At 41.6% G+C, this 125,588-nt stretch overlaps 3 protein-coding genes and 2 pseudogenes across 3 annotated transcripts in view; 3 read left to right on the top strand and 2 right to left on the bottom strand.

The window, feature by feature from the left end:
• DNAJC25 (DnaJ heat shock protein family (Hsp40) member C25) overlaps positions 1-16,876 on the bottom strand; it is a 20,582-nt gene extending 3,706 nt beyond the window's left edge. Inside the window, exons 1-3 of the mRNA XM_065946427.1 lie at positions 16,471-16,876; positions 3,163-3,315; positions 875-1,345 (exon numbers count right to left, since the gene is read on the bottom strand). Of these exons, the coding sequence (XP_065802499.1) occupies positions 875-1,345; positions 3,163-3,315; positions 16,471-16,803 (957 nt within the window). The 5' untranslated portion in view covers positions 16,804-16,876. The remainder of the gene's footprint in view (positions 1-874; positions 1,346-3,162; positions 3,316-16,470) is intronic.
• Positions 16,877-65,681: 48,805 nt separating this feature from the next.
• On the top strand, positions 65,682-95,062 carry PTGR1 (prostaglandin reductase 1). The gene is made up of 10 exons (XM_065947370.1): positions 65,682-65,883; positions 67,283-67,398; positions 75,029-75,074; positions 76,011-76,067; positions 78,120-78,287; positions 82,732-82,849; positions 85,448-85,603; positions 88,961-89,069; positions 91,367-91,485; positions 94,854-95,062. The coding sequence occupies exons 2-10, from the start codon at positions 67,293-67,295 to the stop codon at positions 94,962-94,964; spliced, it is 990 nt and encodes a 329-aa protein (XP_065803442.1). The 5' UTR covers positions 65,682-65,883; positions 67,283-67,292; the 3' UTR covers positions 94,965-95,062.
• Positions 68,428-70,907, top strand: LOC136176861 (pleckstrin homology domain-containing family A member 1-like; annotated as a pseudogene).
• Positions 95,063-111,009: 15,947 nt separating the features above from the next.
• On the bottom strand, positions 111,010-123,459 carry ZNF483 (zinc finger protein 483). Its single transcript, XM_065946507.1, has 6 exons — positions 123,416-123,459; positions 121,858-122,261; positions 121,313-121,401; positions 119,330-119,456; positions 118,884-118,967; positions 111,010-112,532 (listed from the first exon to the last, which is right to left on the bottom strand). The coding sequence occupies exons 1-6, from the start codon at positions 123,457-123,459 to the stop codon at positions 111,010-111,012; spliced, it is 2,271 nt and encodes a 756-aa protein (XP_065802579.1).
• Positions 114,421-115,096, top strand: LOC136176860 (large ribosomal subunit protein uL15 pseudogene; annotated as a pseudogene).
• Positions 123,460-125,588: the final 2,129 nt, after the last annotated feature.

Here is a 125,588-nt window from a genome sequence, read left to right as displayed (position 1 = left end):
AAAGGGTTTAAACATTTCCTCTCTACAACTAACATCCAATATTGAAGAATCAACATAAATTTTCTTAACATGGTACTCAGTAAATTTAACAGATGAATTTAAGTATATGTTGATTCTAACCAAGGAACAAAGTGACCTTATAAATACTTCAGTCTCCAAACTGAACTTACAACTTCTTTTATCTTCAAAGATAATTATTGGTTTTTCAAAATATTTTTAAAGTTCCCAAAGAAGGTTAAATAAACCATAGAAGTTAAAAACAAAGAAAAGCTTTCATTTCTATAATCTTTAGTAGATGTCAGTTAAAGTTAAATGGACAAGTTTTCATAACCAACTTCACAGTCATATCAAATTTTAGAAGGAAATTACATTACTTCCAAATTTCAGGAAGTAATGACTAAGATAATTTCACGTAATACCATAATTTAGCCCAGGATAGCACTCCATGACAGACAGTTTATTGTATAGTGGGCTGCTTAAACTACTTAAAAGTGAAAGTTTTTCATATATTGGGTCAGCCATAAAATTAGTTCAGGTCATACGATGTTACGATCAAAGTTTAGTTGGTGCAATTAACAGAAAATGGTGACATCCTTGCAAACATACATTCTATCCCAGTGCAATTTAACATAACAAATTAGACCATTCTTTAAATTTTTAGCAATAGTGAATTAAAGTATTTGAAGTTCATCTTTTAAAAGGACAAATTACAGGTTAAAAACTCACTGTTCAACTACTAGTCACACTGTCAACAAAAGATCTTTATCCATACTGAACTATTCGATTTCAGAAATTAGAGCACACTTCTGTGATCCTTTAGTTTTACGTTGGTAAGAAAGAGAACAGTAAGAATCACAGCAGAGTCATTACTCACCTCATAATTCTCCTTTATCCAAAGCTCTCGTTTAAGAAAAGTTTCTTTCTGATGATCTTCTAGACTATCAAACTGAGACTTCGACATCTTCATAGATTTACGTATGATATATAGTCTTTCTTCTTCCCCGTATTCTTTGCCTTTGATGTTAAAATTATAGATCCATCGGCAATACCACACTATATACGAGCACAAGTGAAAAGGAGCTAAGAGAATCTGAAACAGGAGAAGGTCACGTATCTGGGGCTTTTGATAGCCTCCCTTTATATCTATTTTACTTTTTATAATGTTCTTTATGATGTTCTCCTCCTCATCACGAACTTCCTCTTTGGACTTTTTGTTTCTGCCCTTCTCTTTGGCTTTTCTCAGCAATCCCTGCTGTTTGGCAATCTCCATGGCTTGGATACGGTACTTGGGCACCGTGGCCAGGTAGCTGATCGTCTTGTCATAGCTATTCCACCAGCTGAAAAACTAGAATATTTAACAAAGAAAAACGGATCACTTTTATTACCAAAATTCACCTTGGTGAACACAATCCCGCCCACAAAAAACCCATTCTGATTAAAAACAGGGGACCTCAAAAATCTTACTCTGTAGGTTAAAGATACACTTGAATAATAGCTGTGTGGACATGGGAATCTTCAGGACTGATAAGTCAGATAAGTTGTCAGCTGAGCCAAAAAGTCACTGATTCTCCACAGGAGACACCCAGGATCAGAGGATGGCTCAGGGGAATCACACCATACCTGCTGATTCCACATCTTTACCATCTGACTCCTCCTTAGATCGCAATTAAGAAATCCCTCTTCTTTCTTTAAGGGTGCAATCTACTTACAGGAGGAGTCGTCAAATGGCAAAACTAGGTCAGAAGGAGTTTCTTTCAAACAATCACAGGGTGTAGACTCAGGCAACGATATTTATCTGTTTCCTAAACCATCTGCACATGCCACAGTAATGTTCATCATATTATGAACTGAAAGATTCAACTATGTTTGAATCTTTACTTATTTGGGCAAGAAAACATTAAATTATTTCTTAAATATATTCAACCACAAAGGGTTTTGTTATCAGAAAAAGTACTACTCCTCATATAGTACCTCCACACATTTCAGCTATTTTACTGAATAAAACAGCAATTATACCAGTATCCTAAAATATCATAGAAGCAATCTATTAATAGCAACAACAACAAAAAAGTGACTAGAGTATTATGTTATCTAAAACAGAAAAGTAAAATTGCCCTTCCTCTCCTGTTGAAAAGGCAATACTACAAAAGCTGAAACATTTAAAAAACACAATTTTAGTTTTCAATAGGAATTATTTTGTCATATAAATTGAATTTCATTTCTGGGAATTAAACTGGAGAAGTAATTTTGAAACTAGCAAATTGGTTCATTCTGGTCCTTTTTTTTTTTTTGCCTCTAGAGGAGGAGGATATGATGGGTATGGTTAGTTTAGGAATTAATAGTAGGGAAAGCTCATTTCAGCCTGAACTTATATTTCTGTGATATATTAAAACAACATAAAGTTACTGTAGCACTTTTCCTCTATTTCAGTGGTTTGTAAATTGGAGCAGGAGTGCCCTTCGCTGTCACGTGGAGATGTGTGATTTCTGGTTGTTAAACAGTGGGAAGCACTATACTCCCGGCATTCAGTAGGCAGATGCCAGGACTTGTTGCACCATATAAAGGAATTTGGATTTTTCCCCAAGTTTAATGGGAAATCATTGAAAAGTCCTATGAAAGTACAGTTTGGTCCTTCAACAACACGAGGGGGCCCCACTCTGCAAAATCGAGTGTAACTCATAGTTGGCCCTCCGTAGGTGCCAACTGTGCACATACACGGTTCCTCCCTATCCTCCAATTCAACCAGCCTCAGCTGTGTGGTACTGTGGTACAGGGCCGCATTTAGTGAAAAGAATCCCGAGGGTAAGTGGACCCGCCCAGTTCACACCCATGCTGTTCACCAGTAAATCATAAGGATCTAGTTGACAGTCACTCTGGCTGTTACATGGAAAATACAGAGCAGGCAATGGGGAAGAGATCTGGGTTTTCTGTTTGGTCATTAGTTTTAGTAGTTATATAATGCCACGCACAATTTCTTACACTTCCTGCCGTCAAAGATTCCATTACTATTAACTGATTAAATATTTTTCTAACATAAAAAGTTAATCTGAACTGGAAGTAAAACTGCACAAAAACATACTTCTAGTTCAGTTTTAATGACTAGCACTAGGCAATGTGCACTCCTTCACATACACATAGATATATACGTCCATCAGTACACACCTGAAACACTGAAATAGCGCACACACTGACTAGAATCACAACTCTCACGTCCACTTTAGGGGCCAAGCGCCTGCTATAGTAGTGGTAATAATGGCTGTAGTACTCCTCTGGGTGATCCAGCATGTAATCATAATCTTTTCGAGTTTCTTCATCCTATAAAATAAAAATAACAAGATACCCAGTTTCATATGACAGCTCATAAAATGGCCTTAGTTAATAATCTGTTGAAGTCAAACCTAGAATTTTATAATTATGTAGTCAATCTGAGTAAAATAACAAATTGTCCAAAAAAATTCCCATAATTCCTCAAAGTCACACACAAATTTGTTTCCAGAACTTTAATATTAGGTATAAAGCAGAATTTAAATTTTTCCTCAAATTCTTGAGAACTATTAGGCCTCCTGGAAAACATAAAAACACTTTAATAGCGAAGAACTATGCTTATTTAGCCAGTGCTGTGGTGCTAACAAGGATATAGATTTGTTCTTATACTTTAAGAGCATGTTGACACCTACTCTTAGTAACTGTTGACAGAAAAAAAGAATGTTTATTTCTGTTGTATATATTCACAATCATTTCCCAGCCTTGTATAGTACGTTTTCTTCTGAAAGCAAAGATTAAGATAACAAAAAATAGACAAAACCAGTCTATGCCCTCAAAACTGAATTATGTTCATCTCAAGGAAACACTGAGACACTGATGGAGTAGAAAGGTCAAAATCTACCTCTGTGACTTTAGGCAAAAATTTTAGCCTCTCTGAGCCTCACTCTTCTCTACTTGTAAAACAGAGATATTAATAGCTGCCCTACTAATTTTACAGGGCTGTTTTGAATATCAAATGACGTATATCATATAAAAACATGTTAAAAATGTGTTCTCCTTTACTATTACAACACGTTTTCACAGCCCAGTTCATAGATAAGGTAATGTACAGCTCTTTCTTAATCGTGTAAACATGTTGAAAAAATTATAGCCTTCTGAAATGCTGCTCAAATGTTTACAAATAAAACATTTTTTAAAACCTTCTGTAATTTGAATCAGTTTGTAACAGGTAAAAATGCCAACCCTTTACTGAGTTACATAAGTTAAAAAGCTATTAAATTATGATTTGCTTTTTTTTAAATCCCACAAAAACCTGTTTTTCAGCTTGTCTTGTTTCCAGAAAAAATGTTAAGCACCAAAACCACAGCAAATTCTTTTATCTCTAAGTGAGTACAACAGAAATCATTATGAAAACAAACATCTTTTTTAAACCTAGAGGATTTCTTTCTATGATAAATTAATTATTCAACATTCATAAAGCTGCAGATTATTAGCAAAACCATTTCAAAATCTACATTTAGTGCTTTGTAACCACAGAGGCGCTTGGATCTGTTCAGGGCCTCCTCCTGAGTCCTCCAATATGCAGTTTCTTAGATTTAAAATAAAAAGTTTGCTAATGACAAAATCTTTCCTGTACCCATTAAAATTATTATATATTTCCTATGAAGAATTCTGAATTTGGAAAAAAAAAAAAAAAGAATTCTGAATTTGAGCACATTCTCGGTAACAGTTCTTACATTCATTACATTCAAAATATTTTTTACCTCTGACTAGAATTTGAAGCTAGATGAAGTAGTATCTAGTATAATTAGATGTAAATATATTTAAAGTCTATTCCATGGCACTATATGGAGAGCCGATATGAGAGGAAAGCTGAGCCGATATACAAGGAAAGCTGAGCTCAGGCTGCTATTTTCAAATTCACTTCTTGTACATCCTCTTTCATCAGAAAAGATTTTCTCAGGAGTTCCCTGGTGGCCTAGTGATCCTATTCCAGGCTTTCACTGTGACCGCCCAGATTCAATCCCTTGTCGGGGAACTGAGACCCTGCAAGCCACACGCCTCAACTGTCAGTGCATTATTCCTTCTAAAAGCCGTCATCATATTCTAGAGCTTCTAACCTACAGAGAGTAAAACGTTACAGGTCACACAGAGAGCTCTGAAGACGAAAGCCTATCTGATGTACCTCATTTTGAGTACTTTAAGACATCTTTGGAGAATTTTTCCATCCTCCATTTTTTTGCTTTTTGGACTAACTTTATAGATATGCTCTGTGTCTGGCCTGAAATTATTGCCTTTTAAACTCAGCCTCCCAGTCTTGGCAGACGCTTTTTGAAATGTATTTCTTCAAACATGATTCTTCTCCTTGCTCCAACTAGATGACAGGTAGTTTAGAAGCTAACTGTCCCCGAGGTGAGATTCCTACAGTCCTCCGGCGTCATCATCTCTGCAGAGCCTTCAGCCAGGTCTGACTGTCTACACTCCTGGCTGCAGTATACAGAGATCTGAGTGTCTCTTAAATGCGCTCTGTGAATACCATGCGTATACGCCTGGGGGCTATGCTCTCTTCTTTATTCTCTTATCTTAGTGAAGGTCATAATGGAATGCAGATATCCTTCTTCAAGCATTTCACCTGTTTCATACCCCCGAGTCACCATCTTCTCACTGGTCCCTAGATCTGTGACTTCATCAAGCCCAGAGCTTCATTAACAAGATGGTCAGCTAATGCTCCAGCACCAGCAACTTCAAAATTTATACCTTATGTCTGGCCTCTCTACTGTCACCAGAGCCTGTGGGGTCTATTCAGGTCCCTCTATAATGAGTCCTCAAACTACCTCATCCCTGTAAATGGTTTCAGGGTCAAGCCTGACTTCTCTTAGAATGGTTTTCTTTTCCTTGGGGCCCATAATTTCATGACCCTGTTTTCGTCATGATTAGAGCCAAGAAGGCCTGCGTTCCCCTTGTTATAGCATTTATTCAGCCACAATCTTTTTTCTTTACTGGGTTTATAGCTTTCTCTCCAGAATGAAGAAAATGGATTTTAAGCTGACCCATGCATAATACACTTTACAAGGTTGTTTCAAGGTTGGCACAAGTTGAAGAGTTAGGGAGTCTCAACAATCTAAGTCAAAGTCCTACTCTTCAGTAATCTAAGTTTAGAGTCAACCTAATAAGAACACAGGACACCAGGAATATTAGGAAAAAAGAAAAGACAGACTGGGACCCAATTAAAGAGTTTCACGTACATTCTTATTTTAATATTATATATCTATCTTTTCTCCTACCCATCTTGGGACCTAAGTAGCCTCACAGTTTGTTTGTTATCTCCAGTGCTTCCCAGTGGCTAGTAAGTTAAGTTCAATTTTCCTTGGCGTGCAACAAGGCCTCCAAAATTGGCCTAAGTTTACCTCCTTAGCAACATCTCATCACTCTCTTCTTTTGCCCACAGCAAACATTCAGATAACAACTTCTGGAATTTGGTGTGTTCTTAAGTATAGCATGCTCTTTTATATCTATGTCTGAACAGATAATTCACTTTAACTCAAATGCTCTTTCCTTTTATCCAACCTCATGAGCTTCTATTAACCCTTAGGACATAAACAATAATAGACAGATTCAGACCACTCTTACTACACTTATTACCTATTTATTATAGCACTTATCACATTGTAATCATCAGGGTTTTTTTCTTTGCCTTGAATGAGAACTTCTAGAAGGCAGGTAGGGTGATCCATTAATCTCTGTATATCCAAGGCCTAGCACAGTGCCTGGCATTCAATAAATATCATTTCAAAACTGAGTGAAATTTTGTAAAGGCTCTCCCTCACTGCAGACATCTCCCCAGCCACCCAGGTCTCCATCTCACCATGAAGGTGGGATGGGTTATCACAAAAACCTGGGCTTGGCAAGAAATGACTGCTTGACTTCATAGCTTATGAAGATATGCCAATGTGGCTATAAGAGCTTAAACCTTAAAACAGTGTTAATATCTTACCTTTCAATAAGGTAGTACTTTTTCTTTCAGCAATTTTGTGGATCTTAAGGTCCCAGGGTCAGGAGATTCCAACTTCTTTCCAAAGCCAAAACCTTTATACTTGTTTCTTCCTCCTCTCTGTCCTGAGCCTTGACAAGCAGGGCAATAAGCTCCTTGTCTCTAATCTCTACAGGAAAAAATGGTGCTTCTGCTGGTGTTCACTCCACTCCCAATCCTCTTGGGCATATGCAGGAGGACTGGAACGTAACCACCAATATCTAGATCAAAAGTGAACAAGAGGAGACCCACAGGCAAAGCAAGCACTGAACGCTTCCTTCTCTTGTGAAAATGATCATCCCCCCTCCCCAGAGGCAAAAATATATTATGTTCTTGTCCTTGGAAGAAATAATGAGTTGTTTGATCTCAACAGACGTAAACTGCAATAATTTGATATTGCAACCAGTTTCACATTAAAAATTTTCAATTACACAAATAATAGAAACCATTTAGGATGGTAAAGGCCAAGAATCAATAATATATGAAAATATAGTAATAGTTTGTTCATTCTTAAAAATATATATATTCATCGTATTTTTAAGAGAAATTCACACACAAATGATCCTTTAAAAAAAAAAATCTGATTTTTTTTCCAGACTATTACACCCTACTAAAGAAGAAGAAAGCTAACTGCTCTGAGTTCCCATTTCTCTTCCTGTTCCCTGCCCAGCAGCCACTCAGGCAACTGTCCTCTTAAACATCTTTTCTCAGTCTGCATGCGCTCACAGTAACTTCCACCATTTGCAGTATCACCTCTATACCACTAAGAGTGACCCTCAGATCTGTTTTTCCTGCTTCTCCTATTTTGAGATAGCTCTTGAACATTTCCTAAATGTAACATAAATATCGCAAGTTCAGCATGGTCAAAACATCTGTTCCTGTGTTTTGGTTTGTTAACCATGTATTTGGTTACCTGAGCCTTAAAAAACCTTAGTTATTTTCAGCTCAGCAAATAGTTATGCAAGGCATTTAAGCCACGTGCTGAACACAAAGGGGAATAAAAAGACAAACTAAAGTCCTGGCCTCAAGAGCTCCCCCGTGTAGAGCAAGAAGCTAGCAAGCAAGAAAAGCCGTGAACTAAGCACTGACTTCCCTGCCCGAGACCACTGGTAATAGGATTCACAGAAGGCATGAAAGGAGTGCTCAATCTTGAAAAGTAAATAAGATGCAGCAAAATTTGTTCCAGGCAAAGGCAGCAGCAAGTGTTAAGGTGCAGAAGCACAGTGAAGAGAAGAGATTCGGTGAAGCTTGGGCACTGGGGAAGTCTAGGGAAGAAAGGGGCAGTGAACGTGGCCAGAAGACAGGTTTGGTAAGAACTGAGGGGCTCTCACATGCCATGCTCAAGGGTTAAGGGTGTGAACTGGCTGCGCTATTCAAACATAAAACGGTTTCGGCATGAGACTAACAGCACTGGGGAGAAGTGTATACTTTGGAAGCTAACTCTGACAGTATTAGAAAGAATGGGATGAGGGAGAAGCAGATTTTAGAGACTAGGAAGCAGAAAAAGTAAGACTTCTAGTGATTAAAGGGGTACAGGAATCAATCACGTTGAGAATAGTGATGTTTCTAATTATAGTCACTCTGCGAACCACTTTATTCTAAGAATAAAAGAAGAGGGTACCAAGTGTGGAGAAGGTGCAGGGGGAAACTGAGGAAGATTTTGAAATGGGGAGGGGAAAAAATTACTGGACAGCTTTTCAAAGCCCAGAGCCTCCAGGGATTACCTATTCCCGTAGGAGGCGCGTGCTTTTATTTATATTTGAAAAGTCTACTTTAACTTTGTGGGAAAGTAACTTGTGGAAAACTGGGAGTAACGCAAATAATTCTTGTTCACACTGTGTCCAGTAGAATTAAGGGAACTAATGACTGCCTTGTCATGCTGACCAGTACTATAGGCATTTCAGCACTCCTCGTCTTGACTGTAAAGGGTCTGGCACTTTTTCTTTAGGGCTTCCCTGGTGGCTCAGCTGGTAAAGAAACCGCCTGCAATGCAAGAGACCTGGGTTCCATCCCTGAGTTGGGAAGATCCCCTGGAGAAGGGAATGGCTACCCACTCCAGTATTCTGGCCTGGAGAATTCCATCGACTATTCCATGGGGTCGAAAAGAGTTGCACACGACTGAGAGGCCTTCACTTTAATATCTTATTGGTTTGCACATTAATTAATGAGTTAAATAAAATCTTTGACACATGTTCATTTTGTATGAGAGTCATCCTCTTTTAAAATTTATGCTTTTAACAAAGATAATAGAATTGGTTTCATGTTTAATTTTGGGTTCCTGTGCTACAAATGAGAGACAACTGAAAAATATGAACCCAGAGAATGCACAAATCTCAGGACTGTCGGGGATGCGGTTGAGTTTCATCAGGAAGAGCTTAGAAAATGAAAAGGAAAGAGTACCCAAAGGATAAGACTCTAAGGAAATGCAGTGTTTAAGGTGAAGGCAGAGGAAAAAGAAGTCTACACAGACTGAAAGAAATGGCTAGAAAGCTCAGAGCAAAGGGGGAGAATTACATCAAGGCAGCCAAAGGAGAACAGCTTAAAGAACTACATGGTGGACATCAAAGGCCACAAACAGTTTCAAAAGGAAGAGCAGCCCTCTGATCTGAGGCTTGGACATCACTGCTCATCTTGGGAAGAACAGTTCCAGGATGTGTACTGATGCACATGTCCGTCTGTGACAGTTTAAACGACGGGGTGTAAGGAAGTAAGGACAGCCAATGGTGAAGAAAGAAGAAAAATGTGACCATGGTTTCAAAATTAAGGAATGAGAGATGAACCAATTAAGAGATTCCCAAGTCATCAAAGAGGAAAGATAAGTTTCCAGAAGACTAAAGTGGAAGTAAAATGAGTTCAGTAAAGAATACCTTCCTGCCTTCCCCAATCCATCCTCAATCTTGTTCCCAGAAATTTCTTTCTGAAACAAACATCAGACTTGTGTTACTTATCCACTTTCAAACCTCTGGTAACTCGTCAATACATAAAGTTCAACACATAGTTTAAAGGGGCCATCCCAAACTACTTCCAGTCTCCTGAAACATTCTCCCTACCATGCACCTGAGAGGCTTCTAACCTAGAAACAGTAGATCCCTTACAATCTCTAAAAATACACTGAGGGTCTTTGTGCTGGAAATATCTCAAAATATTCCGTTTACCTATGATAAACCTACACAAGCAAAATTAGTTTCTGCCTAGAATTACATCAACTCAGTAGTTTTTGTGTTATTCAAAAGCTCTGATGGGCTGTTGATACCATCATGTGTCAGGCAGTCACAGCACTAGAATTAAGCACATCTGGTGTGTGATCAACCTTGGCCATAAGTAGGGAGTAACATGTGACATTAACGTGTAACATGTGAAAAATAAACAACACTTATGGGCTTACAGCAGAAATAGCAAATGTGGCATAAAAGGTCCCACATCCTTCTTCTGGGCCAGTGGCAGAACTGTTCAACATGTCGTCTTTTCCACTAAACCCAGAAAAGGCCCCCAAACGTGTAAGTGTTACATGGAGTTGTGACCAATCAGAGTTAGTATGAAATGAAAACGATCTGCCATCAAGCTTACTTAACTTGGCTGTTTATCAGCATCACAACAGTAATATAAATTCACATCATTTCTATTATTTTTATGAGTACACATTTATTATGAATGACTGATTAAAATCTGGATCGATGCTGAAAAAGAAAAAATAATACCAATAGGATAGTAATACCAATAAGTGCGGCTAATTTTCTTCCTCCAAAACAGAGTCCCTGGGAAAAGCATAAAGGTGATTATACATCTCATTGCTGCAACAAGCCTTGCACACTCACAACTCCACGTTTTCATGGATCAAGAATTTTCTCTACCAGAAATGTCCCTTCACAGTCAACCGTGGTGACTGTTCTAGACCTAGATCAAAGAGTACATTCTTCTCCAGTCCTCCAAAAAGAAATAATTGTGCCCTCTCAGTGTTGCAATATAAGCTACACATTTTAATTATGTAACTTAAACAATAACTGAACAATAAGTATCTGTCTCCTTATTATATTAAAAGCTTAAAGGCAGGAATTGTGCCTTTTTCATTGCTACGGTCTCCTCCTTCAGAAAAAACTTACGTCAGTACCAGTTAGGAGACAGGGTTGATTAAGAGAATATACAAAGGGAGAACAATAAACAGTAACATAACAGGGCAGGAAGTTCAGAATCCCCTTTTTGCCAAAACATTCTTAACTACGAAAGTCCTGCCACATCAACCAGACCGATAAAGAAAAACTGAAGTGTTCCTGTGACTTCCCTGCCAAGACAAGGCTGGAGCAGAAGGCACTCTCTACACATCCCTTCAAAGTATCGGATAACCTGCATGCTAGTAATACCTCCAAGACCTTTGCTGTGTTCTTCTCTTGTGATCTTGCAAAATGCTATCAAACTCTACCCCTGTCTACCAATTATAAGTTTTATAAGTGCATCCTTCCTTACCACCTATTTCCTCACCTGCTTATTTCTTTCCCAGCCTTCTAATTTTATCTAGTTCATCCAATTCTTATGTATATTCAGAATTAATGTTCTCACATTAAAACCCTTGACAAAATAATTTCTCCTTAAAAATAGAAATGTGATCTTTCTCTCACATCGGAATTTTTCATTCATAACTATCCAATTTATTTTATCTGTACCACTCTTTCAAACTACAGTTAATTTGGGGTAAAACGTCAGCTTCATATACCCGTGTCAAAACACCAGAAGTTCACTTTCAATTGCCATCCTATCTGAATCTATCTCCAGATAGGAGTATGCATTTAACAAACTTTCATTATCTATGTGCCAGACACTGTGCTAGTTGCCATAGATATATATGCAAAAAGGTTTGGTGGAGAGGGGAGATGGGCTACTCAGTATTTAGTGCAGTGTGATAAGTGCTATATCCACAGAAAAAGATCCAATGTTGACACAGTGAGAGTCTGTTTACTTAACTTCCAAAGTCCATGAGTCCCCCTGAAGCCCCATTAGTCAAATACACTAAATAGTTATTTCATCATCCTAACTCACGTTATGAAACAAATATAAAGCAGCGTGTGAAATCATAATGGTTCCAAGCCCTGCTGAGATCTGGAAGTTTAAGTTATCTGAGAACATGAACTAAGCATGACTTGGTAAAAGCATATGGCAAGTTCCCTTTGCCCTGCATTATTACCATCCTTCTTTTTCTGTTTTTTTTTTTTTTTTTTCCATTCTCTCTATTCACAGGAAGAATCTCTGTTGCTATAAAAACAATGACCAACTGTGATAATATCTCCTTGTCTGACCAACTACATTTAAATCACATTAGTATCATCTTTTTAAACAATCTCCATCTAAAATAACTCTCTCAAAGAGGTGTTTATTCAACCAAGACCAACTTCAGAGTCATAAACCCACCGTATCTTACACAAATATAATTCTCATTTTGGTGAGTCAGAGATGCTTGGTTGTTACAAGTTTTGATGGAACACCACTGTAAGGCTGCAATGAGGATATAATATAGCTTCTTATTTATGTTAAAAAAAAATTAAGAGGCTTGAACACATCAAGAATAGGAAATTAGGGAGGTTATCAAAAAATTATGGGGAAGAGAGAAAAAGGCTCCTGGCTCCACTGAATTTACAACTGAATTATTTCGGATTTCACAAAAGAAACAATTTCTGTCACATACACTGTTCCAGAGATGGAATCTACCTGAGCATTCTACAAAGCAAATACAGAATCAACTTTCCGGCCATATGCCGGCAATAACTGAACACGGCTGTGAAGGAGAACACGGTCTCCCCAAGGCCCTACCAAGACCCTCCCTCCTTTTCCACTCTCACAGGGTTTACTGCTAGTCTTTATGGAGAAATATGTGGGCTTCCCTGGTGGCTCAGAGGTTAAAGCGTCTGCCTGTAATGCGGGAGACCGGGGTTCGATCCCTGAGTTGGGAAGATCCCCTGGAGAAGGAAATGGCAACCCACTCCAGTACTCTTGCCTGGAGAATCCCATGGAGGGAGGAGCCTGGTAGGCCCTGGTTCGACCCCTGAGTTGGGAAGATCCCCTGGAGAAGGAAATGGCAACCCTCTCCAGTACTCTTGCCTGGAGAATTCCATGGAGGGAGGAGCCTGGTAGGCTACAGTCCATGGGGTTGCAAAGAATCGGACAGGACTAAGCAACTTCACTTTCTTTCTTTCTTTATGGAGAAATATATAGTGTGTTATCAAAAAGAGAAAATAGAAAGGAAATGTGGTCCGAAGTCGGCAGTGCTGCCCCGATGAGGTGATATATGGAATTCCAGGCAGGCGTCTGTGGTTATCTTTATTCCAGAGCCTCTGAACTGATCAACTTCTCCCACTATTCTGTCTGACCTGCTCGAAAAGCCAGATGGACCTCTTAGCCCTCACAAGCCCTCCTTCCAGGCTGTGAATATAATCCAAGTGCAACATATAGCAGATGTAACAGTGGTTGATACATAACAGATATCAGATATAACAGATGTAACATCTCTGTTGCCTCTGGCTTCCCAGGCAGCACAGTGGTCAAGAATCCGCCTGCCAATGCAGCAGGGGCGGGTTCAATCCCTGGGTCCGGAAGATCCCCTTGAGTAGGAAATGGCAATCCACTCCAGTATTCTTGCCTGGAAAATCCCATGGTCAGAGGAGCCTGGTGGGCTACAGTCCATGGGGTCACAAAGAATCGGACACAACTGAACATGCACATCGTGCCACACACTGTTGCCTAGAGGGGATGACCTCAGTTTATCACATCACTGCATTCTCCAGAAATTATATCTTCTGACAACTTTCTCACAATTCTCTGTTATGACAGCAATAAAATCAGACCACCCTATTTGTTTTTAATAACTTATTGCACATACAGCAAGAAAAAGTCCTCTTCCTTATTCCAGAAGAGGGCATCTGCAATGAAGTTTTTTTTTAAAAAAAGTTTCTGGAGGTGTTCCAGTTGGAAGTGGAATCCATATCTATCTCTGTAAAATTAACATGGACGTTTTCACAGAGCTCAGCAAGGATCTGAACTAAGTTCAGACACCCCTCTTCTCTCACAGATAATTTCCGTTCTCCTGAGTAACTCCCCAACGTGGAGTTGGGGAAACTATAGAACACTCTCTTACTCCCTCCATCACCGCAATTCTAATTCTAGTTCCCTGTTTGGAGGCACCTGCAGCTACCACAGAAGGCAATGGCACCCCACTCCAGTGCTCTTGCCTGGAAAATCCCATGGACGGAGGAGCCTGGTAGGCTGCAGTCCATGGGGTCGCTAAGAGTCGGACACGACTGAGCGACTTCACTTTCACTTTTCACTTTCATGCATTGGAGAAGGAAATGGCAACCCACTCCAGTGTTCTTGCCTGGAGAACCCCAGGGACGGGGGAGCCTGGTGGGCTGCTGTCTGTGGGGTCGCTCAGAGTCAGACACGACTGAAGCGACTTAGCAGCAGCAGCAGCTACCACGAACCTGTCCCAATCAAGAGGAACAGTGCGCCTTTCTCCAGACATTACTCCTTTTTAACTGCCTCAAAGTTCCTTGTTCGTGAGTGGACAAATTATTTCCTCGAGCTCTTTATTAGCTGACGAATCAGTGCTAAACTTGCAGAAATACTGAGAGGCAACCATGACACAGCCACCAGATCAGCCTCTGCTTTTGTCTCTTCAAGGAAATAGCAAAAACAGTTAAGAGTCCTGGGACTTCCCCCACCCCCACTCCCTGGCCAGATTTTCTGTACTGTCTCTGTCTCTTGGTCTTTGTTTTCAAAGTTCTTAATGTGAGGCTCACGCTTTTCAGGCCAAATCTACCCATCTCCGACCCCAGCAGAAGGCAAGAGATGCCAGTGTTTCTGCTGCCTCGCTTCTGGACGCTCTTCAGCTGCCCAGCGCTCCCTTCTGCGCTAGGAGGGCTTTGGAGGAGCAGTGGCAGGCGCTCTGGTTGCTTCTTGGACCACTCTCTTTCCTCACTGCAGAAAAGCAGACTGGAGCTTCAGGTGCCGGGCTGCCTTGGATGAAAAATTTCCCCATCTTTCAGCAGTCTTTCCTTAGTCACTCTTTATCCTAAGTAACAGACAACCAAGCCCTCTTGGTTGCCTCTGGCCACCGCACTTTCTCAAACCCCCACCCATTCCTCAGGTAATTGCCAATGAACACTGCAATCTCACCAATGCTGGTGCGAATTTGGTGAGTTTTATGGCTCTATACTATCTGAACTGCTCTGGAAAGCAAGCCATGAACTCCTTGACTCAGTATTTTCAGCCCTAGAAATCTTATCTGGAAAAATAATCCACAGTTGAATTACACTATCCCCACTCAAAGCAGTCGTTAAAAGCGGACCATACAACAACATGAAAAACTATGCCTCAAAAAGAAAGAAAAAATAGAAAAAAAAATACACTATAACTGCACTGCTGTTGTATTAGCATGAAGAGACCCCTGAAACAGTAAAATACCAAATATAATTTGTGCTTTGTGATTTCCTATAGTTTGCTTTTTGCTGAAAACAGGATCAGGCTAAATCTCCCCATCCCCATAAGTGTATTAGCCACTCAGTCGTGCCCCATGGACTGCAGCCCACCAGGCTCCTCTGTCCATGGGATTTTCCAGGCAAGGATACTGGAGTGGGTTGCCATTTCCTTCTCCAGGGGATCTTCCCAACCCAGGGATTGAACCTGGGTTTCCTGCGTTGCAGGCAGATTCTTTACTGATTGAGCTAGGAGGGAAGCCCTCCCCATTTCCATAGAACTCAATAAATCCTTTGTCAAATAACTACACATATATTCACAAAGTATTTCCTACTTGAAATTCTCAGAGTCTTGAAACTCAAGTTATTAAGTACCAATTTGCAGCTCCTATATAGGAGGTTTCTCATTGATCATTTAATCTTCATAACAACCCACTGAGTAGGTTTCATGGCCATAATCCTGCATATGAAGAAACAGGTATTCTGACATATTAAGTCACTATCCAAGGTCACATGGGGATGTCAGAGCCAAGAGTCAAACATCTGGTGTTCTTAGTGTTTTTCTAGAACCTTACGCCCAAGCTGAATGTCACAATTAATACCATCCCCCAAAACCAAGTTTCTGTCATGTCAGATTGGGGCGATCGCACTGTCATTGGAGATCTTTCCAGTGTTCTATCACAGGCCTCGGTAATAATAATAACTCTGCTTTCCGAGTGTGAGCTGCATCTTATTAAAATACCTTCACCAAATCATAAGAAGCCCAAACCTTTGTATACCGAAGACAGCCAGAAAAAGTAAGGGGCTAGCTACTCCCCAAGACTGAAGGGGTTCCCATCTTCGTCAGCGGGCCATTTCTCACATGCCCGAGCATCCTAATGGTGGTAGAGGCGGTCGAGCCGGGCGCCGGAATCACAGGGAGCCTCGCTCCACCGGCCAGGTGACAACCGGGTCGCGCCGCGCGCTCCCCCGGCAGGTCCTCGCAGCCCCCAGGCTTACCTTGAGAGTCTCGTAGGCGGTGGCCACCAGCAGGAAGGCCTCCTCGGCGCTCTGCGGCGTCCGTCCCGGGCCCTCCTCGCCAGGCTCGGGCCGGTAGCGGTCGGGGTGGTAGCGCCGGGCCAGCTGGCGGTAGGCCCGCGCGATCTCCGCCTTGCTGGCCGTGCGGCTCACGCCCAGAACCTCGTAGCAGTCCCGCGTGCCGCAGTAGAGTCCCTCCACCAGGGCCGCCGCGGGCCGCGCGAGCAGCAGCGCGAGCAGCAGGGGCGGCAGCAGCGCGAACCAGCGCCGGCTGGCAGCCCCGGCTCCCCGGCGCGGAGCGAACGGGATCGCCATCCCGGCGCGGCCACGGCTCTGAGAGCCCAGCCGCACCCCGGCACTCGGCGTCGCGCCCCACTCGGCTGCCGGGGCTCAGCTCCACGTCAGCACGCGGCGCCTCGGCGCAGGCGCACCGGGCGCGGCGGCGGCAACCACTTCCTTCACGACCGTTGCTAGGGGAACAGGACGCTTCAGCAGCCCGGCGGCTTCCGGTAGCTCTGGAAACTCCTTCCTAGTCCCAGAGGACTGGGTTTGTTCTCAGTCTGACAGACCTAAAGGATGTCTCTGTCGCTGAGATGCACTTAACCAGTGCGTGCAGAGCGCTCTACTGTCCCCTTCCCTCGCTGTCTTTAAGGCATCACGACCTCAGCGGCTGCGGCTGGTAATCTAGCTTTCTTGCGGTCTGGTTTTCCGCGTCAAGATGTGTGCCCAGGGTTTTAAAGCCGGCTCTCGATAACCCCATTCTGCCTTTCCAAAAGTAAACTAAACTTAGAGATTCTAGACGTTATCTGACTTAAAGTGCATGGCCATCTTGTTCTGGGTTTCTTAGCCCCCACACTATTGACATTTGAACTGGATAATTCTTTGCCTTTTAGGAGCTGTCCTACCCGTTCTAAGGGCTCCTCTGGTGGCTCAGAGGTTAAAGCGTCTGCCTGCAATGCGGGAGACCTGGGTTCGATCCCTGGGTCGGGAAGATCCCCTGGAGAAGGAAATGGCAACCCACTCCAGTATTCTTGCCTGGAGAATCCCATGGACGAAGAAGCCTGGTGGGCTACAGTCCACGGGGTCGCAGAGTCGGACACGACTGAGCGACTTCACTTACTCACTATGCGTTCTAAGATGTTTAGCAGCGTCTCTGGTCTCTAACACTAGATTACAGTAGTACCACCACCCTAACCCTGACAATCAAAAATGTATCGGTGCGTTTGTGCTAAATCGCTTCAGTCGTGTCCAACTCTTTGTGACCCCGTGGACTGTAGCCCTCCAGGTTCCTCTGTCCACGGGATTCTCCATGCCCTCCTCCAGGGATCTTCCCAACCCAGGGATCGAACCCGCCTCATTTAAGTCTCCTGCGGTTCTTTTACCACTAGCACCACCTAGGAGGCCCCAGAAATGTATCCTCGTATTCTCGAATGTGTTCTGGAGGTACAGCTGCTAGAAAAAATACAGATCGTTCAGTTAAATTTGAATTTCAGATAAATATTTTTAGTATAATTATGTCCCAAATATTCCATGAGACTGTATAGCAACATGAAGAACTTTACCCCAACAAAGTTGTTTGTATCATTCATTCAGTAACTATCACTTGAGTCTTTACTGTGAACTAGGTACAGTTGTAAGCTCTGGGGACATAGTGGTGAGCAAAGAAGACAAGGTTCTTGATCTTATGGAGCATATATTCTGGTGGAGGATGACAGACAATAAACAAGCAAATAAATAAACTTTAAGATACAATAGATTCTTTTAAGAAAATGAAACAAGGTAAAGATAGATATATCCTATAACAGAGAACATATACTATATATATGTATATTATATATATATACATATTAAAGAGAGAGAGAAGTAATGGAGACATATAGGAGAGCTGCCTACCTTAAAATTATTAGAATCAAGACAAGTGCTAGTTCAGGTCAATTATTCCAGGAAGAATTAATATCTAAACTGATTATTTTTAAAAAATTAAATTTATTTCTTTTTAATTGAAGAATAATTGCTTTACAGTATTGTGTTGCTTTCTGCCAAACATCAACATGAATCAGCCATAGGTATACCTATGTCAGTTAGAGTCAATTATTTCAGGAGGAATTAACATCAAAACTGACTCTAAAGGACAAATAGGAACTTTCCCTGGCTGTCCAGTGGTTAAGACTCCTCACATCCACTGCTGGGGGTGCAGATTCAATCCCTGGTCAGGGAAGTAAGATGCCACATGCCACTCAGTCCAAAAAAAAAAAAAAAAAAACAGAGAGAGAGATACTCACAGCCTTCATGTGTTGTGTAACACAAAGATACTCCATGATATTTTCCCAAATAAAAATTGGCAACATATGAAAAGACTATTATATCATGACTGAATGGAGTTATCTTCAGACATACAAGTCTGGCTTAAAATTTGAAAACTCAATCAGTGAAATTTACCATACTAAAAGAGGGGGAAAGGACAAGCATATACTCATCTTAATAGATGCAGGAAACTTTTAAATAAAATTCAGTACTCATTCAAGATAAAAATAAACAAATAGAGGATAATTTGAGGAGTGGGAACAAGAGACAAGTTTTGGGTTAAGGGAGTTGGGAAGTTAACTACCAAGAAGATAAAAGAGACAGTCAAGAAAAAAATATGAAGCTTTTCAAGAGATAAAAGTCTATATGGCTGAATTAGGGGTGTGGTGGGGAATGAGGAGTGGAGGGGATGAAACTGGAAAAAGATTATGAAGGGTCTTTTTATTTCAAAATAAAGAAGTTGCTCTTTATCCTAAGAGCAATGTAGAACCAGTGTAGAATTTTTACGTAACAAAGTGGTACCTTCAAATTTGCATTTCAGAACAATTATTCTGCCTGAGAAAATGAGCTGGGAGATGTTAGGCATACTGTTATGAGATAGTTATCAATCCAAGCAAGTGGTGCTACAGGGATATTTCAAGGTGGTAGCACCAAGGATGGACAAAGAATGGAGAAAAGTGGAGACCCATTTATGAAGAAAAGATGGGCAGGTTTTTTTTTATTATTCCGGAAGAGTGAAGAAGGGAAATGAGTCCTGATAACACTCAGGTTTAGGAAACCAGGTATCATTCCTGAAATTAGGAACACAGAAGGAAAGTAACCTTACAGTGTAAGATGATGCATTCATTTGAGACATGTTATGTTTGAGATGCCAGCCACGTGCACATCGGATCGTGTTGTTTCCATACTTGAAACATGTGATGATTCTTATTGAACCTTGTCTCCCATCAGACTCTTCAGCTATGCAGGTTTCCCAGCCTACTTTATGCACGTTCCTCCTGTAGAAGCTCATTGCTCATTGCTACCTGCTCAGTGTCTCCTTCCAAATGGAAGGTGTTCCCATGCTGCTTGGACATAAGGGACATTTTCTAATTACAAATTTGGTCATATTGCTGTTCATCCTCAGATTAGCATTCAAATACCTTAGCATGGCCTTCAGGATTCTTTAACAATCTATTCCATCACACGCTCTGCTTCTGTTCATACTGGTCCTTCTGCCTAAAATATCATCCCTCTCCCACTTCAAGACCCTCCCACCCACTATATCCTATTAGATCTAGCCTAAGCACCTCCTCTATTTGGACTCTTTCCTTCCCAGGTTATAGTCCCACAACTGATTTTGAACTCCATGGTCAAGATAAAACTAACATAGGGAAGGCTTCCTTCAAAGCAGGCAGAATTTTAGCCTGTGGCTGTTACGGATGTGTTGCCTCTGCCCTAGAATACAATACTCTGCAAACTGCGTTGCCATGTTCCAGCTAGCTGGATGTTAAACTCTGCCAACAGAGGGTGCTTGAAGCACACGGCAAGGCTGGAAAAGGAAAAGAAGACTTTTTTTTTCCTCTGAAAGTAAACAGATCTGTGTGCAGACTTGGTGCAAACCGTGGGGCCCCAGTTTTCTTTGCATCACCTTAGTGATGGCTCCTGCCATGGGTTGAATTGTGTCCTCCCCAAAAAGATATGTTCACGTCCTAACCTCTGATACAAGGGAATATAACTTTAATTGGAAGTAGGGTCTTTGCAGATGTAATCAATGAAAATGAAGTCACTGAATAAGAAGAGAAAACAGAGATGCACACACAGGGAAGACAACCATGTGGAGGCAGAATCAGAAATTGGAGTAATGATGCCGGCATAAGGCAGGGAACCCTGAGAATCACCAGCAACCACCAAGAGCTGGGAGAAAGGCAGGGAGGAGATCCTCCCTCAGAAGCCCGGGCAGGAACCAAGTCAGTCACGCAGTCGCTCAGTCGTGTCCAACTCTTTGTGGCCCCATGGGCTGTCTTCCCTGTCCTTGGAATTTTCCAGGCAAAAATTCTGGAGTTAGTTTCCAGGGGATCTTCCCCACCCAGAGGCTGAAGGCGCGTCTCTTGCATCTGCTGCACTGGCAGGCAAATCCTTCAACACTGAGCCACCTGGGAAGCCCAGAAGGAACCAACCCTGCCGACAACATAGTTTCAGCTCACAACCTCTAGAAGTGTGTGTACTCCTCAAAATGGATAAAGTGGTAGATTTTATGTTACGTTTATAAACAAGAAAAAAACTTAAATAATAAATGCAAAAGGTAGCTACTACCTTTGCACCCGAGGGGAAAGTAAGTAAATAAGGACCTTCGAAACTCAGAGGAGGCTCTTGCCCCAAGTCTGAGGTTAATTTTTTTTTTTTTTTTGTGGTAAAGAATCCACCTGCAATGTGGGAGACCTGGGTTCAATCCCTGGGTCAGGAATATTCCCTGGAGAAGGGACTGGCTACCCACTCCAGTATTCTTGCCTGGAGAATCCCATACACAGAGAGCCTGGCAGGCTCTGAGTGACTAACACACTACTTATATACATACACTGGTTCAGACAGTAAATTGTATTATGTATATTTTGAAGTGAAGTGTTAGTCGCTCAGTCATGTCCGACTCTTTGCGACCTCATGGACTGTAGCCCGCTAGGCTCCTCTGTCCATGGGATTCTCCAGGCAAGAATACTGGAGTGGGTAGCCAGTCCCTTCTCCAGAGGATCTTCCCAACCAAGGGATTGAACTCTGGTCTCCTACATTTCAGGTGGATTCTTTACTGTCTGAACTACCAGAGAAGCCCAATGTATATATGCATGTATGTACTTAATATTGATGAGTAATTGACATGCAATATTAGTTTCAGGAATACCATTTTAAAGTGTACACTTCAGTGGCATGAAGTACAACACAATGTGTACAACCATCACAATAATCTAGTTCTTAGACCTTTCATCACCCCAAAAGGAAATCCTGTACCTATTAGGCATGCACCTAATACTTCTTTTGCCTGTACCCCTTTGAGTTCCTTTTTATTCCTTTTGATTATTAGCCATGGCTAGAGTCCTCAAGAAGGATGCCTAAGCTGGGGTTAGAACTCCGAGGAAAGGTGGCAGCCTGGGAGAAGCACAGAAGGGCCAGGTCAGTGTCAGATGATAAGACCAGTCATAACGATGCTACATCCTGGACAGAATCACCCTACTCAGAGAGGTAGATGATGCTCTTGTCTCTCACTGTAGAAAGCTCCATATAAAATATTGAAGGCCACCAGATAGATAGGCCATTGAAAAAGTTAGATGGGATGCTAAAGTTCCTAGAAATATATAAAATGCCAAAAGTGGTGCTTGTATAAATATTAAGGAAACTGAAAGTCATCACATTGTCTCTCCCGAAAAGAACAAGTGATTACAAAAAAAGAAAAAAAGAATTATTTCAAAATTTGCCTAGTCATTCTATGACGTTAGTGTAATATAGATTCCAAAACCAGATAAGGGCTGTATGAGAAAACAATAACAGCTAATTGAATCCACCAGTGATTGTAAAAAGCCCAAAGTCTTGATCCAATAGGAATGGATGTACTGTCTACTGTACCCGCAGGGGCTATCCCGTTGGTAACTTTTTCCCCACAACCCCTGTCCAGAGACCAGAGCTTCTTCCTTCCTGACTTCCTTTCCCAAAACTGTAATAGAAGAAGCAGGGAGACTTATCACTCATTGGTTCACTTCATACTATAATAGAGCACAGGCAAGGAATGAGGTTTAAGATCTATTACCTCCTGTGGCTAAACTGTTTAGGTGAAAACATGTTCAATAAATCAGAACAATCTTCTGGGTGGATTGTGTCAACAAATATTAAATAATTTAAGTAATTACCTCTGAAGCCAAAACATCCTTTTTATCTAATCTCTGGCCTTGACTCTATTTTAGTCCAATGTTCAAAATTAGATAACTGAACATGGAGATTTGGGATGTAGCCTATCAATTCAGTTCAGTTCACTCAGTCGTGTCCGACTCTTTGCGACCCCATGTACCACAGCATGCCAGGCCTCCCTGTCCATCACCAACTCCTAGAGCCTGAGCAAACCCTTGTCCATTGAGTTGGTAATGCCATCCAACCATCTCATCCTCTGTCGTCCCCTTTTCCTCCCACTTTCAATCTTTCCCAGCATCAGGGTCTCTTCAAAGGAGTCAATTCTTTGCATCAGGTGGTCAAAGTATTAGAGTTTCAGCTTCAGCATCAGTCCTTCCAATGAATATGCAGGACTGATTTCCTTTAGGATGGACTGGTTGGATCTCCTTGCAGTCCAAGGGACTCACAAGAGTCCTCTCCAACACCATAGTTCAAAATCATCAGTTCTTCGATTCTCAGCTTTCTTTATAGTCCAAATCACACATCCATACATGACTACCAGAAAAATTATAGCCTTGACTAGATGGACCTTTGTTGGCAAAGTAATGTCTTTTTTTTAACATGCTGTCTAGGTTGGTCATAGCTTTTCTTCCAAGGAGCAAGCATCTGCAGTGATTTTGGAGTAAAAAAAATAGTCTGTCACTGTTTCCATTGTTTCCGCATCTGTTTGCCATGAAGTGATGGAACTGGATGCCATGATTTTAGTTTTCAGAATATTGAGTTTTAAGCCAACAATTACACCCTCCTCTTTCACTTTCATCAAGAGTCCCTTTAGTTCTTCTTCACTTTCTACTATAAGGGTGGTGTCATCTGCATATCTGAGGTTGTTGATATTTCTCCCAGCAATCTCGATTCCAGCTTGTGCTTCATCCAGCCCAGCATTTCGCTTGATATACTCTGCATATAAAATAAGCAGGGTGACAATATACAGCCTTGACATACTCCTTTCCTGTTTGGAACCAGTCTGTTGTCCCACATTGTTTTAACTGTTGCTTCTTGACCTGCATACAGATTTCTCAGGAGGCAGGTAAGGTGGTCTAGTATTCCCATCTCTTTCAGAATTGTCCACAGTTTCTTGTGATCCACACAGTCAAAGGCTTTAGCGCAGTCAATAAAGCAGAAGTAGATGTTTTTCTGGAACTCTTGCTTTTTTGATGATCCACCGGATGTTGGCAATTTGATCTCTGGTTCCTCTGCCTTTTCTAAAACCAGTTTGAACATCTGGAAGTTCACAGTTCAGGTACTGCTGAAGCCTGACTTGAAGGATTTTGAGCATTAATTTGCTAGCGTGTGAGATGAGTGCAATTGTGCAGTAGTTTGAATATTCTTTGGAATTGGAATGAAGACTGACCTTTTCCAGTTCTGTGGTCACTGCTATGTCTTCCAAATTTGCTGGCATGTTGAGTGCAACACTTTCACAGCATCATCTTTTAGGATTTGAAATAGCTCAGATGGAATTCCGTCACCTCCACTAGCTTTGTTTGTAGTGGTACTTCCTAAGGCCCGCTTTACTTTGTATTCCAGGATGTCTGGCTCTAGGTGAGTGATCACACTGTCATGGTTATCTGGGTCATGAGGATCATTTTTGTATAGTTCTGTGTACTCTTGCCACCTTTTCTTAATATCTTCTGCTTCTGTTATGTCCTTGTCATTTCTGTCCTTTATTAAGCCCATCTTTGCATGAGATGTTCCTTTGGTATCTCTAATTTTCTTGAAGACATCTCTAGTCTTTCTCATTCTATTGTTTTCCTCTTTCTTTGCACTGATCACTGAGGAAGGCTATTTTATCTCTCCTTGCTATTCTTTGGAACTCTGCATTCAAATGGGAATATCTTTCCTTTTCTCCTTTGCCTTTCACTTCTCTTTTCTCAGCTATTTGTAAGGCCTCCTCAGACAGTCATTTTGTCTTTTGCATTTCTTTCTCTTGGGGATTGTCTTGATCCCTGCCTCCTGTACAATGTCACGAACCTCCATCCATAGTTCTTTAGTCATTCTGTCTATCAGATATAATCCCTTAAATCTATTTGTCACTTCTACTGTAAAATCATAAGGGATTTGTTTTAGGTCATACCTGAATGGTCTAGTGGTTTTCCCTACTTCCTTCAATTTAAGTCTGAATTTGGCAATAAGGAGTTCATGATCTGAGCTACAGTCAGCTCCCGGTCTTGTTTTTGCTGACTGTATAGAGCATCTCCATCTTTGGCTGCAAAGAATATAATCAATCTGATTTCAGTGTTGACCATCTGGTGATGTCCATGTGTAGAGTCTTCTCTTGTGTTGTTGGAAGATGGTGTTTGCTATGACCAGTGTGTTCTCTTGGTAATACTCTGTTAGCCTTTGCCCTGCTTCATTTTGTACTCCAAGGCCAAAATTGCCTGTTACTCCAGGCATCTCTTGACTTCCTGCTTTTGCATTCTAGTCCCCTATAATGAAAAGGACATCTTTTTTGGGTGTTAGTTTCTCGAAGGTCTTGTAGATCTTCATAGAACTGTTCAACTTTAGCTTCTTCAGCATTACTGGTCTTGAATTATTGTGATGTTGAATGGTTTGCCTTGGAAATGAACAGAAATCATTTTATCATTTTTGAGATGGCATCCAAGTACTGCATTTTGGAATCTTTTGTTGACTATGATGGCTACTCTATTTCTTCTAAGGAGTTCTTGCCCACAGTAGTAAACATAATGGTCATCTGAGTTAAATTCACCCATTTCAGTCCATTTCATTTTATTATTTATGTGTGCCCAGGGTTTTAAATCTTGTATCTCTTCATGAGTTCTATAAAAAAAAGAAACAATAAACATAGTAAACAGTGATTTCTTCACAGAAAACCTTCAGTTAAATGACCTCCATGAGTTAATAGACGTATAGCCTAAAACAGAGTTCATGAGTAGCAACTCAATCACAGATGAACTTTGGGTTCTGATAACTGAGATTGATCTCTACAGCATTTCTAAGTTTCAACAAACAGTATTGGGAAGTCATATGGAATATAATTAATTTTCTAGTATCAATATGGACTTGAAACTTCCATAAATTTAACTTTATTTCATTTGATGTTAACTTGTCACAGACCAAGCACACATACTTATTCCAAAAGAGAAAGTGAAAGTTGCTAAGTCTTGCCTGACTCTTTGTGACCCCATGGACTATATAGTCCATAGAATTCTCCAGGCCAGAGTACTGGAGTGGGTAGCCATTCCCTTCTCCAGGGGACCTTCCCAACCCAGGGATCAAACCCAGGTCTCCTGCATTGCAGGCGGATTCTTTACCAGCTGAACCACCAGGGAAGCCCTCCAAAAGAAAAGTCTTTATTAATAGTAACTTCTTTAAATCTCTAAGTACATGCACAGTTAATTTGTGCACATGCAAGAACTCTCAAAAATCTTCTCCAAATGAAGAAAAAAAATGCTGCAATGCATATATGTTTTAAAACTAAAATCACAGATCAAAAAGCTGACTCAATTGAGTATGTTGGTGAATTTAACAACACACCAAAAGTGCAATCCATGAAAGAAATAATTGAGAAGCTGGACTACATTAAAATTTAAAAACTTCTGGTTTGTGAAAGACAGTGTCCAGAGGATGAGAATACAAGCCACAGATGGGGAGAAAATATTTGCAAAGGATACACTTGATAAAGAACTGTTGGAATATACAGAGAACTCTTAAAACTCAGCAGTGAGGAAAGGAAAGGCCTGATTAAAAGATGGGCCAAAAATCCTAAGAGACTCAGTTCAGTTCAGATCAGTCGCTCAGTTGTGTCCGACTCTGCGATCCCATGAGCCGCAGCACGCCAGGCCTCCCTGTCATTATCAAAGAACATATGCAGATGGCAAATAAGTATATGAAAAGATGTTCCACATCATATGTAATCAGTGAAATGCAATTTGAAATGACAATGAGGAGACTTCCCTGGTGGTCCAGTGGCTAAGATTCCATGCTCCCAACGCATGGGGCCCAGGTTCATCCTTGGTCAGGGAACTAGATCCCACATGCCACAACTAAAACAATCAACTAAACGAAAATGAGATATCACTACACATCTATTGGGAAGGCTAAAATCTGGAACACTGACAACACTGAATACTGAGCAGGATGTGGAACAATGGTAGTTTTTTTTTTTTTAAGTGAGAATTATTTTTATTTATTTTTTAAACTTGGGGTATAGCCAATTAATAATGTTGTGGTAGTTTCAGGTGAACGGTAAAGGGACTCAGTCATACATATATATATGTATCCATTCTTGCTCAAATTCAGCAGTGGGAGTTCTCATTCGTTGCTGGTGGAAATGCAAAAAAGGTAGTCACTTAGGAAGATAGTTTGGCATTTCTTAAAAAACTAAACTTACTCTTATTGTACAGTTCAGCAGTTGCACTCCCTGGTATTTATCCAAAGGGTTCAAATGTGTCTACACAAAAAGCTGCATAAAGTCGTTTATAGCAGCTTTATTCATAATTACCCAAACTTCGAAGCGCCAAGTTTGTCCCGCAGTGAAGAGATAATTGAAGTACATCCAGGCAATGGAATATTATTCAGGGTTAAAAAGAAATGAGCTATCAAGACAGAGAGGAAACTTAAATGCATATTACCAAGTGAAAGAAACCAATTTGAAAAGGCTACATACTACATAATTCCAATCACATGACATTCTGGAAAAGGCAAAACGATGGAGACAGTAAAAATAATCAGTGATTGAGAGGGATTGGAAGACAGAGGGATGATTAGGCAAAGCACAGAGGATTTTTAGGACAATGAAAATACTGTGTATGATATAATAATGATGGATACATGTCGTTATATGTTCGTCCAAACAAATAGAACGCTTTAGAGGAATGAATGAGCCCTAATGTAAACTAAGCACTTGGCTATTGTGATGTGTCAATGTAGATTCATCAGTTGTAACAAATATCCCACTCTGGTAGGGGGATGTTGATAATGGGGGAGAATGTGCATATGTGGGGGAAAAGGCATATGGAAAATCTCCGTACCTTCCCCTCAATTTTGTTGTGGACTAAGCTGCTCTAACGGAGAAGGAAATGGCAACCCACTCCAGTGTTCTTGCCTGGAGAATCCCAGGGACGGCGGAGCCTGGTGGACTGCTGTCTGTGGGGTCGCACAGAGTCTGACACGACTGAAGCGACTTAGCAGCAGCAGCAGCAGCAGCAGCAAGCTGCTCTAAAAATGTCTGTAAATAAGTATTACGGCCATGACTTGTAACTCGTTATATTTCCATAGTGCCTTGTACATAATTAGCATTCAGTGGGTATTTCCTGAATGATGACTAAATTGATTAACCTACAAGGCAAATAATCTGGGTAAAATAATTTGGAGTGAATTGGCTTTGTCTACATATCCAATGGCAAAACAATAAAGATAAAAACTGCTCTAATCATAAATTTTAGCCTAATGGATCTGCACTGTTCTTCTAGAGCAATACAGTTGTCATAATTCATACACCTAAGATAACCCGACACTTGTACACCTGTGCTGGGTGACTACTGATTGACTGACCAAACCTCATAGACCAGTGCACATGTAGCTATAATCTCCACTTACCTGAAATGAGAGAAGACCTCTTATTATAATTTCTGGGCATAAGATTTTTGAAAGGTCTTCCCATTCAAACTGAGTATACTTTCTTCATACTTCCACTGACCTGCTTGGCCTAAAAGTTGACTGTATTGAGAGAGCAAGAGTCACAACCTACACACTCGCAAATCAATAGGTGGAAAACAACCATTCTATATATGACTTTGGGCTATTGCAGTATTTTAAGGTTCACTATATTTATAAGGCACGGAACCGATACTACAAGATTTTTTTTTTTTTTTTTTTTTAAACTAGGGGGAGGGTGGCTAACTAAAAGCAAGCATTGCTCTTCAACTTTCTTTTGGTTTTGTCTCTAGCACAGAGGGCTGCTAGTGTGAGTGAGTTGGTTTATGTGGTTGGAACATCAAGAGTTTCATTGCCAATCCAGTTTATAAATTTTGTCAGACTGGTACGAGTATAACCTCTCTTCTGCTCCCTTGATATATGCTTCCTTTTAAAAAAGAGTTAATATCTGTTTCTTTCTCTTCTATCAGTCATCCAACTGAAGAATGGAGTGGGGAGGAGATTCTGAGAATATGTTTCTTTTTTTTCACACTCACTTGCCCTTTGCTGTCCAGGCCACTCAGTCACTTCTGCGGAGAAACTCATTCATTTACAATTCTCCCACTCCTCCAGCATTCTTATTTAGAGCAAATGGAAAACTCACACAACTCACACAGTCCTCTCCTAGTGGGTTTATATCCTTGACCCACTAGGTCATCAGGGAGACAGAAGCCAGCTGCTTACTTGCTGACCACCAGAGAGCCACAGATAGAATCTGGCTGAGCAGAATCTAGAGAGAACCCATCCTGATTCCACATCATTCCAACTGGTTCCAGTGCATCCAGCAGAGGTTACATCAATTGCAAAATCATCCACCCGTGCACAGTCTGGCACAGGCATCTAATGGCTAAACTCTGCAATTTATAATGGCTCCAATTCTTCTTAACCTTCCTTCAGAGTTTATGAATGACATAGTTTTTAAAAATACATTTATTTTTATGTATTTGTCTGTGCCGGGTCTCAGTTGTGGCATGTGGGATCTTTAGTTGCAGTATGTGAACACTTAGTTGAGGCATGTGGGATGTAGTTCCCTGATCAAGGATCGAACCCAGGCCCCCCTTCATTGGGAGTGCAAAGTTTTAGCCGCTGGGCCACTAGGGAAGTCCCTGAATGAATCACTTTTTGAAACCAAACATCTACAAAGAGAAGATAAGACTCTCTGACTGGTAAGCTAGACAAAAGGAGAAACTAAACATGGTTCCAATGCCCATTCCCCTAGCATACACGTAATGAGATGGGGGTTAAGAGGATTTTGAGCCAAATGCACAATCTGAACACTGGTGTTTGGCTTCATTTTTAAAGGGAGGAGAAAGATTTGCAAAGAAAAATCTCCAGTGTGCAGGCTAACACATTTACTTTTAATTTAAATAATCTGTGAGTTAGGCAGACAGTCATTTCATAAGGATTCTCTATAACAAGGTTTTACATGGGAAGCTTAAGGACATGTGATTAGCATAAACTCCACTCAGGTGTCTGGCTCCAGACCTCGGGCAGAGGAGCTTTTAGTCTACAAGTCGTTTCTGTCTCTTATTTGCAGTGAACAACTTTAAGTTGATACAGAAGAGGTTGGCTATGCAGGAGAAATAAGCCTAAGAAGGTTAGAAGATTTGAGATCCAAGTATTACATTAACCTTTTGTAGGAGGAGAGACACTTTCTCCATCATTGCAGGAAGAAAAGAAAAAATGGGTGTAGATGCAGAGAAGTTGGTAGCTTTGACCCTGAAAAGACAAGCTCTCCAGTCTAATGGCTTCTATTTTCTCAATGAAGCATAAGGTAAGAGTATCTCTTAAGGGCTGAGGTGTGAGAATAGAAATGAAAATATAAAGTTGTAACCACAGTGTGTGAGAAAGCAAGCTTAATGGAGAATCCTGGAGTTGCTGGGCAGGGTTGAGTGTGCATACACATTGTCTGTGATAATGAAAGTAAAACCAGCTAGTCTGGTTGTGTGGTTTGTCCCAAAACGTTCAACTGGTCATGGGAAGAAATGCAAAAGTCAGTAGTTGCTTTTATTCAGGAATTTATGTCAAGGTAATTGATGAAGAAAGAAGCAAAGAAGCTGAAGGAATTTGCCAGAGAATAATTATTATGGAGCATGTTGGAATCTTAACTGAAGTGGACTAAAAATTAATGTCCACTGTGATTATAGTAATAAAAGACCCGAATGTCAAAACCAGGGAAAGATGCGCACATAAAGGGATTCCTTCTCAGTCCGGTGGTTAGGAGCCTGCACTTTCATTGCTGGAGGTCCGCTTCAGCCCCTGGCTGGGGAACTAAGATCCGTCAAGCCATGCGGCATGACCCAAAAAAAAAAAAACACATAAATTAGAAACCCGTAAAGGATCCTTAATAAGGATATTAAAATTGAGCTTTGTGCTCTGCCAACTCCTTATTGCTTGTTCCTTTCTTGGTGAGAAACTTTTCAACAATCCTGACAAGTGTGGTTGAGAGCATTAGTAAAAAATACCAGCAATGCATTTCAGTCTCGCCCAAAACAGGCATGTCCAAAGGTGTCCAGGTAGAACCTTCAACCTCTGCTATAAGGATCCAATGAAGAGATGTTTATTCTCCCAAGTCTTTCAGAAAGATCAAAGAATATAGACTGCTTTCTTACTGAATCATTTTTTCCTAGCCAAAAGCTTCTAGCTGAGCATGCAGTAATTGGGCAGAGAAATGGGTCAGTTCAGTTAAGTTCAGTTCAGTCGCTCAGTCATGTCCAACTTTTTGCAACCCCATGGACTGCAGCACACCAGGCTTCCCTGTCCATCACCAACTCCTGGACCTTGCTCAAAGTCATGTCCATCGAGTTGGTGATGCCATCCAACCATCTCATCCTCTGTTGGATGGCATCTGACAAGAGAAACAGGAACTTGCAATTAAACCCTACACCCAGATATGCAGAATTAGGGCGGGCCAGCCTGGAGCTTGTGGGACACAGGCAGAATGAGGTTGTCCCATGGCCATGCGAAGGTAAGGAGATGCAAAGGTGGAGAAGAGTCTTCAGGGACTCCTTCCAATCCAGGGATCAAACCCACGTTTCTATGTCTCCTGCATTGGCAAGCGGGTTCTTTGCCACTAGCACCACCAGGGAAGCCCTCTAGAGCTGGTACCAGTCATCATTCTTCGAATATTATTTGTCTCTCTGGAGACTTTCCTAGATGTCCTCCTTGGTGGCCTATATTCTCTTAGAAACAAGTCAACCATCAAGATGTCAGTATTGAGTGGGTTGAGGAAACAACAGGACAAAACTTTATTTGCTATGAAATGAGATGCTCTTGAGGAAGGTGCTGCAAACTGTGCATCACATGCTGGAATGGTCATGGAATGCAAAGGGTCAACTGATATCCCAGAGGAAGTTCAGAAATGCAAATTCTCTTCAAACCTTCTGCAGCTGTACCATTTGGCCACTGATAAGTGGTTTTGAATAATGGCCAGGTGGATTTAGATTCCAAGAGTCATTAACAGTACCCTTCAAACCAGAAGATAAGATGGGGACTGTGGTTACATGTGGGAGAGGCCGGATGATGCTGTGGTTTTTCAATAAGAAAATTATGAATTGAATCCTTTCAAATATTCATCTAGAAATGGGAGTGAAAAGTAAAATTACTTCTTTTCAGGACTGAAAACATGGAGTCCTAGCCATGGGACCACCAGGGAATTCCATGAAATTATTTTTAAATTAATTTAATTAAATTACTTTTGCTTGCCGCATTGCACTTCTTTAAACACAAATGCATGTTCTGTACTCTAGAATTATCAGGAACTGTGAAGAGCCTGAGATTTTTAACTCCCTTTGCAAGCTGGTTACCCTGCCATATGGATGGTGGTAGAAGACACAAAACTCTTGGGTCAGAGTTGAAGAACTTTATTACTCATGGCACAGCAAGCAGCATGCAGTTCGTGTTCGTGTTGATTCCCTCTTGCAACCCCAAGTTCACAGAGACAAGACAGAGGGGCCCATCTGAAGGCCACGCTTGCAGAGGATTTGCATTTCCACTGAGAAGCTCTGGACTTAGGGAGCCCAAATCTTTTATAAAAGACATTTGCACCAAAAGGAGACATCATTCCACTAGATAGAAAACCAACCTGCCCCCTGCTCTGGAGGGAGACGCTATATCTTCCAAGGCCGTTTGCTACAAAAACATCCTGGAGAAAATGGGCCAGAACAAAAGTGGTCAGTGCCTCTGCTCGCAAGACAAGCAGAAATACGGAGAATTGTCTCTGGACAAAAATAAGAATAGCTATACTCCTATAGTACTTACTGTGCATTAAGAACAGCTCTAAGTGCTTTATATACCTTATCCCAATTAATCCTCACAATTGTATGATGCTATTCCCATTTCACAGATGAGAACTTTAGATATTATAATGACATAGAATTGTGGGAGTCTGTAATGATTTAGATCACTGCAGACTCTGACCCTCCAGGTTTAGAAGGGGCTTGATGTTTATTTTTAACCAGCCTCACGGGTGATTCTGATAGACATCAAACCTTAAGACTAATTTAAAAGATAAGCATCATCTCTTTAATCTCCTTAATTATTTAGCCAAATTTTTATTCTTCTCTATTTTTATGCTTACTTAATAAAGTCAAGAATTTTATCTCCTTTTATTTAAAACATGGGATTTTGAATTCTTACTGTGTAAGGATGATTTGGAACCAAACAGGAAAAAAGCATAGATTGTTTGCTATAAAAACGTTTTTAAAAAGTACAAACTTTGGTGTAACTCTATGGCTGATTCATGTCAATGTATGACAAAACCCACTGAAATGTTGTGAAGTAATTAGCCTCCAACTAATAAAAAAAAAAAATTAAAAAAAAAAAAAAAGTACAAACTTTGAAAGGATTGGCTCATTAAAAAACACACTGGGCATTTAAATGAAAAGAAAATTACAAGGTTGCCAACATTCCCAAGTTTACAACTAGTGTGTTCTTAATGGAAAAATGTATTTTGCCACATGATTGTGATAGCCATGAATGTTGCAAATTTGCAAAACATTCAGCATTGAAAAATGCTAAGGATGGAGTTATATCAAAGAGTAACTTACAGGAAAAATTCAGGATTCATTCGTTTTGGCACTAAGAGTATTCAGGGTAAATAAAAGAAGTGTGTGGGGTGAGGACCTTGGGTTTCTGTTTGTTTCCTTGTTCACAGTTCAGAGTGCAAAGTGGGTTGAGAAATACGGTGTACATATTTCTCCACAATGGTGACGTGGCAAGATGTCATTTGCATCCATATATCTTTGGGAATGGTTCCTTTTCCTGGTTTTGTTAATTTAAACCATTTGTCTAAAATAGCTTTTTTAAAAATTTCTTTTTCTATCCATGTTGGACTTCCCAGGTGGCTCAGTGGTAAAGAATCTGCCTGCAAATGTAGGAGATGCAGAAGACATGAGTTCAATTCCTGGGTGGGGAAGATCTCCTAGGGAAGGAAATGGCAACCCACTCCAGGATTCTTGCCTGGGAAATCCCATGGACAGAGGAGCCTGGCGGTTTACAGTCCATGGGCTCACAAAGAGTCGAATACAACTGAGGGGCTGAGCAGAGCTGAGTGACGATGCATGCTCACAGGCTCCTAAGAAGAGTCAGACAGCTTACCCACCCAAAGGGCAACATACAGGGAAAAGAGGAACCTACTGGGGCCTGGGAAGACCCCTTGTGCCCAAAGGGGTCCGGGGAGGAGGGGGGGAGGCGTTGCTCAGCAGCTGTCTGAAAGAGCTGTGGCTTTTTGTCAGAAGGACACAGCCAGCCCTAGGTAATACGGGGAGAATCAACACCAGACCCGCCCAAACCAAGCAGAAGCTTGAGAAAGGAGCTGAACTTGTGAGGAACCAGCTGGAGAGTGGATCTGGAGGGGGAAATGGAGGAAATCTGAACAGGATCAGCCGTCATTACCTCTCCCAGAAAGCGGGCATGTTTTGACTGTTTGTCTTTATCACAGATCACTTTGGTCCTATGTTATGAACAATTACTTGTACAGCCCTTTGAGGTTGGAGGGCTCCCCTGTGGCTCAGACAATAAAGAATCTGCCCGCAGTGCAGGAGACCTGGGTTGGGAAGATCCCCTGGAGAAAGAAATGGCTACCCACTCCAGTATTCTTGCCTGGAGAACCCCACAGAGAGAGGAGCCTGTTCGTGGGGTTGCAAAGAGTCAGACACGACTGAGCGACTAACACTTTCACACACACTTTCACTTTGAGGTTGGAGATTGTTTCCGTGTACATTGTGTCACAACTCTCTCAGGAACAGGAACAGATTTGTATGATCTGGAGAAAAGATGTGATTTACCCAAAGGCGCAAAGCAGGTAAGAGGCCAAGCCAGCCTTCAGATCCATAGTCTTCAATGAGAAAAATAAAAATTTTTGTCCATATACTTACAATTTAAAACAAGCAAATGAAGAAGACAAGGGTGATTAAAAAGAAAAAAAAATAGACTTTGGTTAAGGTTAACCAAATAACAATGAATTCTTGATTGATTCTTTAATTTTTTGCCATATCAGAGGCTGATTCAGAGAGCTTCTGCCTGAACTTGACTAGAACTACAGGAAGACTCCCAATTTAAATTACGTTTCTCTCATTCAGCAAATGCCTGGTCACAAAAATACCGTAGCAATTTATGTTAACAAAATGTTGCTGTATAATCTGTGAACTCTGTATCACTGGTCACTTCAAATCTCAACAGCATGAGCATTCTAAAGATAATTTGCCTTTAGGATTCCCCTGGTGGTCCAGTGGTTAAGAGTCTGCTTTCCAGTGCAGGGGGTGTGGGTTTGATCCATGGAGCAAAGATCCCACATGCCACACTCTGTAGTCAAAAAATAAATAAATAAAAATAATAATTTGCCTTCACCCAAAGAATTTGCTTTCAAACAAACTAAAAGAGCTGTGGGACAGATTTCCTTCTATGATATGAGAAGTTAGGGCAGTTTTGAAATGCCTCTGAATCCTGCCTCCTTGCCTTGCAAAATTTGGGGTAATTTCTCTTTTCTTTCCTCTTTTTGACTCCTTTCCTCTGTTTCTCTTTCTTTCCATCCCTCCCTTCCTCCTTTCTCCCTTCATTCCTTTCTTCCTTCCTTGTACTTACTCTGGGACACAAGTTTTCTTGTGAGTCAGGTGCATACATCAAAGGTTCTCACTGAAAGGTGATCTATAGTAATCTATATAATAGTAACAGGCTATAATCTGTATTTTCTAGTTATCTGAGTGAAAATTTGAAACAGGTTTGCTGTTGTCCTGTTGCTCTCACATTTCCCTCTTGAATCTCTTTATTCACTTGTCTGTATTTTATTTTGGGGAGTCTTCTAATCCTTGACAGTGAAAAATGCCCTAAAAGAACCCTCCTACACTGTTGGTGGGAATGTAAATTGGTGCAACCACTATAGAGAACAGTAAGGAGGTTCCTTAAAAAACTGAAAATAGAGCTACCGTATGGTCCAGCAATCCCACTCCTGGGCATATATCCAGAGAATACAATAATTCAAAAAGATAACAGGCATCCCAATGTTCTTTGCAGCACTATTTGCAATAGCCAAGATATTTAGAAAGCAACCTAAATGTCCATTGACAGATGATTGGGTAAAGCTGTGGTGCATATATACAATGGAACACTACTCAACCATAAGAATGAATGAAATAATGCCCTTTGCAGCGGCATGGATGGACCTAGAGATTACCATACTCTGTGAATGTCAGACAGAGAAACACAAATGTCATGATATCACTTAGGTATGATATCTAATGCAGTGATACAAATGAACTCATTTACAAAACACAGACTTAGGAAACACATTTATGTCACCACAGGGGAAAACTGTTGGGGGGATAAACCAGAAGGCTGGGATTAACATACGTACACTCTGTGTGCGCTCAGTCACTCAGCCACTCAGCCATGTCCAGCTTTTTGTGACCCCATGGACTCGCAGATCAGCTACTCTCTCCATGGGATTTTTCAGGCAAGGATACTGGAAGAGGTTGCCATTTCCTCCTCCAGGGGATCTTCCTGACCCAGGGGTCGAACCCAAGTTTCCTGCATCTATTGCATTGGTAGGTAGATTCTTTACCTCTGAGCCACCTGGGAAGCTCCCATACATACACTACTATATATAAAATAGATAATCAACAAGGACCTACTTATAGCACAGGTAACCACTCAGTGCTCTCTAATAACCTATATGGGAAAAGAATCTGAAAAGACTAGATGCATAAATATGTATAAGTTGATCACTTTGCTGTATGCCTGAAACTAACACACCACGGTAAATCAACATTACTCCAATGTAAATTCCTTAAAAAATAAAAAATGAAATTAATTACAATCTAAGAAAAAGTGATAAGTACATACAATGAAATATTATACAACCTAAAAAAAAGAAATCCTATGACATGCTACAACATGGATAAACTTTGAGAACATTAAGTGAAATCAGCTACTCAGAAAAAGACAAACATTGTATGATGTCACTTATATAAGCCATCTAAAACTGTCAAACTCATAGAAGTAAAAAAACAGAATTGTGGTTGCCAGTGAGGGGGAGAGGGGGGTTGGGAATTGTTCAATGGGCACAGAGGTTCAGTTTTTTTTTTCCAGAAAAAGTTCTAGAGATCTATTACATAATAACATGGCCCATATATTTAAAATGGCTTCCCAGGTGGCACAATGATAAAAAATGCAGGAGGTGCAAGAGACGCAGGTTCAATCCCTGGGTCTGGAAGGTCTCTTGGAGTAGGAAATGGAGACTTGCTCTACTATTCTTGCCTGGAAAATTCCATGGACAGAGGAGCCTGAAGGGCTACAGGCCATGGGGTCTCAAACCTAGCAACTAAGAAAAAAAAAACCACACTTAAAAATGTTCAGAATGGCAAATTTTATGTTACATCCTTCACCACAAATTTTTCCTTTTATTGTGAAAACCATTCTTGGCTTGCAAGCCATACAAAACTAGTGGGCTGGATTTGGCCAGAGGAGCATGCGGTTTGCCAATGCCTGATCTAATCTGTGGGCATTTTAATTTCACAGTTGTTTCAATCATGCCCTTTATAACTATCCTTTTGCCCCAAGTTCAGTCCAGGTTCCTGCACTGCTTTTAGTTTCCTGTCTCTTTAGTCTCCTCTAATCTAAAAATCAGTTCTTCAACCTGTGCTTGACTTCTTTGAACTTAAGAACTTTTGAAGATTACCAGTTAGTTATTTTGCAGAGGATCCTACAATTGGTATTGGTCTGGTATTTCCTCATAATGAAATCCATGTTATGCATTCTATCAGGAGACCACAGAATTGGAAGGACTGATACAGAAACTGAAGTTCCAATACTTTCGCCACCTGATGCAAAGAGTCTTCTCATTGGAAAAGACCTTGATGCTGGGAAAGATTGAAGGCAAAAGGAGGAGGGGGCAACAGAGGATGAGATGGTTAGATAGCATCACCAACTGAATGGACATAATTCTGAGCAAATTCGGTAAGACAGTGAAAGACAGACAAGCCTGGTGTGTTGCAGGCCAGGAGATCACAAAGAGTCGGACACGACTTGGCAACTGAACAGCAACAATCACAGAATTGATGTTCTGTTCTCAACGTACAGTATCAGAAAGCATAAGATAATATCTGTTTGTCTCAAAACTCATGTTGACGTTGACCAGTTGTCTGTGTGGTTATTCCACTGTAAACCTACGTTTTCTCCTTTAATAAACAATTTGTGAAGTTATTTTAGACTTATTCTATTCCACCTCAAGTTTCACCTGCCTTTTTAGCTTCCGTGATTTTTGCCTGAAAGAATTATTAATACGATGATTGCAAAGTGGTGACATTCTAATTTCATCATTTTACTCACATTTATTAGTTAGCATTCTACTCTAAGGAAGATCTTCTCTTTTAATATCTATGTATTTATTATTTGGCTGTGTTGGGTCTATATTGTGGCACATGGGATTTTCAATCTTTGTTGAAGCATGCTGAATCTTTTTTAGCTGTAGGTTGCAAACTCTTAGTTGAGGCATGTGGAATCTAGTTCCCTGAGCAGGGATTGAACCTTGTTCCCCCCCAACTGGGAGCACAGAGTCTTAGCCAGTGGACCACCAGGGAAGTCCCTGTAAGGAAGATCTTTTCCTTAGCTCTTCATTTATGAAGTCTTGGTAACTTATTCAATGGGTGATGGTATATTTGGAACCCAGCAGATCCCTGTGGGGACCCATGCCCCAGGTAAAAAGGACCCCCATGTCCCCTGCCTCTTGTTTGTAGAAAAACTGAAATCTCTCAGACTTCCCTGAGTCGCAAGTAAGAAGGCTGCAACACTTAATGATTGGGACAATAGAATCACATAATTCTTCATGGTTAAATGCACATCCCTGAGTCCTTTTATAGACACTGTAACTGCCTAACAGAGGGAAAAAGCTAACTGCATGATGACCAGACTATAGCCGTGATATAAGCTGCTCCAACTTGAGCAGTACTGAATCTATGGTTGCAGCAATTCCAAGAACTGACCTTGAGAGAATGTAACTAACACTATTGCTCACAGTAGTCTATATCTCTGTGTCATCAAAATAATTGGACCTTGGAACTCCTTTGGTGGTTCAGTTGCTAAGACTCTACACTCTCAGTGCAGGGGCCTGGGTTTAATCCCTGGTTGCAAAAGTAGATCCCACATGCCACAACTGATAGTTTGCATGGCGCAGCTAAATATTCCTCATGCCACATGAAGATCAAAGATCCAGTGTGTTGCAGCTAAGACTGGGCATGACCTAATAAGTGAATAAATAAAAATAAATATTAAAAAAAATAATTGTAGGGTTTCCCTGGTGGCTCAGTGGTAAAGAATCCGCCTCTAATGCAGGAGACACGGTGTTCGATCCCTGATCCAGGAAGATCTCACAAGCAGCAGAGCAACTAAGCCTGTGTGCCATAGCTATTGAGCCTGTCCTCTAGAGCCCAGGACTTGCAACTACTGAAGCCCATGACAGCCATTGCTCCTCAACAAGAGAAGCCACCACAATGAAAAGCCCATGCATTGCATCTACTCAGTAGCCCCCACTCGCCACAACTAGAGAAAAGTCTGCCCAGTAATGAATACCTAGCACAGCCAAAAATAAATAAATAGAATCTTTTAGAAATTGTTGCTTGTTCAGTCCATTAATATAAGAGGGCAACTAAAATTGTCAACAGAGGTTCTACACACCCATGCCAACATTTTCCACGCTAAGAATATGCTGCTGTTACGTCATCCTGAAAAAGTTACAGAAGACAGACCTTTGCCCATAATTCCACAGAAATGGAATGATGTTCTGACAAGTGGGGATTTGTAAGCAGCTTTTATCAGGAAAGAACTCTCTGCAGGAAACCCGTCTTATCTTGTCACTTTGGCAAAGCTGTATTGTAGCAAACCATTAATCTGTCACTCCATGCTCTACTCATCTCCAGCCCAAGGACACCTTTCAAATCTTTCAGACCCATAATACCTTATGTAACTTGTTAGTTCCTTCCATAGATGAAAGAAGTAGAAATGAATAATAAGTAATTGACAGATGATCAGATCTCTTCCCTAGTTTTACCCTCAGTAATTTCGTGTACAAACTGTGTGAACAATATCCATCTAAAGAAAGATCACAAGGAATCAACAAGCCTGGATGCAGAGGGAGATGGCTAAGTGCCTAATTCCCTATCTCAGTGATAATTGGAATTGCTTCCCCTTTTCCTTTAAAAACTTTCACGAGTAGGCAGAACCTTCAGAGTTGCTTTTGAGACATGAGCCCACCTTTCCCCCAGATTGCCCACTCTTCTGATGAAAGCAACTTCCCTTTCCTTTCTGCTAACACTTGCCTCTTGAGTATTGGTTACTAAAGTTAAAATCAGTCACACAGTCATGTCCAACTCTTTTTGATCCAGTGAACTGTGGCCTGCCCGGCTCCTCTGTCCATGGAATTCTCCAGACAAGAGTACTGGAGTGGGTTGCCATTTCCTTCTCCAGGGGATCTTCCTGGACTGAGCCCAGGTCTCCTGCATTGCAGGCAGATTCTTCACCAACAGAGCCACTAGGGAAGCCCATTGGTTTCTAAGTGGCATGCCAGCGAACCTGAGTTCAGTAACATCTTTTCCTGTTTAAAATAACATCACTAGTAGTAGTTTACAGATATCTCATAAGTATGAACTTTCCTAAATTTGCTTTTACCTATAAGAGGAATCCATCTCACCTATATTGGAAGGTAAAATAGAATACTGAAAAGTACAGGGCCTGGGAGCTTGTTAACTCAGATTCAAATCTCAACCCTGTGACTGACTACTTACATGAGGAGTCTAAGTTATTTTACCTCTTGGAATTGCAGTTTCCTTAGGTTCTGAGGAAGATAAAAAGAACCTGGGCTGCCATGAACTATTATAAGGACTAGAAATACTAGGTTTCAAGAGCTGGTCTAGGGTGAGACTCATGGTAGGTCCTCCACCAGCACATCTTCTAGTCCTGTGGGGAGAGGCATAAATGTTCTCTTTCCAGATACTGTGTCCTTTGTGTTCTCAGGGGTTCTTTCAATTAGGAGAACAATAATCCTACCCAGTTTTGTAATTATTTCCCAAGCATTATCTGACCAGGCCAAAGCAATGGAAGTGGTAGAGAAGGACAAGGAAATGAGTGTTATTTCCCAAGCATTATCTGATCAGACCAAAGCAATGGAAGTGGTAGAGAAGGACAAGGAAATGAGTGTTATTTCCCAAGCATTATCTGATCAGACCAAAGCAATGGAAGTGGTAGAGAAGGACAAGGAAATGAGTGTCTACTTTGAAAGTGCGTGGCCAAAGAAAAACAATGGCAGGAATCTTCCCAAACAGATAACAAGGGCTTTTTCTTCTTACAGTGTGCACATTTATATTGTCTGAATTGTTTGACACGAGGCATTCTATTAGTACTTGTGTGATTTATTGTTTTAAGAGAATTGTACCCTCACCTAGCTGCATCACAGCTCTCTGAAATCTAAGGCTGGGTTAAAGTTTTATCTCTGTAAAGAAAGGGAAAATCTTTTCCCTTGAACTTTTACCTAATTTCTAACTCTCAGTGTGTGATAACAACACTGACCTAATCACCATGACTTGACAAATCTCATTGATTAAGTCTGACAGAATCACAATGACTAGGATCCTTTCTGACTCAGTGTGGCCAGAATTTATCCATACCTTCTATTTGATATCAAGTAAGTAAATACTTTTATAATTTAAAAAAAGTGAGTAAATGTTTGAAGGACACTTTGTTCCAGGTGCTTTATTGCTGTAATTCTAATTCCTTTCCAAAGACTCTTCATACCTGATTTTTGAAAATGCTTCCAATATAGAGCAACAAAGAGTGTCTGTCTCATCTTTGATTCTCTGAAACATGTTTTTCTTTATGACTCAATATTCATTAAGAAGCCAAGACAGAGAAGAGGGGAGGGAAAATGCTTGGGGGCTTGCTACTTGCCAGCACTTTGTTCCCCATGTCACACTTAATCTCTACAACAATCCTGCTTAAGAGTGCGGTGGAGATGACAGATGTGTCCCTAAAACCCACTCCACATATGCCAGGTAAGCTTTAGGAACATAAACAGGACAGAGGGGACTTCCTACCCAGTTGCCATGATAATCTTCTCTTCATCTGGAAGGACTGACTTTGCAAATTCTCACTAGGGAAACTGAGAGGCACCGCTTCAGCCTGCTCCATTGGCAGGAGGTCAGGGCTGGATTCAGTGATTCCAGAAACTCAAACCACTATGGCTTCAAAAGCACTTTATGTTTCCATGTAACAGGGAGTCGAAAGTTGGGAGTCCAGAGCTCACGCAACTACCCAGGAAAAGAGATTTCTTTTCTCTTCATCTTCTGCCCTCTATCATGAGTGGCTCCATGGTCACAAAATGTCTGTTGAACCACTGGACAGAATTTCCACATTTCAGGCAGCAAGAAATAAAATGAAAAAAAGATGCATGTGGATTGAGCTTGCCCCTTTTAACGGGAAACCATAACTTTCTCATTCATTTCTGTGCCTTTAAAAACATCCCCATTCCCTGCTCTTCTCCTCCTGATAACATAGAAAGCTATTGCAATGTATTTAATGGATCAGTTATATTTGTTGTAAACATCCTTGCAAATTGTGCACTAAGAGTTCATATTTTCAGTTTATAGAAATTATATTGCACCACACATGACTTTCTATTCCTTCTCTCTTTCAGCATTGTGTTTTCAGGATCCATCCAGGTTGCTTTCTGTTCATCTAACCCAGTGCTTCTGAAGGCTTCATGGTACCTCTTGGTGCACGTCCACCACACTTTACCCATACACTCTGTTATGAGCTGAATTGTGTTCTCCCAAAATGCATGTGTTGAAGCCCCAACCTCAGAACATGAGCATGTAATAATTTTTGTAGATAGGACTTTAACAAGGTAATTAATTTTAAGAAAGATTCTACACACGAGGTCTAGTTCACATATTTGGACATAAGGCCTTCAAAGAGATTATGAAATTCAACTGAAACTGTTAGGTGTGGTCCTAATCTAATAGAATTTCTGTCCTTAAAGAAGAGAAGGAAATACTTGGGATTATGTGCACTGAGAAAAGGTGTATATATACACACATATGTCCAAAAGGCTCTGACGCCAGTAATTACATTCTTATGCATCATGTGAAATATACACTATGTATGTGGATCATGTACCCCAAATAATTGTAAGTTCAAAGAGACCAGGGTCTCCTCTTCCTAGTTCCAAGTTTCCCATGATGTGTTAATAAATTCGTTGCTACAAGAAGAATGTGTCACTTAGAATATGAAATTAATCTATTGTATCTGTTGTTGTTTTGATGCAGGGTAAAATTCAGTCCCATGAAGACATCACTGAAGGATCTGAAAATATGCCAGCTGCATTTATGGGAATGCTGAAAGGAGAGACTTTGGGGAAGGCAATAGTGAAAGCATGAACAAAAATGACACATCTGGATGATTCCTTAGTCTCTTTTTAATCATTTAGCAAAATCTGTCCTGTCTTTATGACATAAAAACAGTCATGGTAATGCATCTGATCTACTTAATAAAATACATTGATGTAAATAACTAGCAATAGAGAGTGGAAATTTCATACTGAACAATGGCCAAGTGAGATTACTACCTGCTACAGCTCTTTCTGGGTTATGGTAGAAAATAATGACCTTGTAGTCCAAAAGTTTACTGCCTCTGTGACCTTACTTAAAATTTTTCATTTGCAAGGTGAGGATAGTAACGTCTGCATGACATACATATCATACATCAGTTTATATCACCAGCATAACACGTGGCATATACTAGGTACTCAGTGAGTGTTTAGCTACCTCCTGGCAAAAATCAGTGAGTTCAAAGTCAAAATTACAACCATTATGGCTGATGGTTTCATTCAGTTCAGTTCGGTCATGTAGTCGTGTCCGACTCTGCAACCCCATGGACTGCAACACACCAGGCCTCCCTGTCCATCATTTACTCCCAGAATTTAGACAAACTCAAGTCCATTGAGTTGGTGATGCCATCCAACCATCTCATCCACTGTCGTCCCCTTCTCCTCCCACCTTCAATCTTTTCCAGCATCACAGTCTTTTCAAATAAGTCAGTTCTTCACATCAGGTGGCCAAAGTATTAGAGTTTCAGCTTCAACATCAGTCTTTCCAATAAATATGCAGGACTGATTTTCTTTAGGATGGACTGGTTGGATCGCCTTGCCATCCAAGGGACTCTCAAGAGTCTTCTCCAACATCACAGTTCAAAAGCATCAATTCTTCGGTGCTCAACTTTCTTTATAGTCCAACTCTTGCATCCATACATGGCTACTAGAAAAACCATAGTCTTGACTAGATGGACATTTGTTGACAAAGTAATGTCTCTGCTTTTTAATATGCTGTTTAGGTTGGTCATAACTTTTATCCCAAGAAGCAAATGTCTTTTAATTTCATGGCTACTATCACCATCTGCAGTGATTTTGGACCCCAAAAAGATAAAGTCTGTCACTGTTTCCACTGTTTATCCATCTATTTGCCATGAAGTGATTGGACTGGATGCCATTATCTTAGTTTTTGGAAAGTTGAGCTTTAAGCCAAATTTTTCACTCTCCTCTTTCACTTTCACCACAAGGATTTTTAGTTCTTTGCTTTCTGCATAAGGATGGTGTCATCTGCATATCTGAGGTTATTGATATTTCTCCTGGCAATCTTGATTCCAGCTTGTGCTTCATCCAGCCCAGCATTTCGCATGATGCTGCATATAAGTTAAAGAAGCAGGGTGACAATATACAGCCTTGACATACTCCTTTCCCTATTTGGAACCAGTCTGTTGCTCCATGTCCAGTTCTAACTGTTGCTTCCTGGCCTGCATACAGATATCTCAAGAGGAAGGTAAGGTGGTCTGGTATTCCCATCTCTTTCAGAATTTTCCAGTTTCTTGTGATCCACACAGTCAATGGCTTTGGCATAGTCAGTAAAGCAGAAATAGATGTTTTTCTGAAACTCTCTTGCTTTTCGATGATCCATCAGATGTTGGCAATTTGATCTCTGGTTCCTCTGCCTTTTCTAAAACCAGCTTGAACATCTGGAAGTTCATGGTTCACATACTCTTGAAGCCTGGCTTGGAGGATTTTGAGAATTACTTTACTAGCGTGTGAGATGAGTGCTATTGTGCGGTAGTTTGAGCATTCTTTGGCATTGCGTTTCATTGTGATTGGAATGAAAACTGACCTTTTCCAGTCCTGTGGACACTGCTAAGTTTTCCAATTTTGCTGGCATATTGAGTACAGCACTTTCACAGCATCATCTTTTAGGATATGAAATAGCTCAGCTGGAATTTCATCACCTCCATTAGCTTTGTTCGTAGTGATGCTTCCTAAGGCCCACTTCACTTCACATTCCAGAATATCTGACTCTAGGTGAGTGATCACACCACCATGATTATCTGGGTCATGAAGATCTTTTTGGTATAGTCCTTCTGCCTATTTTTGCCACCGCTTCTTAAAATGTTCTGCTTCTGTTACGTCCATACCACTTCTGTCCTTCATTGTGCCCACTTTTGCATGAAAAGTTTCCTTGGTATCTCTAATTTTCTTGAAGAGATCTCTAGTCTTTCCCATGCTAATTTTCCTCTATTTCTTTGCACTGATCACCGAGGAATGCTTTCTTATCTCTCCTTGCTATTTTTTGGAACTCTTCATTCAAATGGGTATATCTGTCCTTTTCTCCTTTGCTTTTCACTTCTCTTCTTTTCACAGGTATTTGTAAGGCTTCCTCAGGTGGCCATTTTACTTTTTTGCATTTCTTTCTCTTGGGGATCCTCTTGATCCCTGTCTCCTGTACAATGTCACAAACCTCCATCAATAGTTCTTCAGGCACTCTATCTATGAGATCCATTCCCTTGAATCTCTTTGTCACTTCCACTGTATAATTTTAAGGGATTTGATTTAGGTCATACCCGAATGGTCTAGTGGTTTTCCCTACTTCCTTCAATTTAGGTCCATCCAATATCCAGGCAGGTGCAGTCACCCGTACAGTCCATATACCCACAGGGTGCTATAAGGGACAAGGATTATACTATAGGCTTCTTGATAACCCTCCTCAAGACTAACTTTAGCACAGAGGGACGGAGGTGTTCCACATTGCTGGCTCAGTACCGTCCCTCTTCTCTACTCAGAAGAGTGCGAATTCCCATAATTCAGCCCATGCAAGCAGGGAAACCTTTCCCACAGTCCATGTTCTCCCTGGGGGCAAGGCATGTGCTGCCATTTCTTCACATCTTGTATAATCAGGCGCCTAGTCTCATTGCAGTCAGTCATCTTCTGATATGACCGGAAGGTGCTTTGTTTCTGGGTCCAGTTAGTCCCAGTCAGAGGCAGAATGTGCCAGGCAAGCCCCAGGGCGGCCCCCACAGGGACTTCGGTGCAGACCCATCACGCCGACCCGTTCTCTACCGTCGCGTAGGTGTGCGCTCAGTCTACAATCATATTGGCCACGACACACGTGGATCTCATGTTGCAGAACCCATGGGGCCAGAAGAGCCACCCACCGCGTGTGGGGTGCCTTTATCTTCCATGGCCAAGTCCATTCCACCGTCAGCCCCTGTGAAATCCTGGTCAGAGCTGGCATCAAGATGTTGCCTCAGGTTCCGTGTCCAGGCCTTAACAGAACGTCTGTTGTTACGTGCAATTTTATAGGTGTGGCATCACGGTGCAGGAGAGCCTCCACAGGGCCAACTCCACCCCTGTAGGGTTTCTCATTAAGGACACGCACAGGGAGTTATCCGATTTCGAAAGGTAAGGACACAGTCTTCAACTTAACTCTTTGGCCACCACAGACATCAGCGTGTGCACTAGGACCAGGGAACCGCTCTGACTTGTAAAGAAGCTGCATTCGGCCCAGCATCAACTAGCGCCATTACTGTCTGTACATTAGCCTGTGACCAGTGAATTGCAAGCTCTACATGGGGCCTCAGGTCCCCACTTGGGCTTTTCAGGCAGACCCCTTAAGCCTGAGAAGGTTAGAAGAGTTGAGATCCAAGTACTACATTAACCTTTCATAGGAAGAGAGACACTTCCTCCATCATTGAAGGAAGAAAAGAAAATATGGATATAGATGCAAAGAGTGTGTTAATCACTCAATCGTGTCTGACTCTCTGCGACCCTATAGACTATAGTCCAATGGTTTCCTCTGTCCATATTATTCTCCAGACAAGAATACTGCATTGGGCAGTCATTCCCTTCGCCACAAATCTTCCTGTCCAAGGGATTGAACCCAGGTCTCCTACATTACGGGCAGATTGTCTAACACCTGAGCTACCGGGGAAGAAGCCCAGATGCATAAAAGTTGGTAGCTTTGACCAGAAAAAGACAAGGTCTCCAGTCTAATGGCTTCTATTTTCACAATGAAGCATAAGGTAAGAGTATCTCTTGAGGGCTGAAGTGTGAGAATAGAAATGAAAATATGAAGTTGTAACCACAGTGTGTGAGAAAGCACGCTTACTGGAGAATCCTGGAGTTGCTGGGCAGGGTTGAGTGTGCATACACATTGTCTGTGATAATGAAAGTAAAACCAGCTAGTCTGATTGTGTGGTTTTTCACAATGTTCAGCTGTTCATGGGGAGGAGTTGAAAAGTCAATAATTGGTTTTATTTTGGGGTTTATGCCAAGATGATTGGTGGACGAAGAAAAAAGCAAGAAGCTGAAAGCATTTACCAGGGAACAGTTTTCATGAAGCATGTTGGAATCTTATCTGAGCTGAACGAAAAATTAATGTCTGCTATCATTATGGTCATTAAGTTCCCAAAGTCAAAACCAGGGAAAGAAGAGCACATAAAGGAATCCCTTGGTGGTTCAGGGGTTAGGACTCCATGTTCTCACTGCTGAGGGCCAGATTGAAACCCTGGCCAGGAAACTAAAATCCCACAAGCCATTTCGCGGGGTGGAGCACCACTCCTCCCCGCCAAAAGAAGAGCATATAAATAAAAGAACCACACAGGATCTTGCATAAGGATATTAAAATTGAGTTTTGTGCTCTGACAGCGCCTGATTACTTGTTCCTTTTTGGGTAAAAGGCCATTCCAACAAACTTGACAAGTGCAGTGAAGGCGTTAGCAAAAAACACCCATGTTCCACTTCAGCCTCACCCAAAACAGGCATGCCTAAAAGTGTCCAGGTAGAACCCTCAGGCTCTGTTATGAGGATCAAACCAAGAGACGTTTCTTCTCCAAAGCCTTTCAGAGAGCTAAAAAAAGTATACACCACTTTCTTGTTGCTATTGTCTAGTTGCTAAATCGTGTCCGAATCTTTTGCAACCCCATAACCCATAGCCTGCTAGGCTTCTCTGTCCATGGGATTCCCAGGCAAGAATATTGGAATGGGTTGTCATTTCCTTCTCTGGAGGATATTCCCAATCCAGGAATTGAACCCGCATCTCCTGCATCAGCATGTGGATTCCTTACCATTGAACCAACAGGGAAGCCCAAACCTCTTCCCTACTGACTCATTCTTCCTGGCCAAAAGCTTCTATTAATAGCTGAGCATGCAATAATTGGAGGCCTGGGTTCGATCCCTGGGTTGGGAAGATCCCCTGGAGAAGGGAACAGCTACCCACTCCAGTATTCTGGCCTGGAGAATTCCATGGACTATTCCATGGGGTTGCAAAGAGCTGGACACAACTGAGCAACTTTCACTTCACGCAGTAATCGGGCAGACAGATGGGGGCTTGTTATGAAATTCCGTTTCCACGCAGGCAGAATTTGGGAGGGCCAGCCCAGAGCTTGTGGGACACAGGCAGAACAAGGTTGTTCCATGGACATGTGGAGATACAGAGATGATGCAAAGGTGGAAATGTGTGCAGTAGACAATTTAGCATCAGGTAGCAGATAAGGAGATGGCAAGCAGAGACCTCAGGCTTCGCTGGTGGCTCAGATGGTAAAGAATCTGCCTGCAATGCAGAAGACCCAGGTTCCTAATGGACTGGGAAGATCCCCTGGAGAAGGGAAGGACTACTCACTCTAGTATTCTTGCCTGGAGAATCCCAAGAACAGAGGAGCCTAGTGGGCTACAGTCCATGAGACTGCAAAGAGTCAGACACAACTGAATGACTAAGCATGCAAGCAGAGACCCCAGAACAGATTTCATGGCTTCCGAATGCCATGCAGGGGGATTCCCTGGTGGTGCAGTGGTTAAGAATCCGCCTGATAATGCAGGGAGCAGGGGTTCAACCCCTGGTCCAGGAAGATTCCACATGCTGTGGGGCAACTAAGCTTGTGCTTCACAACTACTGAGCCCACACACCCTAGAACCCATGCTCCACAACACAAGAAGTCATTGTAATGAGAAGTCTGTGACCCACAACTCAAGAGTAGTCCCTACTCGCCGCAAGGAGACTCTGCATGCAGCAATGAAGACCCATGGCAGCCAAAAATACATAAATAAATAAATATTAAAAAAAAAGAATGCCAGGCAAGAGCTGGGAGACATTTCCTGAGATACTGGAGTCTAGTCCAGAGTGATGTGGAATGAGTATCAGAGGCCACAGGGCCATTTAGATGACCTTGTGCACACTCACATACAGGCTCCCCCCAGATCAGCATTAACAAAGCAGAACTAGATTTCCCTGGGTTCCCCACACTGAAAGCTTTAACACTGTACTTCTCAAACTGTACAATGTTCATCTGAATCATCCACAGATCTTGTTTAAAATCTAGTTTCTGAATCAGTAGGTCTTAAGTGAGACTTGAGATTCTGAATCTTTAACAAGCTCGTAGCTGATTCCAATGCTACTGGTCCAGGGACCACACTTGGAGTAGCAAGGCTCCAGTACTCTTGACAGTGACCCATCCCCACAACCATTCCTCGATGTCCCAGGATTTATGGTGAGTTCAACTTCTCCTGAGTAACATTCTCCTCTGATTTAACAGGCCTTCATTGAATCTGGCATGTCAAAGAATAGCCAGAGATGGAGTAGATACAACAGGTCCAAAGAGCTTTAGCCTTAGCCTGACAATTTTCATCCTTTGAAAGAATCCAGGTGACTGTCCTCCAGCTTCAGACTTGGCCACCATGTGTAAATCATAGTGGGAAAACCGTGTTCACCACTTGGATTTTCTCTCTGGAGCTGGTATCAGTCATCATTCTTCCAACAGAGTTAGTCCCTCTGGAGGATTTCCTAGATGTCCTATTTGGTGATCTATATTCTCCTAGGAATGAGTCAGTCCTCAGGATGTCGGTGGTAGTGAGTGGGTTGAGGAAGTAATAGGACAAAAGAGATGCTCTGGAGGAAGATATGCGTCGCATGCTGTAATGGTGAAGGTGTCAACTGAGATCCTGCAGGAATTCAGAAATGCAAATATGCTTCAAACCTTCTGTGGCTCTGCCATTTGGCCACTCGTGTGTGATTTTAAGGGCTTCCCTGGTGGCTCAGTGGTAAAGAATTCACCAGCAATGCAGGAGATGCGGGGGTTCGATCCCTCAGTTGGGAAGATCCCCTGGAGAAGGAAATGGCACACTCCAGTATCCTTGCTGGGAAATCCATGGACAGAGCAGCCTAGCAAACTACAGTCCAAGGGGTCACAAAGAGTCAGACGTGGCTTAGCAACTAAACAATAACAAAAACAAGTGGTGTTGTATAATGGCCAGGTGGGTTATAGATTCCCAAAGTCATTAACAGTATCCTCCAAACCAGAAGATAAGATGGAGACCATGGCTGCATGTGGAAGACGCTTGATGGTGCTGTGGTTGTGCAATAAGAAAATTACGCATTCAATGCTTTCAACTATTCATTTAGAGATAGGAGTGGAAAATGAAAGTAGCTCTTAATTACTTTAACTAAGCCACTTTTGGTTGCCATATTGAGCTTCTTTCAACATGACTGCATGTTCTGTACTCCAAATTGTCAAGAACTGTGAAAGGGCTGAGATTTTTACCTCCCTTTGCTAGCTGGTTACCCTGCCACATGGATGGTGGAAGAAGACACAGAACTCTTGGGTCAGAGATGAAGAACTTTATTACTCATGGCACAGCAAGCAGCATGCAGTTCGTGTTCATGTTGATTTCCTCTTGCAACCCCAATTCCTCAGAGACAAGACAGAGGGGCCCATGTGAAGGCCACGCTTGCAGAGGATTTGCATTTCAGCTGAGACGCTCTGGACTTAGGGAGCCCAAATCTTTTATAAAAGACATTTGCACCAAAAGGAGACATCATTCCACTAGATAGAAAACCAACCTGCCCCCTGCTCTGGAGGGAGACGCTATATCTCCCAAGGCCATTTGCTAAAAAAACATCCTGGAGAAAATGGGCCAGAACAAAAGTGGTCAGTGCCTCTGCTTGCAAGACGTGCAGAAACACGGAGAATTGTCTTCGGACAAAAAGAATATTAGCTACCCTCCTGTATTACTTTCTGCAGCTAAGAACAGCTCTAAGAGCTTTCGTGCTTGATACACATTGTATCACTCAATCCTCACAACATTCTCTGAGGTTATCCCCATTTCACAGATCAGAACATTCATGTTGTAATGATACAGAATAGTAGTCTATAATGACTTAGATACTGGGGATTCTGACTCCCAGGTTTGGAAGCAGCATGGTGGTTCTTTTTAACTAACCTCACAGGTGATTTTGATAGACACCAAACCTTAACAATGTCACTAATTTAAAAGATAAACATCTTTTAAATTCTATTAACTATTTATCCAAAGTTTTTACTCTTCTCTATATTTATGCTTACTTAGTTAAATAACTTTATTTCTTCTTATTTAAAACATAGGACTTTGAGTTCTTACTGTGTAAGGAAGACTCAGAATCAAAAAATTATATAGATATACATATATATGTGTGTGTGTGTATATATATATATATACACACACACAGGTTTTTTGTAATAGAAATGTTTAAAGAAAGTATGAGCTTTGAAAGGACTGGCTCATTAAATTAAAAATGCAGCATGTATTTAAATGAAAAGAAAGTCACAAGATAGCGAACAGTCCTAAGTTTACCCTCAGGATGTTCTTAGTGGAAAAATGTATTTTGTCACACAATTGTGATAGCCATGAATGTTGCACATTTGCAAAAGGCAAGGATGGAATCATGTCAAGGAGTAAGTAATTACAGGAAAAATTCAACGTTCATTCATTTTGACACTAAGAGTAGCTGGGTTAAAAAAAAAAGTTTGCAGGGTGATGGCCCTGTTTTTGTTTTTGTTTGCCTTCAGTACAGAATGCAAAGCATTCTTTACTAAACTGAGAAACGCGATATGCACTTGGTGTTCTGTCAAGGTTAATGACTCATGAAATGAGAAGCTAGGGCAGCCTTGAAGTGCCTCTGAATCTTGCCTCCTCAACTTCTAAATTTTGGGATGATTTCTTTTTTCCTTCCTCTTTTTGACTCCTTTCCTTCTTTTCGCCCTCTTTCCTCCCCTCTCCTCCCCCTTTAGCCCTTTCTTCTTTTCATCCTTCCTTATACTTACTCTGGGACACAAGTTTTCCTATATGAGTCAGGTTCATACATCAAAAGTTCTCACTGAAAGGTGATCTATAGTAATCTATATAATAATAACAGATTATGATCTGCATTTTCTAGTTATCTGAATGAGAATTTGAAATGAGTTTGGTGTTGTCCTGTTGCTCTCACACTTGCCTCTTGAATCGCTTTATCCATTTGTCTTTTCTTTTGGAGAGTCTTCTAATCCTTGGCCTTAATGGAACCTTCCTACACTGTTGGTGGGAATGTAAATGGGTGTAGCCACTATAGACAGCAGTATAGAGAGCCCTTAAAATAACTAAAAATAGAGCTACTATATGATCTAGCAATTCCACTCCTAGGCATTTATCCAGAGAATATCATAATTCCAAAGATATAAGCTCCCCAATGTTCATTGAAGCACTATTTATAGTAGGCAAGACATGAATGCAACCTAAATGTCCATTGACAGATGAATGGATAAAGAAGATGTGGTACATATATACGATGGAATACTACTCAGACACTTTTAAAAAGAGTGAAGTAAGGCCATTTGCAGCAACATGGATGGACCTAGAGATTATCATGCTAAGTGAAGTCAGACAGAGAAAGACAAATGTCATATCATTTATCAGTTCAGTTCAGTTGCTCAGTTATGTCCAACTCTTTGCAACCCCATGGACTGTAGCATGCCAGGCTTCCTCGTTCATCACCAGCTCCAGGAGCTTGCTCAAACTCATGTCCATCAAGTCAGTGATGCCATCCAACCATCTCATCCTCTGTCATCCCCTTCTCCTCCCACCTTCACACTTTCCCAGCATCAAGGTCTTTTCCAATGAGTCAGTTCTTCGCATCAGGTGGCCAAAGTATTAGAGTTTCAGCTTCAGCATCAGTCCTTCCAATGAATATTCAGGACTGATTTCCTTCAGGATGGACTGGTTGGATCTCCTTGCAGTCCAAGTGACTCTCAAGAGTCTTCTCCAACACCACAGTTCAAAAGCATCAATTCTTCGGTGCTCACTTTCTTTATAGTCCAACTCTCCCATCCATAAACGACTACTGGAAAAACCATAGCTTTGACTAGATGGACCTTTGTTGGCAAAGTAATCTCTCTGTTATATGCTGTCTAGGATTGTCATAGAATTTCCTCCAAGGAGCAAGCGTCTTTTAATGTCATGGCTGCAATCACCATCTGTAGCAATTTTGGAGCCCCCCCAAATAAAGTCTCTCACTGTTTCCATTGCTTCCCCATCTATTTCCCATGAAGCGATGGGACCAGATGCCATTATCTTAGTTTTCTGAATGCTGAGTTTTAACAGAACTTTTTCACTCTCCTCTTTCTTGTTCATCTAGTGACTCTATAGTTCATCTTCACATTCTGCCATAAGGGTGGTGTCTTCTGCATATCTGAGGTTATTGATATTTCTCCCAGCAATCTTGATTCCAGCTTGTGCTTCATCCAGTCCAGCATTTCTCATGATGTACTCTGCATATAAGTTAAATAAGCAGGGTGACAATATACAGCCTTGACATACTCCTTTTCCTATTTGAAACAAGTCTGTTGTCCCATGTCCAGTTCTAACTGTTGCTTCCTGACCTGTGTACAGGTTTCTCAAGAGGCAGGTCAGGTGGTCTGGTATTGACGTACTCCTTTCCCTATTTGGAACCAGTCTGTTGTTCCGCGTTCAATTCCAACTGTTGCTTCTTGACCTGCATACAGATTTCTCAGGAGGCAGGTCAGGTGGTCTGCTATTCCCATCTCTTTCAGAATTGTCCACAGTTTCTTGTGATTCACACAGTCAAAGGCTTTGGCATAGTCAATAAAGCAGAAATAGATGTTTTTCTGGAACTCTCTTGCTTTTTTGATGATCCATCGGATGTTGGCAATTTGATCTCTGGTTCCTCTGCCTTTTCTAAAACTACCTTGAACATCTGGAAGTTCACGTTTCACATACTGTTGAAGCCTGGCATGGAGAATTTTGAGCATTACTTTGCTAGTGTGTGAGATGAGTGCAATTGTGCGGTAGTTTGAGCATTCTTTGGCACTGCCTTTCGTTGTGATTGGAATGAAAACTGACCTTTTCCAGCCCTGTGGCCATTGCTGAGTTTTGCAAATTTGCTGGCATATTGAGTGCAGCACTTTCACAGCATCATCTTTTATTATTTGAAATAGCTCAGCTGGAATTCCATCACCTCCACTAGCTTTGTTTGTAGTGATGCTTCCTAAAGCCCACATGACTTTGCATTCCAGGATGTCTGGCTCTAGGTGAATGATCACACCATCATGGTTAACTGGGTCATGAAGATCTTTTTGTACAGTTCTTCTGTATATTCTTGCCACCTCTTCTTAATATCTTCTGCTTCTGTTAGGTCCATACCACTTCTGTCCTTTATTTTGCCCAACTTTGCATGAAATACAGACCATCTGACCTGCCTCTTGAGAAACCTGTACACAGGTCAGGAAGCAACAGTTAGAACTGGACATGGAACAACAGACTGTTTCCAAATAGGAAGAGGAGTATGTCAAGGCTGTATATTGTCACTCTGCTTACTTAACTTCTATGCAGAGTACATCATGAGAAATGCTGGGCTGGAAGAAATACAAGCTGGAATCAAGAGAGAAATATCAATAACCCTCAGATATGCAGAAGACACCACCCTTATGGCAGAAAGTGAAGAGGAACTAAAAAGCCTCTTGTTGAAAGTAAAAGAGGAGAGTGAAAAAGTTGGCCTAAAGCTCAACATTCAGAAAACTAAGATAATGGCATCTTGTCCCATCACTTCATGGGAAATAGATGCGGAAACAATGGAAACAGTGTCAGACTATTTTTTGGGGCTCCAAAATTACTGCAGATGGTGATTGCAGCCATGAAATTAAAAAACGCTTACTCCTTGGAAGGAATGTTATGACCAACCTAGATAGTATGTTAAAAAGCAGAGAGATTACTTTGCCAACAAAGGTCCATCTAGTCAAGGCTGTGGTTTTTCCAGTGGTCATGCATGGATGTGAGAGTTGGATGGTGAAGAAAGCTGAGAACCGAAAAACTGATGCTTTTGAATTGTGGTGTTGGAGAAGACTCTTGAGAGTCCCTTGGACTGCAAGGAGATCCAACCAGTCCATCCTAAAGGAGATCAGTCCTGGGTGTTCATTGGAAGGACTGATGTTGAAGCTGACACTCCAATACTTTGGCCACCTCATGTGAAGAGTTGACTCCTTTCAAAAGACCCTGATGCTGGGAAAGTGTGGAGTTGGGAGGAGAAGGGGATGACAGAGGATGAGATGGCTGGATGGCATCACCGACTCGATGGACGTGAGTTTTGGTAAACCTCGGGAGTTTGTGATTGACAGGGAGGCCTGGCGTGCTGCGATTCATTGGGTCGCAAAGAATCGGACACAACTGAGCAACTGAACTGAACTGGACTTTCATGAAAAGTTCCCTTGGTATCTCTAATTTTCTTGAAGAGATCTTTAGTCTTTCCCATTCTAATTTTACTCTATTTCTTTGCATTGATCACTGAAGAAGGCTTTCTTATCTCTCCTTGCTATTCTTTGGAACTCTGCATTCAAATGGGTATATCTTTCCTTTTCTTCTTTGCCTTTCACTTCTCTTCTGTTCTCAGCTATTTGTAAAGCCTCCTCAGACAGCCATTTGCCTTTTTGCATTTTCTTTTTCTTGGGGATCGTCTTGATTGTTGCCTCTTGTACAATGTCACAAACCTCCATCCATAGTTCTTTAGTCATTCTGTCTATCAGATATAATCCCTTAAATCTATTTGTCACTTCTACTGTAAAATCATAAGGGATTTGTTTTAGGTCATACCTGAATGGTCTTGTGGTTTTCCCTTCTTTCTTCAATTTAAGTCTGAATTTGACAATAAGGAGTTGATGATCTGAGCCACAGTCAGCTCCCAGTCTTCTTTATGCTGACTGTATAGAGCTTCTCCAACTTTGGCTGCAAAGAGTATAATCAATCTGATTTCGGTATTGACCATCTGGTTTTGTCCATGTGGAGAGTCTTCTCTTGTGTTGTTGGAAGAGGGTGTTTGCCACGACCAGTGCATTCTCTTGGCAAAACTCTGTTAGCCTTTGCCCTGCTTCATTTTGTACTCCAAGGCCAAAATTGCCTGTTACTCCAGGTATCTCTTGACTTCCCACTTTTGCATTCCAGTCCCCTGTAATGAAAAAGACATCTTTTGGGGGTGTTGGTTCTAGAAAGTCTAGTAGGTCTTCATAGGACTGTTCAACCTCAGCTTCTTCAGCATTACTGGTTGGGCATAGACTTGGATTATGGTGCTATTGAATGGTTTGCCTTGGAAACGAACAGAGATCATTCTGTCTTTTTTGAATTGGCACCCAGTACTGCATTTTGGACTCTTCTGTTGACTCTGATGCTTGACCAGCTTCTATACTGCCCCCGTGGCACTCTGGTGCTGGCCCCTTGCCCTCCTGCCCCAAGTTTCCCTGATGAGCACCTATATTCCTTACAAGAGCCAAAAGGTCACTCCTCTGTGTCTTTCTGAAACTCTCCCAGGCACCAGTGAGCAATCCCTGTCACTGAGGCGCCCCAACCCACTGCAGCCCAACAACACCCAGCCTTTGGTAGGGTCATTTCCCCCCCGGCCTCAGGGAGCAGAAAGAGGTGTCCAAGGGAGAGACTGGGCAGCAAGGCTGTTCTGGCAAGTGTTCCAGGGCTCTGGTCTCAGGCCTGTGCCAACCACACCCACCACTCGTCAAGACACATCTCTGAACGAGCTACTGAACCTCTTCCTGGATAATTCACTCATCTGCAAGATGTGGTTCACAGTAGAACTTCATGAAAATTAAATATTTTTAAGACTGAAATATAAGACATACTTGTGATCAGTCCTGTCTGACCCTTTGCAACCCGAAGGGATTTTCCTGGCAGGAATACTGGAATGGGTTGCCATTTCCTCCTCCAGTGGATCTTCCCCAGCCCCCATGTCCTGCATTGCAGGTGGATTCTTTACTGCTGAGACACTGGGGAAGCTCTAAACATAAGATATAACACCACATAACTCCTAGAAGACAGCACAGGCAAAACATTCTCTGACATAAGTACCAATGTTTTCTTAGGTCAAGGGACACAGGCCTGGGACTGCCCTTCTCCCAAGGCAATATAAATTAAAACAAATCAGACTTGCAAGCCTTTGCGCAGCAAAGGAAAACATAAACACAAACAAAAAAATGAAAAGACAACCTCTGGAATGGGAGAAAATATTTGCAAATGATGTGACAGACAAGGGCTTGATTTCCAAAACATTCGAACAGCTCATACAACTCAACAATAATAAAAATAAGCCAATTGAAAAATGGACAGACCTCAATAGACATTTCTCCAAAGAAGACATCCAGATGGCCAGTAGGTACATGAAAAGATGCTTAACATCACTAATTATTATAGAAGTGCAAATCAAAACTAAAATGTGGTACCATCTCACACCACTCAGAATGGCCATCATTAAAAAGTCTACAAATGACAAATGTGGGAGTGGATGTGGAGAAAAAAGAATCCTCCTATGCCATTGGTGGGAATGTTGGTTGCTACAGCCATTATGGAAAACAGTGTGGAAGTGTCTCAGAAAATTAAAAATAGAATTACCATATGATCCAGCAAGTATACTTCTGGGAATATATCCAGACATGACTCTAGTTCAAAAAGATGCATGTACTTCTGTGTTCATAGCAGCACTGTTCACAATAGCTAGAATATGGAAACAACCTAAATGTCCTTCAACAAATGAATGGATAAAAAAGATGTGGTCTTTATATGCAGTGGAGTACTACTCAGCAATGTAAAAGAAGAAAATAATGCCATCTGCAGCAATATGGATGCAATTAGAGATTATCACACTAAGTGAAGTAAGCCAGAAAAAGAAAGACAAATACCATATGATATCACTTATATGTGTAATCTAAAATATGGCACAGTTCAGTTCAGTTCAGTTCAGTCGCTCAGTCATGTCCGACTCTTTGTGACCCCATGAATGGCAGCACGCCAGGCCTCCCTGTCCATCACCAACTCCCGGAGTTTACCCAAACTCATGTCCGTCGAGTCGGTGATGCCATCCAGCTGTCTTATCCTCTGTCATCCCCTTCTCTTCCTGCCCCCAGTCCCTCCCAGCATCAGGGTGTTTTCCAATGAGTCAACTCTTCGCATGAAGTGGCCAAAGTATTGGAGTTTCAGCTTCAGCATCAGTATGGCACAAATGAACCTAAAAAAAGAAACAGACTCCTAGACATAGAGAACAAACTTATGATTGCCAAGGAGGAGTAGAGGAGGGAGAAGGATGGACTGGGAGTTTGGAGTTGTTATATGCAAATTATTACATTTAGAATGGATTAACAACAAGGTCCTAATGTATATCACAGATAACTATATTTAATATCTTATGATAAACCATAATGGAAAAGAATACAAAAAAGAATGTGTATATGTGTATAACTGAGTCTTTTTGGTGTACAGCAGATATTAGCTCAAAGCTATACATCAACTATACTTCAATTAAAAGAATAAAATTTTTAAAGAAAGAAAGAAAGAAAATTTTCTTTTTAAAGAATAAAATGAGTTAACACAAGTACTTAGGAAAGTATAGGTGCATGGTAAGCTTGATAAATGCTGGATTTTGAAAAATCTTTTCACCTCCCACTGGCCCGGAGTCAGCCCTAGGCACCCCGCACTGTCTCACTCAATTGCACTCCCCCAGCTCTAACCCAATCCTGGTTAGTCATACAAAGAGTGAAATAATGCAGAGATGTTTAAAGAACTCTGCGCTGTTTCCTGCATTGCCCTCTCTGAAGGGTAACAAATGTTACTTGTCCACTGTTTACCCTTTCCAGCCCTTCTCCACAGTCTTTCAGATGTATACATTTATAAAATTTCCCCTCCATTTTTACAAACATGGGATCATTCTAAAGATGGTACCATGCGTGTTTTTGTTTTTTGTAATTCCCAGGTGAAATATCTTAGGCCTCGGTTATCTAACTCTAGCTTTTCTGGGTTATCCCAGACATCTGGGATACAGTTTGTTTTTCTTTGCTTGACTTTCAGTTAACAAGGCACTTAGTGAATAATTCAGAACTCCAAGAGACAGAGTGTTCAGTTTTATATATAAGACAGCATTAAGTAATAATCAGATATTAGCTACAGAGTATTACCATTTTTGCAGTAAAGACTGTTGACTTAACCACTCCCTGGCGGTCGAGTGGTTAAGACTCAAAGCAGGGAGCACAGGTTTGATTCCTGGTTGGGGAACTAAAATCCCACATGCCTCTCTTTGCGGCCAAAAAATTAGAGTAAAATAAGATAAAATTTAAAAATCTTTCCATGAAAGAGTTGAAAGAAATCTGAGTGTCTCTGAGAGTGCGAATATTGGATTGCTAACACTGCCATAATGAAATACCATAGACTGTGTGGCTTAAACATTTATTTTCTTGTGGTTATGGAGGCTGGAAGGCAAAGACCAAAGTGTTGGCAGGTTTGGCGTCTCCTGAGCCCTTGCTTCCTGGCTTGCAGATGGTGGCCTTCTGTCTGTGTCTTCTCAAGGCCTTTTCTCAGTGCACCTACATCCCAAGTACCTCTCTTCTTTATGGACAGCAATCATATTGGATTAGGACCCCACCTAACCGTCTCGGTTGGATTTCAGCATCTCTTTGAAGCCCCTGTCTCCAAATATGTGAACTAGAGCCCACTCATAGGACCTTGCTTACTCTTAATTACCTCATTAAAGCTCTGTCTCCAGAAGTGATTACACTGTCAGGTCCTGGGGTTGGGGCTTCAACATATGAATTTTGGGAGAACACAATTCAGCTCAAAGCAGTGTAAGGATAAAGTGTGGTGGACGCACACAAGGAGGTATTAAGCAGCCATCAGAAACACTGGGTTAGATGGAAATAATGCAACTGAATGGAACAATGCAACCATAATGGAACATGCAACAATGCATGCATGCTAAGTTGCTTCAGTCATGTCCAATTCTTTTCTACCCTATGGACTGAAGCCTGCCAGACTCCTCTGTCCATGGGATTCTCCAGGCAAGAATACTGGAGTGGGTGACCATGCCCTCCTCCAGGGGATCTACCCGACCCAGGGATCGAAGCCATGTATCTTATGCCTCCTGCATTGGCAGGCAAGTTCTTTACCACTAGCCCCAACTGGAAAGCCCCAAAACACAATGCTATATGAGAAAAGTGAGGAACAGAAAGACAAGTGTGACCCAATATCATTCCTAGAAATTAAAAGCAGGTACCATTAGTGCACATTATGCAAGAACATTTACAAAAAAAACAAACAAACTACTCATTAAATACAGGACAGTAGTTGCCTATGGTATTAGGAGGACAAGAGTAGGAGATGGGGATTTTTTTTAAGGCACAGAAATTAATGAGAGAGAGGAGAGAGAATTTGGCAGATTAGAGATGACATTATACTGTAAACTCTGATGAGTATGAAACACTCAAAACCCTCTGGCTCTCAGGTCCAAAATGAAATCCCAACAGTGAGGAAACCAGGACACCCCTCCTCCATCTTCTTAGCATGGTGTAGAGAGAGATTTTGTTTCAGTCCAGATCCATAGACATAAGACAACCTGCTTTTCTCTTTTACCGTCTGAGACATTGGGCCCAAATGGTGACATCCAATTGCAAAATATTGTAACATTCCCTTTTCCATCTGCGGCACAGAGAATTTTTGGTTTCCTCTGTTCTCTAACAGAAATATTGCAAAATAATATTGCAAAGTAGCAGAAATTTTGTGAACTGTAACGAGTATGTACACTTAATGGTAAACAGCCAGAAATAAAAACTCTGAAAAACATTTGAGGCCCGGTATATCCTGTGGCAGACCATGTTGGTTGCCTGTCCTATATCCAATATGCTAACCCCAGCATTCTGACTTATCCCTCCTCCTCACCTTTCCCCTGTGGTAACCCTAAGTGTTTCCTAAGTCTATGAGTCTGTTTCTCTTTTGTAAATAAGTTCATTTGTATCATTTTTTTATATACCACATATCTTAGAGGTTGCCATTATTTTCATTACCTCCACCATAGTTTGGTCTCAGGTCAAACAACAGGGAGGGAACACAGCCCTGCCCATCAACAGAAAATTGGATTAAAGATTTACTGAGCATGGCCCTGCCCAACAGAACAAGACCTAGTTTCCCCCAGTCAGTCTCTCCCATCAGGAAGCTTCCATAAGCTTCTTATCCTGATCCACCAGAGGGCAGACAGAATGAAAATCACAATCATAGAAAACTAATCAAACTGATCACATGGACCACGGCCTTGTCTAACTCAATGAAACTATGTGCCTTGCTGTGTAGAGCCACCCAAGACGGACGGGTCATGGGGGAGAGTTCTGACAAAATGTGGTCCACTGGAGAAGGGAATGGCAAACCACTGCAGTATTCTTGTCTTGAGAACCCTATGAACAGTTCAGTTCAGTTCAATCGCTCAGTTGTGTCCAACTCTTTGCGACCCCATGGACTGCAGCGTGCCAGGCTTCCCTGTCCATCACCAACTCCTGGAACTTGCTCAAACTCATGTCCATTGAGTCAGTGATGCCATCCAACCATCTCACCCTCTGTCGTCCCCTTCTCCTCCCGCCTTCAAACTTTCCCAGCATCAGGGTCTTTTCTAATGAGTCAGTTCTTCACATCAGGTGGCCAAAGAATTGGAGTTTCAGCTTCAGCATCAGTCCTTTCAATGAATATTCAGGACTGATTTCCTTTAGGATTGACTGGTTGGATCTCCTTGCAGTCCAACGGACTCTCAAGAGTCTTCTTCAACACCACAATTCAAAAGCATCAATTCTTTGGTGCTCAACTTACTTTGTAGTCCAACTCTCACATCCATACATGACTACTGGAAAAACCATAGCTTTGACTAGACGGACCTTTGTTGACAAAGTAATGTCTCTGCTTTTTAATATGCTGTCTAGGATGGTCATAGAATTTCTTCCAAGGAACAAGCGTCTTTTAATTTCATGGCTGCAGTCACCATCTGCAGTGATTTTGGAGCCAAAAAAAAATAAATAAATAAAGTATCTTACTGTTTCTATTGTTTCCACATCTATTTCCCATGAAGTCATGGGACCAGATGCCATTATCTTAGTTTTCTGAACAGTATGAAAAGGCAAAAAGATAGGACACTAAGACAGGAACTCCCCAGGTCGGTAGGTGCCCAATATGCTACTGGAGAAGAGTGGAGAAATAGCTTCAGAAAGAATGAAGAGACGGAGCCAAAGTAAAAACAACACCCAGTTGTGGATGTGACTGGTGATGGAAGTAAAGTCTGTCAAAAACAATATTGCATAAGAACCTGGAATGTTAGGTCCATGAATCAAAGTAAAATGGAACTGGTCAAACAGAACATGGCAAGAGTGAGCATCAACATTTTTGGAATCAGTGGACTAAAATGGATTCGAATGGGCGAATTTAACTCAGATGACCATTATATCTACTACTGTAGGCAAGAATCCCTTAGAAGAAATGTAGTAGCCATCATAGTCAACAAAAGAGTTCAAAATGCAGTACTTGGGTGCCATCTCAAAAATGACAGAATGATCTCTGTTCATTTCAAAGGCAAACCATCCATATCACCATAATCCAAGTCTATGCCCCAACCAATAATGTTGAAGAAGCTGAAATTGAATGGTTCTATGAAGAACCATAAGGCCTTCTAGAACTAACACCAAAAAAAGACATCCTTTTCATTATAGAGGACTGGAATGCAAAAGTAGGAATTCAAGAAACACCTGGAGTTAACAAGCAATTTTGGCCTTGGAGTACAAAATGAAGCAGGGCAAAGGATAACAGAGTTTTGCCAAGAGAATGCACGGGTCGTGGCAAGCACCCTCTTCCAACAACACAAGAGAAGAGTCTCCACATGGACAAAACCAGATGGTCAATACCAAAATCAGATTGATTATACTCTTTGCAGCCAAAGATGGAGAAGTTCTATACAGTCAGCATAGACAAGACCGGAGCTGACTGTGGCTCAAATCATCAACCCCTTATTGTCAAATTCAGACTTAAATTGAAGAAAGAAGGGAAAACCACAAGACCATTCAGGTATGACCTAAAACAAATCCCTTATGATTATACAGTGGAAGTGACAAATAGATTGAAGGGATTCGATCTGATAGAATGCCTGGAGAACTATGTTTGGAGGTTTGTGACATTGTACAAGAGGCAGGAATCAAGACGATCCCCAAGAAAAAGAAATGCAAAAAGGCAAATGGCTGTCTGAGGAGGCTTTACAAATAGCTGAGAACAGGAGAGAAGCGAAAGGCAAAGAAGAAAAGGAAAGACCTACCCATTTGAATGCAGCATTCCCCAAAGAATAGCAAAGAGAGATAAGAAAGACTTTCTAAGTGATCAGTGCAAAGAAATAGAGGAAAATTAGAATGGGAAAGACTAGAGATCTCATCAAGAAAATTAGAGATACCAAGGAAACTTTTCATGCAAAGATGGGCTTGATAAAGGACAGAAATGCTATGGACCTAACAGAAGCAGACGATATTAAGAAGAGGTGGCAAGAATACACAGAAGAACTATACCAAAAACCTTCATGACCCAGATAATCACGATGGTGTGATCACTTACCAGCCAGACATCCTGGAATGCGAAGTCAAGTGGGCTTTAGGAAGCATCACTATGAACAAAGCTAGTGGAGGTGATGGAATTCCAGTTGAGCTATTTCAAAGCCTGAAAGATGATGTCGTGTAAGTGCTGCACTCAATATGCCGGCAAATTTGGAAAACTCAGCAGTGGCCACAGGACTGGAAAAAGTCAGTTTTCATTCCAATCCCAAAGAAAGGGAATGCCAAAGAATGCTCAAACTATCACACCAATTGCACTCATCTCACATGCTAGTAAAGTAATGCTCAAAATTCTCCAAGCCAGGCTCCAGCAATATGTGAACCGTGAAATTCCAGATGTTCAACCTGGTTTTAGAAAAGGCAGAGGAACCAGAGATCAAATTTCCAACATCCCCTGGATCATTGAAAAGGCAAGAGAGTTCCAGAAATACATCTATGTCTGCTTTATTGACTATGCCAAAGCCTTTGACTGTGTGGATCACAATAAACTGTGGAAAATTCTGAAAGAGGTGGGAATACCAGACCACCAAACCTACCTCTTGAGAAATCTATATGCAGGTCAGGAAGCAACAGTTAGAACTGGACATGAAACAACAGACTCGTTCCAAATAGGGAAAGGAGTACGTCAAGGCTGTATACTGTCACCCTGCTCATTTAACTTCTATGCAGAGTACATCATGGGGAATGTTGGGCTGGATGAAGGACAAGCTGAAATCAAGATTGCTGGGAGAAATATCAATAACCTCAGATATGCAGATGACACCACCCTTATGGCAGAAATCGAAGAACTAAAGAGCCTCTTGTTGAAAGTGAAAGAGGACAGTGAAAAAGTTGGTTTAAAACTCAACATTCAGAAAACTACTATCACTGCATCTGGTCCCATCACTTCATGGCAAATAGATGGCAAAACAGTGGAAACAAGTGGCAGACTTTATTTTTTCCGGCTCCAGAAATCACTACAGATGGTGACTGCAGCCATGACATTAAAAGACGCTTACCTCTTGGAAGCAAAGTTATGACAAATCTAGACAGCATATTAAAAAGCAGAGACATTACTTTGCCAACAAAGTTCCATCTAGTTAAGGCTTTGATTTTTCCAATAGTCACGTATGGATGTGACAGTTGGACTGTGAAGAAAGCTGAATGCCAAAGAATTTATGCTTTTAAACTGTGGTTCTCGAGAAGGCTCTTGAGAGTCCCTTGGACTGCACAGAGATCCAACAAGTCTGTCCTAAAGGAAATTAGTCCTGAATATTCATTGGAAGGACTGGTGTTGAAGCTGAAACTCCAATATTTTGGCCACCTGATGCGAAGAACTGACTCACTTTTAAAGACCCTGATGCTGGGAAAGATAGAAGGCAGGAGGAGAAGGGGAAGACCGAGGATGGCATTACTGACTCAATGGACATGAATCTGAGTAAACCCGGGAGTTGGTGATGGACAGGGAGGCCTAGCATGCTGCAGTCCATGGGGTCGCAAAGATTAGGACACGACTGAGCAACTGAAGGACTGAACTGAACTGAGCTTCAAGGCTGAGGAGGAACCCTCTGGCTCAGGCCGCTGGGGGACCCGCCTTTGTGCCCCTCCTCCCTGCCTGGCAGGCGGGGGAGCGGCTGGTTCCCAGGCTGCCTCTTGCAGGGGGTTTCCAGTTAAGGCACTGATGGAGCCACAGTATTACCCGGGCAGGGCTCCAATGGAGGCTTTTTCTTTCGCAAGAACCGCCCACACACACACACACACACACACACACACACACACACAGACACGCACACACTGTCTCTGTCTCTCGCTTGCTCGCTCGCTGGCGCAGGCGCACTCTCTCTCTCCCCGGGGACTCTGCTTTTCCCTCCTATAAACTCTCCCAGCAGTCCTGCTCCGGAGGAAGCCCCACCCTCTGTTGAGACCTGCCTTAAATTCCCGCTCCCGCAACTCTGCTCCGCAGTCCCAACCTCCGGCTTCAGGAAGTGGATCCTGCAGACTCTTGTAAGTAAACGTCCCCCCGCCCGCCCCATCTCCAGGGTACCGAGACCCGCCGTGGCGCAGCGTTTGCCCGGCGCTGGCCCTCTCCTAATGCTGGGTAACCGCTGAGTCTTGCACTCAGAGGAAACTTGAAAGCAGGATGTCCCGGCCATGTTCCTGGCCCCTGCAGGTTCTTAGAGATCGCAGACGGCTGCCTTAGAGAAGGGCATGGCCTGGCAGCATTTTGGGTGCAGGCGTAGCCCCCTGCACCGGGGAGGGGGCTAGCTAGGAACTTGCGGGACAGCAAAAGTGGCAGGAGTTTAACGCCCGCGTGTGGGCAAGGCGAGGAGGTGGGATCCGGGGGTGAGTGATCCTGGACCCCATTCTCTGGCGGGTGGGACTTCTCATGATCCTCGCCTGTGTCTGTGGTCGTCCCCCTTCCAGGGGTGCTTCCGGACTTAGGGCGAGTCCAAAATTCTCAGCGGCGGCCTTTTTGGAGGGGGCAGACAATTAGGAACAGTAAGGTTGCGGCTCGAACCACCTCCATCGCTCCAAGCAAAATACTCTGACCCGAGCTCGGGGTCACTTGAATTCTCTCCTCTTGGCCTTGGGTGCAGGCAGATTTACCCTTGATTTCTTCTTTGCTGCCAAAGAAAACGCGCGAAGTAATTAGCCTCCAACTAATAAAAAAAAAAGAAAAAGAAAAAATAATAAAAAAAAAAAAAAAAAAAGAAAAGAAAAAAAAAAGAAAATGAGGCTGAGCAGCATCGCCACCCAGTGGTTGTTAGGTGTTTTGGAGACTGCTTGTCTTAGAAGGCAGCGCTCTATCTGAAAGATGTGCATGGACTTCTAGTAGGTTCTTTATGTTTGATGCTTTTTCTTAGAATTCTCTTCATATGAGGAGAGAAATGAAATATTTGCAATCCAGGTATCTGTTCACTTCCTAAGGAAGCCTTAGCAGTGGCTACGACAAATCTGTGTGGGTTAACATTGTTACTTTGCCTTGGAGATGTCTAAGGCAGACTCAACTGCCTTAGAAACTGGTGTTGAAGCTGAAACCCCAGTATTTTGACCACCTGATTCGAAGAACTGACTGTAAAGACCCTGATGCTGGGAAAGGAGGCGAAAGGGAAGACCAGATTTCTATTGAACACCAGATTTCTAAGGCAGTGTTCCTCATCGGTACACTATGCGCTGGCAATGATAATAATACCCCTCTTACAGGGAAGTTAGGAGGGTAAAATGAAATAAGTATGCCTTGCTTAGCACAGCATCAGGAACAGTGAATACTAAATAAACACGATTGAGGTTAAATGATAAAGTTGATGATGGGTAAACCCTCTGTTCGCCTTTGGGCAACCCTCAGGAAACCATAAGAAATCAGTCACATCATGACATTGACTACATGTTTACTGTATTCTAGGAGCTTCAGAATGGTTCATGGTAAGAGATGGACCCTGAAGAAACACTTTGTAGGTCTCCCTACTAATAGTGACTTTGAACTGAAGAAAGTTGAACTCCCACCCTTAAAAGATGGAGGTAAGTCATACTCATGAGATTTAAGTTGGAAGAGACTGTATCGGTTCACTTTTGCTGAATAACAAACCACCCCAACATTTAGAGACTTAAAACAATCATTTACTAGATCACGATTCTGTGGGTTGGCAGTTTAGGCAGGATTAAGTTGGCAAGCATTCTGTAGATCTTATCTGGGCTAAATGGTTCCTTCAGGATGGGACTCACATGTCATGTTAACTGGCTTTCTGCTGAGGGTGTGCTTCTCAGTTCTCCTCTTTGTGGCCTTTCTAACATGCTGGTTTGAGCTCTTTGGTTTTTTTTTTTTTTTCCCCCTGTGATTTCATCAATCTAGAGCAGCAGGAATTGGCAAGCTCCAATATGCAAAGACTGTTTGCTAATATGCTGTTCATCAAAGTAAGTCACATAGCTAAGCCCAAAGTATAGCCATAGACTTCTTTTTCCTTTTTAAGATTTTTTTAAAATGTGGACCATTTTTTTCAGCCTTTATTGAATTTGTTACAATAATGCTTCTGTTTTATGCTTTGGTTTTTTTTGGCCAAGAGGCATGTGGGATCTTAGCTCCCTGACCAGGGACCGAACCTGCACCCCCTGCACTGGAAGGTGAAGTCTTAACCTCTGGACCGCCAGGGAGGTCCCACTGTAGACTTTTTGGAGGGAGGATGGCAAAGATGCTCCCACACAGGGATGGGTAGTATCTGTGGCCCTTTCACAACTACCGCAGAGACCTTTCCAAGGTTGTCTCTGTGATGCCTCGATGTCACGTTGGAGGATCCCTCTTCTTTCTTTGATGATTGCAACCCATGCCTGGGGGCATGATTCTTCCTGACTTTGGCCAGCCACAGGGGAGGATTTCCTCTCTGATCCAGTGAGTTCCACCATAACAGTGGGACTGCACCGCTTAGCAGCTGCTTGCAGAGAGACTATCCCTGGAGCAAACCAGGAGCGGAAAGCTGCTTCCCTGAGGGGCCTCCCATCCCCTTGGGGGAACTGGAGAGATGAGGCAAGCCTGAGGAAGTTGAAGGGGCAGAAATGGCAAGGCACCCCATTGCGTGTTTGGAGGTGAGCTTTGCAAAGCATCTGCTAAGGGCTGTTTTCAGGTACGTAAGCTTTGAGTAACAGGCATGCAATTAACTAACACTGGTTACTGTTATCCATCCATCTAAGTCGCCATAGCCCAAACCCAGAATCAAAATTCCAGAGGATGGGTGCATGAGAGTCACTCCAGAAAAATGCATGCATTGTAAAATACTAATGGGCTGATAATAAAACCCTATGTGAGCCCTGTGGCATAGCAGTTACAAATGTGGCCCTGGGCAAGATACTTAACCTAAGCTTTAATAAAATGGAAACAATAATTGTTCAGAACATCATAGGAAATAATCTATGTAGAGCATGAAGTGAACGCTGAGTACATAGACATAAGAGAAAGCCCAAGGAGTGCCAAGCTCCGGAATCTTGGCTGCTGTCTGGCGGGGCTGCGGCTGCGTGGGCACCCGTGCGCGGCTCGGGGGAGCCTTCGTGGGGGCCGTCTCTATCCGCCGCTCCCCAACCTGAAGCTCGGTACCTATGGGACACCGGGCAGGTCTGCGCTGGTGCTCCAGGCCAAGGGCTGACATGAAGACTGGTGCAATAATCGATAATCGCAGCGGCGCCGGGGCGGGGAGAGGCGCGGCCCCTAGAGCTTAGAGCTCGCTGAAGCCAGCTGGGCGGCTCGAGGGACAGGCGGGGCGCTGTGTAATGTTCCAGCTGGGAAAGGCTTTACGTGGCTTGTCGGAACCGCATTTGTGGTTTCTTAGACAGTGAAGAAAGTGAAAACAGTGGGAAATTTTTTCCGAGGTACTTCATACTGGATCCCAGAGAAGAGAGTTGTGTTTGGTACACAGATCATCCACAGAACCTGCTTTCTGGATCCATCAGCTCTGTTGGAGTCATTAAAGTTACCCACATTTCAAAGGTCAACGATGCAACTAAGCAAAGGCCAAAGGCTGAGTTCTGTTTTGTTGTGAATGCAGGGAGGAGAAAATATTTCCTACAAGTCAGTGATCAGCAGGATCTAGTAGAATGAGTAAATGTGGTGAACAAAGCTATAAAAAGTACAGTACCAAAACGAGGTATTAATATTTTTCTTTTTTTAAATTTATTTTTAATTGGAGGGTAAGTTCTTTACAATGTCATGTTGGTTTTTGCTGTACAGTAATGTGGATCAGCTATTTGTTGTTTACTTGCTAAGTCCTGTCTGGCTGTTTTTGACCCCATGGACTGTAGCCCATCAGGCTCCTCTATGAGATTTCCCTGGCAGGAATACTGGAGTGGGTTGCTGTTTTCTTCTCCAGGGGGTCTTTCCGACCCGGGGACTGAACAGCACATCTCCTGCACTGGTGCACGGATTCTTTACCACTGAGCCACAAAGTATACATATATCCCCTCCTTCTTGAGCTTCTCTCCCATCCAGCTGCCCATCACAGCCTCATTCTGATAACCCAAGTCTTCAAGGTGAATGTGAAAGAAGCAAATGTCTTACAGAACTGACATTGCTGGTGGTGTGCCCACTGTTACCCCAACTCAGCAAAAAGAAGTAAACGAATGTGGTGAAACTATTGACCGAAATAAGGTGAAGTGGTCACAAAGCCATCTTCCTTGCTTTACTCCCAAACTGCCTTCAGACAGTGCAGTGATCAAAGCTGGTTATTGTGTCGAACAAGGAGCAGTGATGAAAAACTGAAAGAGAAGATATTTTCAGTTGGATGGAGACACAATAGCCTACTTCAAATCTGAACTGGAAAAGGAACCTCTCTGCGTACAGCCACTTAAAGAGCTTCATCAAGTCCAGGAATGTCAGCAAAGTGACATGATGATGAGAGACACCCTCTTTGAGACTGTAACATCGTCTGGAACTTTCTATGTGCAGGCTGATGGCACAGTTGGATTCAAGCAGTTTTGGGTGCCGTTTTAGCGCTGCAGGACCTGCAGATCTGCATCTTCTATGCCGCAGGAAGAAGGCTGTGAAGTCTGTGTATACAGAAGAGCATTCCAACAGTCCTTCCGAATCGAAACATGCACTCCATTCTGCCAGCCCTGCAGCAGCCACGCCACATTCCACAGCCTCTCGAAGCAACCCTTTGGAGGGAGGATTTTATGAATCTCTTGCCAAGGTCAAGCCAGGGAACTTCAAAGGCTTGAGTGTCTTTTCCAAGAGAGCCAGATTCCACAGTGACTGAAGAAGCTCTGCTAAAACTTCAAAGTGAAAATGGCCCTCGGGAACAAGTTTGTGACCCTGTGGACTTGGAGGACATGAGCCTTCCTGTCAGTGATGTGTATGTAAGGTGGAAATACATGGAGCCTGACCTGCCTCATCAGCCCTGGGTGTTCTTTCACAAGGCTTCTTGCCAGTGATAAAGGGGAAATGGGTATTAATGCATATAGTATCCTGTGTCCTTGCTGTCCTCTCTTACAAGCTGGTAAGCCAAGAACAAAATGGGTTTAAAAAAGGCAGAGGAACCAGAGATCAAATTGCCCACATTTGTTGGGTCATAGAGAAAGCAAGGGAATTCCAGAAAAACATCTACTTCTGCTTCATTGACTACACTAAAGCCTTTAACTGTGTGGATCACAACAATCTGTGGAAAATTCTTAAAGAGATGGGAATACCAGGACCAGCTTACCTGTCTCCTGAGAAACCTGTATGCAGGTCAAGAAGCAACAGTTAGAACTTTACATGGAACAACTGACTGGTTCAAAATTGGGAAAGGAGTATGAACAAGGCTGTATTGTCAGCCGTTTATTTAACTTCTATGGAGAGTACATCATGTGAAATGCCAGGCTGGATGAGTTACAAGCTGGAATCAAGATTGCTGGGGGAAATATCAACAACCTCAGATATGCAGATGATACCACTCTAATGGCAGAAAGCAAAGAGGAACTAAAGAGTCTCTTGATGAGGGTGAAAAAGGAGAGTGAAACATCTGGCTTGAAACTCAACATTCAAAGAACTAAGATCATGGCATCCGTTCCTATCACTTCAAGGGAAACAGAAGGGGAAAAATTAGAAGCAGTGACCGATTTTATTGTCTTGGGCTCCAGAATCACTGCAGACGGTGATTGCAGCCATGCAATTAAAAAATGCTTGCTCCTTGGAAAGTTATGACAAACCTAGGCAGCATATTAAAAAGCAAAGACATTAGTTTGCTGACAAAGGTCTGTATAGTCAAAGCTATGGTTTTCCAGTAGTCATGTATGGATGTGAGTTGGACTGTAAAGAAAGCTGAGCGCCGAAGAATTGATGCTTTTGAACTGTGGTGCTGGAGAAGTCTCTTAAGAGTCCCTTGAAATGCAAGGAGATCAAACCAGTCAATCCTAAAGGAAATCAATCCTGAATATTCATTGGAAGGACTGATGCTGAAGCTGAAGCTCCAATATTTTGGCCACCTGATGTGAAGAACTGACTCATTGGAAAAGACCCTGATGCCAAGAAAGATTGAGGGCAAAAGGAGAAAGGGGTGGCAGAGAGTGAGATGACTGGATGGCATCACCCACTCTATGGACATGGGTCTGAGCAAACTCAGGGAGATAGTGAAAGACAGGGAAGCCTGGCATGCTGCAGTCTATGGGGTCGCAAAGAGTCAGACAACAGCAAGCCAAGAAGTTAGGGAGTAACCTAACTAAATGTAGTTTTGTAGTGGCCTCCCCAACCCAAAGTGTGATGGGCCCTTCCTTCCTCTCTCCCTGGAGCCAGCTGGCATGGGCCTCGAAGGCAGAGGCCACTCCGCCACAGCTCTAACCCACCAGACCGGCCTGGGCCACTGCCCACCCACTGTGTGAGCGGCCAGGTGGGAGCTCCGCTCCGGGGGCGCCAGCGATCCCAGTAACAGGCGTGTCAACTCCCCGGCGTGGCCACCGCGGTTTCTGCTCCCCACACGTCTCACTCCTTGAGAGCTGGAGGATGACCTTGCTGGAGCAGCCCGTTACTTCCCGAGACCCGGCCGCTTTCTTGGGTCGCATCTTCCTCCTCAGGGTGCAATAGCGGCTTTGCTCAGCCTTGGTCAGCGCCGGAGGGAGCCCCTCCACACTCTGGCGGGCAGAGTGAGCTTGGGCTCGGAAACAGTTTCTTTTAAAAAGAAAGGAAAATTAATTCTTAATGAACACTTGAGCTTTGTTATGAAAAAAAAACAAAGAAATAAAAAAGAAAAGAAAAGAAAAAAGCCCTAGTGTGTCTCAGTAGCAACTGTCTGATGCTTTGTTCTCATGGGGTGATAAAAGTGTGTGTGTGACATTTTTTTCCTAGTGAGTCTGACAATTTAAATGTTTCACAATTTAAAACATAAAAATGTTTCTTACGTATTTTGGTTATTTTTAAAATGCTACTGTGACTTCCTCTTAGACATTCAAACTCTACACATCTTTACTGGTTAATATTATTGGATGAAATAGTACCAAGGATATCTAAACTCTTGACATCTGTGGTGCTGTAAAATGTATACTATAAATTGGACAATTTTGAAATTTTAACCATTTTTGAGGCTCTGGATCTCAAGGTGAGCTGTGAATTTTCCATAGAGGATATTATTGGACTATCAGTAAGGGTTGTGGGTTGTACTGGAGTGGAGAAAGGGGGAGAATTAGAATTCAAATAGCTGTAACTCGGACATTTGTAAAACTTTAGTCAAGATGTACAACATTTATTGCCTTATTAAGTGAAAATTCTTTGCCGTGAAATTTCTTGGAGATTTGATTTTCTTGTCAAAGTTTCCCCAATAGTCCTGACTCCATGTTTGGGTCAGTGAAAGACCTCAAGTTTATATGTAAAGACTCCTGGAGTTTGCTCAAATTCATGTCCATTGAGTCAGTGATGCTATCCAACCATCTCATCCTCTGTCACCCCTTTCTTTTGCCCTCGGTCTTCCCCAGCATCAGGGTCCTTTCCAGTATGTCGGCTCTTCGGCTCTTACTTCTTTATTTGGATCAGTGAAAGACCTCAAATTTATATGTAAGGACCTCAAGTTTATATGTAAAGACCCTTCATGTGACCATAGTCTCTGCTTTTTGTCACTAATAATCTATATTCAAGTGTCTGTGTTTTTTTATCTTGTTTAGGAATGTTTTGAGATGAATGTACTCAAAAGTTCTCCATGATGGGTTTTATACAATTGGGATAAAATTAATTTTCAGTAACATATGTTAATGTGCTAAATAACATACCATTTTGTGTTAGAGATACTGGAATACTGTTATTCTACTATCTGTGTAGTATTTATATTTTAAATGTGTCTTTTTTAAAGAGTTTTTTTTAATGTGGACCAATTTTAAAGTCTTTTATTGAATTTGTTACATTATTGCCTCTGTTTTATGTTTTGGATTTTTGCCCCCGAATGCAGGGGATCTTAGCCCCCTGCATTGGAAGATTAAGTCTTAACTAGACTGCCAGGGAAGCCCCTCAATATATGTTTTAAAACACAAATTTGGGTATACATTTAATCATGGGGATATCATAAATATAAGCGCCTCTCTAAAAAGTCATTATTTTCAGGAGTTGAATAATAGACCAGTATGACCAAGTCGTGTTTTTATGGTTCAGTCTTAAACATTTGCTTTAAGAAAATAGTCTTGAATTTCACATGCTGCTGTTTCTATGATTTTTTTTTGCAACATTACAGTACTGTGTTGTTTTGAATTCACACATGTCACTGTTTCTCCTTTCCATTTTCTAAGATGACTTCTTGTTTGAGAAAGAGGAAGAGGGAGTGGATTTCTTACTACAGTGTTGGGGTCTAGAGGTCACCATCTATTATACTATAATGGTCCTAGCATCAGTTTAAAAATCCAAATGTATAAAGAATGCACCACTCCACATTTTTATTCATAAGCTAATACTTTAAAAACTTATATTAGATTCTTTTTCTTTTTCGCAGTTACATTTGAAAATGACAGAGTGAAAAGGCTTTATTCTCTTTCTCTGCAGATATATCCATTACATCGGCTCTTTTAGAAAGCTCATTTTTCATGAACACACCTAAGACATATTGTGCAGATGGTTGGCAATATTCAGGACTTTAATGCTGTTTTCTTTGGTACAGCTTCCACATTGCATGTTCATTTTAATCTTTTGGTATGGTAATTTAATAAACTTCAGAGTGGAAAAATATTAGCTTTATTTGGGGACTTTTTATAGAACTACCTTTGTATTCAATAGCATGGGAAAATGTTCTTATGAGTTTCAGGGTCTCTTTATCTCAATACTTTTATAATTCTATGAAAATTATTTGATTATTTTAAAACTTATACTTTTGTTGTAAGTATGCCACACCTGAATTGTCAAAAGATTACTTTGAATACTGTAATATTTACTACATTTTTTTTCTGTAAATACGACATGACTTCTTTCAGAATGGAAATATATGTGTGCTTCCCAATGTTTACTTATATGTCTGATGTCTTCATACATCAAACTGTAATGATGAGAATAAATGTTCAAAATTAGTTCTAAAACAAAAAACAAACAAACAAACAAAAACCCAGAAAGCACAGATGAGAGCATAAGCCTGAAGCAGAAAGACTGTCTTTGTTCATTGAGAAGGCCAGAGATGAGGCACAAGGCCAAGGTTTCTAATTGCCTGTGGAATGCTTTATTTTGCAGAGGTCCTGCTGGAAGCTTTGTACTTCACTGTGGATCCTTACATGAGGTATTATTTTCCTCTGGAAAATTCTTATGTTGTGCATTGGATACTACCTTGCCACGGGCAATCCTTTAGAATATCCCAGCTGATTCAAAACACTGTCACTTCCCCATTTCTCCCAGTATGATGTCAGTGATGGGATTCACGGATGCTCATCTTTTTCAGGCAAAAGTCTGAGCAGAATGGTGTAGACAACACTGGCCCCTTTATTTTACAAGCATCCGCTATCTTATTGTGTTCCATTTGCCCCTCATCATTCACCAGAATTGCTTCCCAAAACACTAAAAGAAGAAAGAAGCCAAACTCCAGTTTCTCCATGTCACTGTTCACAAATAATTTGGGTCCAGGAAGATGGCTGAGACTAAAATTAGACTTTCTTGCCTTTCCTTTACATATATTCTTGTAATTTAGGTAATCCACAGCTGACTAAGCTGTGTGTACTTAGTAAGCAATTCGGGGTGGGGAGGGAATGAAAGCTTTCATTGGCCACTGACTCAATAACTTTTTGCCTAGGTGAACACTGCAGTCATCATTCTTTTAAATAATTTTTTTTCACAGTTGATTGATAGAGATTCAAATCTAAAGTGAAAAATGTATTTCCAGATGTTAACTAGCACTTCTTTTTTCATGCATGTCTAGTGTTTTGGGTAACGAGTGCCCAGTGGTACCTGGGTTATGTTTTCAAAGTCATTGGTAGAAATTCAGCCACAATTGAGCATGATGGTAAGATTCTCATGTTCATTTCATAGAAAAATGCTACCAGATCAGAACCGCCTGTCACAGCTTTCCTGCCCCGTTCCACCCAGTTGTACTGCCCTCATTTGGCTGGCTGGGTTTCAGTTTTACTCACACTTCCCTAGTGGTTTTCCATTTGGCTTGAAACTTAAGACTGTTTTCTCCCAGATGCTCCTACATATTAAGAATGGTTTTGTTTTGTTTCAGAATTATGTCAAAAAGCTTGAAGGAGGGTGACATGATGATGGGAGAGCAAGTGGCCAGGTAGTGATATCCTTTTGTCCTAGTCCTTGGAAAATACGTCTCCCCTTTACCTCTTACTGGGCCCTGTTTCTGGCCATCACTCCTACAGTTTCTTCAGCTGGGTCACTCACTGTTCAACCTTGGGAAGAACTTGGGAAATCTGTCCTTTTCCTGACTAGCTGATGGGGAGGGAAGAAGGTGAAATCTTATCATTGCAACTTTGCTTTGCTATCCTTTCTTTTAAGTACTAAAAAAAAAGTGTATTCATGCAGTTACTGATTATTATAAAAATTCAAATAAGATAAAAATTTATATATTGGAAACTGAAAGTTCCCCTGTCATCTGAACCTTAGAGATGACTGTCATTAATGTATTATTATTTCAAAAATTGTTCAGTACACATACTAATATTTATAATCTTTAAGGGGATTAAAAGCCCTTCAGCAAATTGCTTTCCCTCAATATGTCATGGCTATCTTTTGTTGACAGTGTATAAATATGCCACTTACCTTTTAATGGCTTGCAGATTATTCCATTGTTTTTATTGTTGTTTAGTCACTAAGTCCTGCTCTTTGCAATCCCCATGGATTGTAGTCTTCCTGGTTCTTAGGCAAGAATACTAGAGAGGGTTGCATTTCCTACTGCAGGGGATCTTCCCAGATCAGCAGTCAAAACTGCATCTCCTGCATTGGCAGGCAGACTCTTTTACCACTGAGCCACCTGAGAAGCTCCTTTCCATTGATACCTGACATTTAACTTATCTACTCCTAATAACAGCTGTTTCCAGTTTTTTCTACTGGAAATAGTTCTGCAAGGAATATGCATACATCGATCGGAGTATGTCTCTGTATTCTTTGCCCACTTGGATGACTGTCGCTTTATGTTGAATTCCCAGAAGTGTAAACTCTAGGTCAGAGAAGATGTACATTTTAATTTGAAGAGATAACGACAGATTTCACTTCAAAAAGATTATATCCATTCCTACCAATAGTGTCTTAAAGAACCTATTTCCTTGGTAGCTATATGATCATTGCTAACTATCACTCTTGGCAATCTGAGGTGAATAAATGATACTTAACTGATCTTGCTTATTCGATGCTTAGTTTAATTTGCATTTCTTTCATTATTAGTGATGTTGACATTCTCTTTGTAAATTAATGCCTTTCTTCTGTGAATTATCTGTTCATGTCATTTGCCTTTTTAAGGCTTTTCATCTTTTAAATTGATCTATAAAACTTCTTGTGTGTTATGAATATTAGTACTGAAAACATTTGGGCCTTTGTTTATCTTTCTTTTGTGCCCAATCATAACTGAAAAATTTTATGTGATAAAATTTCATGATTAGAATGGCATCCTCCCCTCCAAAATTGCTAGAATATTTATTCACTTTTTCTTCTAGTATGTTATATTTTATCTTCTAGACATTTAATTTTTATTTTGGAGCAAGGACTAAAATGTTTATGTTTCAAATGACTAGCAAATTATAATACCATTTATTGAAATTCTATTTGGATTTTTATTGGGATTTCAATGACTTTATAGATTCATTTAGGGGAAACTGATTTATTTACAATATTTCTCTCCAAGCACAAGGTATACATCTCTTCATTTGTCCATTTTTGTCTCATGGCCTATTAACAATTTTCTTCATATAGGATGAGCTTAAATGATAGTGAAGGAGATCATACTTCCATGCTGAGGGAGAGGGTCAGTGAGAGAGGAAATGTTGAGGACTCAAGAGAAAGGAAGGGCTAAGAGATGAAGGGTAGCCTCTGAAGAAAAGAAGAGGCTGATGTCCAGGTCACCTTGAGCCAGAGGATACACTTCTATTGCTTAGAGAGGAGTGAGTGATGATAGGGACAGATGCTGGACCAGCTGAGAATTCCTCTCTGATGGCCCGTATTTTTTTCTCAAGGAGAGACCAGTGGCTAAGAATTCTGATGGAGAGATGTGGTAGGGTATTTGATCAAGGACTATCAGACTCAGTGCCCCTTTGTGGACACTAACCATGCAGCATCCAGACCCCCTTGAAAGGAAAGGGTCTCATGTGTCTGAATGTGCTCTCTCTTTCAGAGTTGTGGAAAGTAAAAATTCAGCCTTCCCAACGGGAACTATTGTGGTGGCTCCTTCCGGCTGGACAACGCACTCCATTTCTGATGGGGAAAAACTGGAAAAGGTGCTTGCAGAGTGGCCAGACACATTACCACTGTCTCTGGCTCTGGGAACGGTTGGCATGCCCGGGTGAGTTTCATGGGTGTATTTCACTCGTTTGAATCCCCGATGTTCTGGTTTTCCAAAATGGTTGGTCCGGAAGCTTGATTAACAAGAAGAGACTTGAGGCATTCTAAGCTCAGGAGTGGCTTAGAGAGGATGATCGGACTAAGAAGGGAGTAAGCGGGGCTGGAGTTCGCTTTGGGGCTGAAGGGCAGAGAGGCAGGGTCAGGTACAAGGAGGAAGTGACAGTGAGGAACAGCAGGGGGCACGTCCCTCTCAAGCCCCCGGCAAGTGCTGACACAAAAGAACCAGCTCCTTCTGTCCCTGGAAAGGTCCTCCTTCACCCCTCACTCATCTGCCTCCATTTCAGAGCTGGAAAGGGAGAGAGAGTTCAATGTACCTTGGCCTTTCTGTATCGTCTCTGATCCCTCACCTCCTTTCGATGCCTGAGTTTCCAGAGGTGTCAGGGGATCTGAAATTTAATAACTGAGATGAATCACAATAGTTGTACAGTCACTCAGTGTGGACAGCTTTAAAATAGCCCAGTGTCTCTTGGCCTGGCCCTCAGGAAGCCTCCTGGTCAGTTCATCCTGTGTCTGCTCTCCAGGCCCCGCTGCTCTCTGCGCCTCAAGGCTCTTCTCATGCCCTGGAGAAGCAAGGTTGACAGAATTGCTTTCAGAGTCCCCAAAACTTTTCTAGGCTGGAGAGTTTCTCTAAGCTATGTGATCCTTTTCTTCCTTCTTTCCTTCTTCCCACTCTTCTGCCCTCCTTCTTTTTAACCTTTTGGAGGACTTCTAGAGAATGAAACAATCAGCCTCCTGCATAACCAATCTCTTACATCTCAAGTTCATGTAACACTCAGAATTTGAACTCCTCAGAATTACCACAGTCAAGAGACAACATTGTGAAATTAGAGGATGCTTAATGCCTTCTTGCGGAGAAGGCAGTGGCACCCCACTCCAGTACTCTTGCCTGGAAAATCCCATGGCCGGAGGAGCCTGGTAGGCTGCAGTCCATGGGGTCGCAGTCCATGGGGTCGAGAAGAGTTGGACATGACTGAGCGACTTCACTTTTCACTTTTATGCATTGGAGAAGGAAATGGCAACCCACTCCAGTGTTCTTGCCTGGAGAATTCCAGGGATGGGGTCGCACAGAGTCAGACATGACTGAAGTGACTTAGCAGTAATGCCTTCTTGGGCCTCCCAGGTGGTGCTCGTGGTAAAGAACCCACCTGCCAATGCAGGAGATTTAACCAGGTTTGATCCCTGGTTCAGGAAGATTCCCTGGAGGAGGGCATGGCAACCCACTCCAGTATTCTTGCTTGGAGAATCCCATGGACAGAGGAGTCTGGTGGGCTACAGTTCATGGGGCTGCAAAGAGTCAGACCCTACCGAAGTGACTTAGCAATGCCTTCTTACATGCAAATAGTGAGCACTAAACAAAATGACAGCCCTTCTCGATCTTTCCTGCCTGGCCTGTACCCTCTATGGTGACAGCACTTCCTCTCACCTTGTTATTCCACTCATCCTTCTCTCTAACTTGTGACCCAGGGGTAGGAGCACAGGGGTGAAGGCAGACACGAGGAAACCACAGGGTCAGTCTCCCATGACTTAGTTGGAGAGAAAGTAATTCGTAAAATATTAGGAGATTTGAATTCTAAAACAGAAAATAGTTTATTCATTTGTGGGTATATTTCTCATTCACCTGTTCCAAGTCCCTAAGGAGTACATTTTTACTCCAAACAGTTAACTTCATACAGTGGTTCTCAAAGACTGAGTGGGAGGGGTTATACAAGCCACATTTCTAGCCTCCCCTAGCCACACATCACCCATTCTTTGAGAATTTTTGTGTAGATGAGCTGCTTACCAACAGGATGGGTCAACACTTCCAGAATCCAGGAGCTTCCGCTAATCTATGAAAGAAGTTGAACTTTGAAACCTAGGGACTTTCAGCTGTCCAGGCTCCAAAGATTTCACATCCTCCCAAAGTATTGTATTATTTCTATCAATGGGACCTCTGTCTTCCTCTTCGGCTGAAAGAGTTTAAGTATTTTTCTCTCTAACATGTTGATTCTATCCAGTCACCCTTCATGCAAAGCATACCTTTAATTTTCCGTATAGGATTTCTTTATTGTTGGCTTCTCCATCTTATCTCCAGTTTACTTTTATTTGTTTATTACTTTTTAATTAATTTTTGGGTGGTTGTGCTGGGTCTCTGTTGCTGCACTCAGGCTTTCTCAAGTTGCAGCAAGTGGAGGCTGGTGTCCCTTGTGGTGCATGGGCTTCTCACTGCAGTGGCTTTTCCTGTTGTGAAGCACAGGCTGTAGGCCCAGGAGCTTCCGTTGTTGAGGCTCATAGGCCCCAGAGTGCATGCTGCTGCTAAGTCGCTTCAGTTGTGTCCGACCCTGTGCGACCCCATAGACAGTAGCCCACCAGGCTCCCCCATCCCTGGGATTCTCCAGGCAAGAACACTGGAGTGGGCTGCCATTTCCTTCTCCAAAGCATGCATGCATGCTAAGTCGCTTCAGTCGTGTCCGACTCTGTGCGACCCCTTAGACAGCAGCCCACCAGGCTCCCCCATCCCTGGGATTCTCCAGGCAAGAACACTGGAGTGGGTTGCCATTTCCTTCTCCAAAGCATGCATGCATGCTAAGTCGCTTCAGTCGTGACCGACTCTGTGTGACCCTATGGACAGCAGCCCACCAGGCTCCTCCGTCCACAGGATTCTCCAGGCAAGAATACTGGAGTGGGTCGCCATTTCCAGAGTGCATGGGCTTCAGTAATTGTGGCACATGGGCTTCGTTGCTCTGCAGCATGTGGAATCTTTCCAGACCAGGCATTGAACTCATGTCCCTTGCATTGGCAGGTGGATACTTATTCACTGTAACACCAGGGAAGTTCTCCAGTTTACTTTTAAAAGATGATGTTTGGGAAAGACCTTGTATGTCTTAAGTCAGTATATCTAATTGAACGCTGACTTTGCAAATATCTAGAAGGGAAATTGGGGGAGGGGGCCTAAGGATTGTTGTGGGTGGTTTGACCCTATCTGAAATATACCTTCTGCTTCTTTCTGGGAGTTAGGTTGACTTATCCACACACTCTGGTATCAGCATCCATTAAGGTAGTGGTTCTCAGTTGTTTGCATTCATAAGAATTACCTAGAGTCCTATTAAATTCAGATTTCCTCATCTCAGTATTTTTAAATCAGTGGGACTGGGAATCCAAATTTTTAATAAAACTTCAGTTGATTTTGAGGCAGATGGTTGTTCCATCCATCTTTTGGAAAATACTGGGTCAAGGGAACTTCAGATACATGGGTCCTCAGAAAAAGTGCTGTCTGCCTTTCTTTGCTTTCCCTCCGATGCCTAACTCTATCTGGCCCTCAAATGTAATCAGAGGCTGAGTAAGCTTAAGTTATGCCAGCGTGTAGCTTTGTTTTACACAGAAATAACTTTCTAGGAATCTGTCTGAAATTCTGCCAGTGGCTCAACAATCACCATGATGGAACAGGTTTCATGGGCTCAGACTCAGGGGTACAAAAATAGAACTTAAAGTTTTTCTACTCCTGTGTTTCATTTCTGTCTCCAGCTGGTATAGTAAAGTAAACCTTAGTTAAACCAATGATTTCTCACATCACTTCAGGATCATACTCATAATTTCCTTTGTCTTCTCCCTGGGATAGATGCAAAGCTCCCAGGGTTAACACAAACCTGGTGGCAATAGAGGCGTGGACAGCAACTTCTTGCTGTTGATCTGGCTTAGTCTGACGCTGGTCATCAGTCTCAAAGCATAACTTTTCCGATTGAGTCCTCAGCCACATCCCTTCTGAGCTGGAACTCCACTGAGGCATGGTGGTTTCCTCACCTGGTCGCCACTGGGTGCCGTCTGAGCTGCATCTTTGCAGGCCCACTAGTTCTCTCCCTGCCAGCTGACTTTGGCATTTCACTCTAAACAAGATGGGGGAACTGTAGGAGTTCTTCCACACACTTCAGAGCATGGGAAACTCAAGGTGTTTCTCCCTGACCCCCTCAGGCCTAGATACCATCCACACAGTCATATCTGCTCTGGGACTAGGGCCCCATGATGACATGGAGGCTTTCCCCATGAAGCTCATCATCTCCCTAGGATTTACAGGAGAATGAGGCATAAGTTGTCTGTTCTGGGATCACTAAGGTTTAAGGGGAACCAATTTTCCTTCACCCTTGAAAGCTAGCCTGGAGATGGACAGGATACTGCTCTCTTCGAGCCACCTCGCTGTTCCATCCATAGTTCCCATCATCTTTATTCCTCTCCTGGAGGTAAAGAAGGAGAAAGTGGACCATTGGTGGCTGGTAATATCCATTTCCTATATTTTCTGTCTTTTACCTGGACCCATGCCATTGGGCTGCTGAAAAGGTCTTCAGGGTATAAATAAATGAGATACCGAGGAAAGAAACAAATTCATCCACACAGTCTTGCTTTTCTTCCCTCAGCCTAACAGCCTACTTTGGCCTGCTTGACATCTGTGGAGTGAAGGGTGGAGAAACAGTGCTGGTTAGTGCGGCAGCGGGAGCAGTGGGCTGTGTTGTGGGGCAGATCGCTAAGCTCAAGGTAAGTGTCTTCCTCCATAACAACCACTGGCTTGACACCCACAGCGTGCACTGGGAATGCAGCAGTGGACACAGCAGACCTTGCCTCATCTCCGGGAGTTTGGTCTAGTTGACCTCTTGTAGAAGTTGGATACTGGGAATGACTGAGAAATGGGGGGAACAGAGGAAATGGTGTAGCAATGATGACCTGAACATTGTTATTTGATAACATTGCAGGTATCAGGTCAGGAATGGATTCTGCTAGTGAGTTGGTGAACTATTCTGGCAGTTTTTACTGAATGTTTCTTGTTACAACTTAATCTCCTTTCTTCGTGATTGCCCCAAACAACTGAAGAAGGGACTTGATCAGCCAACCAAGAATGATTGCCCCTCTGGCCCCATTTCAAAGGTTACTGCAGTCAGCCCAGAGCAGTGGGGCCCTAGCTTGGAAACTAACTCATGGGAGGCACCCAGGCCTTGGAAACACTGGCTCTGATACGGAAGGGTGTTTGTGCTCAAGAGATCTGATCTGATGGTGGGAGTACAAGATATCAGGCAGCTCAGATGTGGTCAGGATGTACCGCATTATAGAAAGGTTCCAAGGTGATCTGGTTTGGCTGATCCTTTCCCAGAGGGTGCATGTAGGACCTAGTTTCGGGGCCTAGTTTCTAGTGAAAGAGTTAGGGAGAATACAGATGAGTACAGGGCTATGACCAACAGCCAAGTGTTCGGGCTGGTATCCAGTGCTGATGGGTACTTGGAATACAAATAGATGAGGCTATCATAGGGGTTGCAGGAAGAATTTATTTAAATAAGTAAATAAATAAGAATAAATGTTGAATTTTATCATACTTTGCAGTTAAAGAATTATGTTAGTTTCCTAATCTTAAACCATAATAGCATTCTGGAATAATCTTTATTTACCTATGTATATATTAAATTTATACTTTTGGAATTGATCTAATAACATTATATATAGAATTTTTGCATCTATATTCATAGGTGAGTTTGGTTTAAAGTTTGGAACGTATCAGTGTTTAGTTTTGGATTATATTAGACTTATAAAATGAATTAGTAATATTTCCAAAATTCAAATTTTAAATGTTTTAAAATTTTAAGGTATTTTTTGGGGGGGAATTCTCTGATGACCTTATGGTTAGGACTCTGTGCTTTCTCTGCTGAGGGCGCAGGTTCAGTCCCTGGTCAGGGAACTATGAGCTCTCATGCCACATGGTATCGTTAAAAAAATAATTTTTTTAAAGGAATTTTTATTTCAAAAGTTTGATAGGACTTATCCTTAAACCTGTTCTTTTAGAAACTTCACTAGCGACTGCCATGCTAAGAAGTCAGTGCTTAATCCTTAGAGGAGTGACATGTTTAATCCTTGATTTTAGAGAAATCATCTTGGCCTTTGGAGGAGAACAGTTCATAGGGACATGATACTAGGAACAAAAAGTCAAATTAGGAGGCTCTTACAATAATTCAGATGAAAATTATGACAGACTCTCAGTGAAGATAGAAAGTCAGAAGTAGCTTTTAAGGATATTTGGTGAAAAAGAATAAAACCTGGTGATTGGATGTGGATAGCAAGAGGGCAGAAAGCAAGCATCTCCTCCGACCCATGTGTTTCAGGTCTGGTTAACTGGGTGACTGAGTATCACTCACTACAATAGAGAACAAAGGAGGAACACCAGGTAAGAAGCAAGGAAAAAAACAGATTCCACTTTAGACACATTGATTACGAGGCTCCACAGGCTATCCAAGTGTAGATTAGTAGAGGTCTTTAGAAATACTGATTTGGAACTCAGGGTAGAGGCCTGGCTGGAGTTAAGAGGCAAGGCAATCATCTGCAGGAAGGTGGCAGTGAGGTGGTAAGAGTAAATGAGATCATCCCATGAGAGGGTATGCTTAGAAGGAACAAGGACCAAGGCTAGAGACTGCAGAATCATTTCCTCTTGAATCAGGAATGAGTGGAAAAACTATATGGGAGCTGTTTGTGCAGATACATACATGTATGTACCCAATCCAGGTGAAAGTGAACAGAGGCTGATATTCTGGTCTTCACGATGCATTCAGAATAGAACTTTCTAAAGAACTACTCTCTATGTGCCAATATAATCTCTATTCTCAAGCTGAATGCACTCCACTTCCTCTATGATTAGGCAGTATTTAAGCCAACACTTTGGGCCAGATCACAGAATATGGGGCAGTTACCTAGAGGTCTCTCTATGATATGAGAGTTACAGGGCTGAACCAAAATTTGCAGTCTAAAGTGCCACTGCACCAAGAGATAGCAGGCAAGTCACCGCAAGGGAGAAGCCCCAACATGAAGAAACAGGAGAGTCTAATGAGTAGGCTGTCAAAGTTGAAAAGAGCTGTCAACCACATAAACGTAGGAGGGATCTGTTGGGTGGGCAGAGGCAAGCTGAAGTTACATCTGGGCTAGTTTATCATAGGCTAGTTTAGGGACTAATCTAACCTCTAGGGTCCATTGACCCATTATATATGTGACTCAGCACCTAGGAGGGTGTTCTGGGAGAACCTGGCCATTCTAGTCTAGGAGGATAGAGTTGGCCCTGGTTGTGGTTTATAAATGGTTTTCATTTTTCTCCCCATTTAGGGCTGCAAAGTTGTTGGAACAGCAGGGTCTGATGAAAAAGTTGCTTGGCTTAAAAAGCATGGATTCGATGTTGCCATTAACTACAAAACAGTAAAGTCTTTGGAAGAAGCTCTGAAAGTAGCCGCTCCTGAGGGTTATGATTGTTATTTTGATAATGTAAGTACAAATTAGACTTAATATTTGACTTACTAACAAAGTACTATACCAGGAAATCTACTTCTAGAGTTTCCATATAAAATATATGAGGAAAGCCCATAAGCCCTTTTTAAAAAATACAGCTTTACTGGTACTTCCCCGGTGGCTCAATGGCAAAGACTCCCTGCACCCAATGCAAGGGGCCTGAGTTTGATCCCTGGTCAGGGAATTAGATCCCACAAATAAGAGTTCATATGCCACCGCTAAAGATCCCACATGCCATTAACTAAGACCCAGTGCAGCCAAATAAATAAATAATTTTTAAAAAAATTTTGAAGGCATTTAACAAAAATAAAAAATAAAAAACAGCTTTATTGAGATATAATTTACCCATTTAAAGTATAAGACTTGATAATTTTTAGTGTGTTCACAGAATTGTACAACTCTTTGCACAATTTTAGAACATTTTCATCACTCCAAAAAGAAATGCTGTGCTCAGTAGCAGTCAGTCCCCCTAAAGTGATCTTTGGTGACTGGCTTCTTACACTGAACATGTTTTCAAAATCCACCCATGTTGTAGCATGTTTATCAGTATTTCATTCCTTTTTATACATTTTTTTCATTGAAATATAGTTGATTTTCAGTGTTGCTTTATTGCTTTTTATGACCAAAAAGATTCCATTGTATGCACACATCACATTTTATCAATCATCCATCAGTTGATCGGCAAATGAGTCATTCACACTTGGCTATTAAGTATAATGCTATTTTGATCATTCATATGCAGTTTTTGTGTGGATATAAATGTTCATTTCTCTTGACTACAAGTAGAATTGTCAAGTCATATGGTATCACCATGTTTAACATTTTGAGGAACTGCCATCAGTTCAGTTCAGTTCAGTCGCTCAGTCATGGCCAACCCTTTGCTACCCGATGGACTGCAGCACACCAGGTCTCCCTGTCCATCACCAACTCCCAGAGTTTACTCAAATTCATGTCTATTGAGTCGGTGATGCCATCCAACCATCTCATCCTCTCTTGTCCTCTTCTGCCTTCAATCTTTCCCAGCATCAGGATCTTTTCCAACGAGTCAGTTCTTTACATCAGCTTCAACATCAGTCCTTCCAATGAACATCCAGGACTCATCTCCTTTAGGATGGACTCGTTGGATCTCCTTTCAGTCCAAGGGACTCTCAAGAGTCTTCTCCAGCACCAGAGTTCAAAAGCATCAATTCTTTGGCACTCAGCTTTCTTTATAGTCCAACTTTCACATCCATACATGACTACTGGAAAAACCATAGCTTTGACTAGACAGATCTTTGTTGGCAAAGTAATGTCTCTGCTTTTTAATATGCTGTCTAGGTTGGTCATACCTTTTCTTCCAAGGAGCAAGCATCTGTTAATTTCATGGCTGCAGTTACCATCTGCAGTGACTGAGGAACTGCCATACTATTTTGCAAAATGGCTGCACTATTTTACATTCTCACCAGCAATTGTGAGGGTTTCAATTTTCCCAAACCTTTACTGTATTTATTATCTGTCATTTTGATTGTGGCTATTCTAGTGAGTTTGGAGTGATAATTTGTTGAGGTTTTAATTTGCATTTTTTCAGTCGCTAATAATATTAAACATCTCTTCATGTGCTTAGCAGCCATTTGTATGTCTTCTTTGGAGAAATGTTTGCTTAAATCCTTCACCAACTTTCAGTTGGGTTATCTGTTGAGTTGTCAATTTTTTTTTTATATATTCTGGATACAAGTCCCTTATCAGATACAGTCAGTTCTCAGTATTCCTGGTTGTTATAGTCTATAAAGTGGCCACAAACACTGATCCATTGATCCAACTGGAAGCATACAACATACATGCACGCATCTTACATGGATTACGATCTTAAGTCCTTCTCATAGCTTCTATTTTCTTTATTTGTTTTTTTTAAGTGAGGTTAAAAAGTGTTGAGTAACTTGTCTGAGCCTCTGCCACAACTAATCCTCCCACAGCTGAGATTCACACCCCATCCAACCGGCCCCAGGACTAGAGCTTCTTGAACCACTCCTCACTGCCCCCTACTGTCTTCATCGTCTGGTAATCTCCATATGAGAGTTGAAAAGAGAAAGCAGACCCTTGGCCTTTTTTGACCTTAGCTGGGAACTATGTCTGTGAATGACCAGAGAAGTCTCTGAGTATTGATTCTGGAGTTATAAATAAATTTTAGCAAGTAACCCAATTCTCTCAAATATGGAATATACTAGTATATTTTTAATTAAAATACCTCCTGTATATGGTTTGCAAATATTTTCTCTTATTCTCTAAGTTGCTTTCACCTTCTTTTTTCTTTTACTTTTTTGGTGGCATTCTGAAAGCACAAAAGTATTAAATTTGTTGAAGTCCAAATTCTGTTGCTTGGGCTTTTGGTGTCATGTTTAAGAAGGCTTCGCCTTATCCAAGGTCACAAAATGTTTACCCCTATGTTTTTTCCCTAAGAGTTTAATCATTTTAGCTGTTACATTTAGGTCTATAACACATTTTAAGTTAATTTTTGTATATCCTGTAAGGAAGAAGTCCGATTTCATTCTTTTCTTTGTAGATGCCTACAGTTGTTCTGCACCATTTGTTAAAAAGATGTTTTTTCTCCTGTTGAATTATTTTGGCACTCTTCTCAGAAATCAATTGACAACAAATGTGAGGGCTCACTTTTGGACTCTCAGTTTAGTACTATTGATCTGTTTCTGTTCCCACCCTGTCTTGATTAATATAGCTTTGTAGTATGTTTTGAGATTGGAAATTATGAGTCTTCCAACTTTGTTCTCTATGTGACTTCTGAGTTATTTTCCCATACCTCTGGATAAGGGAAATGAGATTATTGCTGCTGCTGCTAAGTCGCTTCAGTCGTGTCCGACTCTGTGTGACCCCATAGATGGCAGCCCACCAGGCTCCCCCGTCCCTGGGATTCTCCAGGCAAGAACACTGGAGTGGCTTGCCATTTCCTTCTCCAATGCAGGAAAGTGAAAAGTGAAAGTGAAGTCGCTCAGTCATGTCCAACTCTTAGTGACCCCGTGGACTGCAGCCTACCAGGCTCCTCCATCCATGGGATTTTCCAGGCAAGAGGACTGGAGTGGGGTGCCATTGCCTTCTCCAAAAATATAATAAAGCACAATTTATAAGTTAGTTGTATAAGTTATGTTCCTACAGTCAAATAAAAATGCCCAGCTTCTAAAAATGTCTTTTTCTAAATTTGGTTTTCAGCCCTGCCATACTAACTTAATCAATGTTATTGCTGCTAAAACAAGTATTGTGAAATGATTATTGTGAGTTAATGATTCCCATGAATGTGGTAGGGTTTATTTAAAGGTTTTGGCTTTTTGTTTCCCTGTCTGCTAGGTGGGTGGAGAGTTTTCCAACGTTGCTATCACCCAGATGAAGAAATTTGGAAGAATTGCTATATGTGGGGCCATCTCTGTATACAACAGAACCGGCCCACTTCCCCCAGGTAATGAGCTCATGCACACCATCACAGGTGTAGAAAGATGGGAGGAAGAGATGATTCACAGATATGGTACAGGCCAGTGACTACTGAAGTATTTTTAAATATTTCCTAATATTCTTGATGAAATGGTATTAACTAAAAATATGTAATTTTCTATATTTGGGCTAAGTCAGCTTATATTGGATTTTGACATAGAGAAAAAACAGGATCTGAAAATATGGACGAAACAGAGTTATTAAAAGTTTTAGTTTTTTTCCTTACTGTTTTCTACAAAGTTGTAAAAAATCATTTAGAAATAGAACACATTGGTCTGACTGGTAAAATATTAGAGGTCTTCAGGATACTGGGGGATGTCCTGGAGATTTGGGGTTGGGTAGACTTGATGTGCGTGCAGGGGAAACGGGCTGCCATTTCCTTCGGACAATAGTGGGCAGAGCTTCCTGGAGCAGCAGAACAGCCAGGCCTCACCACACTGACAATTTCCACTAAAAGGGAAAGGAGCATCCTTTCTCTGCATCCCTGGACTGTCCTTGTTTTGCTTCTCCTCTGCCCTGCCACGCCCTCTACTCCCCCTCCCACCTCTAAGCCCAGGTCTCTTACTGAAAGGTGGGGAGATGAATGGGCAAAAGGACCAGTGACAGAAAGTGAAAGTCACTCAGTCATGTCCAACTCTTTGTGACCCCCTGGACTACAGAGTCCATGCAGTTCTTCAGGCCAGAATACTGGAGTGGGTAGCTCTTCCCTTCTCCAGGGGATCTTCCCAGGCCAGGGATCGAACCCAGGTCTCCCACATTACAGGTGGATTCTTTACTAGCTGAGCCATGAGGGAAGCATTAGTGATAGACTCAAAACAAAGGCTGATCTTCTGAACTCCTCATACAGAACCCCTTTCTGCTACAAGAATTCTGTGCTGTTGAAGAGGTTACAGATTTACTTGTGGTCAAAAAAAAAAAAAAAAAAAAGAGGAGGAAAAAAAACCAAAAAGGAATCATCCAGATCACCATCAAGATCCTGACAACCATAAATAAATGGCTTATTCGTCCTATGATGGGCTTCACTCGTGGGGAAGAAACCTTATAGTTCTGCTAGTTAGCACCTCAGCCACACTGAGACAGGTGGGTGGGAGTCGAAGGGGTGGGGGAGGATCACTTGTAGATTCCCTGTTGGGTTGTGAAAGGTCAAAGGGGACACACCAGATGCACTAGGGAATCTTATTAGGGACTTTTTACCTCCATATTTTTCTAATTGATGCTAAGCTAGAATCCTGGGGAATCCCTCTCCTGCCAATTGAGCAGAGCTCCAGGGTGCATTTTCCTGAGCACTGCCAAATATTTTGGATACAGTAACTTGATCGAGCCTTTTGAAATTCAGCTGCTCAGACAGGTTATGAGATGTCAGCTGGTGTTGTCCATTCCATTTTAAGCAGGTGACATTCTGCCTGCCTGTGATCTCTAGGAACTCTAACACGTTTCACTATTAGGGGAGCTCAGAGACAAGTAATTGCTTCCCCCGGCTTTCATGCCATATTTGTTTTCTGCTCACAATAAAGAAATGACATCCCCAGTAGTGTGGACAATCCCAGGAACAGGACTTCATCCTCTTCCAAGATGAGCAAATGAGGATTCCACTCCTTTACCCAAGAGAAATGTAGCTGGGGTGAGTCTTCCAGCTGTGAGTTGTGCTCAGTCCTGTCTATTACCACAAACTTAATGACTTAAAACAACACAAATTTATTCTTACAGGTCTAGAGCTCAAAATGCGTTAGCAGAGCTACTTTCCTTCTGAAAGCTCAGATTCCTTGCCTTTTTAAGTTCTCGAGGCCACCTGCATCTCTTAGCTTGTGGTCCCTTCTTCCATCTTCAAAGCCAGCAGCACTGCATCTTCAAATCTCCCTCCGTCTCTATGATCTCTGCTTCTATCATCACATATTTTTTTCTTGATTCTAATTTTCCTGTATCCCTTTCTTCCTTACAAGGACTTTCACATGAGTCCACCTATGTAATACAGGATAATCTCCCCATCTAAAGGTTCTTAACTTGGTCCTATCTGCAGAGTCCCTTTTGCCACATAAGGTCACATAGTAAAGGCTCTGGGAGCTAGGACATGGATGTCTTGGGGCAGTTACTCTGCCTGCACAGAGAGCACGTTGATTTTCGGGCAGCCCTGTGGGTCGGGAAGAGTGGAGGACACAGAAGGCAGAGCACTAGGGGAACTCTGACATGCCTTGTACCACGCGCGTTTTCACCACGGCCACCTCCCTGCATCCATCCTGCTGCTCAAACGTGCCCTCCTCTTCACAGGCCCATCCCCAGAAGTCATCATCTATAAGGAACTCCACTTGGAAGGCTTTGTCGTCCACCGCTGGCAAGGAGAAGTCCGCCGGAAGGCTCTGAGAGACTTGCTGAAGTGGGTCTTAGAGGTGAGGGGCCCCAGAGCCACTGTGACACCAGACGCCCTTCCCTGTGGGGGTTGCAGATTTCACTTCCACTGTGAATATGGGTTCCTCGCACTGCTCCCCTTTTTATAACAAAACACCTGGAAGTCTTGTCTGCGGTCACTGTCTGTAGTTCCTCTCCATTTAAAAACATAATAATATTTTTTTATATGGGCTGTTTTTAAAGTCTTTATTGAATTTGTTACAATATTGCTTTTTCTTTTTTAATATACTGGTTTTTGGTTTTTTTGGCTGCGAGGCATGTGGAATCCTAACTCCCCAGCCAGGGATCAAACCAGCATCGCTTGCACTGGCAGGCATCTTAACCACTGGTCCTCCAGCAAAGTCCCTCCTCATTCCTTCTTTTTTTCTTTTTTTTCTCATTCCTTCTTAAACATGCCTGTCGGGCTTCGCACTGTTGCCATTCCACCAACACTGCTTTTGTCAAGGTTGCCAATGCCCCTCACATGTAAACTCCTGTGGTCAGCTCTTAGCATCACTTGGCTGTAGCGAGTGATGACAGAGGGCATCACTGTCTCTCCCTGCTTCCCTTGGCTCTTGGTTTTCCTCACTGTATTGGTCCTTCTCAAACTCCTCTACTAGCTTCTTTTCTTCGCCCCAAATTAATAACAGAGCTTTCCAATACATCGTCCCTGGGCCTCTTTTCACCTCTGTCCACACTCTCCTCAGCCCTTAGTTATCTCATCCAAGCTCTTGGCTTTAAATATCACCAATATGCTGATCGCTCCCAACTGTCTGTCTCCAGTCAAGAGCTCTCCTCTGATTCCTGGACCATTCAGTAGCTACACTTGGATGTGTAGCACACTTCGTCATCTCCGTCTTAATGTATTAAAAACCAAATATGTCTTGATTTTTCCTGCCAAACCTGCTTTCTATGTACAGACTTCACCATCTCAGTTATGACAATTCTTTCAGTTGCTCAATTCAAAAACCTTGAAATCATCTTTGACTCCTTTCTTTCTCTCATACTCATATTTAATCTGTCGGGAAATTCTGGTGTCCCAACTTTGGAAATACATTCAGAATCTGCCCAGTTCCCCCTCCTCCACTCCCACCATCCTTCTAGGCCACCACCTTGTCTGGCCCAGGTGTTGCAGTGGCCTCTATCCAGCTCTTCCACTTTTTCACCCTGCAGACAATTCCCAACAGAGCAGCCAGAGTGAGCTTCACACCAATCATTCTTATGTTCAAAACCCTACAAAGCTCCCCATTTCTCATAGAATAAACCCTGCAAGGCGGGATACTGTCTGGTCTCCGTTACCTCTCTAACTTCATTTCTTTTTGTTCATCCCCACACTCCTCCACCTCTCTGTAATTGCTTACTCAATTCTCTCTCAGACACACCTTGAAGTTTTTGCTGAAAACTGCCTTCTGAATGAGACAGCTTTGAAAATGACCCTATTTTTAAATTGCAATCCACCTTCACTCATTGATCTTCCTTATCTCACTTTGATCCATAGCAATTATCATCTTTTGACATAATATATACTATAACTCATTTATTATATTTATTGCCCATCTCCCTTCCATGAGAATGTAACCTCCATGAGGGCATCAGTGTTCACACATTCCATTTTCTGATGTATCCCCAGCACCTAGAATGTTCTGATATCAATATAGGCACTAGATGAATACTGTTGAGTGAATGAGCGTTACAGGGGCATGAATTGGGCCACAGCTCTTCCAGGTCCTAGAATGCAGTCTTCTTATAGTCACACCTCATAGATCCAGAGGAGGAAGCCAACTCTGTTGTCCTATGCTGTGATCATTTTCCCACCTTACACCACATGGAGCTTTAGTCAACAGAAATCTGAATACCAAGGTGCATTATTTTCATTTCCAAGGAGAAAAGTCGTCCCACACTTTCTAATTTCTGGCTTTATGACTGTCTCCAAATTGAAGAAATAAACTGCTCCTCTGGCAGCCCCTGGAGCTTGGCGTCTCTCCCAGTCTAACACTCTTGGAGTGCTGGGCTGGGCTCTTTCCAGGGAGCTGGGAAGAGCAGGATGCTTTTAGAGTTCCCAGTGTGTAGCCTTTTTGTCTCTGTTGGTGAAATCAAATATGATCACAGCTGACAACAGACACCACTGTGCCAGTGTCCCTGATGCTTTCTTCTAACGGAGTGAACCTATTTCTAATTTTGTTCTAAGTAACTAGTGAATTGTCCTTCTCTCTCATCTGCTTATTTTTTCTCATCCCTCCCCCCTTTTGTGTTACAGTAATAATACAGAATAGTAAACTATTCTTTACCTTAGAATAGTTATAAAGAAAAATTCCAAAGAGAGGACAGAGACTTTCCATATACCCTGTATTCTATATCCTAATTTCCCGTATCATTAACATTTTATATTAGCATTCATTCTCTACTTTTTTCCTTAAGGCTGCACCTCATGGCATGTGGGATCTTAGTTCCTTGTCTAGGGATTTTACCCATGCCCCCTACATTGGAGTCTTAACCTCTGGACCACTAAGAAAGTCCCTCATCCTCTACTTTTAACCGTTAAACTTTTGATTATAGCTTTTGACCCTTTCCAGGTTCTTTGGTCCTCAAGTACAGGAAGGAGCTGGGGATTTCTAGTCAGGGATTCAAATCCCAGCTTGCCTACATACTAGTTGAGGGACCTCGAGCAAATAAGTGAGTTCCTCCGTAAATCCATGAAGGATGCTAAACCATCACTGGGATACATTAGGGGAAAATGTTATCAGGTAGCTTAGGACTCCACATAAGACCCCCTTAAAATGTGAAAATGTGAGTTAGGTCCATTTAGGAGACTGTGCCTTATAGAAGAAATGAAAATCCTTCTTCACTAAACGAACTCTTCACTCCCACACTGCTAAATGAATGTTGAACACATACTGAACAAATCTTGGCTTGAACGGAAGACAGCTTATTAAGACTGTCATGGTATTTACATTTGCTGAACAGGTTCTGTGTCTGCAGGGGTCAGAGGTAAAGATGCTATAGCATTAGGTACTGGAGTGATAAACATAGATGATACCCCGGAAGGGTGTCCCCTACTCCTGCTCCCACCTGAGATCATTATTAAACTTTTCTGTCCAATTTACTTAGAAATTGATTAACTGCTCCCTTGTGACTTTTTTGTATTTACTGTGATCTGATGCCTCTTATAAGCTATTATGCATAATCTGTTACATATACTATGTATGTGGATCATGCCCCGCAAATGACTGTAAGTTCAAAGAGGACAGGCTCTCTACTTCCTAGTTCCGAGTTTCCTGTGATGTACTGATTAATTTGGTGCTATGATGAGAAGAGTGTATCATCTAGAATATGAAACTAATCTATTATATTTGTTATTGTTTTGATACAGGGTAAAATCCAGTACCATGAACACGTCACTGAAGGATTTGAAAACATGCCGGCTGCATTTATTGGATTGCTAAAAGGAGAGAATCTGGGGAAGGCAATAGTGAAAGCATGAACAAAAATGACACATGGAATCCAGAAGTCACCTAGGTGACTAGTTTCTTTTTAATCCTCTAGTAAAATATATACTAACTTCATAACGCATGAACAAAAGTGACTAGTGGAATCTAGAAATCATTTGGGTGATTAGCTTCTTTTTAATCATTTAGTAAAATCTGTGTTTTCATGATCTAAAAAACAGTCATTGTAATGTGATTGATCAAATCATTTGGGTGATTAGCTTCTTTTTAATCATTTAGTAAAATCTGTGTTTTCATGATCTAAAAAACAGTCATTGTAATGTGATTGATCTACCTAATAAAATACATTGAAGTGGTATATAATTAGCAACAGAGAATGAAATTTTCATACTGAACAATGGCCCGTTGAACTTAACTGCCTGCTGCAGTTCCTTCTGGAGTATGATAGAAAATAATGGCTTTGGAGTCCAAAAGTTTCCTGCCTTTGTAACCATGAACTTCTGAGTTTTCATCTGTGAAGTACAAACAATAATGTCTGCTTCACATACATATCATACATTTATTTAGACCACCCACATAATGCGTGGCATATATTAGGTATTCAATAAGTACCTCCCTGCAGAAATTTGTGAATTTGAAGTCAAGATTACCACTGCTATGACTGATGGTTACACAAGGAGAAATAATCATTACTGATGTACACAGGTCTCAGGGCAGCCTCCACTGGTCCTCTGCATGTGGGTCTAACACGACAGACCAAGAAAGAAATCTATCACAGCAGCTACAAAAAGAGTAACACATAGGAATCTTTATAAGCCTATGAAAATGTGAGATTATTCTGAGCAAAGTTTTAAAAAATCACTGAGGAACACAAAAGACCGAACATGGAAAGGTTACCTTGTTCTTGGACTTGACGGTTTAGTTATCAGGAAAATGTCAATTCTGTTAACTGATTCTGACCCCAAATAGAGGAGGGATTAAATTGTATTACAAGGAAAAAATGAGAGAAAAAAGTGTGTATGGGTATGATAAAACCTCCAGTGAGAATAAATATGATTATATGGTTCATGCCCAGGGAAGACAAGTGAAGTGCGCCTAAAGGATGGGGATAAGAGAAAAACTATAAGCCCTTTGGAACTTTTTGAATTCTGAATCTAATGAAATTATTTAGTATTTATGAATGCAATTAACAAAATCAAAGTTCTGCCTTTTTGTGTCCCCTTCCCACACGCGGGAAGTAAAACACGTAAATGAGAGGTGTCACCCCTAAGACCGGGGTTTTTACCTCTCAAACTTGCCTACACGGAGCCTCCAGCAAACGTGCCTCCAGGTGAAGATCCCTGAGCCCACACTGGGCCCCATGGAGGGCTGCACTTTAGGGCTTCAACCCCAGTAGTTTGTGACTGGATATCTGACTCTCCCAGCTTGGGGCAGCAGTTTACCCCATGACCTCAGGTCTCTGCTGGATCTCAAAGGGGTTTTTTTTGTTTGTTTTTTTATGCTCAATGTTCTTATTGTTAGGACAGACTGATGATACTAGATCAGAAACCTGATGTCAAGTATATGTGTGTATGTGTTGTGTGTCTGTGTATACACACACATTTCCCTACAATTTAAAATATCCTGGGCTTCCCTGGTGGCGCAGATGGTTAAGAATCTGCCTGCAGGACAGGAGACCTTAGTTCAGTCCCTGGGTTGGGAAGATCCCCTGGAGAAGGGAATGGCAACTTCCTCCAGGACTCTTGCATGGGAAATTCCCCAGAGGAGCTTGGCAGGTGACAGTCCATGCAGTCGCAAAGAGTCGGACACGCTGCGTGACTAACACTTTTCCTTTCAGGCAGCCCTTATGAATTCTCTGCAGTGCCCTGGGGACACGTTGGCACCAAACTGGGACCCACGGTTCTAAGCTCTTTTCAGGCCAGTGTTTGAAAACTTTGCATAATGTTCCAGGTCTGGCTTTCCTTACCTCTGGGGCCTTGGAGGCTCTATGTCCCAGATGGCATAACGAGCAAATGTTGGAAAGAAACTGTTGAGGGCTGACTGGGAAATGAACTTTTACTGAGTTCCATCACTCTGACTTGCTGGGCTTTGCGTGACGAGCACTGCGTTCTCCAACTCTGTACTATTCAGTAGGGGAGCCGCTGGAGGCCACTGTGTACTGGAAATACGCAGAGTGCCATATTTCAAGCTTTAAAAAACGGAGGCAGAGTGAGTATTTTTCCACTAAACACAACTTTATTGTTTTAGTAGAACTACAATTCACTTGGACTGTTGCACTGCATAGGACATTGCTGTTTTACTGTAACGTTTTTATAGGGACGTGCATAATTTCTAGTATCGCAGATGAACACTCCACCAATCTAGTATCAACAGACTTGACTCAGTTCAGATGATTTTTTTTTTCTATGCACTGAAGTGACATCACAAAAGTGTTTACTTGGATATTTTATGTAGATAGTACAAGTGAAAGAACACCTCTGCATACACCACAAGTTACAGCGACACCTATATGGAAACCACAGTCATACATTGAGATACGTATTATTTTCATTGTAATATAATAAAACTATTTCCTAGATTAAAAAATATGGAAAAATATTTAGATTTTAATGAAGGCATATTACTGAGGCAGAATTCAGTGCAATACAGAAGCTAGTACTACAAACTAGTACAGCAAAGAAAACCGGAGTGCAAGAAGGTACGGCGCACGTTCAATGATGAGTAGCAATTGCAACTCACGGCAGGCACGGCAAAATGAGAAGGCTGCTTGTTGTACACAAGTGTTCAATGCAGTAGACACCACGTAAGACAGCAGCTAATAGTTATGCCATTTTTTAGCAACGACTAGTAGTATTTTCCTAATAGTAAAAGAAAAATCCATGAAGTCTTATGAAACAAGAATTACATTTCCATCAAAACATTAAAACAATTTGTAACAGGATTTTGAGCTTATACTTGGCCAACTATAAAATGGTTTGAATACTTGTGCACATCCGTGTGCACACACACACACACACAAATCTCAGATGGAGAGAAGACAGAAGAAATGACCATTTTCGTTACGGTAATCTAACTAGAAAATTATGAGGAAGACGTAAAAGGACACAGAAAAATTGAAATTTTTAATTAACCCTTTAATTAATGTTGCTCCTAGAATACAAGAAGTTTCTTGTAATATCAAAGATCATTTGGTTCAAAATTAGAAAAATTTCAAGTACTTAGCTTTAGGTGTGTAATATAAGACACTGTCAATTGAAAACTTTGAGTACATTCTGTCTCAACATCCAAATTTACAAAGAAATGTAAATTCATTACGTAAAAACTCAAACTCATGACATATTTTTTGACATTTTAAACCTGACAAAGAATTTCAGCAAGAGACAGAAAAATTAGTTTCTTTCATAAGGAATGAAATTATGTTAGGTCTGAAGGTAAATATATTGGAATTCTAAAGCAAGAGAATGATATTTCCCCTCACTGCTTTGTTTCACTATATGATAGCTACTGAAAATATCTGTTCAGTTTTCCAAAGCAGACTTCGGGAGTCATAAATAGATGTTAAAATTCTTCAGTACATATGTGAAATGATGTAATCACTGTTAGTTTATGAAAATGTTGAAAATACTGTTTTAATGATCTTATGTTCTTTACCAATGTTCTTTAGTTGAGTTATAAAAGAATTTTACAAAAATTTCCTGTACTGGGAATTTCAATTTAAGATTTTTTTTTTTAATGAAAAGGAATGCTTGCGAAATATTCAGTAATCGAAGACAAAAAGTGGCAGGATCACACTGAATATGAATGAGCTAAATTTCAAGCTCCTTAGAACGGGAAAAACTTATGACCTACTTGGATGAGAAAAATTAATTAAAATTGAAACACTTCATAATATAAACAAAAAATAATGACTTTACGCATTTTTCTAATATGAGTCAACCTGCAGATTTTCAAAGTAATCAAAAGCATTGTATAATATGGCTACAAAACATAAGAAAAATGTGAAGAATGGTTGATACTGATAAATTTTTGTTTCTAGTTATGTAATACTTAATTGAATGTGATGTTAATAACAGAATTGACAGAAGAGTTGAATTTATTTAAACAGATACTGCTTTGAAATTGATACCCTTTTATTCAAAACCACATCAATTCTTCTAATAAAAGATGATGAATCTTGTCAATGTGGATGCAAATATCGAAGGAAAATAATTTTCTAACACTTGAAAACTTTAGGTATATCTAGACTAACAACAAAGAACATCTGGAAGAACTATGTGCACCTACTTTTCAACTCTAAGTTTTATTAATATGGACAGAGTATGAATTAAGATGTGCTGCAACTGTAACACATGGGTTCTGGAGACAGCACAACAAATAATATAGAATCTCTCACCAATAATTTTATATTGATTATATGCTAATGTAAGATTATGGATATACTGGGTGAAGCAAAATATATCATTCACCTGTCTTCTCTTACCTTTTTAAAGTGGCTACTACAAAATCTGAAATGTGCAGTTAGGGCAAATTTTGGACAAAAGAGACAAAGAGATCAAAAAGCCATCTGCCACTTCTGAAGAGCCCAGAGCAAAAGCAGCATGCCATGCGTGCCCTCTGCACATAACACTACGTAAGGGGTTGGGAAACCAGGTAGCCCACCCCTCTGGCCTGACCCCTGGACACCCCTACCCTCACCCCATATAAAGAAGCAGCTCACCTCCCCAGGGAAGCAAGCAAGCACGGGAACCTACTGTTTGTTCTCACACTCCCCTGCAGCAACAGGGGCCCCGGTAAAGCCTTGCCTGAGAACAACCTGAATGCGGATCACATGCTATGATTAGTGTACAGTGTGCTGCAGTAACTGAAACACCTTCCAAATGGCTTTTCAGGGCCCTGTTCTTAAATGTGAATAGACAAAAGATAACCAGAGATTTGAGGAAAGCCTTCAAGGTGAAAGAGAAAAACAGATAAAAATAACTCAGAAGAAAGATAACGCAGGGAGCTGAGTAACACTGCTGCTGCTACTGCTAAGCCACTTCAGTCATGTCCGACTCTGTGCGACCCCGTCCCTGGGATTCTCCAGGCAAGAATGCTGGAGTGGGTTGCCATTTCCTTCTCCAATGCATAAAAGTGAAAAGTGAAAGGGAAGTCGCTCAGTCATGTCTGACTCTTCGCGACCCCATGGACTGCAGCCTACCAGGCTCCTCCGTCCATGGGATTTTCCAGGCAAGAGCACTGGAGTGGGGTGCCACTGCCTTCACTTCACTAAAAGGTACTATATTAGTATCCTCAGAGAAATAAGTATTTCACCTATGAGACAGAGTATGATTAAAAAAAAATAAGCAGAGAGTCAAAAATGTACTTGGAAACTTAAAAATGACAACAGAAATAGAACACTCTAAACACTTAGTAGTAGAGTTGGAAGATAAAAGTTGACAAACAACTTTCAGAGAGCAGGATAGAAACTGAAGACATGGAGGGAGTGATGTCAGGGAAGATGGAGCAGTAAGAAGCACCAGGAATCCATCTCTATCTAGACAATTATACGGACAGAAAGGTCACAAAGTGAGCTACTCTGGAATGCAGGACACTGTTTTAAGGATTTCAATGTCCAGAAGAAACCTTAACTGCTAAACCGAAACTAACAGCGGAGGATTTCAGCCTTTCAGGAGCAGCTACCACCTCCGCAATCAGCCAGCCCGAACATTCCTACTTTGACTTGCTGGAACCAAGATGGGCATTAAAGACCTTTCCCTCCAAATACGAGTCTGAGGTCCTGATTGTGAATGATCGCTTCTGATCATAAAGAAAGAGCAGATACATAGGTGAATGGCCATTCTTCCACCCCCACTCCACTGCCACTGGCTGAAAGTGACTCCCAGGGGATTTAAATGGCCAAAAGAACACCTGGTGTTTGGACTGATGCTGGAGCTCCAATACTATGGCCACCTGATGCGAAGAGCTGACTCAGTGGAAAAGACCCTGATGCTGGGCAAAAAGAGAATGGGGCCGCAGAGGATGACGGTTGGATGCCGTCACCAACACAATGGACATGAATTTGAGCAAACTCAGGGAGGAGAGGGGAGCCTGGTGTGCTGCAGTTCACGGAGTTGCAAAGAATCGGACATGACTTAGCAACTGAGTAACAACAAAAAGGAAAAATAAGCCTGTATGTGAGAGTTTAGAAAGCCACTGCATCTGCCCAGGAAAAGATGGGCTCACAGAAGACCTGAGAAAAGTTGAGGCTTTCACCACAGACGGATGCCTAGCACAGACATACCCTAAAACAATTTAAAAAATTCTGAGGAAGGGGAGAACTTGATTTCCACAGCTACCTACACTTTAGTACTCCCCCCACTTATCCATGGTTTTGCCTTGTGCAGTTTAATAGCTGTCAACTACAGCCCCAAAATTAAATGGAAAATTCCAGAAATAAGCAATTCATAAGTTTTAAAATTGCATGCCATTCTCAGTAGCGTGATGAAATCTCACATCATCCCGCTGTGGCCTGCCGGGGATCCTCAACCATCAATACCTTCTGCTCCTGACATCCACGACACAACACTGTCACGGTTCAACGATCCAAGAACACCCAAAGCAGATGACCCTTCTTCTGACAGTGTCCAAAGGTTAATAGTAGCCTAAATGCTTTGTCACATTGCCTATGTCATTCATTAATTACCTTATATTACATAGGAGGCATTTTATCATTTTTATTAAGAGGAACCACTGATCAAAACTACCCACCCTGGCCAGGCACCACAGTAACCACTTGGACGAGTTGTTTTACAACAGGCTGCTGCTGCTGCTTTTGCTAAGTTGCTTTAGTCATGTCTGACTCTGTGTGACCCCATAGACGGCAGCCCACTAGGCTCCTCTGTCCCTGGGATTCTCCAGGCAAGAACACTGGAGTGGGTTGCCATTTACAACAGGAGGTCCTGGTAAAGACCAAGATACTATCAAGGTACCACCAAGCAGAAAACCTCAGTAAAGGTCAAAAGGAGACAGGAGATGCCAGTCCAAATGTCCTCCCAACTTCCCAGAATCCTTCGTGCTGGAATTCAGTTTGGCTGAGTGATGTGCACACCCCCAGGAAGAACCCTGAGTCAGAATGACTGGCCAGAGAGAACCCGGAAACTAATCTCATCACCATAAAACCTGAGCCTGTGAGCCATGTGGTCAGGACATCATCATGATGATAAAAAGAATGAGTACAGTATTACAAGACATTTTGTGAGAGAAACCACATTCACAATTTTTTTATTACAGTATAATAACCCCTTTTTTATTTTGTTGTACCTAAACTTTACCATAGATGTGTACATTGAGGAGAAACAAATAGTCCGATGCCCGAGATTCTTTGGTCTTACCTGTAACCAATTTCTTTTGAATTCCAAATATCACTGCCAATTGTATCTAGAAGCCTATGGATGTTATCTATTGGATTAGGCTATAACATAGCCTATAATGAGTGCTCCTGGATCTGTTTTAATCTTTCTCAAGTCACAGCCATACTAGCTCAACCTTGTTCTTTTTGCAAAATATGTATCTTTTAGAAACTAACACAACAGTGTAAAGCAACTATATGCCAACAAAAACTAATTTTTAAAAAGGGACTTTCCTGGTGCTCCAGTGGTGAAGACTTCATGCTCCCAGTACAGGGGGCCTGGATTTGATCCCTAGTCAGGGAACTAAGAGTCCACATATCATAACAAAGAGCCCATGTGCTACAACTAAGACCAAGCACAACCTAAATAAAGTTTATAAAACTAAAACTATATACCATTTTATCCTTTAAATGCAGCTTTTACGTGGGTGCAAGGTTGCTCTAAGTAAGACATAGCTATAGACTCTAATATGATCCAAGAAAAGGCAAAGTCATTATGTGACAACTTAGAGCAAAGCAAGGTAAAGGATCTAAAGGTGGAGAGTTTAAAGCCAGCAAAGCATGGTTTGAGAATTTTAGAAAGTGGTTTGGCCTAAAAAGGGAGTCAAGATAACAGGAGAAACAGTTTCTGCCAACCGAGAGCAGCAGACCTTCCCAGATGCCACTAAGAAAAGTCACTGAGAAAGTGCATCTGCCTAAACAGGCTTTTTAATGCAGGGGTAACTGTTCTATTCTGGAAAAAAAAAATGCCACAAAGGACACTAGTAAGGAAAAGAAGCACGCACCAGGATTTAAGGCAGGAATGGAAAGCTAACTCTCCTGTCTATGCAAATGCAGTCGAGCTTCTGATCAGTCTGCCCTTAACTATGAAGCTGCTAACACCAAGCCTTGAAGGAAAAAGATAAACACCAGTCATGACAAGAATGCTTTTTCTGGACTGGTCACACTGGTGCTTTGTCCCTGAAGTCAGGAAGAACTCTGCCAATAAAGGACTGCGATTTAAAATTCTTTTTAATACTGGACAATGTCTCTGGCCACCCAGATCCCCGTGAATTCAACAACAAAGGTGTCAAAGTGGTCTACCTGCCCTCAGCACAACACCTCTAATTCGGCCCTTGGAGCAGGGTGTCATAAGGACCTTTAAGGCTCATTCCACATGGTACTCTATGGAAAGGACTGTCGGCAGTATGGAAGAGAACCTAGATAGAGACGACATCATGACAGTCTGGAAGGATTACACCACTGAAGATGCCATCATTGTTAAAGATAAAGCTATGAAAGCCATCAAGCCAAAAACAATACATTCCTGCTGGAGAAAACTGCTGTCCAGACGTACATTACCGCACAGAACTTACAACAGAGCCCACCAAGGAAATGATGCAAGAGACTGGGGGTATGGCAAAAAGCAGGGGGGTGAAAGGTTTCAAGACAGAATCTTGGGGAAATTTAAGAGCTAATAGACACCACACCAGAGGAATTAACAGAAGATGATTTGATGGGAGACTGGTGTTTCTGATGGATCCAGGTACAGTCAACTGAAACCTTCTGCAAAGGATTCACTATTCTAGATGCCACTAAGAATATTTCTTATGCTGAAAATGAAACTGTTAAGTCGCTCAGTTGTGTTCGACTCTTTGTGATCCCCGTGGACTGTAGCCCACCTTCCAGGATCCTCTGTCCATGGAATTTTCCAGGTTAAGAATACTGGAGCGGGTTGCCATTCCCTTCTTCTGGAGATCTTCGCAACCTAGGGATCAAACCCAGGTCTCCTGCACTGGAGGCAGATTCTTTACCACCTGAGCCACCAGGGAACCCTCATGTGATGCACGGGATGAAGCCAAAATACAAACACGAACAACAGTTGGAAGAAGTTGATTTCAGCCCTCATGGGTGACTATGAGGGCTGAAGACTTCAGTGGAGGAACTGCAGACGTGGTGGAAACAGAAGAGAACTAGAAGCAGAGATGGATCCTCAAAATGTGGCTGAAAATTGCTGCAATTTAAAACTTTAATGGATGAAGAGTTGCTTCTTCTGGATGAGTCAAGAAAATGGTTTCTGGAGGTGGAATCTACTCCTGGTGAAGACCGTTGAAAGGACAACAAAGAACTTAGAATATTATCTATCTATAAAGTTACTTGATAAAGCAGCAGCAAGGTTTGAAAGGATTGACTACGATTTTGAAAGCTCTAGTGTGGTATAAAATGTTATCAAACAGCAGGTAGACTGAGTGCTACCAAGAAACTGTTCATGAAAAGGAGAGTCAACTGATGCAGCAAACTTCAATGCTGTCTTATTTTAAGAGACTGCCACAGCCATCCCAAGTCAGCAACCACTACCCTGATCAGTCAGCAGCTAAAAACAAGGCAAGACCCTCCACCCGCAAAAAGATTATGATTTGCTAAAGGCTCAGACGTATATATATATATATATATTTTTTTTTTTTTTAGCAACACAGTGTTTTTTAAACTGAGCACACACAACTGGTTTTTTAGACATAATGTTGTCACATAATTATTAATAATAGGCTACAGTACAGTGTAAACATAACTTTTATATGCACAGTAAAACTAAACATTCCTGTGAACCAATTCAGGCAATATTTGCTTTATTATAGCAGTCTGGAAGTGAACCCACAATATCTCCAAGGTAAGCTTGTAAACACAAAAATACAAAAATCTAGACAAATTATAATCAAATTGTCAAAACCCAAAGACAAAGAATCCTGAAAGAAGCAAGAAGAAAAACTTATCATATAAAAAGGAATCTCAATGAATCTATCTGATTTCTTCTCAAGAGAACTTGGAGACGAGAAGTGGGTGGGTTGATATAATTAAAGTGCATAAAGGAAGAAAAAAAAGCAACCACAGTTTCGTTGAAGATCTTGTATCTAGCAAATCTATCAAAAATGAGGGAAAATTTACTCAACTAGGGAATAGGAGGAAATTATCTCAACATAATAAAGTTCATTAATGAAAAGATCACAGCTAGCATCATATTTAATGGTAAAAAATAGAAACCTGTTCTTCTAACATCAGTTAATAAGACAAGGATACCCACTTGAGCAACTTCTACTCAACATAGTATTTGGGTCCTAGCCACAGCAATCAAGCAAAACAAAGAAGTAAAAACCATCCAACCTAGGAAGAAACAAATAATCTCTCTTTTCACAGATGATATGATCCTCTATGTGGAAAACTCTAAACATCACACAGACACACAAACACAAAATTGTTAGAACTAATAAGCAAAGACAGCAAAATTGATAGAATATAAAACCAAAATTAAAAAATAAGTTGCATTTCTATACAGTAACTGAATAATCCAGAAAGGAAACTAAGAAAACAATTCCATTTACAATATCATTAAAAAGAAAAAAATATTTAGGAATGAACTTAACTAAGGAAGTAGAAGACTTGTATACCGGAAACTACAAAAAACACTGCTGAAAGAACAGTTGACACAAATAAATGGAAATACATTTCGTATTTATGGGCCTGAAGACTAAATATGTTAAAATATTTACACTATCCCAAGTGATTTTTTTACAGAAACAAGGGAAACTATCCACAAATTCATATGGAATCTTAACCCCCAAATAGCCAAAATAATTTTAAGAAAGAAGAAAAATGCTAGAGGTTTTTTCACATGTCCTAATTGCAAAGTGTATAGCAAAGCTCCAGTAACTAAAACAGTATGGTACTGGCATAAAGACATATAGACCAACGGAACAGAGAGCCCAGAAATGCACTAGTACTCACGGCCAAATGATTTTCAACAGGGGTACAAAGACTACACAACGTGGAAACGAATGGTGCTTGAAAAACTGAATACCTAAAGACAAAAGGATGAAGATGGACTCTTCACACAAAAATTAACTCAAAATGGATTAAAGATCTAAACATAAGACCTGAAGGTATAAAAATCCTAAAAGAAAATACAGGGGGAAAATTTCACGACACTGGGTCTAGCAATGATTTCTCAGATATGGCACAAAAACACAAGCAAAATTAAAGAAGAACAGGCAAATAGGCTATATCAAACCTAAAAAACTTCTGCATAGCAAAGAAAACAAAAAAACAATGAAAAAGAGTGGAACAGGAAATGAAAATTTTCATTTAAAAAATGGGCAAAGGACTTGAACAGACTTTTCTCTAAGAAGACATACAAACATCTAACAGGCATATAAAAAGATGTTCAACATCACCAATTATCAGAGAAAAGCAAATCTAAACTCCAAGACATCATCTCACAACCATTATGATGGCCACTATCAAAAATACAGAAAACTTTAAAAAAAAAAAAAATACAGAAAATAGTTAAGTTTTGCAAGGATGTGGAGAAACAGGAACTCTTTAAGCACTGTTGTTAAGAGTGTGAAATGGGTGCAGCTGCAATAGGAAACAGCAGGGAAGTTCCTTAAATAGTTAAAAACAGAACTATCATCTTTTAGCAATCTAGCATCTGAGTATATAAAGAGAAGGCTGGAAACAGATACATCTGCACACCCATGTTCACTGCAGCATTATTCACAATAGTCAAAGAGGTAGAAGCAACTTAAATGTGTACTGATCGATGAATGGATAAATAAAACGTGGCATATACATACAATGGAAAATTACTCATCCTTAAAAAAAGAAGGAAATCCTGTCATACACTAAGACATGGATGCACCATCCAGCAATTCCACTTCTAGGTATGTATCTCAAAGAATTAAATGCAGGGACTCAAACAATATTTGCAAACCACTGTTCATAGCAGTGCTATTAATTAACAGCCAAAAGATAGCAATAACCTAAATGACCACTGAAGGATGAATGCATAAGCAAATAATGTGGTATATTTACAAAAGAACACTATTTAGCATTAAAATAATGAAAAGAAAATGAAATTCTGACACATGCTATAACATGAACCTTAAAAAGATGCTAAGTGAAACAAATCAACACAAAAGGATAAGTACTGAATGATTTTTTTTATACGAAGTGCTTAGAACAGTCAAATTCATAGACAGAAAGTAGAATGGTAGTTACCAAGGGCTTCGGGGAGGGGAGAATGAGGAGTTACTGGTTAATGAGTGAATTTCAGTTAGGGAGGATGGAAAAGTCCTAGAGATGTATGGTGGGGATGTGTGAGAAACACACATGAACATACTTAATGCCACTAAATTATACATCTCAGAAGAGTTAAAACGGTCAATTTTATGTTATATATATTTTACCACATTACAAAAAAATTCTAAAATAAGTAAACAAAAGTGAATTCATTGACAAGAGAAGCCTTGTCTTGTCCTGAGACTACAAAGAAATTTCTTCAATAGAAACTCATAAAGAGGAAACATTTTAAAATGCAAGTTCTTCATTGGGTAACAGATAAAGAGCATAACACAGGTTAATAAAAAAAAATTCTATAAGGAATCAAAAGACATTTAAAACCTTTTGACTGATATAACACCAAAATGAATTTAAGTATTTAGATAATAGACCAGATTAAATATCCTTAGGCAATTTTATATAAGCAATTACTGAAATCAAGCTTTTGATGAAAGCTGTACAGAAGGATCTGAGGTTGCCCTCTGTGGCCAGCACATGGTATTTAGAAAGCTCATACTAGATAAAGGACTTATTGCAGAATAAAAAGATCTGTAAATTAATAATAATTTTTTAAGTGGGCAACATATTTCACCAAAGAAGGTACATGAACAGCTAAAGAACATATGAAAAGACCCTCAATACCATTAGCCACAAAGAGATACCAGTTCAATCACCATATTAACTATAATAAAAACTTTTTAAAAGATGAACAAGGGTTGGTGAGGATATAACGTCATCAGGAACCCACATACACTGAAGTTCAGAATATAAAATAATGCAGTCACTTTGGAAAACAACTTGGCAACTTCTTAAAATAGTTAAAACAAAAATTTAATATATAACCCAGCTACTCAGGCATCTAAGAAAAGTGAAAACATTATGTCCACACAAAGACTTGCATGCTAATGTTCAGAGCAGCATTATTTTTCACAGCTCCAAATGGGAAACAACCCACATGTCCTTCAACTGGTCAATGTACAAAATATGGCACATCCATCCAATCAGCTATTATTTGACAATAAAAAGGATTAAAATACTGACATGCTACAACACACATGAATTTAGAAAATAACATGGATGAACTTAGACACAAGTTAATGAACAACTAAAAAAGACCACATATGATTACATGTATATAACATGTTCAGAAAAGGCAACTCTACAGAGACAGAGTATACTGATTAGCAGTTACCTGGGGTCAGGGTGGGAATGGGATTACTGCAAATGGGAGTGAGGGAGCTTATTAAGGTGCTAAAATGCTCTAAAAACGGACTGTGCTGTCAACTGTACAATTCGCTGAATTTGTTAAAACTCAATGCATTATATACTTGAATGACTTCCACAATATTGCAATTTATACCTCAATAAAACTGTAATAAAACCCAAAAAACAGGTTTATGTTCCAGACTCCCAACTGGTACAGATATAAAGCATCCTCATATGGATGTTGGGGAATGTAACAATTAACATCCTGGAACAAGCCTCTTCTCAAGATTTTTACATATTTAATTCTCTCTATAGATTGCATCTTTCCAGAAAACAAATCAGGGTTTCCATCTTTTCACAAAAAAATTTCAACCGGGGTGAATAATTCTGGTAAGCTATAATTCTTTCATGTCTAGAATGTCTCTGGCTGGTCCATTTAGAAGTAACTATACAGACCAATTTCTCACTCAGTTGGGGTTACCTTGGGGAAGGAGACAAGGAAGAAACTAAAACCATTATCCAGAGGTAGCACTGCAAATTAAACCCATTAAATCCCAGCAAATATTGCTGAATCTCAGATGACCATTAAGCATGTCTTCACTTCCATAAGCTGAAAGTTTACCCGTTTCGTTCTCAAGAGCTGCCTCAAATTTCAACTTTAGGAACTCTGCACCACATGGAGTCATTGGGGCTTCTTCAGAATCCTACAACTTGAGACCCAAATCTAACTGACCCAGGGTTTTCAGTTCCTTTTTCACAGTTAAAGATTATTATTCAGACTCCACACTGACATTTGTAAGGAATAACCCACTAACATCTACTCCTCTGATGTCTATTTTCATAACGGAAAACTTAATTGAAAATTCATTCTGTATCATTTTCTACATTCTATTCCTAAATTTTACTACAAAATCTCTTTAGATTTTAGCATAGGTACTCTCCAGGTGGTAGGGGATCACAATATCAGCTTCTTACAGTGGGCAAGTCAGGTTACACGAATGACAGAACTTTGCAAGAACAGATTCCCCCTCTAAAGGGGGCAGCTGATACCCCAAACCAGTTGACTGCCCCACAGAAATATGGGCAGTCATATTTGTTCTTGTTGTCAGCCCAGTAACGTTTCAAGACAAATTTCTTTTTGGTATGAAATTTCCTAATTTTTAAATGGTGACAACTACTTACACACGTGCGTGCATACACACACACACACACACACACACACACACACACACACAAAGACACATCAAAGGGCCTAGTCTTAGCTTGTGACCTTTGCCACACAGAATGTTTACACTCTGATGATTACAGGAAACTGTACTTACTATAGACAAACTTTTAAAAAATAGAACTCTATCTTGCAAAAGACAATCCATCCAAAATAGCTCTACTCGGTACCCGTTTCCCAAGGCCCACCCCTCCCAGTCCCTCGTCTGTTTTCCTAGGACAGTTACACTCTCATGGCTCAGACAGCCTGGAATACGCCAGAGATCCCCAGTCCCCACAGCCAACATCCAGAGCAAACACGGGGGCTGGGGTGCTTTGTCCAATCAAGACATTCCCTGATGGCAAACTTCTTTGACCTCTACTGACTTGATCCTGTGCATAGCTTTTGAGCAGTTCCAGCATTGAATATTTAAAAAGCATACTGCATTCTCACTATGCCAGAAGTTCAGTAGTTTAAATGAGTTATGTTCTATTACACTAGAGAAACTTGAAATGCCAATGAATCAAAAATGCTTTAACTTATTACCACAGCTTCAGAGGTTATCAGAGGTAGAAAAAGAAGGAAGAGAGGGAGGGAGGGAGGGAAAGAAACCTCAGAAATCATTAGTCCACTCCTCCATTTTACCAGTAAAGAAACAAAAATTCAGAAAGGTCAAATGATTTGTCCAAGGTTATAAATACAGTGAGTTAGTTGGCAAAATGGGACAGAACTCAAGTTACCTGACCGCAGTCAGGTCCTCTTTCTGTAATATAACATGGCAGTAGAAGGGGAAGCTAGGAGAGAAAGAAATCTGAAGAAAACAGGTTAGTAAGGTGGGTCCCATGCACCTCCCTCCCCGATTTTTATATTCACATTTGGCCTTTTAGGATTAGTTCACATGCTACTTTCTTCTCTTTCCACAGACTTTACCAACCCTTCCTCACTCTCTACCAAATGTTGACATCCTTGCAAAGAAGAAGGGTAAATGACAAAAGATACTTTTCCTAGCTGCCAACCCACCAAAGCTGCAGCTACTAATCAGTGCTGTGGCAGTATACACCCCAGGTTTTTAATAAGGGACCACTGTGACTAAATTTCCTACTAATCAATGCTGTGGTAGTTTACACCCTAGGCTCTTAATGAGGGAGAACTGTGTAAACCCACACCCCGCACCTCACTATATTTCCAAGAATTATTCTGCAGAGTGAAATCCCCGATGCCTGATGAGGCCAGAATTACTTTTGAATGTCTTCTCACACTCATTGCATTCATACTCCCTCCTTCCGGTATGAATTTTCAGGTGTTCCACTAGGATTGAGCTCCGGCTAAAGGTTGCACCACAGTAGTTACATTCATAGGGCTTCTCTCCAGTGTGAATCCGATGATGTTCGTTGAGAGATGAACTCTGACTGAAGGATTTTCCACAGTCCTTACATTTATAAGGCTTGACACCCGTGTGAATTCTCTGATGACGGCTGAGGAGTGAATGGGTAGGGAAGGCTTTCTCACACTGGGTACACTTGTAGGGTTTTTCTCCTGAATGAAGTCTCTGATGATAAATTACAGATGTAAAATGGCTAAAAGTCATCCCACAATCATTACACAAATATGGTTTTTCTCCAGTGTGAATCCTCTGATGTCGGGTAAGGCAAGAAGTCTGTCTGAAGGCTTTCCCACACTCACCACATTTATAGGGTTTCTCTCCAGTATGAATTCTCTGATGTTTAGAAAGGGATGAGCTGTGACTGAAGGATTTTCCACAGTTGTTACATGTGTAGGGCTTTTCTCCAGTGTGAATTCGCTGATGCTGAATAAGAGATGAACTGTCACTGAAGGGCCTTCCACAGTCTTTACATTTATAGGGTTTCTCACCTGTGTGAACTCTCTGATGTTTAATGAGGTGGGCGCTTAGGGTGAAAGATTTCCCACAGTCATCACACTTGAAGGGCTTCTCTCCACTGTGAGTTCGGTGGTGTGGCGTGAGAGATGAGCTGTCACTGAAGGCTTTTCCACACTCATTGCACAAGTAGGGTTTCTCCCCAGTGTGAATTCTCCTATGCTTGGTCAGTGAGGCGCTATAGCCAAAGGCTTTTCCACATTTGCTGCATTTACGGGTTCCTTCTCCAGTCTCAGTTCCCTCGTCTTTATCTATGGCTGCATCTTGACCTAAACCTTTCCAACATTTTTCACACGTAGAAGAGTTTTTCTTACTGAGGGATGAGCTTCGAATAAAGGCTACTCCGCAGTTACTACACTTCTGAGACTTCTCCCCCGCATGGCTTTTCTGATGTTTCTGATGTTCAGTCCGAGAAGAAGAGTGACTTAAGGCTTTCCTGCCTTCGTTACATTTCCTTGGCTTTTCACCACTGTGTTCTTTGCGGTTCGGAACAAGGTCTGAATGAAAACTAAAGGGTTTCTTGCCTTCATTGTACCTCCGAGATTTCTTCCTTAAGTAGACTCTCAGATGTTTAATTAGATCCGAAGGTGGTTTGAAGCTACTTCCAAAGGGACTCCTTTCTGGATCAAATTCCTCACCCTTACTGCCTCTCCCGTGAGTTTTCTTCTGTGTGATTTGTCCTTGTGAATGTTCCCTATTGCTACAACCATCCTCGAATCTGCCGTAACGTTTCCAGGATTCTCCCACTGAGTCACAATCGCCACTCATTAGATACCTTTCTATTATTTTATCTAAAGTCGATTCTTCCATAAGAACATCTTGACTTCCGCCAGATTCCTTCAATCCACCACCAGGTTCACACTCTAAAAGAAATAACAAACAGAGTATTTCCTGTTTGCAATAAAGAAAGCTGCTGCATTTGGAAATAGGAACAGAGACCATAGAAACTGTAAGAAACAGGGCCTGGAAAATCTTCAGAGTCTCATAAAGCAGGGAAGGAACAAGTGACATGGGGAAACTGGGGGAACTGAAAGTTTAGGAAAAATATTGCGGAAGATGATAGGTTTGTGCTTTATAGTTAGAGATGCAATTTCTGTAATAGGTTCAAACTTACTCTCCTTACATCAATTTATTTTCTTTCCAAATAATAATATGACAGTGCAAGTGTTTATTGAATAATTACCAAATGCCAGGTCCCATACCAAGCAATTTACTCAAATTTCACTTAATTTTCACAATAACCCTATGAAGTAGGACCTGTCATCATCCCTGGTTTATAGATATAACAACTAATCACACAGAGTGAATTGTAATTAGCTTACCCAAGGTCACATGTAAGTGTGAGAGACACCCAGTCTGACATCAAAGCCCACTCTCTTGACCCCTATACCACACTGCCTCTTCTCAAAGCAGCCTAATACCACTAAGTTTATAGACAATGTTAATCACATCACAAACATGCAATAACATCTATGTTAGACTTTCAAAGGTTACCACCCATCTGGCCCTACCAACCTTGTTGCTTAGTTGCTAAGCTGCGTCTAACTCTTTTGCGACCCCATGGACTGTTCCAGGCACAAATGATGAAGTGGGTTTCCATTTCCTTCTCCAGGGGATCTTCTCAATCCAGGAACCAAACCTGCATCTCCTAAATTGGCAGGTGGAATCTTTACCACTGAGCCACCAGCCCCCTACCAATCTTGTGGATATTCTAACCAGGCATCTATTTACTGTCCCTGACAGCACTGCATTTTCAGTCCTATTTTTTCAGTCTTAATGCTTCAGACTGCATAGAATTCAACCCCTTGAATTTTGTGCACCTTCACTAGCACAAAAATAAAAATCTGGTAAAGTCTAGGGTTCAAGTCCCAGAGTCTCTAACACCATACTCTCAAGGTATGGCTCCTCTCTGAATCTTCAGTTCTGTTCAGTCACTCAGCCGTGTCCGACTCTTTGCAACCCCTGGACTGCAGCACAAAAGGCTTCCCTGTCCATCACCAGCTCCCAGTGCTTGCTCAAACTCATGTCCACAGAGTTGTTGATGCCATCTAACCACTTCATCCTCTGTTGTCCCCTTCTCCTCTTGCCTTCAATCTTTCCCAGCATCAGTCAGTTCTTCGCATCAGGTGGCCAAAGTATTGGACTTTCAGCTTCAGCATCAGTCCTTCCAATGAGTATTCAGGACTGATTTCCTTCAGGATGGACTAGGTGGATCTCCTTGCTGTCCAAGGGACTCTCAAGAGTTTTCTCCAACACCACAGTTCAAAAGCATCAATTCTTCAGTGCTCAGTTTCATGACCTAACTCTCACATCTATGTATAACTACTGGACAAACCACAGCTTTGACTATACAGACCTTTCTCAGTAAAGTAATGTCTGCTTTTTAATATGCTGTCTGGGTTGGTCATAGCTTTTCTTTCAAGGAGCAAGCATCTTTTAATTTCACAGCTGCAGTCACCATCTGCAGTGATTCTGGAACCCAAGAAAATAAGGTCTGAACCTTAATTCCTTTATTAATTTCTTTATTTATCATTCATCTTGGCTCTTTTTTGTTTTTTTTCTCTTATCTGGGCTCTTAATCATGAGCTTACAGTATCACTTTCGTAAGACTGATTTTTATTTTTAACCAGACAACTATAAAGAACAAAACACTGGACAGCTCTGAAGACTTCATGGGGGTTTCCCTCTATGGTCTCAGTTGCCGACATGCCATCCAGACCAAGAAAGATCTGGAAACTTAAGGGCCACGTGAACCACAGGCACAGCAAACACTGGAAATGTCCTGGAGGCCAGGGTAACACTGGTGGCATGTGTCATCACAGGATCAATTTTGACAAATATCAGCCAGGTAATTTTGGGCTTCCCTCATGGCTCAGACAGTAAAGAATCCGCCTGCAATGTGGGAGACCTGGGTTTGATCTCGGTCGGGAAGACCTCCTGGAGAAGGAAATGGCTAGCCACTTCAAAATTCTTGCCTGGAGAATTCCATGGACAGAGGAGCCTGGTGGGCTACAGTCCAAAGTGTAGCAAAGAGTCAGACACGACTAAAGGACAAATGTTACACTACATTAATTTTGGGCAAGTTGGTATGAGGCATTACCACTTAGCAAGGAACCAGAACTTATGCCCAAATGTCAACCTGGATAAACTATGGACCTCAGTCAATGAGTTGATACAATATATGCTGCCAAAAACAAAATTGGAGTTGCTCCTATCATGATGTGGTACACTGGGGCTACTATATAGAGTTCTGGGGAAGAGAAAGCTCCCAAAGCAGCCTATCACACTGAGGGACAAATTCTTTAGCAGAAGAAATGAGGAGAAGATTAAGAGGGGTGGGGGCTGTCCTGGCAGCTTGATGCTACATGGACGTGGAAGTTAGCCATTATTAAAAATCCTAATTTTTTCTAGAAATTTTCTACATATTTAAGGATAGAAAATCTATGTATATAATATGTAGTTACTTTTTTAATTCCCATCTCACTGGTTAATTCTTCATAAAGATAGCTTTTATGAGTTATATAATAATCCATCGCATCAATGTTACTACTAATTATTTCTGTATGGAATGTTTATCAAATGATTAATATTTCCTCAGAAGTGAGTCATAAAAGTGACTGAACCAAACGGTAGAAAAGTTCTATCACCACACACTACATGATCAGAAGTACCTGATTATTCATCTCTAGCCAAAAGCTTTTTCTCTAGACCTTTGCAAATTTGATTCATAATAAATAGTGTTATTCTTTAAATGTAACTTACATTGCTGAGCAGTGACTTGGAACATTTTTTTCATGTTCATAGCTATTTAAAGTTTCTTCCTGTCAAGTTATTTTGGTCAGCTATCTGTTGAAGTTCTTTGCTCATTTTTCTAACAGATTCAGGGTTCCTTACTGATCTGCATGAGCTTTTTATAAATCATGGCTATTGATTATGGCTTTGTTTGTCAAAAACTTTTTCTCCAGTATGTTATAAGTGACTTTTCATCTGGTCCCATCACTTCATGGCAAATAGATGGGCAAACAATGGAAATAGTGGCTGATTTTATTTTGGGGGGCTCCAAAATCACTGTAGATGGTGACCACTGCCATGAAATTAAAAGACGCTTACTCCTTGGAAGGAAAGTTATGACCAACCTAGACAGCATATTAAAAAGCAGAGACATTACTTTGTCAACAAAGGTTCGTCTAGTCAAGACTATGGTTTTTCCAGTAGTCATGTATGGATGTGAGAGTTGGATTATAAAGAAAGCTGAGAGCTGAAGAATTGATGCTTTTGAACTGTGGTGTTGGAGAAGACTCTTGAGAGTTCCTTGGACTACAAGGAGATCCAACCAGTCTATCCTAAGGGAGATCAGTCCTGGGTGTTCATTGGAAGGACTGATGTTGAAGCTGAAACTCCAATACTTTGGCCACCTGATGCAAAGGGCTGACTCATTTGAAAAGACCCTGATGCTCGGAAAGATTTGAGGGCAGGAGGAGAAGGGGACAACAGGATGAGATGGTTGGATGGCATCACCGACTCAATGGCCATGAGTTTGAGTTTACTCCATTGAGTAAACTCAACGGACACGAGTTGGTGATGGACAGGGAGGCCTGGTGTACTGTGGTTCATGGGGTCGCAAAGAGTCGGACACAACTGAGCAACTGAACTGAACTGAAATAAATTGCACATCTAAATAATGCTTCTTTTACATAAGCAGCTTGTGGGGAGAGGCATGTATTTATACAAATGCTGCTAAATTTTACTCAGAACATTTTTAGATTCCATTTTCAAATCTACTCTCCCAGATGTTACTTAAACATAAGAAGATAACTGCTGTCCTTTCTTTGTGTAATTACACTGTAAACAGCCAAGAGGTTGACTTAAACGAAGGGCTAAGAAGATGGACTAATTGTGGAGAGGGTACTGTCAGTCTATGAGCCCGATGATCCCAGCAGGTACACGGCTCTGGCCCAAGGTTTGGTCCTGGAGGCCCAGGGCACCCCCTGCACCCGGGACTGTGGCTGGCATCTCCCCAACAACAAGATGACATCTAAGTCTTCATCATCCTCCTGTGAGGGCCAGGCAGTTACTCCTGACGGGTTCAGCCCTGAATCTCCCTCCACTATCCCAGTTTCTCCATGCATACGTCTCTCCCAACCCAAATTCTAAAGCTGTTTTCCTGAACTTCTTTACTGGCAATTTAACTGAAGAAAGGGGGCTTCTCTGATAACTCAGTTGGTAAAGAATCTGCCTGCAATGCAGGAGATCCCGGTTCTATTCCTGGGTCGGGAAGATCTGCTGGAGAAAGAATAGGCTACCCAGTCCAGAATTCTTGGGCTTCCCTTGTGGCTCAGCTGGTAAAAGAATCCACCTGCAATGTGGGAGACTTGGGTTTGATTCCTGGGTTGGAAAGATCCCGTGGAGAAGAGAAAGACTACCCACTCCAGTATCTTGGCCTGGAGAATTCCATGGATATACAGTTCCATGGGCTCAGAGAGAGTCGGAACAACTGAGCAACTTTCACTTTCATTGTAACTGAAGAAGGGGTGCCAGTTAGATCCAAAATTACAGCTCATGGCAAATAAAAAAAAGGAAGCTGGACTATAGAAAAGTGTTGAAGAAGACTCTTGAGAGTCTCTTGGACTGCAAGGAGATAAAACCAATCAATCCAAAAGGAAATAAACCCTAAATATTCATTGGCAGGACTGATGCTGAAGCTCCAATACTTTGGCCACCTGATGCAAAGAGCCAACTCATTGGAAAAGACCCTGATGCTGGAGAATATTAAAGGCAGGAGGAAAAGGGGAGGACAGAGGATGAGATGGTTGGATGGCATCACTGACACAAAAGATATGAGTTTGAGCAAGCTCCAGGAGATGGTGAAGGACAGGGAAGTTTGGCATGCTGCAGTCCACGGGGTAGCAGAGTCAGACATGAATGAGCAACTGAACAACAACAAAGAAAATTATTGTTTTTTCTTAAAATAAACCAAAGTATTGATATATAGTGAAAGTGTAAGCATTAGTCACTCAGTTGTGTCCTACTCTGAGACCCCATGGACTGTAGCCCACAAAGCTTCTTTGTCCATGGAATTTTCCGGGCAAAAATACTGGAGTGGGTAGATTTCCTCCTCGAGGGGATCTTCCTGACACTGGGATTGAAACTGGGTCCCCTACATTGTACATAGATTCTTTACTGTCTGAGCCACTAGGGAAGCCCAACTGATGTATAAATAATCATTTATTATAATTTTTAAAAATTATTTTTAAAGAAAAAGATTTATTATTAAAGTTTAAGAAAGAGAAGAATAAAGAAAAAATGTAATTCCTCAAAGATAACCAGTATTAACATGAATGCTCTCCAAATATTAATAGTAAAACCCCATATCTATACATTTAGATATACATATATATGTACATTTTTTCTTCTTTTAACAAAACTGGATTATACTAAACATGCTGTCCACTGGATAAATTCCTACTTATTCTTCAAGATTCAATTGTTAATTATGCCCTTGCTCCTATATTTTCCCACTGCTCCTTATACATGCCATCATTATAGCGTATATCCCATTATCAACACATTTTGTCCTGATTTCTGTATCTATGGCATCCATGGAAATTTGCCCTTCAAATCTCCTCTGGGGCACTTACTTGAAGCCCCTGTTGATGCTCACTGACTCTACCACAGCATCACACCAAGGCCACTTCACCAGAGGTACTCCCAGTCAATGACAAGAATGCCAATTACACTCGGGCCCATTTCTGCGAGGCATGCGACTCTGCTAGATGACTTTGGCAGGAAGGTTCATTTTTGCCTTTGCTAAAATCTTCTCAACCTGCACTTCAATCTAAGACGCTTCCTACTCAGCCTTCCGTCCTTCCCTCTCCCGTCACAGGTATCAGACCTGCAACACATTCATAGCAATCCCAGCCTCTTCCAGGCCCTGGAATTATTCCCTGCCAGTAAGTCTGTGATGTGGCCTATCTTGGCCTCCTTCTCAGAGGACCCAGACTGAGTGTCTCTCCTATTAAAGTGAACAGTCCAGGAAGGCAAGGCAGAAATTTTCATCATCTATGTTAGCACCTAGCCCACCCAACATTTCATAACCTCTCTCAAATGACTTGGTAGGCAACTGTTTCAATGTCCTTCTCTACTTTTCACCAACTCACCTGGTCTACAACCTTTGGAGACTTCTTTTTGCAGCAGCCGTGGTGATCCAGCCCACTTCAGCTGGGAAACCAAATCTAACTTGGAAACTGGAAAGCCTGTTCAGAGGAAATAGAAAATGCCTTGTTTGGGTCTAGAACAAAGACACTCAAACATTCACAGCCTTTAGTTCTTCAGGGAAGAGAAGAAGTTGTCAAATATAGACTTCAGTACTGGAATTTGAGGAGAAAATTGGGGACAGTATGGCCTTGATGACAGCAAAATGATGCTCAACATTTTCAGTTCACTGGAGCAAAGACTTTTTTTTTTAGAAAACACTATACAAAAGTACATTTTTAGGACCCGTTTTAAGGTTTAGGCATACGACTCCTGTAAACTCAGTCAAAACTTTTCTTCCAATGTTAGTGGACAAAAAGATACTCAGTTTAGACACTAAATCATGAAGGAAAGATGTCTTTACCCAGAAATTCTAGGTTCCTATAGTTCTCCAGCAGCACTTCTTTATATATCTCCTTCTGAGAAGGCTCCAGTTTCCTCCACTCTCCTCTGGAAAAGGTGACAGCCACGTCTTTAAGTGTCATGGATTCCTAGAACACCAAAGACAGACTGTGTGCACTGTGTTACTCCCAAACAGATTCTAAGAATTCAGAGAAGCAATAGATGTGATGGTTTTCAAGTCTTTAAGAATCTGCAAGCAAACTACAAGGTAGCTATTATACCACCATAACAAGTGATATAAAACAAGATTATGACACAATCCCCTCCTTTTCCATTCATTCCAGTCATTCCAATGAGTCTCTGGAATGACTAACATTGATCCAATTTACCCTAACATACTGATTTCTGGGATTAACAGAAAATATTAAATGAAGAACACAAATTACATTTCCCAATCCCAAAATCTGCAGAATCAATGTAAGTTCTATAGGCTTTAAATTAAACATGGAAGAGTAACATCACTGACTATATTCCAAATTATAATTTCCAGTTAATTCTAAGTAGCAACTATTTTCTATCACAATCAAACAAGGATCTGTGTTCAATAACATACAATTACTCTAAATTATAAACAAGCACAATTAATCATTAAAATACCCTTTTCGTAGCAAACTCTATAGCAAGACATTTTGAGAGTCAGTATATCAGAGTGGCTGTTAGCACTTGTAGTAGCTTTCCTGGGCTGCTGTAACAAATTACCATAATTCTGGTGGCTTAAAAAAACAGTAATTTATTCTCCCAAATTCTGGAGACCACAAGTCTGAAATCCAGGTGTTGGTGGAACTGGGCCCTCTGAGGGAGAATCCATTCCTTGCCTCTTCCAGGTTCCTTAGTTGCCGGCATTCCATGGTGTTCCTTGGTTTGCAGCCTTATCACTCCGATCTTCAGATTGCTTTCTCCTGTTCTGGTGTTCAAACTCTAAGTACACTTTAATGCCACTGAGGGCCCACCCATGCAATCCAGAATAATTTCCTCATTTCAAATCCCTATTTTATCACATCTGCAAAGACCTTTCCTCCAGGTAAAGTAACATTCTCAGGTTCCAAAGACAAGGAAGCAGATATACATCAGGCAAATATGTCCTTGATACATGTCCACTCTGAGCCATTACCTGGTAATCAGGGCCACTACCAGCCTACTAGAGCACTATCATTTACCACTGCAAATAAGAGCTTTTTCCCTGAAAATTACTGGTATATAGAAAACACTGGTTTGTAATCAGCTACTTTTTTCAGCCTCTAAATGAATTTCAGTACATGTTCAGTTGATTCTCTGAGGTTTTCCAAAAAGACTACATTATCTGTAAATAATATACAACTTCCTTCATATCCATACTTACCTCATTTGTTTCTTATCACACTGGATTGGCTAAAATATTCAGAAAATACTCATTAATACAGTAAGGTGAGACATCCTTATCTTTTTAATGGTATTGTGAGGACTGATTTTTATTTTGCAACACTATCCAGATGCTTTTTTTTTATCATGTTCAGGAAATAAAATTCTATTTCCACCTGACCAGTCTTATGAAGAATAATTGCTGGATTTTAGTAAATAATTTAGAGCTTATTAGAGTCAGACGTATGACCAATTCTGATAACTGAAGTAAAATAGCATTTGAAGAATGAGCCCTAAGAATGTGAAAACTGAGACGAAAAGGAGATGGTCTTAATTAGTCTAGTGCCTTTATACCACCCAGGAGAAGCTCATTGAGTATTTACTTAAAAATGAAAGGTCTGTAACCATATATGGTGATATATGTTAACTAGACTTACCGTGGTGGTCATTTTACAATATACACAAATATCGAACCATTACATTATATACCCGAAACTAACACAATGCTGGGTGTCAACTAGACCTCAATTTAAAAATTAACTTAAGAGTGAAAATTTATGGTTTGAAAAAAAAAAAAAGAATGAAAAACCAGTGAAAGGAAGCTTACCTGGGCCTCAGTATTTGGAAGAACAGAAACTGGTTTATCTTCTTCAGGGTTATCCTCTTGGGAAACAACAGAATCTTGAGAGATCGGTTCTAGGAAGGGGGAAAAAAACAATTCAGCCTTTCAAATGGGCTCCTCAGACTAAAAATTAGTATATGTGTCACTCTGGAGAAAAAGATCAGATTAAACAAAGAAAAAGTTTTTCCTACACCCTTAAAACACAAAACAGCCACACATACAGTTTCGTACTGAAACCAAGGTTTCCCCCACTACCCTCTAAAATATTCCTTCAATTCCTAGGCTCATAAAATCTGATTTCTTTCATTCTATATACCTACTACTTTAATGTATTTACTTTTCATAATAATCTTTAAAATATTTATGAGATGTATTAACGTGGAACAGCATATGTGCAATATCATGTAGTAATTTGCTTCTTTCATTTTGCACAAGAGTCACTTATCGAATGAAAACATTCTTTTGGGGAGTTTACTGTCATTATCTTGAGACAATCCCTCCCACTTCCCCCCTTCACCTATTAATCTCACCTTTCTTTTCTTCAAGCACTTGGGTCAAATCCTCTACTAGGGTCACCACTTCCTCACTACTCTTAGGATGCTGCGATTTGACCCAAATCCTGATCTCCCCAGGCAAGATGGTCAGGAACTGCTCAAACACCAAAAGCTCTAGAATCTGTTCTTTCGTGTGGATGTCTGGTCTCAGCCACTGAACGCAGAGCTCCCATAGCTGATTCAGGGTTTTTCTGGGTCCAGCCTCTTCAGAGTAACAAAACCACCTGAACCTCTGTCTGAAAGATTCTGGGTCAGCAGTGTCTCCTTTCATGAGAGCTTCTGGATTTCCAGGAGTCTCCATCCTAAAGACTTTTTTCTGTTCACTTGAGACCAGAGTGTGAGGATCTGGGGAGGCAGCTGTCATCTCGTTTAGGCTACTCCTGCTTGAGATGTGTATCACCAACAGAAATCCAGTCTCCTTTAGACTCTGTCAGCACAGTTCACCAACAGGTACTCTCCAGCAAAATGCCAAGTATTTCAAGGATCCACTTTATGGTCCTGCAGAAACCATCAAGAAATATAAGATACAAAATAAGTGAAATAAATTGTGAATCCTAAAAAAACATTGTTTTTGATTTGATTCTGTTATAGAAACACACACACACACACATTCTCAGATGCAGAGAACTGCCCTGCCCAGGAGAAGTAGGTGAAAACCTGAGAAGTTACCTGAGGGTAATTAAAGGTACAGACCCTCCAAGAAAACAGTTTCTTCAGATACTCCTCATCAGCAAAACATATCAGAAAAAGCTCACTGCTACAAGAGGCTCCAAACCGAGTCCACTCCTGCCCTCTCCTGGTGAATGGCCACAATTTCCCACCAGTTGCTCAACTCAGAAACCTGATTTCATATTTGACTCTCAGATTTCTCACACAATCAATAACCAAGTTCTAGTGACTTTATTATTTCCTAAGAACCTCTCTATTCTCTACTACTGAAATTACCTAGGGACAGCCTCATTCAATTTCAGTCTTCCACTGAAGCCTACGGATTTCTTCTAATATCCAAAATATGGTCTTATAACTCCCCACCTGACTCAAGATAAAATTCAAACGCACAAGTCACGCATGATGATCTTGAAACCCCGTCCTGATGACCTCACCTTCAGCTGCAGCTGCCCCTGATGGACCTTGCAGCCATAAAGAGCTATCTCTCCATTTCCAGCAACCCTTAACCCCTTCCGCCTTTACACTAGTCATTCATTCCCTCCCCCAGGAAAGCTGCCAAATTTCCTCTATCAAACTTGCTCACTCTTTAAAATCCGACTCCACGGACACCTCTGGTATGAGGCTTTCTCTGATCCCCAAGTACTCTTCTGCGCATTCGGCCCTGTGTTGCACACGTTCTCATTCCATAAATAACTGACCATCTACAACGACCTGGAACCTGGCACTATGCATTCAGACGTAAACGAGTCACACGGGGCCCCCACCCTCACAAATCACTCAGGAAATGACAATACAGTCTCAGATGCGCTACACTGCGACAAGTGAGGACACTCTCCTCCAGCTACAACTGCAATTAATTACCCACCTCCGAGGGGCACAGAGCGCCGCACACACTATGCCTGACGTCATTTATTCCTCTTCCAAATATTAAGCGCCCACCACGTACCTAGAGACGCGCTGGACACCTGGGAGTCTGCAGTGGCTAAGACACTAGCACCGGATCTCCAAGGAGCTTACAATAAAGGCTCCGTGAAAATGTGACGCAGGCAGAAAGAAGTTCTCAAAAGGGGAGGAGGGGGGATTTGGCCCCACGGGGTACGCTCGGCAACGTCTGAAGACATTTTGGTTATCACGGCTGGGGAGGTGGGATGCTACTGGTACCTAATGAGTGGAGCCGGGGATGCTGCTAGACATTCCGCAAAGCACGGGACAGCTCCCCCTACCCACACGCACACACAATGACTTTTCCCGCCCAAAAGACCAAAGTAGCGAAGTTGCAAGACCGTGGGTTCGGGGAAGGGATGGAAGAAAGCTCCATCCAGGAGCGCGCTTATCTCCCGCAGAAGCTGCAATGTTGGGAGTGCACAGCGAGATTGCCCTCGGCCCCCACCCCGCCCCAGGTACGCCCCCGGAACTGGCAACCTGGCCTCGGCCCCCAGACTAGGGGCTAGGGGCAACCGCTACCTGCGTCAAGACCCGCAGCCAGCACCGACGCCACCGCAATGAGCTTCTAGAAACTGGTCCTGCAGGAGCTGCGCGCGCAAGGCGGCGGGGGACTAAATGCGCCTGCGCAAGAGCGCAGAACTACGATTCCCGGGATGCGTTTGTCCCGTTGTGCGAAAGGTCTGTGGTTTCCATAGGCTCCCATCCCGGCCTGTTGCGCATGGTCTTTGGGAAGCGCTGGTGGTCTCAGCTGCGGAATTATTGCTGCGCCAGAGGCCTAAAGGCCTAGAGTCATCTCAGGTTTTCAGATCTATGATGTTCTGTTTCCTTGGTAACCTCAAAGCATCCTTCCCCTCTTCCTTCCTTACCCTTACCTGAAATCCAGGCTGCAAAACGCCCACCGCAGAAGCATATTAGCAATGCATTCAATACAGGTCATAATGCTGCAACTTGAATTAAACAAATATCAAATGTATTACTTTTACACCTGCCACCATGAGTGTCTAAACCGCCATCATGCCTCGCCTGGATTAATGCAATGGCGTCTTGATTTCACTTTTCTTCTTTTGTCTCTTCACAATGCAGCCACAGAGATGCTTAAAAAATGAAAAACAGCTTATGAACTTCCTCTGCTGAAAACCCTGAAAAGGTTTCCCATTTCACCCAGGGTAGAAATTCTGAATTCCACAGTGACCTACAAGGCTGATGGAATCTGGCCGCTCATAAATTCCCTGACCTCTTCCTCTACTTGTGTGTTGCCAGAGTGACCTCCTCGCTATCTCCCTCTCCCTCCAACCTGCCTGGTACTTACGGCTGACTTGCCACCTGCCTAGGTATGTTGTATGGCTCCTGTTCCCACCCTTTCATATGTTCTCAATGAAGCCTTGGGTCAGGAAGATCCCCTGGAGGAAGAAATGGCAACCCACTCCAGTAATCTAGTGGGGAGAATTCTGTGAACAGGGAAGGCTGACACGTTGTGGTCCATGGGTTAGCAAAGAGCAGGACGTGACTGAGCGAGTGAACAAGAACAACAGAACAGAGCAATTTTATGTGTTTCCACACCTGGAACCTAGAGCCTAGATAACAAGAATCATATCACACGCACTCTGTATATAACTCCTTTCATCTACAGTATGTCTCTGAGATTTATCATTACTGTTGCCTGTGGTTGCAAATCAATGAAAATCATTTATTTTCATTGCTGCCTAGTATTCCCCTATGACCTTTTATGTACCCGACAATTTCCTGTTTTCACAGTCCCTTGCCCAGCTTCCAGGCCGTATCTTATATGGAGGAGGAAGTTTATGTGTGTGAAGGGGTGAGCCTGTCTGATTTTTCTGCTTCCTCTAAAATCACCCCACATTAAAGAAACTGAAAAGCCATGGTCCTGCCTGCTCGTCTCCACCCCTAGTTTTACAGAAAATGACACCCAGTGCAGGGAAGGGGCTTGTCCCAGGTCATTCAGCTGGTAAATGGCAGAAGCCTTGGCTCTGACCAGAAGCCTCTCTGGAGGAGGAAGCACGTTTTCCTGTATAGCTAGATGGAGGAGGCAGCTGAGGGCTCTGATCAGGAGTCCCAGACAGGAGTTTTGAAAG

Source organism: Muntiacus reevesi, chromosome 10 (assembly GCF_963930625.1).
Source record: "Muntiacus reevesi chromosome 10, mMunRee1.1, whole genome shotgun sequence".
Taxonomy (NCBI): domain Eukaryota; kingdom Metazoa; phylum Chordata; class Mammalia; order Artiodactyla; family Cervidae; genus Muntiacus; species Muntiacus reevesi.
The sequence above is the reverse complement of the archived record's forward strand: the minus strand, read 5'-3'. Positions and strand labels throughout refer to the sequence as shown.

Bases quoted from the DNA above. Each gene is read 5' to 3' on its own strand.
- ZNF483 (XM_065946507.1), bottom strand. From the start codon at position 123,459: ATGACGTCAGGCATAGTGTGTGCGGCGCTCTGTGCCCCTCGGAG. The intron at 119,457-121,312 runs GTAAGCTTCCTT...TTGGTGTTCTAG, and splicing joins TTCCAAATACTGAGGCCCAG to GAATCCATGACACTTAAAGA. The intron at 112,533-118,883 runs GTTGTAGACCAG...GCGGAAGTCAAG, and splicing joins GCAAAAAGAAGTCTCCAAAG to ATGTTCTTATGGAAGAATCG.
- PTGR1 (XM_065947370.1), top strand. From the start codon at position 67,293: ATGGTTCATGGTAAGAGATGGACCCTGAAGAAACACTTTGTAGGTCTC. The intron at 78,288-82,731 runs GTGAGTTTCATG...TTCTTCCCTCAG, and splicing joins GGAACGGTTGGCATGCCCGG to CCTAACAGCCTACTTTGGCC. The intron at 89,070-91,366 runs GTAATGAGCTCA...TCCTCTTCACAG, and splicing joins AACCGGCCCACTTCCCCCAG to GCCCATCCCCAGAAGTCATC.